The 139,507-nt window shown below is 49.9% G+C and overlaps 5 protein-coding genes and 1 long non-coding RNA gene across 14 annotated transcripts; 3 read left to right on the top strand and 3 right to left on the bottom strand.

Moving 5' to 3' along the window:
- Positions 1-976: 976 nt before the first annotated feature.
- On the top strand, positions 977-3,681 carry PLA2G3 (phospholipase A2 group III). The gene is made up of 7 exons (XM_066331106.1): positions 977-1,412; positions 1,487-1,619; positions 1,690-1,824; positions 1,929-2,386; positions 2,502-2,631; positions 2,742-2,876; positions 3,040-3,681. Exons 1-7 carry the CDS (start codon positions 977-979, stop codon positions 3,176-3,178), a joined length of 1,566 nt encoding a protein of 521 aa, XP_066187203.1. The 3' UTR covers positions 3,179-3,681.
- Positions 3,682-3,773: 92 nt separating this feature from the next.
- INPP5J (inositol polyphosphate-5-phosphatase J) lies at positions 3,774-11,964 on the bottom strand. Of its 4 annotated transcripts, none has more exons than XM_066331101.1 (12): positions 11,182-11,866; positions 10,260-10,370; positions 8,691-8,799; positions 7,977-8,093; positions 7,730-7,905; positions 7,098-7,209; positions 6,587-6,696; positions 6,100-6,289; positions 5,752-5,889; positions 5,297-5,389; positions 4,972-5,076; positions 3,774-4,852 (listed from the first exon to the last, which is right to left on the bottom strand). In XM_066331101.1, the coding sequence occupies exons 1-12, from the start codon at positions 11,778-11,780 to the stop codon at positions 4,232-4,234; spliced, it is 2,481 nt and encodes an 826-aa protein (XP_066187198.1). In that variant the 5' UTR covers positions 11,781-11,866; the 3' UTR covers positions 3,774-4,231. The 4 variants fall into 4 exon arrangements, with proteins under 4 accessions (XP_066187198.1, XP_066187200.1, XP_066187201.1 ...); XM_066331104.1 differs by having other exon boundaries at positions 4,583-4,878; positions 11,182-11,874; XM_066331105.1 differs by having other exon boundaries at positions 4,639-4,838; positions 11,182-11,964.
- Positions 11,965-16,471: 4,507 nt separating this feature from the next.
- Positions 16,472-18,166, top strand: SELENOM (selenoprotein M). The gene is made up of 5 exons (XM_066331100.1): positions 16,472-16,667; positions 16,748-16,783; positions 16,863-16,897; positions 17,282-17,360; positions 17,450-18,166. The coding sequence occupies exons 1-5, from the start codon at positions 16,527-16,529 to the stop codon at positions 17,660-17,662; spliced, it is 504 nt and encodes a 167-aa protein (XP_066187197.1). The 5' UTR covers positions 16,472-16,526; the 3' UTR covers positions 17,663-18,166.
- A 634-nt stretch (positions 18,167-18,800) lies between these two features.
- On the bottom strand, positions 18,801-40,284 carry SMTN (smoothelin). Of its 4 annotated transcripts, XM_066331097.1 has the most exons (22): positions 40,136-40,284; positions 35,179-35,339; positions 34,850-34,943; positions 34,678-34,756; positions 34,303-34,586; positions 32,754-32,856; positions 32,319-32,548; positions 32,130-32,193; positions 30,871-30,969; positions 30,065-30,394; positions 29,015-29,118; positions 26,861-26,977; positions 25,729-25,887; positions 25,562-25,637; positions 25,135-25,299; positions 24,565-24,627; positions 24,330-24,393; positions 23,854-24,024; positions 23,641-23,761; positions 23,418-23,569; positions 21,897-22,068; positions 19,585-19,721 (listed from the first exon to the last, which is right to left on the bottom strand). In XM_066331097.1, the coding sequence occupies exons 1-21, from the start codon at positions 40,184-40,186 to the stop codon at positions 21,924-21,926; spliced, it is 2,832 nt and encodes a 943-aa protein (XP_066187194.1). In that variant the 5' UTR covers positions 40,187-40,284; the 3' UTR covers positions 19,585-19,721; positions 21,897-21,923. The 4 variants fall into 4 exon arrangements, with proteins under 4 accessions (XP_066187193.1, XP_066187195.1, XP_066187194.1 ...); XM_066331096.1 differs by lacking the exon at positions 21,897-22,068 and having other exon boundaries at positions 18,801-19,721; positions 40,136-40,282; XM_066331099.1 differs by lacking the exon at positions 26,861-26,977 and having other exon boundaries at positions 40,136-40,283.
- A 12,430-nt stretch (positions 40,285-52,714) lies between these two features.
- LOC136368736 (uncharacterized) lies at positions 52,715-58,050 on the bottom strand. Its single transcript, XR_010744905.1, has 2 exons — positions 57,889-58,050; positions 52,715-53,895 (listed from the first exon to the last, which is right to left on the bottom strand). It is a non-coding gene; the product is annotated as an uncharacterized lncRNA (long non-coding RNA).
- Positions 58,051-58,224: 174 nt separating this feature from the next.
- MORC2 (MORC family CW-type zinc finger 2) lies at positions 58,225-107,337 on the top strand. 3 transcript variants are annotated; one of them, XR_010744904.1, is made up of 26 exons: positions 58,225-58,391; positions 64,524-64,577; positions 66,042-66,076; positions 67,039-67,107; positions 75,598-75,688; positions 77,299-77,407; positions 78,606-78,765; positions 78,847-78,958; positions 80,253-80,378; positions 84,586-84,665; positions 89,396-89,478; positions 90,370-90,455; positions 93,391-93,531; positions 93,941-94,095; positions 94,223-94,351; positions 95,628-95,733; positions 100,689-100,821; positions 101,140-101,214; positions 101,326-101,700; positions 102,153-102,290; positions 102,384-102,438; positions 103,181-103,322; positions 103,647-103,838; positions 103,933-104,049; positions 105,376-105,564; positions 106,420-107,337. XR_010744904.1 is itself a non-coding variant. In XM_066331094.1 (26 exons), the coding sequence occupies exons 1-26, from the start codon at positions 58,306-58,308 to the stop codon at positions 106,486-106,488; spliced, it is 3,084 nt and encodes a 1,027-aa protein (XP_066187191.1). In that variant the 5' UTR covers positions 58,228-58,305; the 3' UTR covers positions 106,489-107,337. The 3 variants fall into 3 exon arrangements, 2 of the variants coding, with proteins under 2 accessions (XP_066187191.1, XP_066187192.1); XM_066331094.1 differs by having other exon boundaries at positions 58,228-58,391; positions 103,933-104,026; XM_066331095.1 differs by lacking the exons at positions 58,225-58,391; positions 64,524-64,577; positions 66,042-66,076; positions 67,039-67,107 and having other exon boundaries at positions 75,624-75,692; positions 103,933-104,026.
- Positions 107,338-139,507: the final 32,170 nt, after the last annotated feature.

The raw sequence follows: 139,507 nt of genomic DNA, 5'->3' as shown, positions 1-139,507 counted from the left end.
AAGCAGTAGCCAGAGATGTGTCCTTATGGCAACAGCCCAAGCTGCACCAGGCAAAGCTGGGCAGGGAGCAGCAGGGGGAGGCCATGCTGCTCCAGCTGGGATCACCTGAGCAAGGCACAGACATGCTGGGACAAGTCCAGCAAACAGCCGTGATGGTGATGGAGTGACTGGAGCACCTGTACTGTGTGGAGTGGCTGCAGGAGTGAGGTCTGCTGAGGCTGGAGCAGAGGAATTTTGAGGGTTCCTGTTAATACTCAAGTAGGGAGGGTGCAAAGACACTAGAGTTTGTCTTTTCCCAGTGATGTCTGGAACAAAATGCAATAAGCACAAACTGGGACATGGAAGGTTCCTTTGAATATCAAGAAACAATTTTGTACTGTGAGGGTTAGGCAGTAGTAGCAGTTGCCCTGGGGAGCTGTGGTGGCTCCATCCTCAGGGATCCTCAGCTCTCGAACAGGTGTAGTCCTGGGCCATGGGCAGCCTCTACAGGGGCTGGACAGAACAATGCTCTGTGTCCTGACTGCACACACGGTGAACACTTGAGCAGGGACATGGCTACAGCCTGTGCGGGGCACACACATGGTTGGGCATGCACGGCACATGGGCATACACTCAGACACGCGTGTACACGTGTGCTCAAGGTGAGTGTGCAGGCAGCTGTGCACCCCTGCACACACACCTGTATCCGTACACGTATGAGTCGTGTACGTCAGAGCACACTCATGAGTGCCCAGGAAGAGAGTGGGGTGCGGCTAGTAGGGGTTGCCCGGGATGGGGGGGGTGCCCGGCCATGGAGAGCGCCCTAGGTGTGGGCGGTCCCGGGGACGAGGAGGCGCCAGGGCTGGGGACTCCGGCTTATCCCACCGGCCAGCCGCGCGGCGGGGCGGGGCCTGCGCTGCACGGACCAATCAGCGCCGGGCCCGCTGCCGGGCGCGGGGTTAAAACAGGGCGCGGGGGGGGCGGGGCGGCGCGCGCGATGTGGGCGCGCGCGATTCTGGCCTGCGCGGCGCTCTGCGCATGCGCGCGCGCCTGGCTCGGCGGTGCTGTGTGCGCGCGGGAGGCGGCGGGCGCGGGCGGCGCGCGGTACGTGGCGTTCTTGAGCGTGGGCGCCGGCGCTGGCACTGGACCCGCGCTGGTCGAGAGCGTCTGGGCCGCCCCCGGCCGCCTCCGTGCCTGCTGGGCTCGCCGCGATCCGCGCCTCGCTCGCGCCTTCCGCGCCACCTGCGCGCAGCGCCCGGCCGCCGCGCCCGGGGCCGCGCTGCGCCGGGCCCTGTCCGCGCTGTGGCGGCGCCGCGCCGCCTGCACCGACCCCGTGTCGCCGGGACCGCGACGCCGCCGCCGCCGGGGCTGGACGCTGCCAGGAACGCTGTGGTGCGGCGCGGGGGACTCGGCGGGGAACTGGAGCGAGCTGGGTATGGAGCGACGGGGGGGCGGCGGGAGCGCCCGGTCTCCCTCCGCGGGGCCGCGCTTATAGGCGCCTCCGCAGGGCTGTTCCGCGGCCCCGACCGGTGCTGTCGGGAGCACGACCAGTGCTGGGCGCAGATCACGGCGCTGCAGTTCAACTACGGCATTCGCAACTATCGCCTGCACACCGTGTCTCACTGCGATTGCGACGCCAGGTGAGTCCGGGGCCGTCAGGAAACGGGGGGGCCTGCGGACCTCGGCCCCCTCACCGGTCCCTGCCCACAGGTTCCGGCGGTGCCTGCTCGCCATCAACGACACCGTTTCCAACATCATCGGCGTCACATTCTTCAACCTGTTGGAGGTGCCGTGCTTTGTGCTAGAAGAGAGCGAGGAGTGCGTCCAGTGGCACTGGTGGGGCGGGTGAGTGGCCGGGGGTGCCCCGGCTCTCAGCGTGCCCTGCCCAGCTGCCTCCTCGGGCACGGCTTGGTTGGTGTGCAGGACCTCACCGCACGTGGTGTCCGCAGGTGTGAGCGTTATGGCGTAGTTCCTCTGGCCAGGATGGTGCAGCAGAATCAGTACCACCCCAGCCTACCGGCGGAAAGGGGCCGTCTCACCCTGCAGTCCCCGGGAAAGGGAAGGAATTTCTCTAGAACAGGGCGGAAGTGGCTTCAACAGGAAGTGAGGGCAAAGCCTGGGCGCCACCAGGCACGGAGACCTAAGACAGCCCAGCAGCTCAAGGACCCAGGTACCCCTGCAGCGGCCAGGGACAAGGCTGAGCTCACAACCACGCACCTAGCAGTGCAGTGGGGCCTAGAGCCTGGCCCTGCAACAGCACTGACAGTGTCAAGACAAGATCTGGTTGGAGCAGAGCAAGGAGCTGGAATCTTAGAATGCCCTTGGTATGGCAGCATTGGACCCAGCCCAGCCACAGCAAAGTGTGGAACCACACCCGTGCCAGTTGTGAAGGGACACAGGCAAGAGGGTGAGCTGGTACTGTGGGCACTGGTACCAGTGCACACTTCAGCTGGGGTGGCCCAAGGTCTCAGGCTGCTGGGGTCATGTGCCGGGGGTGCCCCTTACCTCCCTGCTCTCCTCAGGCTCGGGCAGGGGGTGCAGGTGCAAGAAGCACCTGCGTAAGTGTGAGCACCAGATTGCACCCCATGAGGCAAGGTACCAGCTGCGCAATGTGAACAGCCGGACACTCCTCCACTGCAACTGCACACGCAGGTGCGAGGCCAGGAGGAAAAGGGCACTGTGTGAATACAGTTCGGGATCAGGGGAGGTGGGATGCCTGCCCTGGCTGGCACCTGCTAACACATGCCCTCCTGTGCGTGCAGGCTGGCACAGTGCCTCCACAGGGCAAGGGACTGCAGTGATATGGATGTGGCTGTCCTGGCTGACCACATTGCCATGGACTGCTTTGTTCTGGAGCTGCCTGCTGCCTGCAGCCCAGGCAGGGGGGCACAGCACAGGTAAGTGGGGAGGTCAAGAGGCCAGGGCCTGGGTGGGGCAGGAAACTGGTAGCACAAGCGTTGGCCCCCGCTCTGCTGTTCTACAACTAGGCTGCATGGTAGGGGCAGTGGATGCTGGTGCTTCAGGGTTGCAGTGATGTGCACAGCTTTGCTTCTCCAGCAGCTGTACCACGGTGACCAGGGCTGTGCTTGTACCAGCACGGCAGCTCAAAAAGACTGTAAGACACTGGAACCCTCTGCGTGCAAACTCCAAGGCCAGGCATCCACACTGGAAGACAGGCCAGGGGAGGCACCCTGTGTGAGCAGGGCCAGCATCTGGTCATAGAGCAGATGCCAGGTGCTTCGCCCCACACAGTGCTTCGATGACACCAAAGCAGCACTGCCTTGGAAAGGGAGGAAGATGTGCTGTGCAGCAGCTGCAGCCTGGAGCTGCTTGGGGTCCTCAGGTCAAAGGATGGCACTGAGCATGGCTGTTGGCATGAGAGCATGGAGCTGGGGACCACAGCCAGAGCAGGCAGAGGACTGAGAAGCCTCTCAAGGAGCTGTGGCTGCTATCCATGAGTATCACAAGCAAGGTGAAAGAAACAGGAGCACTTGGGAAAGGGGAAACTCATTGTCCATCTTCCCTGGTGTGCTCTGGGGCAGGGGGAATGGCAGGGCACCCCACCCCTAGACTGATGACCCTTCAGTTGAGGGGCCCTGAGCAGAGAGATGTGATCCTGACCCTCCTGCCCAGGCAGGGTAGGAGGGCTGGAGTCAGTACCTGCATGTAGCAGAAGAAATAAAGGGTGGTAAGAGCATGGTGTATGGTGGAAGTGTTGAGCCTGTTGTCCCCTCTTGATGCTGTGGTCCCCACGCCAGGGCTGATCCTGCCCCCAGCAGTGAGCACAGTGCAGCTGGGGTGGGCAGGATCATTTATTTTGTCACTTGCACTATGTTCAGGCTGAGGCACAGTGGTAGAGCAGGGAAGGAGCAAGCTTTGATCTCCAGGGTACCCTTTGGTGGTTCTTGCTCTGTGCCCATCACCATTCCTGCCAGAGCCCTGCCCTCTAGTGCCACCTCAGGTGTGAGGCCAGCACTCTTCCCATGGGACAAGAGTCCTGCACTTTGAAGTTCATGAGGGGTTCCCCAAACTGCATTAGACCCGTTTTTCCTACCCTCCCCGTGTCACCTTACAGCCCTGCCCAGGGCAGGAGCTTGGGCGGGGGGCAGCGAAGGGGGGCCTCTACCTGCCAGGCACACAACAGGGGTGAGGAGTCACTGCAATAAATAAGGGAGGGAGTGTCTCAGCAGGGAAGTGGCAAAGGAAAGCACACAGCAAGCGCGCTATAGGGAGAAGGAAGGGAGCCACTGCATCAGCGGCCCATGGCACAGCTATGTCTGTCTGGTTCCTGGGGGCTGTAATCCTCCTTTGGGGAGGTGCCACAGCCTGTGGGGCTGGTGGGGCTCATTCTACGGCAGGGGTAATAGCGCCCGTCTGCACTCTCTCGCCGCCAGCCCAGGGCCTGGTCAATCATCTCCAGGCGCAGTGCAGGCAGCAGGCCCAGGTTCCGGGGATCAGCCCTGGCCAGGGAGCTGTCAGCAGAGACACACCGGAGGCCACCTTGCTCCTGCACAGTGTGGTAGAACAAGCTGGCCTCCGGGCTCTCTGCTGCCTGTCCCAGTTCCTTGCTTTTGACTCCATGGTGCCCCAGCTCCTCCTGGGGTAGATGGATGGTTGGGATATTCTTGGGGAGGCTGCAACGGCTCTGGGGTGAGGGACTGCGGCTTGTACCCCTGTCCCGGCTTGATGGCCGCAGGATGAGGCCCTGGAACTTGGCCAGGCTGGGGCTTCGGCTCCGGTGACGTTTCATCTTGCCCGGGCTGGGGCTACGGGATTTGGGGGCCAGGAGGACAAGTGTACTGTCATCCTCTTCTGAGCTGCTGCCTGAGCTGTCCGTAGAGCTGCTGCCCTCCTCTGACCTGGGTAGGGAAATCTGCACCCCTGCATCAGCACTGCTAGCTGACTCTGACAGGGGATTGCTGGATACCACACCAGCTGGCCTCCTTCATCCAGAGACCCCATACCCATCACCTCTTGGCTGGCTGTGCTCACCTGGAAGGGCTCAGTCACACCAGCGATGCTACTGGAGGTGTTGCTGTAATATCCAAGGATGTACTCGCCATTCCCCTTGGGCAGTGCTTCCTCAGAGAACATCACCTACAGCCCAGAGACACTTGATGGCACAAGGGTGCCCCCCCCTCCTCCAACCCCAGCCAAAAGCACAAATCTCTGCTGCCAACACCATGAGCTGCCCCAGGCTCAGCAAAAAGCAGTAACGAGGTACTGCCTCCCCCAAACCAAGGGCACAAAGAGGCCATTCTCCCTTCTACTGTGGGGCATAAGTGCCAGCAAGACAGCAGGGTTGGCCCCACCTCACCTGTGCACACAGGTGCTTCTCCAGGCAGCGCTCCCCATCATCACTCCTGGCCCAGACATAGGACACGTAATCTTTAGGGTGCCGAAACCCCACCTGTGCACAATACATGGGAGAACACAAGTGAGTGGGACAATGTGAGCCCCACTCAGCACCATTGCTTCAGCTTCCTGTTGCTCAGCCCCCTCTGCTCACACAGGGTGAGCTGTGACCCAAAGCTGCCTTGTGCCCCCCCCAGGTGTTCCCTGGGGTCCTGTGGGGCTCACAGAGCACGAGGAAGAGGGGACTGCTGGACCTGAGCCTCCTGAAGCAGGACTGCATCACGATGCCAGGGTAAGGGAGGGCACAGCTCCATGCCCTCACCATGTTCGCTGGTGTGGGGGTAACTCAGAAGGGACCCCGCAGTGCTGTGCAGTGCTCCCCACTCCCTCCAGCCCCAGCAGCCCCCAAGCCCCTACCCGGTAGAGTCCTATCCAGTCCCAGGAGCTCCGGTGGAAGCCAACAGCCATCTTGTACCTGACAACTGCTTGCTCAGGCCTGCTCCACTCGTCAGCCACATAAATCTCAACCAGGGGCTTGTCCACCTTGGAAGCAAACTGTCCGAGACAGAGGTACATCGTGATCAAGGGCATGGCAAAGAGCTGCCCCTCCTGCCCAGAGCCCCCATGCATATACCCACAGCAGTCGCCAGTAAGGGACAAGGCAGCTGAGCTTGCCAAACAGAAGTAAGCCCCCTACACATAAGGCTGGGCATTCTACTCCTGCAGCTCCTGCCTGCATTCCCAGCAGCCCTGGACAGTGCTCACCTGCACAGCAAAGATGGCAGCTACTGGCTTGTGATCGCTGACAGTGTATTCCATGTGGCTGCAGTAGCACAGCTGGCTCACTGACAACATGCCCTGGCTGGGTCGCTGCCCACCTGTGCCCAACCCCTTGCTGGGAGGTTTTATCTTCCACAGGATGCGGTCGGTCCAGGCAGGTTTTCGCTTCTTGGCACTGCAGGGCACAGAGGCGCATTTCTTGCCTGGCAGAGGCAGTGGGCTCTGACCCAGACTGCCTCCCCTTGGCACTACAGCACATGTGGGCAGGGGAGGTGGCTCATCCTGGCACTCAGCACAGCTGCAGGGACAAACCTGCATTGGCACCATCACTGCCATCACATCCCAGTCCAGCCTGTACCTGCCCCAGCATGGCTGCTCTCCCCATCCATCCACACCAGCACCTACACTGGCTCTGAGCCCCATGGCTCCTGCATTTCTCAGCCCTGCCTCATGCCCAGCTCTGCTCTCCTACCTGCTGTCGTACTTATTGGTGCCCACATCAAACTTGAAAGTGGGTGGGAAGTTCAGGGGTCCTTCCTGGAAGCCTCTGAGAACAGGCCACGTGCTTTTGGCAATGTTCAGCTGTGGGGAAGAGAGCACATCAAGGAGCACAGCAGCCCCCATGGCCAGACCCCTCCACAAATCCCACCAAGATCTCTCCACCCTCACACACTGTGACATCCCAGCCCCATTCCTGCCAGCTCCACAGCTCTCAGGGTCTCTCCATCTATGCCATCAGCTGGTCTGCAGACTCAATGCCTCAGCTCTTCTTCACACACTGATGAGGGAAGTGTGCCCAGCTCCATCCAGACTGACCTGGGATTCTGCTGTCCCTTCCTCCCCCACAGACATGAGAGCCAGGGCCCTTCACATCTACACATTGCAAGAGGACATGCCCTGTCCCACAGCTGCAAGGGCAGTTTTACGGAGAGTCAGTGACTGCTTGAGGTTCATTGTAGGCTGGCAGCATGCCCATCCCTCACCTGATCCTTCTCCCAGAGCTGACTCAGGACATTGCTGTCAATGGCATACTTCACAAAGCAGATGTCCAGGCTCTCAATGCGGAAATTGAGGTCCCCAAACCAGAACACGAGGCTGTGGATGGTAGCAAGGGCAATGGGCTAAAATGACTGTGGCTACCAGAGCCAGGGACAGCAGGGTAAGATGTCCCCAGCCTGGGGCCAGCCTTAGCCCGCAGCACAAATACTCTTGGGAACACTAGCACAGGTCAGTGCTCAGCTGGCAGCCTGGCCAGCTGCTAGGATTCTATATGTACAACCAAGCATCAAATGGGCCAAACTTCTCCAAGCTGAAACCGAGGGTAGTGAGGCACCCATTGGATTCAGATCGCACAGCCAGGACACCAAGTCAGAGCTGGCCCCTCTGCCTAACTTGTCCCAAACCCTAACAGTGCTAGTACGGCAGGAGCTGAATGTGGTGAGGCCAAGACCCCTCTGAACACCTACCCCACCATGCTGACAGCTAGGCAGGCAAGACCTGATCTCCAAGCTGTGCTGAGACACAGGGGACAGACCCCAGACCATACATGGAGGTGGTCAAGGACTGGGACTGGCACTAGAGCCCAGATGGGGGAGCAAAGTGACGGGGTACGCACTCATGGTCCAAGATGCCGTTGGCCACAGGCCCCTCAAACTGCTGCATGTGCAGTATGGTGGCAAAGTCCTCCTTGCGCTGCTCTGCCTTCTCCAGGTGTGCTGGCAGGTGGCAGTTCAGGAAGCAGACCATGTGGCCGAAGATGGACAGACGAACACTCACCCCACCCTTGTTGCCCTGCACCAAGAAGATCCCATGACTCCTTGGGAAGCCAGCCCTTGCAATCTCCCCCCCAGAGCCACACTCACCCAGTATCCTCCTAGCCCTGTCCTGGTGCAGTCTGTCTGGATGTCCTGCAGGAAGGGCAGGTGGTAGTACTTGGCAAACACCAGTAGGATCACACCTTGCATCCGCACTGTGCTGACCTGAAATGGGAGCAAGAGCTGGAGTAGGATGACAGAGAGCCTGGGGACAGGGGGACAACTTCCCCTGCTGCAGGCCATGGGGCAGCACCTCCACGCTTTGTGTGCCGCCCTCCACCCCATGCCACAGGCAACTAACAGCACATTTGGTTCAGAGATCTGTGCATACCCTCCTGAACACTGACAGCCAAACCTGAGCCTCAGTGATGCTGGGCATACATATGCTCTGAGACAAATGCCTTGGGGAGCTGAACCTGTCTAGGGGAGCTGAGCCTGCCCTGAGTCTCACAGGCTGCTGCCAGCAGCACCAGCTGGCTCCCACATTCACCTCCTCACCCTGGTTCAATACAGGGGGCAACATAAAGTCACCCCAAAGCAGCAGAAGGGGAGCATTAGTGCAGGAAAGGCAGCTGGGTGGCACAAGCCAGACAACTTGGCTGGGTGAGATGCAGCAGTGGTCCCTGCTGCTTGGATGGCTGCAGAGAGCCAGCTCTCCCATCACACCTCCCTCCATCCTGCAGTCCAGCTCTCTGTCTTTGTGTCCCATCTGTCTGGCAGGCAGAGAGAACACCAGCTACAAACTCCTTCAGGACTCCTTACCAGGATGAAGTGGAAGGGGCTCAGCACATCCATGAAGAGTTCACTCCATTGATCAGTGAAGAGGGCATCCTTCAAGCGCTTGTTTATCTTGGAGTTTACCTCCTGCAGCCTGAGAGGAAATTTACGGGTCCTTCAGCCACACCAGGAAAGCATCTTCAGCACCATAAAGTGTCCCAGGTAGCGAGAACTTGGGAGAGGTGCCAAAGCACAATGCTGGGCAGCAGGACAGGGTGGGAATGGCAGTTCAAGGGAAGGCACTGATTTTAGAGCACAAACCAGCCATGTCCTTGCTCCAGTGATTCTGGGCCATTTGCTGGCAGGAGGCACAAGTCGCCCTGAATCCAGGAGGCCTTGGCCCTTTCTAAAGCAGAAGCAGTTAAGCTGTACAGGGTTGAGCAGAAGCCTAAAGCCCATCTTGGTGTGCAAGAGGGGCTTACAGGGCCTTTCAGTCTCTACAGAGAAGTCACATTGCAACAGCATGAAGTGTCCAGATGTATTGAGCTGAATAGTCCAGAGCAGCAGCAAGCAGGAAATTAGTAGTGCTCCTCCCAGCTTAGCAATTAATGAAGAGAGGGGAAAAATGTCCATAGAGGACAGCGCAATCAAGAAACATCTTGCTCAAATATATCAAGTGCTTAGAGCACAAAGACACAGGTCAGAGGAAGGACACCAGGCAGAGATGCCAGGAAATGAGGAGCAGCAGGATACCGTGCCCTGGCTGGAACATGGTCCCAGCAGGTCGCTTACTATCTGCTACACCACTCACCCCATCCATCCAGCTCAGGCTGACCTCTGCCACCCACACAGACCCATTTCACTGGCCTGCAAGGCTGAGGGGACTGAGAAGCCAGCTCAAACATAGCATCACAGCTCCAGCAGCACCAGCCCTTACACCACTGTGCCCCCACAGCTGGGAGCTCGGGGGCAGTTCTGGAGGCAGATCCAGCTCTTCTACCTCATATTTATAGGCAGAAGCTGCTTCCTGCTCCCTGTGCAAAGACAGCACATCCCTGGCTGTAGCAGGAATTCACACACCACTGCAGTCCTCAAGGGACAGCTGCCCTCACTGTGGCACTACCCTGGCCAGCAGGTCTGTGTAGCAGGGGCATGAAGCCAATCCAGCCTCAGGAGGACAGGAGATCTATGCCCTTGCAGACTGCATGCCACATGCAAAAGCAGAGGAGGAGAATGCTCCCAGAGGACTTGGCCAGGTGAGTCAAATGTCTTGACAGACCTGACCCAAGGACTGCCACAGCTCACAGCAAGGGCAGGGCTAACTTGTCCCAGCATAGCCAGCCTTAAGCTCAATGAGGATTCAAGTCTAATCAGTACTCAAGGACTTCATTTCCTCTCACCACTCCCATTTTACCAGGAGCTGATTCTCTATCACATTTTCTGACATGCTGTCATTCGTGATGCACATCCCTCCCTGCTCCCCATGCCCCAGGGAAGACTGGGGCTGCAGCTCTTCCATTCCTTGTCCTCCAGGGCTTTGGGGAGTCCTCCAAAAGGGGATTCGCCAGAGGGGGGAGGGGAAGGAAAAGGGGGAGCCGCACCTCATCCTCTTACCCAATGGCGATCATGTCCACATCGTTTGTCTCGCCCGTGTTGAGGTGCAGCAGGGACGTCACATCATTTGGGGGCATGGCTGTACCTACATTCCAGGTGACCACTGTGATGCTTGGGAGGACAAAAAAAGAACAGGCTAACATGGGGGCTCAGAGAGGTTCCTTGTAACCCTGTTCAGCCCCCAGATCCACCACGGTAGCTTTTTACTGGCAACAGAATTTGCTAAGGCTGAAGCTTAGTCATGGCATATACCCCAGGTCCTTAACTCCTGTGTTAGGGAGACAGGTCCTTGCCTCCAAGATCCCCCAGGATCTGCACCTGAAATCTGAGAAATCAACACAAAGAACCCTCGTCTTCATCACCACCAGCTGACACAGGCAGGCTGTGAGACAGGGTGTCTCTGGAAAACCACTTCCCCAGCAAGGCTCAGGCCTCTGGGGAAAAGGACCCGGATCTCAGTTCCCATTCCCAGCCCCTGCTAGCCACAAAGGCCAGGACAGCGCATGTGACAGCGGTGCTGCAGCCCCGCAGCAGTGTCCTTCACCAACGCAAAGCCACATCCGTCACAACATAATGCCACTGCGCAACGGGAACCAGCAAAGGGCCTGCAGGCTCTTTTGGTAGCGACAGGAGGAGCCTCAGTCACAGGGGACACGTTCCAATAGGCAAGAAGAGCAGAGCCACGCTAGCCGCAGCGCTCGGGGACAGTCGGGGCAGGTGGCACTCACTTCACAGTCCGTGTCTCTATCACGATATCCCGCACGAACAGTGGGCACCAGGCATCCTCCCCACCGGGAGCTGGCCTACAGCCCTGCACCCAAATCCTGCTGAACCCGCCACAGCAGGAAGAAGAGGCAGAGCGGGCGCTGCTCCCACGGCACTGCGAGCCCTGTCCCCGCGAGCGCCCCGCGACCCCACTCACCGGAAAGCGCCGTCCCCCGCGGCCCGTCCCGGGCAGTCCGGCAGCGGATCGCAGACGTCGCCGGGGCCGAGCCGCTCGAGGGGCCGGGCAAGGGCGGGCAGCTCACCCGACTCCGCTCGGGGGATCAGGCCCGCCCACCCGCCGGCGAGGAACTCGCTGGACACGGCCTTGGGGAGCGTGGAGGAGAGGGGCACGGCGGGGCCCGCCCAAGCCGCGATGTGGTCGCTGGACTCCGCTTTGGGCAGCATCTCCCGCCGCTCCGGCGCGGGGAAGGGGGCCCGACCGGAAACTGCCGGGGATGGGGGGCCGCCCAGGACAGGGGGCAGCAGGGCCGGCAGAGCGAGACCCTCGGGGAGGGTCTGGGCCGGGGGCCGCTCCTCGGTTCCTGCACGCCGCAAGCAGCCGTGCCCGAAGCCGCGCTCGTCCGGTCGGGAGCTCCTACGGCCACCCGGGACACCGCTGCCGAGGAAAGGCGCCGCCGAAGCCCCAGCGTCGGGCGGGAGCCGAGGCGCGCTCTCGGGGCCGCGTGGGGGGCCGGGTCGAGACCCCGCGTCTGCGGCCGAAACCAGCTCTGCGCTGCCGGGCCGGGCCGAGTCCATCGGCGGGAGCAGACCGGAGCGGCCCCGACCCGGCCCCGCACACCTTGCGACCCCGCCCCGTGACGCGTCCACACTGTGACGTCAAACGCCCGCCACCTGCGCGGCGCCTTAAAGGCGCAGGAGCGGCCCCGCCCCTCGCTCACCTGCCGCCCCGCCCCGCTCACGTGACGGCCTGTGCCTCTCCGCCTCCCTCTGCTCCTCGAAAGCCTTTCCTTGCGTGCGCACCTCCCTTTTCACACCTGTCCTGGCACGTCCACACCTGTCCTTGCACATCTGTCATTGCGTGTACACACCTGTTCTTGTGCATGAACACGTGTCCTTGCACATGCATACCTGCCCTTGCAAATGAATGCCTGCCCTGGTGCATTACCGTGTATATGACTGTGTTCACCATTGTAGCTGTTGTGTCAGCTTCTGCCAGATATGTCTGTGATCTGCTGCAGAGTGTTTGCATTGTTGGTGAGCACACACACCCTCGTGGCAGCTGTGTGTGTGTGTGTCTGGCTGTGTGTCTATTTACATGTGGGCTGTGTGTGCTTCATGTCCACCTCTGTGAGTGTGCTGCTCTATGTGTGCAGCTGTGTGTATGTGGCTTTGTGTGTAGGTGCTGCTGCACTTGTGTGTGGCAGTGCCCATGTACTCTAGTGAAGTACTTTGTACAGGCAGGTGTGAACACCTACACTCGGGTGTGCACACAAACACAGGGGTCCAGGTGTTGGGAAACATGGGACAGGAAGGGCTTATGCATATGATTGTGTGGTAGGAAATACTGGAGATATAAAATATGTGAGTGCAATAGAAATGAAGGCCAGCTTTGAGATGTAGGCATGGCAGGCAGGAGGACGGTGATTAACTGGAGATAGGTTGAAGGACAGAAAACAAAAGGACAGAAAAATGCAGCCCATCTCCACCTTGCCAAAGCATCAAGGAAAAAGTAAATAAGAAAAAACTCTTTAGAGTTTAGAATGTAGGATGATACGGTAATTTAGTAGTTCTCATAGGTTGCATGCAAAGTTTATAGGTTTTGTATCTTGTGCCGGTTGGTCACTGTAAATTAGAATATTCAACACAAAAAGAGATATAATGTGTTGGAACAAGGTCCTCACTCTCTTGCCTCTCTTGCCTCTTCACCCCTTCTCTTGCCTGCTCTCTCCCTCTGCTTCTTCTACCACCCTCTCCCCTACTGCCCTGACCCTGGCACTCTTTTTACCTCTCTTACCCCACTTAGCTTTTTTACCTCCCTCACCTCATACCCCCCCCCCCCCCCTCTCTTTGGGGCTTCCCTTCAGCCGAGGCTGGTGGCTGAAAGCAGCCCTCTTTACCCACGACCCTTGCAATAAAACCACGTGTTTCTAGAATATCTCAGGTCTGCAGAGTTCCTGGCTGGTCCCTGCCGTCCACGGATGTTCCCACATCCAGGTAACAGGTTTACCCTCAGCCTGTACCTGCTGGTGTCTGGGAAAGGCTGGAGCTTGAGGGGGAGGACGACCCTGGTGAATTAAGGAGCGAGGTGGAGGAGGATACTGGTCAGAGAATACAATATTCCTGGGCCCCCGTGGGACTGAGTTAGGAGCCAAGGGAACTGTAGGAAGTGGCTCCTGCCATCGTGAGGGGGCACTTGTAATAATTTGTGATCAATGGTGGCAATTGGGAAAGGACTGAGGAGAATCGATGGCACTGCTAGTTTCTGGGAGGGTGTGAAGGGAGACTCGAAGCCAGTTTGCTTCACCTTCATCCTGGGAAGATGACAGAGCAGTAAGTTCTGATAACCATCACTGGGCACACAAACAACAACTTCTTGAGGGCTCAGTTAGGCATCTCCAAGGGAAGGTCTTGCTTGGCCACCTGTCCACCTTCCGTGATGGAGTGAGCAGATGGCATACGTGAACAGCAGGGGACAGTGTTCGCCTGCACTGCTTGGAGGCGTCGGGCTCACCTGATTCTTCTAGGGAAGCTGTTGTCATATGGGTTGGATAAACAGAATTCGAGGCAGGATGACTGAATCCAGAGATGGAGGTCAGCAGCACACAGTCCTGTGGGAAGCCAGTCACTCGTAGTGTCCCCAGGCATCTGTGCTGGGCCCTGGCCTGTTTAACATCTTCATTGCACCTGGATGGAATCACAGGGCACTCTCAGCAGTTGTGCAGGTTACAGCAAACTGGGAGAAGTGGCTGAAAACCCAGAGGGTCTTGTGCATCCACAGGGACCTGGATAAGCAGGAGAAATGGGCCATCGGGAATCTCCTGAGGCTCAAGCAGGGAGGATGCAGGGTCCTGCCCCTGGGGAGGAACAACCCCAGCACTGGGACATGCTGGAGGCCACCCTGCTGGAAAGCAGCTTTGCAGAGGGATATTAAGGATGGCATGACACTGACCATGAACTCACTGTTAGGGCAAAGGAAGTGAACCTGGGCTGCACTGGGGGTGCTGTCACCAGGTCAAAGGAGATCATGGAGGCAACTGTGAGGCCACCCCTGAAGTGCTGTGTCCAATGCAGAGCTCCCAAGAGCTAGTCCTGGAGACATGGACATGGTGGAGTCCAGTGAAGGGCCCCAATTTGGAATGGCTGGAGCACCTTTTATATGAGGATAAGCTGTGAAACCTGGGACTGTGCCCCTCAGAGCAGAGGAAGGTCAGGGGGATTTTCCATGTATCAGTTACCATTTATATCCATGTATATAAATATCTGAGGAGAAGTGCAGAGGACAAAGACTGGCTCTTCCCAGTGGTGCCTGGGGTCAGAACCAGAGGCCATGGGCACAAACTAGAATGCAGGCGAGACCCTCTGCATGTCAGGAAACACTCTTCCCTGGCCCCAGCTGCCCAGGAAGGCGTGCAACTTCTATCCTTGAATATTCACAAAAGTCACATGGAGGCTGTCCTGGGTCCCTGGCCTTGGGTCACCTTGCCTGAACAGCTGATGGGACAAAAGAGACCCCAGAGCTCCTTCATCCTCAGTCAACCCAAAACCCCATGACCTGTGTCCGGGACATGCCTGTGCATGGGTGTTTATGGGTAGCTGCAGTGGGGAGGGGGGTAGTGATTTGAGGTGGCTGTGTGCAGGTGTACATGATGGTTTGCACATGCGTGTGCCTCAGATGTGTGTGTGTGTGCGGTGTATGCATACAGCTGGGTGTACATGTAGATCAGCATGCATGCACACACTACTGTATGTGTGGGGTGCTGGTTGTGTCCCTGTGCACTGCAATGTAGGCTGATATGTGCGGCTGTAGGCAAGGCTGGGAGCAACTGGAAGGTGGGTAGCAGTTTGTGTACCCATGCACTGTTGTGCAGATTGCATTTAAATGTATGTAGGGCTGTGTGCACACACAGGTGCATGCGTGTGTGTGCAGAGTTGTGTGTGCAGGAGGGTGTGTGAGTGTGCACAGCTGTGTGTGAATGCACACACCCTGACCAGGGTGTCTGCGTGTCTTTGTATATGTGGTGTTAGTGTGCATAGTGTGGGTGTGTGCAGTGCAGGTGTCATGGGGGTGTGTGCAGTGCACATGTGTGAGTGTGTGTGGTGTTGGAATGTGTGTGGAGTTGTCGTTGAGTGTTGGTCTGTGCACATGTTGTGTGGTGTTGGTGTGTGTGTGTTGGTGTGTGCAGAGCTGGTGTGGGGGGTTGTATCTGTATGGAGTGTGCTGTGGGTATGTATGTGTTGGCATGTGATGTTGGGGTGTGTTGCTCTTGGTGTGTGTTGTTTCTGTGTCAGTCTGTGCACGGTGTGTGACTGTTCTGTGTGTGTATGTGTAGATGTTTCTGTATGTTGTTCTCTGTGTTGGTGGTGTTGGTGTGTATTGTTCTGTATGTGTTCATGTCCTTGGTCTCTGTGTGTCGATCTGTGCACAGTTGGTGTGTGTTGCTCTGTGTGTGCTCCTGGTGTTGGTGCTGTTGGTCTCTGCGGTGCCAGTTTGTGAAGGGTGTGTGTATTGCTCTGTTGTGTGTGTTGGTCTCCGTGTATCAATCAGTGCATGGTTGATGTATGTGTGCTGCTGGTCTGTGTGGTGCCAGTCTGTACGTTTTGTGTGTGTGTGTATTGCTCTGTGTGTGTTAATAGAGTTGGTCTCTGTGTGTCGATCTGTGCACAATTGGTGTGTGTTGCTCTGTGTGTGGTGGTGCTGTTGGTTTCTGTGGTGCCAGTCTGTGCACGGTGTAAGTTGCTGTATGTTGTTGGTATTGTTGGTCTCTGTGTGTTGATCTGTGCACAGTCTTGTGGAGTCTTGTGCGTGTTGCTGAGTGTGTGGTTGATGCTGTTGGTTTGTGTGGTGGTGCTTCATGCACGGATGGTGTGTGTGTGTGGTCGTGCTGTTGGTCTGTGTGGTGCGGGTCTGTGCATGGTTGGTGTATGTTGCTCTGTGTGTTTTGGTACAGTTGGTCTATGTGGTGCCAAGTTTGTTCTCGCTATGTGTGTTGCTGTGTGGTGGTCTTGTTGGTTTGTGTGGTGCTGGTCTGTGCACGGTGTGTGTTGCTGTGTGCGTGGTGCCCATGTGTGCAGGATCTGTGTTGCTGTCAGTGCCGGTCTGACCACGCTGCGCGCTCGCGGGACTCACGCGGCACTCACCCAGTGGGCACGCCTTTGTGCATGTCTGCGCACGTGAGCGCGTGCGCGTCTGTCTGCGCGCGCACGTGTGTGCGCATGTCTGGTTTTGCGTTTTCGTGCGCACGTATTTGTGAGCGCGAGTCCTGCGCATGCGTGGCGCCGTGCGCCGCCGGGGCCGCGCCGGACGTGGCAGCGTGGAGGGCGATGCGGGCCTTGCCGTCGTGGCCGTGTCCAGGGCCGTGGCCGTGGCTGCTGCTGACCGCGGTGCTCGCGGCGGGCGGCGACTCGGAGCAGCCCCGGCTTTCCGAGGCCGTGCTGCGGGACCTGGCCCGCGGCAAGGTGGAGGTGAGCGCGGGCGAGGTCCGCGGGGCGTGCCGGGTCAACCGGGGCCCGCCGGGTGCCTGACGGGGTGTCTTCTCTTGCAGACCTGCGGCGGGTGACGGCTGAATCGCCTCAGGGAGGTACGTACCGGGGCTTGGCCGGGGCGGGGAGTCGGGGCTTCCCAACGCTGAGCCGGGGCCAACTGGCCACTCTCCGCAGGTGAAGGCATTCGTCACCCAGGACATCCCGCTCTAGTACCCGCCGGCGGCGGCTGCAGCGCTGGGGCTGGGATGCAAGGGAATGAAGTATGGGAGGGCTGAGGGAGGATGGGGTTTTGTTAGTAATAAAGGACAGGGTTTGGTGAGGAGTGGAGGATGGGTGGCTGGGGGACGTGATGGAAAATAGGATGGTATTACATGGGAAACGGGATGGTAGGCAGTAAAGAGTGAGGTGGGGGACAGAACAGATGGGATGAAAGTCAGTGGGATATGAGAGAAGATGGGTTGGGATGGAGAATGGTACAGGATAGGCAGGAATGGGATGTGACAGAGAACAGAAGGGAATGTGATAAAAGATGGGATGGGATAACGGTTGCATGGGCCTGACCAGAGCTGCCCAGTCCTTAACACATTGCCCAGCCATAACCTGGAGATGAAACACTTGCCTGGTGCCGACCCTGAGCTTGTGCTCCTGAGCCTTCGGTATGAGGAGCTAGAGGTGAGTTGGCACTGTGGCACCTGCAGCCACAGGGCTTGGGGTGGTCAGTGCTCCACAGGTACCAGGCTACAGCCCCTGTCTGGGTGCAGAGAATTCCCCTGAGCGACATGACCCGGGAGGAGATCAACCAGCTGGTGCAGGAGTTGGGCTTCTACCGCAAGGAGACACCTGATGCCCCTGTGCCAGAGGAGTTCCAGTTTGCCCCTGCCAAGCCTCTGCCAATACTGCTGCCCCCCAAAGCATCCACTACTGATGGCAAGACCCCACCCAAATGGGACAAGGAGGAACACCCAGACCTCTAGCAAGGAGTGCCACACTTGGGACAGGGTCCTCTAGCCAGTCCCCAGTGTAGGGAGTGAGGGTGTTATGGCAGCTGGAGATGGTGTCACAGGGTGGCAAAGGTTTTTCCCCCCGACTGTTGCTTGGTGCTGTGTAATCTCTGCCCTGAAGATGCCTTAGCCAGATCTAGCCTGAATCAGGGGCTTCCTGGGCACTTATGGGCATTCCAAGGGTCGTGTGTGCTGGTTGATGCCTTCTTGTCCTTGGAGCCCATTATCCCTGGCCAGTCGGAAGGAGCAGTATTCCTTGCAGTCCCTTGCTATGCCCAGAGGTTTAGGTGCTCCCAGCACTGGGCAGCAGTATCCTGCCTGCGTGGGACAGGATGATACCCTCAGCAGAAAGCACCAGGTGCTAAGGGTAGATGTGCTAAGTCCCAAAGGTGGGAGAGCTGCCCCAGGAAGGGGGCTTTACCTCCCAGCAGTGTTATGCCATATCCAGCTCCTATTAAAGGCTTTTATTTGCAGTCATCTGCACTGTGTCGTCTTTTCAGAGGGAGCTTGGTGGCATGCGTCCTGCCGCGCTCCTCTGTTCCAAGGACAGCTGGATGCCCCACAGTTTCTCACAGAAGCAGGAGAGGATGGCACAGTTATAGTCACTACTGGTGAGCCACAAACCAACCTACAGACCAACTATGCTGTTTCTGTGCCATCCCTCTCCAGCATGATAGAAGGGTGAGAGTGGTGGGGATCACGGCATGGGGTGAGCTGCTCTCAACATGAGGGTGCAGGGGGATGGGCATCAGCCCATGAGCAAGTCCTGCAGTGTTGAACCGAAGCCCCATGGCTGCACTGGCCCAGTGGGGACATCTGGCCCTCAGCTAGGGAAGGAAGTGGGGCACTTCCTACAAGTGCACCTACTACAGGTGCACTTGACCACGGCCTTGCTGGCCATGTGGAATCTTTTCCCTGTGTTAGGTCTGGGGCAATGGGGGGCAGTGAACATCATTAGTGAGGCGATGAGTAGTACATGCCTCAGTGTCCCTCCAGGCTGGGTGAGCAGTGGAGTTGCAGGTAGAGGGACCAGCAGCAGCTGGACTGCCAGCATTTCCCCAGCACTGTAGTGTGCAGTATGCCACTAGCAGAAGGACCCGAGCCAGAGGCATTGCCCTAGATAAACCTTTATTATCTGGCTGGTGTTGGTACATGTGTCAGCACGGGTGTAGAGATGTGATAGAGGGGCGAGCAGCACTGAGCACGTGGGTGCCCTGAGCTGGAGAGGAAAGTGGGGGCAGTTGTCCTAGCTTGTTCTGTTTGCCTTGCACGCCCCCGGGACCCTTTGCTGCTGCTCCCTCCCCAGCCCACAGGTGCCCCCAGTGTGGAAGTGCCCCAGGTGCACGTGGAGGTGGGAAGCAGGGTGTTGGCACATTGTGAAGCTGTCCCCAGGGAGACACCAAGCAGGACCTCCAGTGGGCAGAGAGGCTTCCTTGCAGGGGGCCAAGGGAACCACTGACAGGTGCTGCTTGCAGGACATACCATGAGCCTGGCTGGATTGTGCAGCCCTGCTCAGCCACAGACCCATGACATGGTCGAAGTCTGAGGGTACAGCTGTTCCTGGGCCACCCCAGGGACACAGGGATGGTGCCTGCAGGGCAAATAATTCCTGGAGAACAAATAACTTAAAAGGCTGGAGCATAGGGGGCAAGCCAAGGTGAGAACATCCCCAGCAGTGCCCACCTGGCTCTGCCCACGGGGTCAGCTCAGAGCAGAAGCAGCTCTACCAAGGCAGAGGTGTTGGGGGGGGTGCCCTGGTGGAAGAGTTCTTCTGTCCCCAGTGCCACACCCATGGCCCCCCAGATCCTCCTAGGCAAGCAGCTCCCTTGCCTGCAGGCAGCTCTGGGATGAGGGCAGCAGTGGGGGTGGGCAGGGCAGGCTCTAGCACTCTTTCTGCCGCATGCGCAACTCATGGCGACGCAGGTGGTTATAGAGGGACTGCACGTAGGTGAAAACACACTTGGCGTCAGGCTTCTTCCCCATGATCATCATGTCTTCGACCTCCACCAGCGGCACGCAGTCCACCAGCGTCCTGCAGAGATGAATCCTTCAGCATGACCTCAAGCAGCAGGCTGCCCCATGTGGGGGCTGGGATGGGCACCCCACACTGCCCAGGGCCTACTGGTGTGGGCACTGCTGCCCTCAGACCTCCTCAGCTCCTTTCACAAACCTCCCATCCCACCCTGGTACCCACAGTCCTTCTGCTCCTGACACTGGGAAGAGCATGTGCTGTCTGGCCTGGGAGGTGCCTGCCCCAGGGCAGGGGTTTCCCAGCTGTCTTTGCTCCCCTGGGTGGTCTTTGTCCCACTTCTCGGTGCTGGCAGTCATCCCCTGCTAAAGCTATGCCCACCCTGCTCCTCCAGCTGATGCTGGTGGCCTCTAGAAAGAGCCTAGGCTGGCTGCAGGTGTCTGCCGTGCCCCTGCCTCAAACCCTACCAAGTGGTTCAGGGAAAATAGGGGTCCTGGTTACATGCAGCCCCTTGCTCCTGCTTAAGCCCTGGCCCTCCTCTTCTGCCTTCCCCCAAGCCCTGCCAGCCCAACTCCCTGCCTTGCCCTGGACTGGAGCCTGGGGGCTGCCTGCTCCAGGCCTAGCACACCCTACTGCTGGAGTGGGCACTGCCCTGCCTCAGTTTACTCAACCTGGCCTATCTCTTCCTCTCCCTGCCCCCACCACAATGCAAGGGTCCATGCAGGACCCGGCTCCAGCAGCTATCAGTCTTGTGGTGCCCTGGCAGATCATCTGCGGTTGTGCCCCATCCCCATAGTAGCCTTGGAGCTCTGCTGCTGCCCTTTTGGTGGGGTGGCCCACTCTACCTTGCCACCCATCCAGTTCTCTGGGCCATGTCTCTCCTCAGGTTGGGGCTCCTTGGGTGCATGAAGGGACTGACAACACAATTAGGAGTTATGATGAAAAACCAGGAAGGGCATGGAAAGATCTGGCAGCCTCTTGTCCTCTCTACTGGAAGAGAAGGGTTGGGGGACACAGAAGCAACCCTGCCACTGCTGCCAGCCCTCCTGGCCCTGCCCAGGTCCCACACCCCTATCAGGCACTATTCCCCCTTCAGGCTGCTGCTGGAGCAAGAGCTGCATTGGCACTGGGGGTGGTGCTGAAACAAACAGGCAGCGCCTGCTGCTGCCATGACCAGAGCAGCTGATTTGGCCTGGGCCACTCAAGTTTCTGCCTAAAGGTTCTGCGTGCGCAAGGAGAGTCTGAACTCTATGCTTGCCACCCGCCACAACAAAACCCTCAACCCAAGTTCTGTACCTCCCCTCTCCCCTCCTGCACATGTTGGCCCTCTAGAACAGCCCCAGCCCAAGGAGGGACCCCAGCCACTGCCAGCACCTGGAGAGCAGTATGGCCCAGGAGAGCCCCCCACCGTGGGTCCCATGGCCGCGGCCGTCCCATCAGTGGGCTCCAAGCCCACAGCCTGGGTGGCACCAGCCCCACCTCATGATTTGGCCACTGAAGGGATGGGGGGTGTGATGATGGGGCCTTGGGAAAGGATTGCCACTAGCAGCCTGGCTTGGGGGTAATGGAGGAGCAATGGCAGCAAAGGGAGAACACCTCTGCCCTTATAAAGCCATTGTTTGGGCCCTGGTGTGCCAGCACTGTGCAGAGTCAGGGGAGCTGCAGCTCTAGTGCCAGCCAGGATGCCCTGAGACAGGCACAAACACTGCAGGACAAGGCAGGACCTGAGCCTTGAGTCACATTTTCCAAGCTCCTGCTTCTGCCCATATATGAGCAGGCAGCATCTTGGAGCTGGGCATGCACCCTGGGGCAGGAGAATGAGGCAAAAAGCGGAAGCAGTGATGCTGCAGAATCCTTGGGGGCCACCCACACTCAGGCAGCACCACTCAGAACACCTTGAGTGGCATCCCCAGCAGCAGATCCCTGGGTCAGGCTCAGCCAGGGGGGCAGGGCTCTGTTCTAACTACTGCCTTCCCCATAGTTAGAGAGCAAACAGCACTCCAGATGCTCTTTGACACAGTTCCCCCTGCCCAAACTCCCATAGGCACTACTCCAGGAAACTTGAGCCCAGCCAGCTGTCTCTGGTCAGCTCCTGCTGGGCCTTGTCTAGCAGCACCAGGAGTTGCCCCTCACCCACCAGCATCCCCCAGCCTCATCCACAGCTGAGGCAGTCAGTTCCCTGCCGAGCCCTGGTGGTGGTGGGGGCATGGGCAGGTACTTGGAGGGGAAGGTTCTCACCATTGGTCCTGGGGGGCTGACAATGGGCTACGGCTTTTTGGTTTTTACCAGCCCCTTCTGGACCAGGCAGCGATAGAATTCCTGAATGTATGTGTACACACACTTCCAATCTGGCTCGCGCATCCGGACCATGTCCTCCACGTCCAGCAACTGCGGACAGTCCGCGTGCTTCCTGGGTGCAGGGAGAGAGAGGGGCAAGCCAGTGACCACAGCCCAGTCAGGGAGGGGAGGAAGAGAAAACAAGAGACACAGATCAGTGCAGTTCCCATCCCATTGGCAGCTGCTCCGCTCTGGCATGCTCTGGGGATGCATGATGCAGGGGCAGGAGGGCTCGGGGCACCCCATGCCAAGGCCATTCAGTGATATTGGGAAAGCATAAGCAAAGGGGAGAGGGGCAGGTGAGTGGCGTGGAGAGGCGTGAAGTCCAGAGGAAAAGACAGATGGAAGAGGAGGAGGAGGAGGAGGAGTAGGAAGATGAGTGAGGTGTTCTGGTGCGCCAGGTGCTCAGGGAGCGGGTTCCAGAGTGGAGCGGCGCTCTATATAGCTCCTATATAGACCCGCTGGGAGGATGGGGGGGGGCAAGCCCAGCCCTCCTGCCCAGCTCCACTTGGAACCACGCAGCACAGCCCTGGTGCAGGAAGCTCGGGAGAGGACGCTCACAAGAGCTGGAGGAGGAGGAAGGACGAGAGGCCACCTGGCTTCCAGGCCGGAGAGATCGATGGCTCTCTCAAGTCCGCGCACCAGTTTCCCAATTAAGGCAAAAAATCCATTAACAGGAGCGCCAAGAGCCAGGCCCGTAGCCCCTTTCTCGCTCCACCAAACAGCACCACGGCACCCTGGGAGCTTGCAGGAGTCCCCATCTCACCCCACCACCTTGGATATCAGTAGGATGGGACACCCACCCCCAGCCCTGCCCGTACTGGCAGGGTGCTGGAGGAGAGGAATGGGTGGGTGGGAGAGAGACAGAAGGAAGGAGAGAGGAGCTGGCTGCCAGCTCTCCAGCTGGGCACACACCCATCTCTCAGCACCCAGGAAAACCAGAAGCAAAAGGGGAAGGGAAGACTGGAGAAGCTGCAACGGTGTTTGAGCCCTTACAACTGTGAAAGGAGGCACCTGGCATAGGCAAACCCTGCTCCCCTCCCCAGGCTGCAGTCCCACACCTGGTACCCCAGGATGGAATGTACTACCTGAAGCCAGGTGGGCTTATAGGGCTGCTGCTCTGCCTTTGAATGCTCTGCCCCACACCCAGCAACCCAGACCCCGTACCCACCCTTGCCACACCAGAGTGGGCTGCACTGGCCTCCTGTGACTCTGCCTTGCCTTTACAGCGCCTAAGAGCTGCTGCTTGCCCTTACAGCGCCTAACCTTGTTGCATTGCATGGAGGGAGTGACACCTACAGGCACCCACCTCCAGCACCATCACCTCCACTTGTCCCCCCTTACCCCAGCAGCGAGCAGGAGAGCCACCCCAAGCCACTCCAAGCCAGCCCAAGTCCATATGATGGCAAGAGAGGTACTTACTCTGCAGAAGAGAAGGCCACCTCAAAGTTTTGGCGGCGGTTCTGGGGCGTCAGCTTACTGTAGTCAAATGCATCGGGGAAGAAATTGTGGACCAAGGCACAGAAGGCCATGCCATCACTCCAGCTGGATGAGAAGTTCTGGATGTCCACATGCTGAGAAGGCAATAGAGTTACCAAAGGACAGAGTAACTGGCTTTGGGACAGAAAGAGGACATGGCACCCACCTCATAGCCCCGCGTCTTGGCTCTGCACCAGTCCAGCAACATCTGCTTGATACTGTTGGCATTAGGCACACCAAAGCTGGAGGAGCGCTGCACAGCAGTCTGTGATGCTGCAGGGTTTGAACTGTAGCAGAAAACATGGCGTGTTATCCACAGCTGTAGGGTATTGTTATTTGTGCAGCACTCGCTGCCCTGGCCAGCCTGCCCCAGCCTCACCTCCCACCCTCCTTCTGCAGCTTCTCCATCATGGCCTTGCGTGCCTGTGAAGCCGATGTCTTGGGCAGGCTCTGAGCCTTCATCAGTTCCTTCTTCTTCTCTGCCTGACGCCGCTCCAGCGCAGCCAGGCTGCTCTGCCGAGAAGCACTCTCATCCTCACGGTCAAAAATGCTGGAAGAGACATAGGCAACGCTAAAGGGGCTGTGGGCAGCCCAGGGGAGGGCAAGTAGTGGTATCAGCCCATGGCCAGCCCTGGAACCCTGGAGACCTCCATGCCCCTGAGACAGCTGGCAGACTTATCTCTGTGCCCATGGAAGGACCCATAAGAACTTCTGAGCACAGTGAATATACCCCAAGGACCAGGAGACTTTGGGGTCACTTTTGCATGGGGCCACTGCAAGCTGGGCAAAGGGTTTGTACAAGCAGATGAGTGACAGTTACCATGTGGGGCTGTCCCCACAGGCACCTCTGCTCACCTGCCTGTCTTTTTGGATGAGGAGCTGTAGGATGATTTGGTTTGAACAAAAGTGCTGTTGCCATCTGCAGAGAGAGAGAGGGGAAGGAGAGAGGCCTTGGGCAGGAGCCAAGAGCAGCTGTGCTAGGCAGGCAGGACTCTGCCTGCACCAGGGCAGCAATGGCTCAGCAGCAGCAATGCCCCAGGGTTACACCCCGAAGATGCTATGGAGAAAGGATAGGAAAAAACACTCTTACTGTCTGATCTCTTCACGTAACTCGACTCCATGGTAGTAGTACGGGAGGTCTTGGTGCCATCACCTGCAGGGACAAAGCAACAGGAATTGCTGGGCTGGGAGAAGTGGCACCCACAGACACCTGCTGCTGCCAAGCACCTTTGCACCCACACAGTGCAACAGGGAGAAGTCCCAGTTGGTAGGGCAATGGGCATAGCAGACAGAGGGAGGAAGACGCAAGTGCAAAGCAGCAGGGAGCTGAGGCATCCCTCAGCCCCTGCAGCCATTCAGCTTGAGCCACCCAGGTCATGGGAGAGAAGGAGTGTAAGGCCAAAGGTGCAGATGAGGCCCTGCCATCCTGACAGGGTTGCAGATTCCGAGGGAAGTCACCAGAGCAGAATCCTTAATTATCCTCAAACAGGCTCTGAGCAAGCCAGAGACTCAGCTCTGAAACATAGTCGTGCTCCCAAGCACAGTCAAGCCAAGCTCAGGACAGGCAGTGAATGGCAAAGGAGCTGTGGTGGCAGAGCACTGGGGAGGATTCTGCAAGGCCCCGAAGGACTGGCACGCCACCCTGCAGCCCAGCCCATACTAGACTGGACGAGACGCTCAGTCTTGGTGACGGTGCTGCACGCTGAGCCATCAGCTGACTGAGTGCTTTGTGTAGTGGTGGTCTCTGTGGCGTGGCCAGCCCTTCCTGCCACAGATTGGCTCCTAGCCTCCTGCAGCCGCTGGTCCCGCTCCTTCTCTTGCTGGTCTGCAAACACAAGTAGGAGATGGCATCAGCAGGGAGGTGGGGCAGCGGGCATGGTTCCTGCCATACCAAGGGTCCTGCAGCTGCTGCTGGCCCACAACTGGTTCATGGGAAGGATGATGTCCTTGGCCTCGCGAAGCCAGGGGTGCAACAGAGAACCCAGCACAAACCCTACTGCTTCCCCACGGCTGAACAGCCCCACTTCAGCACCCTATATTGCCATCACCACCACTATGACCCCAGCAGGGGTCACCATCTCGAGTACCTCGCTTGCGCTGGCGTAGCTCCCGCATGGCATTTCGAATCAGCCGTCGCTCCTCAAAGTCTGTTGTCCGATCCAGCTGCAGGAGGGGGAAATCATCATTAGTCTTCTGCCATCAGCTTGAGGTCCCTTTACCTTCTTGCAGGAGCCCAAACCAGAGGAAGAGGTACCATCTTATCCAGAACATCCTCATCCTCAATCTTGCTCAGCTCATCAACATTCAGCTTGCTCCTTCTCTCCACCTCCCTCACTTGCACCTTCTCCATGCCGTTGGGCAGCTCTGGTTCCTGCCTTGGTGCCTGGTGCTGCTCCACCACCTCTGGCTCCATCTGCAAGCACATCATCATGCAGATGAGCCTCAGCCAGCTTGGCACTCCCCACCTCTTCTCAGGGTCCAGGCCCTCATCACCTGCCCAGTGCTACAGGCAGTGAGGACCCTGGAGAGGATGTGCCACATGGGGCCTAAGTGGTCTCAGCCAGTGGGATGCTGCAACCATCTGCAGCGCTTAAGGCAGCCAGGGCAGCATGACAATCTGCAGTACCCCATGCCCCAGGAGGGCCCAGCAGTCCTCTTTCTTCCAGTTTGGCTGCCATAATAGCTCCAAATCCTCCCTGCTCCTTGGTAGGAGATGGCTGGGTCCCCCAGGAGGCAGGGGCTGCCCAGGGCTCCGGGCTAGGCAGGGGCTGTTATCCAGCAGTGGGCAAGGTGCTGGCAAGGCCAGTGCACACCATTAGCAGCACAGGGATTTCCACGGAATTTAGGGACTTTGCGTAGAGAAGAGTGTGTGCAGGAGATCAAGAGCCTTCCCCCACATCCCTGCCAGGATCTAGGCCAATTCAGCCCCTGCCCAAGCACAGCCAGGGTGCCAAGTCCCTTTCAGCACAACCCCACAGCAATGCACAGCAGGCAGTGGGCCAGGCCCAGAATAGGGCACAGAGGCACCAGGGATGACAAAGTGGGGCCAGAGCAGCCACGCACACACCTGGCCCCATCCTGCATCCTATGGCCCAGTAATCAATCCATGGCAAAGCCATCAGAAGGAGTTGATACTGGCCACATGCACCTATGCCACCACTTGTGCCTGCTGCTGTGGTGGGGGCAAGACAGCTGCCTGCGGCCTCCCATCTGGCACACTGGGAATGCGACACAGGTGGGTGCACAGCCCCGCCACAGTGAGCCCAAGGAGTGGCAGATCCCCATGGTGCTGCGTCCCCATGCACCACTGCCACAGTCACGCCTTGTGCCAGGGCTACAGACACCCTCCCCTCCCCCTGTCATGGGGCAGGGCTGCCCACACTCACACTGCTGTTGTTTCGGGAGAGATGCAGAGCCGATTGCTGGCGCGTACTGGAGAAAGTGGGTGGATGGGCCACAGGGCCACTGGGCTCCTCAGTGCCCTCAAAGTGGGCGCAAGGGTCCTGCGCTTCCAGAAAAAGGGTGCTGATGTCCTCCCCGAGGGGTGCCTGCAGCTCTGGCGCCAGCAGATCAAGGCGGCGGCCCAGGCGCCCCAGCTCTGCCCACAACTCCAGGTGCTCCTGCTCCAATGTCTGCAGTGCCTGCTCCAGCGCCTGCACTTGCTGCAGAGCCCACTCCAGTTGCCCCTCTGCTGCCCCATGGAATGCCACCAGCTCCTGACGCAGCTCTACCAACTCAGCCGCCCCAACCTGCGCCAGCCTCTCCAAACTGAGCCCCAGCATGGTGGTGGTGCAGGCACTGCGGCGAGTCCCGCTCAGCTGTCCGCTGCCCTTTATAGGGGCCCAGGCACCCCCGTGGCTGGAGGACGGCCCGCTCCCTGCCTGTGGGCTATTCTGGTCCCAGCAGCCAGGGGTCCCGTGCAGGGGTGCTGAGCCAGGCACTACACTTGGCAGTGTATCCGGCTGTGGGACCAGGTGGCTCAGCAAGTGGCCCCCCCACCCCTGGAGGCTGCTAGGGCCAGATACCAGCCTGGGGGCTGTGAGACAAAGTGGTGGGGATCAGCCCTGATCACTGCAGTGCAGGGTGAGTGAAAAGGCCAACCACTGCTGTGTTCTTTTGCCAAAGTGCCTTAACACTCTGGGCCAGCACCTACCCACAGCACAACATCTCCAGCCCCACACTGGCATCAATGCAAGGGCCTTGGTCACAGCATGGATTTTAGTCTTCATATCCCCATGCTGCCCAATGCCTGCCCCAGGGGGAGCAGGTCCCTGTACAGGCACAGGCAGCACCCCACCAATGACAAGACACGTTGCTGTGGCTACTTCCCCCAGGTCCCTGCAGCCTGCTGGTTCTCTGACCAAGCCCTACGTGGCAGGACTGCCAGCAACCGCTGCCTTATCCTCCTCCTTCTCCCTGCCCACCTGGGAGCATACCTGGGGGTTGCGTTTTCTGCCAGGAAGCTGACGGGTCTCAGGCCCCCCACCTCAGTGGACAGACCCACTAATACCTTAATGAGAGCTGACAAGTGCTTGGGCCAAGCCTGCCCAAGTGCTTTAGCACAGGGAAGTCACCCCACCGTAGCCAGCTGCCCACAGGCAGGACCTGGTGGCAGGTGTGGGCAGCACCTGTGGGCACTGCCAGCCTCATGCTGGCAAGGGCTGGGCTGAGGATGGGTACCACAGCCACCAGTATGCCCCAGCCCGTCAGTGGTACCACAACCACTGGCAGTGACACAGGCCACCCACAGCGCTGTTCCTGCAGAGGCAGCCAGGAGTGCACAGGGCCATGAGTGAGACAGAGCCATGTTTGACATCCTGGCTCCTGCTAAGGCGGCACACAGGCGCCTCACATTACCCTAGATGGGCAGGAGCAGATTGAAGCCCTTGAAGGGCTGTCTCCTGCATGCACCCAGTCCCAGGGTGGCCATAGCTTGCTCTCCCCGCAAGACACTGCAGAGGGGTGTTCTTTTCAGATTTTTTTTTCTCCAGTTGCACCCAAGAATCCCTCCTAGGTGGACTGGGGCTTTGGGCACTCTCCACTGAGGATGGCATAGCAGGAACAGGCAAGACCCCAACTCACAGCTCCAGGGTGCTTTCAAAACCTTTGAGGAGTACCCCTCTCCAAGGCAGGCTCCCCAGAAATGGCCAAGGTCCACCCCCAGGAGAAAAACCAGAGGGGTGGTTGCCAGTGGGTTTTCCCTGAGCTGCTGCCACCCTTAAAGGTGTTCAAAACAGAGGGAGACCCACAAAAGACTCCTTTATCCCCCTTCACCCATCTCCCCAAGTGTCTCAGTATATCATAGCACAGTCCAGAGTGCAGCAGGCTCATGTGGAGCTGTGCAACCCCACACAAAGTCCAGGGTCTCTTGATGAAAAAAACCCTACCAAAACAAAAGCATCAACCAAACCCAGACAGAGCCTCTGGAGCATGCTGCCTACACTAACTCCTTGGTGCCTGGTCCCCACCACAAGCCCTGGAGCTGCCAGGCAATGGCCAGGTGGGGCACAACCCCACAGACCCCCTGGATGGACACTCACCTTGGTGACATTGCTGCTGACACTGCTGATGTTGCAGATGCTGCTGACACTGCTGGGGATGGTGGTGATGCGAATGGGGGTGCTCCGCAGACCCAGAGTCACCTCTGCAAGCGGAGAAGGAGGCATGTGGGGTCTGACCCAGCTCACAGGCTCAGCCCCACAGCTGGGGAGTGACTCTGGCTAGGCTATCTGCCTGCCTCACACATCCTGCCCTGGCAGTGAGCACTGAGCACTGGCACAGGGAAAGGGCTTTGGGGGCAAGCAAGAGATGGGGAAGTCAAGACCTCTCACTGCCCTGGCTTATCATCCTCCCCAAAGGAGGGCACTTTCTGCAGTGCTTCAGCTGGAGCCAAGACCCCCTGTGAGAAGGATAGCCACAGGAACATCCTGAGCCAGCCATATCTACGGGCAAGCAGGGTTGAGGCAGGGCTGGAACAGACATGGTGCAGCAGTGGGATGGGAGAGAGCAGGATGGCATAGGCTCTCCTGAACCAGCAGGTCAGTGGGGAGAGGATGGGGCAGAGCTACAGGGGCAGAGCAGGGCAGGATTGGGGAAAGACCCCAAATATAAACATGGTAAGACAGTGGGGCTGGGGACAGGCTGCAGGGCCAGATGGTCTCCCCAAAGGCTGAGATGAGGGTTACCAGGCATGCTTTATTCTTCTGGCAGCACCCGAGCTCAGCCTCTGGGCTGCCAACACTCAAACACCACTGCTGCCGATCAGCACCCACCTGGCCAGGCTCAGACTGCCCACTTCCACCTGCGCATTTGTGCCCAGCATCTGTCAGTGCCTAACTGCCCACTGGCACCCACCTGCTCCACTGTCCAGCTGTGCACTTTGTCATACTAGGAGCACAGTCCTGTAGTGCTTACAGCCTGGTGAATGTCCACTCCCCTGTGGTGTCCACCTTCCTGAGAGATCCCCACCTTTTCCAGTCCCACCTCCCTGCATGACACCCGTACCCATCACCCCTACAGTGTCAAGCCTCAGGACAGATGCCATCTGCTCTGGACCTGTCCTGCACACCCCGTACCCCATCGGTGCCCACCTGCCCGCTGGCTGCCGGGGGTGGCCGTGATGCGAGGCGCCAGGGGCTGCACGCGCCCATCCTTGATCTCGATGGTGAAGAAGGTCTTCATGGCGTCGAGGCGGGAGCCGGCGGGGCAAGGGGCCGGGCGCTGCTCTGCGCCGCCGCTGCCGCTGCCCCGCGCGTTTTGAGCGGGTGCCGGCGGGGCCGTGCGGGGGCCTCGCTGCCATTGGGCGGCCCCGGCCCCGGCCCGCCCCCCCGCGCCGCCCGCCCCCGCCGGCCCGAACCGCTGTGCGCGCTCCCGCACGGAGCCGGCGGCGGGAGAAGGTGGGGGTCCGGCGGGGCGCGGCGCTACGGGGAGGGGCGCGGGGTCACCGGACTGCGGCCGCCCACGCGTGTCCCCGCCGGGACTAGGCCCCGCACAGTGCATGCAGCGTCCCGCGGTGCCCCCTGCGATGCATGCAGCCCCCTCTAGGTTACCCACATGACGCAGAATGCCCCTGGAGTGCCTGACTATGCATGCAATCCCCCCCCGGTGTTCACGAGATATATTGCTGCCCCCCTACAGATCCCATCATACACCCACCATTTCCCAGGGCGGCTGCAGCCCCTCAAAGCCTCCGTTCCCTCCCCCACTGCTGCCGGATGCTTGTGCACATCGATGGGAGGGAAGGAGGGAGGGATTCTGAGCAGGAAACAAAAGGGCAGGTGGGCAGCCAGCAGCATCCTGTGGCATCTTGGCACTGCGGAGCTCTGCACCTGGCTCCACCTGGGTTATCCTGCCATGGGGAAGCAGAGAATGGAGGCAGCCATCACTAGGATCTTACCCGTTGGGCCAGCCAAGCAAAGCGAGGAGGGTGCCGGCTCCCACCGGTGAGTATTCAGGCGAGCCAGGGTCCCTGTTACCTTCTGGGTGGGCACTGATGCTTGGGAAGAGACAGGCCAGGGAAGGAATGACACAAAGGTAGCAGAGGGTGAGCATGGCACAGGTGCTGTTGGCATTCCCCCACCCCAGCACAGCACCATCTCCATCACTCCACACTCCCTAGAGCTTAGTGCCAAAATCCATCAGCACGTGTAGGCTGCCCTACACCCCAGGCATGGGCTCTGTCCTGCAGTGCAGTGGGGGTCCTTGGGGTCTGTGTTGAAAGGTTGGGATCACACCTGCCCTCATTAGGCCCTGGCACAGCATTGCCTCTGGGGAGATGTTGAAGGAGACAGGTGGTTCAGCCTTCAAGGGTGCACGCAGGGCTCTGCCCTGGGGCTGAAGTCACGATGCCCATGGAGGGAGGGGGGCTCACCTCCTCAGAATCCAGGTTTCAGTGCCCTGTGAGGCGGGGGGGGGGGGTGGGGGTGGGTGGGGGTGTTGGATCCTGCACACTTCCCTCTATCCCAGGACTGTGCCATGCTGCAACCCACAACCCTGAGAATCTTCCCAGGGCTTCTTCCTTCCCAGGAGCCATCAGACTCCAGGGGCTCCTCAGAGGGCCAGCAACCTACGCCTGCCAGGGCAGCACCCCTGACCTTGGAAGCAGAGCTGCTTTTTGGTTTTTCCCTAATTTCCTCCTGGCACAGCCATGGAGATGGTTTTCCCAGCAGCAGGAAGAGGGCAACTGCTGGCCACTGGAATCCCTCAGGGCTGTGGGGAGGCCCTGCAGGGTGCTGGGCCCGGGGTGGGGGTGGTCAAAACCAGCCATGCACAGCTCCCAGCCTTATTGGGACAAAGAATGCAAAAGGCCAGGGTTTGCTACTGGCACCGATTCCCTTTCATGGCCCTGCAGTAACCCGGCCAGAGTAGGAGTCCCAGGAAATGGCCCGCCTGGCACCCAGTTCCCTGGCTGGAGTGGGCATTGCCACCACTTGGCTAGGCAGCAATCAGACCCCAGCTAAGGGTGACCTTTGGCCTGGCCGTGTCCTGCACTCACATTCCTGGCCCAGGACATGTGGGCTGGAGCCATACCCCCAGGGCTGCCTGCGATGTACATGCTGCAGTGCAGGGGAGTGGGGGGGGCCCTGGGGTGGGTGGTGCTGCCCAGCTGGCAGGGGGCCACGGCTCTCATGTCATCCCCCTCAGGGCTACACTTACCCACTGATGGCCTCTCGTGTCTCCCACCTGGCCCCAGCACCTGGCAGTGCACCCCAACATGAAGCTGTGGGAGTAGAGGGGCAGAGCACTCAGCTAGGGGTTATATGCAGCCCCCCATCAAGGTGCCTTCACCCACAGACTGCAAGCCCTGGGCAAGGAGGGCAGTGGCAGCTGCCACCAGTTTTGTACCTGGCTGCCAGCATTGGGCTGGTCTGGGACGAGCTGCTCCCCTCTAGGGTTTTGCGCCACACTGGGCTCTGGGGCACTGGCAGGGCTGCTCAGGTTCCCTTCCTTCCAGGCTGCCTGGGGCTGCCCCTGGGGCTGGCCCTGCTGCATGTCCTCACCACCATCCTCAGGCTCTGGATTGGACTCTGGGGCTGGCTGCAGCTCCAGGAGCACAAGGGTCCCTGAAACCACAGCTGTGGATGAGAAGAGGCTCTGCTTGGGAAGCCTGCAGCTGCCTGCAATGCATCCCTGCTCTGGCAGCCCCTCCAGGCACCCGGCTGCCCTACCCGCCATTGTGAGATGGTATGCCCTCAGTCATTCTGCAGCTGGCCCAGCACAGCTCTGGTCCCAGACACACACCTAGACAGGACTTTGCCATGGACATTTGTGGGGACTCACCCTGAGCACTGGCTTTCTGGGGGTCTCCTGCCTGCTGGCTGCACAGCTTCTGCATCCCGGCTGGGACATGCTCCTGCTCCACTACATCCTCTCGCTTGCAGGCCTGAGGAGAACAGAACCAGCCCCACTCCAGTCTCTGACTGGTCCACCATGGCCCTTTCCAGCCAAGGATGCACAGGCTGTGGTCTCTTCCCATGCTATCTAGGTCCCTGCCTGTATGCTGCTGGGAATTGACAAGCCAGTCCCTGCAGAGGGGTCACAGCGAGAGGCTTGCAGGAGGACAAGTGTCCTCACACCCTGCTACATCCTCTGGGCAAGGGCAGGAGAGAGTGTCTAGTGAAGGGGGACCCCAAACTTTCCCCATCCCCCCAGCCCAGGCACTCCAGGGCTCCATGATGCAGGGAATACCCAGTTCTACATTTCCCTGTCCGTAGCACCTGCAGCTCTGCTTGGGAAATGATGAAATATTCTGGACACAGAACCACACACAAGTGACAGATGTGTCTCTGACATAAGTCTGAGCAGGGCTAGGGTGTCCTAGTGTTAGCTAGGGAACAAGGTGCCAGTCCTGGCTGTGCCAATGCCTCTGTGGCAGAGAGAGACAAAGAGGTGCCTGTACCCTGAGGGGAGACAGGGGAATCAGGCCCCAAACTCAAGGATGGAAATGGCCTTGGGTTTGTAGTCATCAGCCAGACTAAGCAGAACAGCCGTCTCAGCTGCTCAGTGATGTACCAGCACAGCCAGGACTTGGGGGCAGTGCGCCAGCACATCCGGATGCTGAAAGGTGGCACAAGGCCACATCCTTTTGGCAGTCTCCTGCTATAACCCTGGGGCAGGTGGATGAAGAAGCAGGGCTGGACAGAGGCAGATGGAGGAACCCACACCTCACACGGCTGTGGGTACACCCATTGCTTTTCCCCTTCCCACCCTCACCCTCAAAGGGCAACCCCACAGGGTTTGCGTAGAGATCTCCTTCCACCACAGCCTCTGCAGGGTCATCTCTGCTGCACTGGGGTCACACCCCTGTGCTCATTACTTCCAGCTCTGCACACCAGCTCATCCTTCCCCATCCACAAAGCCCCTAGCTTCACTCCAGAATGGGCCCTGCCCCCTCGAAGGCTGGCAGGAATAGCCACCATGAGAAGGGGGACAGGGAATCAAGGTTTCTACCCACGCAAGGGAACTGCTGCAGGAGAAATGAATGGCTGTTGCCTCCAAAGAGCCCCATCCCCAAGAACTGGAGCAGAGATGGGTGTACTGCATGCATCAAGGGAGTCCCACATCCTCACCAGGTTGCATCCTTGGGAGAAGCCCAAGGGGCACCCTGGCCTGAGGCCCCAGCCTCAGCTCACCACTTCTGGGGCCATGCTGACACAGCCCAGCCATGTTTCCCCTGCCCCCAAAGACCCCAGCCCCACCTGCCTCAGTCCCTTCAGGCAGGAAAGCACAGCTTGCCCAGGGCTCTGTGCTCCAGACAGGCTGGCACAGGAACCCCAGAAAAGGGTGAAATCTTGAACAGTCCTACCCCTGCAGTGCTCTACACACTCACCACTGAGCCTTTGGGGTCCTGGGCAGGGTGCTGCTCCACAGCCTCCTGGTACACATGCTCCTCTGGCCCAGCCAGTGCCGGCTCTGCACTGTCCTGTTGGCTGCTCTCCCTGCTCTTGTCTGTGCCTGGAGGCTTGGTGCTGCCCTCACCACAGCTCTCCTCACTCCCAGTAAGGGCTGATGTTTCAGCACTGTCCCTCTGGACAATTTTTGGTTCCCCAGGCACAGTGGGGGGCTTGCTGCTATCCCTCCGGCTGCTCTGCACATTCCCAGCCAGGGTTGCAGCTGGATGGGAGCAAAGATAGTATTGAGGAAGGAGCTGCCTACATCCCAGACTCCAGGATATCCACCCCAGAACATGGGAATTGTGCCTCACCTTCAATCTCCTCAGCCCGCAGCTTACGGATGGCAGCTCGGATCAGCTTGCGCTCCTCATACTCACCTGCGGCCCGCAGCTGCAAGAGGGAAAAACCCAGGAAAGAAGCAGGGTCAGCACCAGCACGTGTTTCATCCCAGCAGACAGTCTGCCCTGGCACACAGTTGCTCACCAGTTTTGTCAGTTCCTCCACGCTGGTGATGGCTTTGAGCTGCTCAGACAAGGCAACCAGGGCTGCCTGCTGCTCCTCTTCCAGGCGCCGGGACCTGAGCAGGGTGAGAGCGGTGGCCATCTGGGAGCTGTCATGGGCACTTGCAAACAAAGTCCCCTTGTGGGCAGCTGGCAGATCCAGGCAATAGGCCCCACCATGCACCAAGCTGCTCTGTGCCAGGCTGCTCCCACCCTCACAACATTCACTCAAATCTGTCCCAGCCCCAGTGGGGCCAGGTACCACAGCCCCATCTCCCAGGGCAGAGGAAGGGAGCTCCCAACAGGACTCACTGTGGCCAATTCTCCTTGTCGTCCTGTCGGTGGCTGCTGCGTTCTGGGCGGAATCGCTTGGATGCCAGTGTCTCCTCATCTCGCTCCAACTCCTGCCGCTGCAGCTCCCGGATAGCCGAGCGGATGCGGCGCCGCTCGGCCAGGTCCAGTGTGGCCTCCAGCTGTGTGCACAGGACAGGGCTCAACACTGGCTCTGGCTACTGAGCCTCTGTCTCAGCCCTGGTGCCACCTCCTGCCACACTACCATGAGCTGCCCATGCTCTGGACAAAGGCGGTCTCTGTGTGTGGCACCCATATGCCCAGTGCACACTGCCCAGCACTGCCAGGCCCTGCGGGAAGTGGGCAGAGCCCCCACCAGGGCAGGATGCTGAGACAAGCCATGGTGAGGAAGGGCTGCCATAGTGGCACTGAGACCTCCTGGCATGTAAAGATCAAAGAGATCAGCATGTGAAATGAACACCCACCAGTGGTTCTGCTGCCTGCAAGGGTTGGTGCCCTGTGGCTCTGCCCCTCCCAGTGCCACCAGCTCTGGAATGTGTCCTCCTACTCACGCCAGCCCCTCTTACAGCAAATGGACAGGACAGTCCATTCTCTTTCCATCCCATGTTCCCCAGGAAGTGCTGGTTGAAAGGGCCCCAGCATCCCACCAAGGGGTCATCTTGTCCATTCTGCAGCCCTCACCACCCTCATCCACTGCTAGCAGATGGCAGGTGGCTCTTGGAACCAAATCCATTCGTGGGATGTGTCCTAAATCCAAGTCCAACCCTTTATGTGTGGGAAGCACAACCACAACTCTGCCACAAGTACTCCCCATAAACATCTCACAGGTGCTCCTCAGTCCACCCAAGGCCAGCATCTGGCATTGGGTCCCAAAGCTGCTCCCTATCTTCCAGAGCAGGTCACAGCCCAACCCCACTACCAGCTCCAGTTTTTCCAGAGGGCCATGAACACACCTCCTGATGTTTTATGGGCAGAAGGAAGCCAGATCTGCAGTGAAAGGCCAGCCAAGGCACGCATGGCCCCACTATCCTCACACTGTCCTGCTGTAGGACATCAAGATTGCCCTGATACTGGGAACCCAGGAGGTGATTTCCCATAGAGCTCATTAAAAATAAACCACATGACCAACAGCAGCTGCTGTCAGCATCAAGCCCCATCCTGCTGGGAGAAGCCGTGGCTGTGCCACAGGACAATAGCATCAGTCCCTTCCCTTCCTGTCCCATGGGCCACTGACAGGCCACCATCCAGGTTTCTGGGTTCCACTGCAGCAGGAATTCAGGGTCAGTCCCTTGACTGGACATGAGCTGAGCCACACTGGGGGCCCCACATCACCACCTGTATGCAGACTTCTCTGCAGAAACCCTGAGAAGCTATTGCCCTTTTCCCTCTCTGCTTGGAGTTTGGAGATATGGAAGGGTATTCCCATCTTAGTGAAGCCAGCAAGCACAGAGCAGGCACAGCGCCTGCCATAGATGCCATGTGCCACCCCAGCACAGTAGGATCCTGGTGGTCAGGACTACCAACCCCTAGGGCAGACCAACTCTAAAAACACTTGTAACCTCCAGGGGAGCAGCCTGGAGCCAGGGTGCTCTTTCCCTTCCACCCTGGTAGCCCCCACCATGGCAGCAGGCAGTACCATCCCTTTCAGCATCCTGGCTAGAGCTGAGGCTTGCAGCACATTCTGGGCTTTTATCCAGAGCAGGCACCTCTGCCACCACAAGGCCAGGGAAGTGGCTGAGAAGAGCAGGAGCCACAGCACTGCCAGAGCAGTGGGGAGTGCTGGAGAGAAAACCAGCCCCTCCACCCTCATGGGCCTCTCATTTCCTGTCTGCCCCGGATGGCTGCCAGCATCCCAAGGATTGCACTACAGTGGAGACAACTCCTACCAGGAGCGAAGGCATGGTCCAGCAGCAATGACAGCCACCCTGGCCAGCCAGGAAGCCTGGCTCCCTGCAAACAGGGCAGTCTCAATGGTCTGGGAAGTGGTGGAATTTGGTTCAGCTCAAAATTGGGGGCTGGAGGCAGAGCTTTGTGGTAAGGACAGCTCTCCCTGCAGCCATCCAAAGGCTTTGAGGACAGGAAAATAGTCCTCAACTGCATATTAGGTTAGGCCTTGGTCCTTCCCTAAATAAGTTGCTGGCAGTGAGTGTCTTGGTCCCAGCACCTGGGTCAGGGCAGTGGGGAAGGTGGGGGGAGGAAGGAGAAGGGGCGTGCACACAGCAACTGCAGAAGTTGTGAGTGCCAGGAAAGGGGGACACAGTGGGACACCAGACCTGCAGACTGTGGTACGGGAAACCTGCTGGCACCAGTGTGTGCTGTGTGGCACCCACCTGCCATCTTTGGGGTCTGCACTACCCAGGAGGCTCCAGCTGGGACCTGACCTGCACCCAGGTCCTGGAAAGCTTCTCCCCATAGGACAAACAGCAAAGCAAGAGAAAATGCTTTACTACAAGCCCACGTCAGCAGGGAGCTGGGATGAGGCAAATGAGCAGCTTTGGAAGCTCTGTAGCCAGTGTCAGGGGAAAGCATGATGGAAACCACAACAGCTGCAAAGGGACCAAGGGGCCCAACCCTGCCAGGGCAGGCAGGCTCAGGGATCAGCATATGCCGGGGCCCCATGGGCCCTGCCCAGCTGCCAGCAAATTAATGGTTCCAAGCAAACACCCTCCTCAGCACACAGAGTGCCTTTGTGCAAGAGCACTGGCACAGCACCTATAGGCTGCTTCCCCACTGGTGCCCAACACAGCAGTGCTCAGAGCCTGATGCAGTGGGCAGCTTCGCCAGGAGGGCTACTTAACCCAGCATCCATCCAGCTCTTTGGAGTGCCGGAGCACACAGAAATTTGGAGGCTGGTCCCTGGCCGCAAAGAAAACACTTTAGGACATTGGATGAGCCTGGCACATCAAGCACCTACTACAGCTCCAAGCTTCACTCTCACTTTTGGAAAGAGCCACAGGGAGCATGGCTGCCCCCCAGGCAGAGAAAAGCAGGACAGGGACATGGCAGAGATGCAGTGCTTCTCAGGGCCATCACAGAATTGCCAAAGGCTGCTGGGTATAAGAAGAAGGGGATCTCATGGCAGCGACTTTCCTAGCTCAAGTCTGCCCTGCCTCTGTCTCCAAAGGTATTTACATCGTCCTAAGAGTTGGAGGGGCTGGAAGAGGGAACCATTCCCCAGCTCAAGGCCAGCAGGCCTCAGCATGGAGCTCAGTACAGCCATGAATGCTCAAACAATCTCTTGCTTTTGAACATCTACCCAAGGGCCGCCCTGTAGTAGCACCCACCCCATCCACCACAGCTCTCTCTGGCTTCTCCAGGCCCTTGGTCACCCTTAATGCTGCACCATTGATTCATCCCAACTGGCCTCCTTGTGACTGGGATACCAGTGGGCAGCTGGGGAGGGAATCATATGGATGTCTATGGCAGGAGTTGCAGGGCAGAGGCTTCCTGGCAGCTCCCAGCCCAGCCAGCACAGGAATGAGGGGGCTGCAAGGACTTCTTCAAGTCCCCCAGCCTCCTTCTTCCAGTTTTTCTGGGGATATCAGATGCTGCTGCCTAGGTGTCACTTGGGAGAAATGAGGAGAAGCAAGGCAGAGTAGAGGGCTGGGGAGAGCAGAGAAGAAGGGAGGAAGCTGTAGGAGAGGCAGTTTTCCCTTATATGGACTAATCCTCTTCCAGCTGAGCAGAGCCAAAAACCTAACCAGAAGAAAAATAATTCCTTCCCTGCCTCACGTCAGCTCAGATGATCCACCTCCCTGGCCTGGCCAGACAAGCAGGAACCCATCACCACTCCTGGGGCTCCATCTCAGATCAGAGACCTCGGCTGGGACATGGTAGAGCTAGAGCACTGGCAGGATGGGGAGACACTCTGACCACCCATCCCCAAACCTCTGGATGGGTGGTCTGTCGGCCCTGACATCACCCCATGAGAAGCAAGTGGGATCCTCAGCTCGAACCACGGGCAGGTCTGTGTGTTGTCACTCAGAGATGGCTGAGAGTGTCAGGACAGGAGGCTCAGCCGGGGGCAGCCCCCGTGCCGACCCACGGCCCAGTCCTCACTTCCCGCCGACATCCAGACTCTTTCCTGTTCCAGCAGACCTGCCTTCCCGGCTGACTCAGCTTCCTGCTGTGATCATTCTCCATCTCTGGCCCGGGCCACCCCGGCTCAACCCCCGGGGCAAGCCAGCACAGCCCTAGCCCCGGGCCGGGAGTCCCTGGGGTTACCCAAAGCCGGGCAATTGCAGGGGCTTCCCGGGACACCAGCCGCGGCTAAGTATTCTGAGTCCCGTCTTCGGGACACGGAGGCCCTCGTCCTCCAGAGCCTACGGGCCGCGGCAGTACACGACTCGGGATCTCGCTCCTGGGGCAGTGCTCCGGTCGGTGCCCAGCAGCCGCCGCGCAGGAGGGGATGGGACGCAAAGCCATGCGAGCAGAACCAGGGAAATGCGCCTGGCACGGCGCCAGCCCTCGGCAGCGCGGGAACCTGCAAGGGGAAAGCGGGGAGCAGGGAACTGTGCCAGCATCGGGGAACGATTCCCTGGGATCCGCCGGTGGAGAGGACAGAGCCAGTACAGGCAGTACCGGCCGGGCATGGTTGCCACCAAAGGGCCAGAGCAGCGGAGCCAGAGCCTTCGGAACCACCGGAGTAAAGCGGAGACTCGTGCTGGAGCTCACCCCGGCCCAGAACCCGAGCCGAGCCAGCGTGGGTCCTTCCAGGTGCTGCCGCCTGGAACCAGCGCTGAGTCCCCAGCACTACATCCGCTCCCAGACATGGCTCCGGAAACCCCCGGCCGACCGACAGTCCCGAGGCCCGCCCGGTCTCGTTCTGCCCGCGCCTTGGACAGCAGACCCCAGCCCGGGGGTTTCAAGGAGCCGAGGCACCTCCAGGCACGAGCCGCCCCGGAACCGCCGCGGGCGCGCACTGTACCCCGAGCCGCAGAGCAGGCGCGGGACTCACCAGCTTCCGCAGCGCTCCCTCGTCCATCCCAAGGAGGCTCTCCTGGGACATCCTGCCCGTCGGGCCCGCGCTGCTGCGGCCAGGACTCGGTGGCGGCCGAGACAACAAAGCGCGGCCGGGTCGGCGCGGCCCCGCGCTGCGTTCGACTGCGCTCCCGTCCCCTGCTGCCCCGCCCCGCCCCGCCCCGCCCCGGTTCCGCTCCGCCGCGGCTGCCGCTCCACTCCCGTTCGTGCTATCAGCAGCGCCGTTGCTCTGCTTCTTCCCGCCGCCTCGCTGGCGCCAGCCCGGCCCGGTCCGGCCCCGCCGGATCTGCAGATCCGGTACCAGTATCCCAGTGTCTGGCCCTGTCCTGGCATTGTGCACCGGCACCGAGACGAGCCGCCGTGCCGTGCCGTGCCTTGCGGCTCCGGACTCACTCCCAGCCCCGTCCCCATGCCGGAGCCGGTGTAGCAGAACTTGGCCTAGCCCGTTTGAGATGGCATCTCAGGGTGTATCGCTGCCCGCAGAGTGTCCCCGAGCCCCATGGCTTGCGGGATGAGGGCAGAGAGCCACCAGCACCTCCTGCCCAGAGGCCCTTCCCACCGGGCCCGGGGGATCACACCATGGGATGCCCCTCCATGCACTAGGGAGCTGTTCGAGCTGCTCTCTAAAACTGCTGCAGGATTAATGCCCAGGACAACCGCCAAAACCTGCGAGGGCTCAATGGGGATGTGTTGTCCCCCCCACATGGTCCCACTGCTCGCTCCAACTCAGAAGCTGCTTGTGGTGTCCTTGTCCTTACCTCCTGTCCCAGGTCCCAGAAGGCAGTGCCAGGACAGTCAAGCCCTGGTGTCTCGCTGTGAAGAGGTTCCTCTGGAGACCCCAAGCGCCTTACCTGCAGTTGAAATGCAGCCCTGCTCTGCAGAGGACAAACTTGTTGGGGCTCAATCTTGTTTCCAGGCAAAGTCCAGAAGTATACCCTGGAGAGGACTAAGTACCTGACCCAGAGGTGCTGTGGGGTCTGCAAAGCAGGCAGCTGCTACCTGCTTTGAGCTCCTAGGTGAGGGGGAGAGGTGCTGGTCCCTGCCTTGACTGGCAACCCAGAGACCAAGGGGCTTCTCCAGAGGAGGTCACTGAGGTTAAGTTCACTGCTCTTCTGGAGTTTACAGCAATCTGGGAAGATGTATGGGATGGAGCAGGACCACGGCATCATCTGACACAGGGAAGGACCCACCACTGTAGGCCAGAAAGATGGGATGTGGTAGAGGTGCTTAGAAGGTCCAGCAGTTTCCATACTGGAAGTGCTGGTTCAGATGTCTCACTTCAGGCCTGTTTGGCACATTGGGTCTCCAGCTGCAATGGCATCCCAGAGCCCTCTGCTCCCCTAGGTTCCTCAGTAGCTCTCCACTCTCCAAGCCTGAGCAGCATTGGGCTCCACTGGAGCATGACAGCCACTGCCCAAGCAACTACACTAAAGCCGACCCCTCCAAGCACTGTGCTCTCTAACATAACAACACATTACCCTCTGTCAGTCTCAGCAGCAACATAATCTTCACTTGCTGGATGATCCCTGCCATGTCTGCCACAGAGCTGTCACACAGGGGTCTGGGGTCTGCCCTACTCTGCATCTCTGCTGTCACACAGCCCATCAGGGACCAGTCACCAGCACACTCAGGCTGCATCACTTGCAGCTTTGCTGTCATATGGGAGCAAGCACTGCCACATACCCATCTCCTGGCCTTCAGCTGGCAGCAGTTCATCTGCCAACCTTCAGCTGTTGAAGGTACATTGGGTTTGTTCCCCAGCCCTTCTACCAGCAGCAGCCCTGGGCAGGGCAATGGATACTGGTGCATGGCTGGCAGCATGGATGGTGGCCTTCCCACATGGAGCACCCAGAAGCAGAAGCTATGTGGATAAAGTAGCTTTGGGTGCACCGCTCTCAGCATGTGCAGTGGCATTTATCCTGCCTGTGCTTCCACAAGTCTGCACCACTCCTGGCTCCATCCCCCCAGGTAGTGATCCTGTCACATCCTTACTGACCCACTGCCCTATCTCCAGGATCACCACCCACTACACAGCATGTGCAGGGCTCCCTGAGGGTGAGGTGGGCATGCAGCCAGCTAAGCACAGACTCCAAGCAGATCTTCTTATTCCATGAAGTGGAGCAAGGAGATATTTACAAACCCCCTCGGAGAGCCCAGGGCTCCAGCTCCAGGGCTGGCTCTGGGAGTGCTGCAGGGAAGCTGCCCTGTGCATTGGTGCAGGTTAGGTGAGGGAGTGATCTCACCTGTTTGCAGCAGTCACAGTGCTCTGTTGTGTGTTTTGTGCTGACAAAGGTGGTCATATTGCCTAGTAGATGGGATGAACCTGCATCAGGGGGCAGAGGCCTGGCTGGGTGCACAGGTGGTGGGAGCTCCCCAGCCAGGGGACAAGTGCAGCAAAGGGAGGAGGGGCAAGAATTTTTGGGTTCCCTTCAGATATGCTAATGTTAAATGCCAGTGATGGAATTTTGTTGTGCAAGCATGTCTTGAACTGGTCTGGGCACCTGTCTGACTCAGGAATGGGACAATGCAGACAAGGGCAGAGATGTGACGGTAGTGCCAGGCAGGGAGAATTCAGTCTCATTTGGGGCATAGCTCCTCCTCTGGGCACAGAAGCACAGTATAGGGCCAGCATTATCCTGCTCTTCTGGCAGCACAGATCCACTGGCAGTGCAGGGCCACACAGGCTCTAGTAGGCAGAGGAGGGTCCTGGAATCAATCTCTTCTTCCCCCTGAAGTTTTCATTGTTTCACGCCTCCTTTCCTGGGAACTTCTGACATCCACACACCTTCGTCAACCCCACTGTCTGCACATGCAATACTTTATGACTGCTTCCAAAATCATAAATTGGCTTGACCTGGCTGGCCTCAGTCCCAGAGGAAGCCAGGGAGGGGGGACCTGGAGGAACCCAGGAGGATGTTTGGGCCAGGCATCCCCTCCTGGCTGATTGGGGGAGGAGAAGGAGGAGGAAAAGGGGGAGAAGAAGGAAGATAGCTCTTGGCTTCACATGTGAAGCCTGATGCTGCCACTCCTCTATGCTGACAACAGGGCAGCTCCCAGAGGGCACCATGCTGTTATCAATAGTGACATCAGGGTGGAAGAGTTTTGGAGACCCTCAGACATACTTCCCAGGGTCCTCCGTGGCAGAGTACCCCATGATTCCCAGTTCCTCTGGGCAGGAGAGAAGCTCTCCAGCTGCCGGGGCTGCAAGAAAAGTTGGGCTCTCCTTGCCTCTTCTTCCTCTTCTCGCTCCTGAGAATTGCAGCCTTGGGTGTGATGATGTGCCAAGATCTTCCTTGACAGTAAGTCTCTGGGAACTACGCAGCTTGTTTAGTTCAGAGGCTGGCATGAAGAGAGGCCAGAGCAGCAGGACCTGGATAGCAGAACCTGGGCATGAGCACACCCCAGAGATCAGGCAGGACAAAGAATGGGTTAAAGGTTGCCCTTGGGTGAGGATGGAGGCTGGGCAGCACAGAGCCATCAGGGTGATGTATAGGAAGATGTCCTGGGACACGTAGTGCAGCTGGAGGACCGCAGCAGCAGGAAGGCAGCAGTATGGCAACTCTGCTGCAGCCAGACCAGCCATAGGGACCACCTGCCTGCAAAGAACTGGTGCCATTTGCTTAAGACAGGGCACTCATGCCTAAACACATCCCCTTTTCTTAGGCATGATTCACACACATCCTGCTGGGAGCCAGAGCAGGATCAGGTATGATGATCACATCCTTCACATCCTGCTGCTGGCAGTGGCACGGGGCAGCCTCCTATCTGCCCAGGGGTGCTGCTTCATCTGGGATAGGAAGGAGTCATGTGACAAGGAAGGTCCCACTTTTGGGGTGTTACATTGTCCAAGGAGGATCCGTGCTGCCACATACACTGAGGACTCCTGTGAGGTTTTTATCTTCTTTTCTTTGTGTTAGAGCCGGGATTAATACACAGGAGTCGCAGTTTCTTGTTTGGACTCAGTGTTCATTAATTCTTATTTATATTATGATCTCACTAGTTGTTAGCTCTAACTAGCAAGATAGAAAATGGAGGTGTCTCTAACTCTGTCCTAGGTTATTTAAGCATAAACCATCCAATAACAAGATGACACCTATATTATTTATACTTTTAACCCAATAATTGACCACACAATCTGCAGTGTAGACCTTTTTCACCAAATTAGAAAAAAACACCTGAAACCAAGAAAATAAAGTGAAGAAGGACTTAGACAACACCCTAAATCCTCCATATTGCCCCATATATATTACTGTGTACTAAAACCTTAAATCCTAAGTTTTTTCCACCTTGTGAGATCACACAATACTATTCAAACTACACACCCACAACCCCATTGCTATCACTCAATTCTGGAAGTCTGTTCCATGGCCTCAAGTCAAATGTAATACTTGGCTGGAGAGTCAGTGCCTTTTAGCACAGAAAGCCTAAAATGTTCAGTTTCCAGAATTCCAACAGGCTCCAGTTGTCCCACTTGGCTGGCCTGTACTGGGACCAGCATGCAAAAAGGACACATCGTTTCTCTATGAGTTAGAAGGAATTTTCCCCAGGTGTAGATCTCAAGGGCTGGATCTCTGTTGTGCCTCTTTACCTGCATAGAGGAAGAGAACAGGCAGGTCTATCCATTTCTCTGCAAGCTCTTGTCTGTTGCTCATGCTGGTACAGAAGTAATGCTGGTGAGTACCTGGGGGCTCAGCCTGCTCAGGGCTCTGCTTCTGGCGGAGCCTCTCCAGAGGGTAGATCCACACACAGGGTGCTAGGTTAGTGCCCGTGCCCACCCTGGTCCAGCTCAATTTCTGCTGAGGGGGTGGCAGCACTGGGGCACTGAGCTCCTGCTCCACCACAGCCTTGGCTTGTAGGAGTTAAAGCCTAGGTAAGTGAATCCATTTCCCTCCACTGACCTTTGGCCCCTGTCTTGCACAGAATCTCCCGAGGATCCTGTGAAGCAAGCACAGTCTGTCCCATTCTCTGCCCTGCCACAGGAGTCAGTGGGTCTATCCTGCAGCACCACATCTGCCACAGGAGCCTGGGTCTCCTTCTGCTGCAGTGCCTCTGACACATTCTGCTCCTACCTGGGCACTTCTTGGCCATGAGTCCACCTTGCCTGTGCCTCAGCAAGGAAGGGAGAGGGCAACACTCTTGGTACCCAGCACTGCAGGAGCCCAGGGCACTGAACAGCACCCCAGTGTAGGATGCACCCACAAACAGGGCACCACGTCCACCAGGAGAAGAGGGAGCCCATAGGCAGAGCCTGCTGTGGAACTAGCATCTGCTCAGGATATGACTCCCCAGGCAGCAGCCTGCTCCCTGGCAGTGGGCCCAGAGGACTAGAGTGCTTGAAAACTGTCAGGGCCTTGGTGTCAACATCGCCAGTCACCACAGGGCTGCCAACCTGCAAAGAAGAGTGGGAACCTCCCTTCTCTGTTGTATGCTGGCATTTCCAGATGGATCTGTGCATGGCAACATGTGTAGCCAGGCTGGGCATGTGGTTCCTGTCCTGCTGCACAGCCACTGCTGCCAGGGCCTGCAGAAGCACTCTGTGGCACCTGAACTTCCCGCGGAGCTGTTCCCCTACTTAGATGGCACTGGTAGGCTGCAGTTTCCCCTCCAGCCTGCCTAGATCTCCAAATGTCCCTTGTCTGACTCTCCTTCCTGCAATGGATAGTATCCCTCCTGCTGCACTGACCCACAGGACCCTCATCCTGCTTTTCTCTGCACCTTGAGCAGTGGTGAGAAACACGGTCCCGGGGGACCTCCGCTCCCAGCCCCGTCAGAAGTTCCATCTGGAGCTAGAGAGAAATATCTTTGTGCTATCAGAACAGAAGGAGGCTCAAGCTCAGCTGCAACTCTGGGAGCTCACATGAAGCCCTGGCTGTGTGTTACACTGAGGGATGTGGCTTCAGTATTTCCAGACAGAACATTCCTGAGAGGTGACCTGACAGCAATCTCCCCTCCTGCCTTTCCAATTTCTATGCCACACTGAATGAACATAACTCTTTTTTTCCCTTTTTGAGACACCTCAAAAGCCCATAAATCAAATGTTGAGATATGCTGTGGGCAAGAAATGAAGGATCTGGAAAAAGAACAGAGGTTCAGGAAAGATGCCACTCCTGGTCACTTACCCCTAAAACCCAGGCTCCAAACATCTCCAAATACTGCTCAGCCTGGAGAAGAGAAGGCTCTAGGGAGACCTCATTGCAGTCTTCAGGTACTTAGTGGGACAGATAGTGATAGGTTAAAGGGGGATGGTTTTAAACTGACAGAGGAGACATTTAGATAAGATGTTAGGAAGAAATTATTCCCTGTGAGGATGGCAAAGCACTGGCATGTTGCCCAGAGATGTGGCTGCCCCATCTCTGTAAGTGTTCTAGGCCAGGTTGACAGGTCTTGGAGCAACATGGGATAGTTGCCCAAGGCAGCAGAATGAAATGAAATGAGCTTTGAGGTCCCTTCCAGCCCAAACTATTTTGTGAAACATACCAACCTTTTCAGGGCTTTCCCAGAAGACTAGAGCAGCCACCTGCATCTCCAAGAATTCTGCCTGTCAGTTAGCAGTGAGGGGTTTTGACCACCAATACACTGGGAGGCAATCAAGGAACTGTGTTCCAGACTGCCCTAAAAATGGCTTTATTCGCAAGCTGTATGTCAACAGCAAGATGACTCTTCTTGCAGGGATGGGTTTGGGGAAGGTCCCCCAAATCACTGGGACTAGAGACCAAAGTGGCAGTACTGTGCCACAAACACACCTGGGTAAAGGTGGCCAAACCCCCTGGACTGCACAGGTCTTCTCTGCAGCCTTGTGCCAAGGCAAACAGACTGCTTGTCCTGGAGCTGCGACACTGCCTGCATGGAGCGAGACACAGCCCCAAGTGCAAGGTTCAGCATGGCCCACACTCACAGGCTGGCTGTAGGCAGCCCTGGCTACAGGCACAATTTCTCCTCCAAGACTGAGAAGCTGGGGACAAATCTGCCTCAGCAATAAGAGGTTGCTCTCTTGTGGTCACTGGCAGCATGGAAACTGCATCACAGGCATCAGTACCTTATGACTCCAAGAAACCTGGAAGCTGTAATGTTATGGAGCACCTGAACATGACTAGACCTGGTATTTGCTGAAGAGCCACATCACATGCTCATGAAAGACTGTTGAGTGTATTGCTCCCAAGGGGTCATGTCCTACCAACTGGTGGAGGGTCTGGCTGTGTGTTATACCTCTGGGCTTTCTGCTGCCTGTGGCTGGTGATGGCTGCCCCATGCTCCAGGACTATCATGTCCTTATGGATCAAGAGGATGAGCTTTCATGGGCTGCTCTCTGCTGACAGCTCTGTTTGCCTCTGCACCTGTCTCAGGCAGGGACCCATCTGTCTCATTTACCATGTGAACTATTTCAAGACCAGACTCTTTCCTGAATGTATTTTCTCCTTATAAACATTTTATTCTCCCCAGGACAGTCACAAGGAATTAAGAAGACTTGGAAAAATATTCCTGAGTATGCTCTTCAGGGCTGCTCCTCCCCAGGACCATCCTTCTCCTTCCCTGCGGCTCCATGCTGTGTCCTCTTGCACTACCCAAGTTTTGTGGGCTCATCATGACGAGATATTTGTCAATGCTGCACCTTCTGTGTGCAAACATCAGATGTTTTTCTATCTGAAATAAATTTCACTAGTTACTGTTCTTTTCCATTATTTTTATAGCAGTTCATAGACTTTTCTCTGATGCATAGCTGTCTGCACTACCAACATCCTTCTTCTGTTCCCTCCTTGCTTTGCACAAGCTTTGCTATCTGATAGGAAAGCTGTAGACTGGAGACCATGTGTGTAGGGAGCAATACTCTCGTGCCAGGGCATTGCTTCTTGTCTTCTTGTCTAGATAGCTTATGTAAGAAAGAACCTAACAGCCACCTGGTCAGGAGTCTTCTCTACCCAGCTGTGACTGCCAGCTCTTGCATTGGACTCCTAATCCTTGCTGCTATGCCTAAAATACTATAGACTGAGCTGTTGCATTAAAATGCCCTGTCCACACACAATGATATTCACAGAGGTTTTCACAGAATCACAGACTAGAGATTGAAAGGACCCAGAAGGATCATCAAGTCCAAATCTTAAGTGAATGACCCACAGGGGGATCAAACCCACAGCCTTGGAGTTACTAGCACCATGCTCTGACCAACTGAGATTACTAGTGCTCCATTCAGCATTTCACATGTGGTCTCCAATTAACTTTGGAGATGGAAGATTAATTTATCTGCTGCAAAGCCAGTATGAACAAGTATGCAGCAAAAGCTCCCACCAGCATCCCATGATGCTCTGCTGGGTCCCTGCTAAGTGCTTTCCCACCCTTCCCTTTTCTGGGAGGTCATTCTCTTAAGTCCCAACTTCAATCACTGAACTAGGGTCAGCTGCAGCTCCATCATGTATGGTGGTTACAAACCAGCACTTTGCTTCTTTTGACTCATTTAGAGCTGTCAGTGCATCCCAATCCAGCTCTCCTTCCATGATATTCTTCCCTCCTCAGGGTATGATGGCACACAGAGAAGTCTTAAATAACCTTTCACAAAAATTCTGCCATTCCTTGCAAGTTGTGCCTGCATTTTGATGTCCCTATGCTGTGGTTTGGTCCCTCAAGAAGCTGCTCTGTCTGCGACCCAAACCATTCCTGTCCCCATTCCAGCAGTTGTGATGCAGGACACAAAAACCAAAGCAAAGCTTCTCCCAATCACTTTGCAGTATTTATGTTTTGTTCTTAACATCCACACACGTTTAACACCCTGCATATCAGCAGGTGGTTGTTCCAAGGCTCCTTCTCTTCTCCCAGTACCTGTTAAGATGTTCCTGGATCCAAGTATACATGGTTAAGTGAACCAGCAGAATAATGAAGGATGTTATCAATATCCACCAAGATCATAAAACAGATCAAAGTCTCCATCTGATGTTACAAAAATTCCTCACAATTCTTAAGATGCTCCTACAGTGGACTTCTCAAACCACCCCATGGAAACACAGCAGGTACTGCCAGACTGGTCACTGAGGAAACACCACAGGATACACTGTAACTGCCAAACTTCCCACTGAAAGCAGAAACAGCAGCCAGTTTGTCCCACCAACTACTGTATGTGACAGACACCATTGCTTCACGCTCCCTTGACAACCACATTGCATGCCTAGCTAGCCTTGTGGCTCAGCCTCAGTGGCAGCAGGAGCCTCCAGCTGGTCCAAAACCCATTAGCTACAGCTCAACCCCAGGCTGGGGTGGTGGGCTCCCAGCTGAATGTACTTCCCTGTGCTGGGCAGAACTTGCACCAACACACTGCATGCTGTTACTCTTCCTCTTGAATCCTTTGGCCTCCAGTCCTCTCATCTTTCTCCTTGTTTCAGGGAAGTGCTTGCTCAAGAGACACCCAGCTCCTACCAGTTACTGGCACCCCAAAAGGAAGTTGGGCTTCACTCGTCTGCATACCTGAAGTTGGTGCCTGCTCATTCCAACAGCTACAGCCCAGTAGCCTGACCTCAGCTCTGCCACCGAACTCGGGAGAGGGGAGAGCATGGCCAAGCACTTGTGTGCTTCTGATGGCAGTCCTGCTAAGGTGCATCCCTGGGTGCAGGCTCACTCTCCTCTTGCCTGGTGCATCTCCAGACCATGAATCCAGCAGACACTTGTGAACACTGCAGAGCCCTGGGTGCAGGGCAGGGTGTTTCTCCACAGCACAGACATGTGGTGTGCCGAAAACCACTTATGAAAGGTGCATCCTTTCTGCACTATGAAACTGGGCAACACCTTTGCCATCCAGAGGGAGGTCAAGCCCGTCAACAAGCAAAAGCTTTGGGGAACCTCAGGGAGGAGCTGGCAGGGACAAGTTCCAGTTGTGTCACTTGACCCACACTGCCTGCTCTCAGCAATGCTGTGGCTCTGGGGATCCCACAAGCTCTGACATCCCATGGCCTCTCTTTCAAGGGCTGCCCCTTCCTGGCAAGTGACCCCTTCCCTGCACAGCTGAGGCAGGGGGTTTTGGCTTCTGCCCCTCAACTGTCCCATCCTCTTCTGATGTGCGTTTTTTCATACTCCTCATTTTCAGCAGATGAGTCTGTCAGATGGAAAGCTTTTCCCAGGTTTAACTAAGGATAACTTTTCTCGCCCTTGCTATGACAGTGGCTGGATTAAGACTGTAGCTACATGTGAACAGTACAGGGAAACCCTCATCACGGCCAGAACCCGAGCCATATAATCAGCAAAGAATTAAATCTCTGTGAGGCAGGGGAAGGAAGTACTGTCTGAGACCAAAATATTTAGATTCTTAGTGGAATATTGGCCAATTACAATATTTTTCTTCAAATAGAACATTCATAAGAACAATAAATAAGTATTTGAGAACACTATACCAAAGCCTTGAGTAATTCCTGATACAAAAGTGTTCCCTCATTTTTCAGGCAGCTTCCTCATTTAGTGTTTGGAGTTGGGATGACTTCTGGTGGGACTGAGTTGCACTGACAGGTCTGGTGGCATGTGTTCCTGCTGCCTGGAAATGGTGAGGGTCACCTCCCAGTTTGAACCAAATGGCTGGGTGTGCTGGAGTATGGGGTGTGCTGGAGTGTGAGATGTGCTGTTGATTTCAAAGACCCTGCCAGCAGGAGCTTGGGAAAGAGCCTGCAAAGCTCTTCCTGGGAAGTGGAAAGGTAGTTTGCAACCTTCCTCTCTCTTTCTGTCCTGTCTGGAGGGCTGCAGAGGGATGTGCAAACAAACGAGATTCCTTAAATGGCCTTTTCTGATATTCTGATTAATTGAGCCACTAATTTAAGTCACACTCACTGCTGCCATGTCAGTGGACTTGTTCAGTGATGCTGGGGGTCACATCCCACAACCATGGCTGCAGAAGCAAGGCAAGCCCATCCACAGAGCCCTAGCAGATTCAGTGTTGTGCTCCAGAGCTGATGCCCATCCTGGCCCCAAACAGCCCCATCACATGCTTTGTCTTCTATTCTGCCCCCATTTCTCCCCACCATATGAACAATCTAGCCCAGTTCTTTCTCTCTCAGGTTCAATTTTTGCTGATTTTGCACCCTTGTTCAGTGATTGTAGCCTTGGTGAGTGACTCCAGTCAGGCAGCACTGCTGATACTCTCACCCCTTTGTCTGGCTGTTTCTTGCTTTTTGCTCAGCCTCTGGACAGGGCTGGCCTTTTTTTGGCCTGGCAGTCACCTCTCCATTTAACCTCAGCCCAGAGCCATATACCTCCTTGCAATTTTGCACTACTGTCATTAATGTTGGTATTTTCCTACATTTCAGCCACTGCCACCTGATGCAACACCAAAACTGACTTTCAACACAGGCTGAAGTCTCTCTTCATTCATTGGCTTTCACACACGCATTATCCCATATGTCAGTAGGAAACAAGCCAGCACAACACTCCTTGTGAGCCTGTGACCACTCTTGCTCTTCCTTACATTAGGTGAGGTGGGTTTAGGGAAAGAGTTTGGGAGGCGCACTGGCAAAACCACTTTCACAAAACAAAATCCTTTGTCTTTGTAAAATATTACCCAGATTATGTATTATGCAGATCACCAATGCAGGACAAAGAAGCGTGGCTCAGGATGTATTGAACAAGCATGATAACATCACACATCCTCCAAATGGATGGGATTATAGGTTTGATGAGGACTCGTCAAACCACGGAGATGATTCAACTGTGCTGATAAAACATTTCCTGAGTTTGTTCCTCTTAAAGAAAATAACTAGGTTTGGATGGAAGATCTGGGTGACAAGAAACAACTTTAGGGTGAAGTTGCTGAAAAAATGGCACTTCCTCACAGACTGTTCTTTTTTGGCCTCCCAAGAACTTCCCAGCTTCCTGATAGCCCCAGCTCAGGCTAGGGACAGTCTCCAGAGCTGTGTACTGACAGAGTGCTGACAGCTTTTTCCTACAGTACTTTTGCTCCTCACACCATCTCTTGACTGCCAGACTGATCAGCTTCTCGCAAACCATGACATTCCAGGAAATATATTACACATCTGTGAAGCTCCTCTCATTCTCTCCCAGCAAGGCAGTCAGCCCTTCATGTTGATGACACATTCCTATAAGGCAGAAGGGCAGCCCAGGGTTCTTGTGCCCCTTGCATTTATCTAGAGCTAAAGCTTGGGGAGATGAATGCCTTCAGAGATGACAAAAGACATTTGATCCACGGTGGCATTCCCAGCACATGCTAGAGAAGCTGTTAGCTAGTCACCACTGACAGATGCTTCGATGGGAATGACTGGCAAAGCCCGGATCTCTCCAAAGCACTCCCGAAGCGTGTTCTGTGCCAGACATGGTGACACATCTGTTCATCTCTTCATTGGTATCACAGCTCAATCTAATTGGATGCTGCTTCCATGAGGCACCCAAGAGATTACCATAAGCTTTTCACTGTAAGAGAATGTTTTTGGTTGCTTTCAAGGTGCTAGACTGAAATTACTGAATTGCCCATGTCATGCACACATCCATCAGACTGGGTTAAACAGATATTCTAAACTGGACCAAACCCACAAGAAACACAGTCCACATATTTCAAATAATGAGACAGGGAAAACCATTCATGAAAAGAATTGTACTAGTCACCTTGTTAAGGAGCCTGCACACCTTCTTATATTGGTTGAAGCCACTAAAAACATCATCATACAGTTACAGGTCAGAGCAGAAAGTCTCCAGGCTTGGGTCCTTTGCAGCATCCCTGTCAAAAACCATCCAACCTCAATCAAACTATCAATTTCTGACAATGAGTTCATGCTATCCATAACTCTTCAAGTTTGTGAGGAAAATTCTTGTAAGACACCATCGCTCCTTTTCTACCATCTTCTTGTAGGCTCTTCTGCCTATCTTTCCTGCCAAGGCACAGAGTAGGCCTGAGGTGGTGACATAATGCTGTAACAGCTGTGACATTTTTTTCATGTCACTAATTCATTAATCAAATCTGGGCTCAGGACATTGGGAACCTGACTGGAAGTGGAGCATCCTCCCTGTTCACCACTCCACTGACAATTCACTCCAAGATGTCTCCCTGCTCTCAACTAATCTTACCCTTTCCACTCTTCAGAAAACTCATTTACAAAGTAATTTCTGACAACCAGTGTCTCACTGAGAATGGTACCTAGACTGAAATAAGGAATTTAAAATCCATGATGTGACTTTCCATGAAAACAAAACATCAAGAGGCTGACACCTGGCACTACAGAAAAGGTCTGTGAACTGTTATGCCAGTATCTTCCACACGTTTAGGCACTCATCTTTGAACATCTTGCTCTGCATGTCTTGTAAGGACTAATTCACAGACTCTTCACGAAACTACTGTTCCAGAGAAGAACTGCAGGATTCAGGCTTTCCAACACAGGAGAAAAAGACACACTTCCATGAAGAGAGGTCTGACTTCATGATACTTACATTTAGTCAGCAAACTGCTCTGCTACTTGATGCAAATGATGGAGAGGCTGGGCAAATGTGAACACAAGAAGCAGGGCTGCCCCAGGTCATACATGGAATAACTCCTTACTAGGAGAAGCCAGGAGAAAAACACTTCCTTCTAAATGCTTGACTTCAGGGTTGTGTTCTTGGATTGTATTGAATCAACATGGAGATGCAACTTGTGCTCAAGAAAAGGCGGAATGCTTTTGATGCTTTTTGAAGCAGCTCTTCTGTGTGAGTGAGATTGGCATGCTCTATCTAAAGGAGAACACCCCATGCTGGAGGCAGCAGAGTTGCACAGCAGAAGTTCCCATTCTGTAAAGGGAGACAATAGAATTCATCACACAGCAGAGGCAGCATATGTGATGACACAAAACCAAAAAGCTATGAGGCAACATGATTTCAAGCCCATTAAAGGAAGCTGCTTTGAAATTCTTTCTACAAACTCAGGGCAATGGAAAAGAGATCCGTGCCAATCTGGATGGATACTGGGGATTGCAACTGCACCCAATCTTCTTAGAAGTACCAAGGTGAACGCTCAGTAGAACAGCTCTGACCTAGAACTTCAGCAGCTTCTGTCATGACATAGACAGAGGACCTTGCATCCAAAGGCAATGCCATTTTTCCCTTCCAGAAAAATGAAGGATAAAGGAAGGACCAGCACATACCTGAGCATTACTGGTGATGTCTCAGATTTATTTGTCACTGCCTGCTTATTTCACCTGACACTGAAAACCTAATTTCTACAATGCAAAGTTTTAATTTCTTCATGGACATAAACACAGAATAAAGCTACAAACAATTAACTTGGGAGACCTCACAGGCATGTGGAAAAATCACTTTCCTGCACTCATGGCACTCGTCTGGTGCAGAATCTAGTACTTACCACTGCATTTAGTACTTACCATTGCATCAAGTACTGGGTTAGAAGGCTAGCTTCTTAAAAAATAAGGGAGAAAAATAACAATTGCTGAGTCAAGGCCCACACAGGTGTAGAAGTGTTTACCTCTAACTTGCAGAACAATGGCCACATAAATTCTTCAATGACCTCAGGCCATGTCCTGGACTCCAATGGAAAGAGGCTTAACAAAGTGCTATGCCAGAGTAATGACCTAGCAAACATCACACAGGACTGCATAGGAACTCACACCACAGCCTAGAAACATAATTTTGAACAGTGTAGAATCAAGAGACCAGCTTTACAAGAGGGCTTGGGGATTATTTCAGAGTAAGAAACTCAGCTTTAGGGTTAAAGAAAAGCAGTAAAGTTTACCCCAAGCTCTACTTGTACAGGCTGGATAAAACAACCCACAGGTCATTAATGGGAAAGTTATGTGCACCAGAGCAAATTACTGCCTTCTACTGCACTGGAGACTTCAAAAATGAGGGGGTACTGCCTGTGACACCTGAGCAGCAAGACTTGTTTTGCTCATTACTGTAAGACACAGTTTCCTGAACAAAAACTCAGGGAAATGGTGCTGGTAGCAGAATTAAAAAAAAAAAAAAAAAAAAAAAAAAAAAAAAAAAAAAAAAAAAAAAAAAAGGTTACCTGTCATAACCAGTATAACTGAAAGATCTAGAACTATTTAAACAAAGTTTTGGGAGAGCGTTTCCAAGGAAAAACAGGTGCCCCGAAAGAGGATAAATATGAATTTCCAGTGGGAAGTCTTTAATCTCTAAAGTACTGAGAAATTCAGCACTTTGCAGCAGTGGTACATAGGCCAAACAAGCCTGTTATGTCCCCATCCATGGGCAGAGAGGCTCCTATCAAAGCATAGCTCTGCTGTGGCCAAGGCAGAGTTGTGATGTAACTTAAAGGGTGCTCTGCAAAAGATGAATTCACTTCATTACACCTTGGGCCAATGTCTAGCAGCTCAGAGAGCCAGCAAATGAAGGTACAAATCTTTCAAAACTTGGGCAAAAGAGATCAAAGAGCAAAAGTTGGGAATGTGTCTGAAACCTACGTGTCTGTTCTGCAGAACAGCTAGGGAAAGTGTAAGAATTAAATTCTCACCTCACTTTTGTAAATTTGATCATCACCAAATGGCAGGATGGTAATGAGCAGTTTCCTGCCTGGGCTTGCAAAATGAAATAGGACTGCAATGTACTGGTCTTCTACCAAGGGCCAGATGGAATGGACTGGTATCCAGCCAGCCCATCCTCAGAACAGATCAGATCCCATAGGAGCAGCAGGAAGGTGTTGAACTGCTCTGTCCACAGCACTGCAGTATTTGGGTGGTGTTGTCAACCTCTCCAACATCAGGAAAGAAACACTGGTTCCTCCCTAAAGGTAAGATGATGAGACAAACTTCCTGGTAGGCACAGAGACATTCTGATTACCTAAGAGGACAAGGTCAATATGATGCATAAATTCAGGTTCATGTTCCTCAGGAACATCTGTTTGGGTAATTACTTTTCCCTTACACTGACAGGATCTTTAATTGTTTTTGAACATCTGCTGTTGATATTGACTACAATGTGACAAAATAAAAGGTGAGCACAATAGATGATGCTACAATCCTTAACAGACTCATTGATTGTCATAAACCTAATACACCTAAATAGTTCTCAATTGTAATTTTCTTAATTCTTTCGTGCAGTTCAATGTCCTGCTGTGCATAGCTTTTCAGAGATAAGGCCTAAAAGAGCCACTGCACACATGTGCAGTGAGGGTTTTTTTTATACCTTCACAAGAACACACAAATCCCTTCCAGCCCTTGCTGGCCTGAACAGGCCAAACTGAGGGTAAACAGAGCTAAGTACTGTTCTGGGAAGTGAAGTTTTCAGGCCAAAGCTGCAGAATTGTTAGCTCAGGCTACACACCACTGGGAATGGGGGTCAAACAACTCAAATATGAAATTAAGGTTTTAGCCATTTACCAGTCATAAGTAACAGATTTAATTTTTCACCACATATCTTGGATACCACAGAACCACAGAGTTATGGAATGGTTTGGGTTGGAAAGGATCTTAAACCTCATCTTGTTATACCCCCTGCCAGGGGCAGGGCCATCTTCCACTAGGCCAGATTGCTTCAAAAGCTCCATCCAACCTGGCCTTGGACACTTTGAGGGATGGTGCACCCACAGCTGCTCTGGGCACCCTGTGGCAGAGCCTCCCCACTCTCACAGGGAAGTTCTTCTCAGTATCTCAATAACCCTGCCCTCTGGCAGTGGGAAGCCATTACTTCTTGTCCAAAGTCCCTCTCCAGCTCCTTTGGAGTCCCCTTAAGGTACTGAAAGATTGCAGTAAGGTCACCCAGGATGCTTCTCTTCCCCGGGCTGAATAATCACAACTCCTATAGCCTTTTTTTTTTCTTTTCTTCTGATGAATTAGATTTTATTGTTGGAAAATTATCAGACAAAATTTAAATGCTGCCTTTTCTTTTTAAACAAAACCTTTACCTTTTCCCTCTGGTGTCCTGTAAATAAAGTATCAAATAATGTTTATCCTTTTAAAATCTGCAATATTACATGTTTTGTTCTTGCTGGACATTCTTGAAGAAGAAATATGCCACATTATTTTTTGCACAGACTGAATTCCTTCAGATTTTGGATATTAAGTTCAGATTCCTATTATCCAAGACACAGCAGACACAAATTGTCCATTTCAGAAGGACAACTGAGGGTGTTTTTCGACCGGACAAGTCAGGTGCTCAGACAAGTATTCCTGGCCTTCAGGGTTCCTGCGTTCCGGCTGCATTTTGGGGGGGCATGGTGGGGGCAGGACAGAAGTAAACAGCCCCTGAGCTCAATCCCTTCACATTTCAACATGGACCAAAGGCACAGAATTAAAGCAAGACTTTTTATGATTTTATACACCCTTTACACTAATGGTTTTTCGTAACTACGGGCACGCTCAGGAGCTTCTCCTCGGTGACTTCCCAGAACCTTCACCAGCGCAGCAGGACGCCATCCGCCGCGCGGAGCCTCCGTAAGAATTCAGCAGCGGGATCCTTCCATCCAGATGCGTCCCGGAGCCGCTCCCGACGTTCGGAACTGGCGGACCTCGCCCGCTCCCACCCGGCACCCAGCAATCACCGCCAGTGCGCACGCGCAATGCCCCACTGCGCACGCCGTCGGCACCGCGGCGATCGGGCCTCCCGGCTCCGGCGCGTTCGCCCAGGGCCGGATGGGGATCCCGCTCCCGAGCCGTCTCACCGCGCAGCCCGGCCCCACCACACCCGCTCCTCCGCCCTAGGAGGCCGCGGCGGCGGCTCCCGCGGCGCTGAGGCGCTCGGCTGCCACGGGGACGGAGCCTGGGGGAAAAAAGGGAGTCCCGCAAAGGGTCCCGGAACGACCCCACTCACCCACCGCCGCCGCTCCCTCCCGGCCACGCGCACCCCTCACGCGGCGGCGCAGAGCCCACATCGGCCGCGCCGGGGCACTTGCACCACGTGCCCTTTCTTGACCAATGGATAGCAGCCGCGTGGCTCCGCCCCGCCGAGGCGGTTGCGGCGGCGGGTGCAATTCCAGTGCGGCGGAGACAAAGCGGGCTGACGTCGGGCCTGCGGCGCACCGCGCACCGCGCACCCGCACCCGCACGCGCACCCGCACGCGCACGCGCACGCGCACCCGCGAGGGGGCGGCAGGGTGCGGCGGGACTCGGCACAACGAAGTGCAGCGCAGCGCCGGCTGCTCACCCGGTGTGGGCCGTGGCCAGCAGGGGGCGGGGAGTGATCGAGGCGCGCGCGGCCGCCGGTGCATGCGGTGCGGGCCCAGGCCCGATGGCGGCCACTGCCGCCATGTCCCTGGGCAATTACAGCAGCCTGAACCGGGCCCAGCTTACCTTCGAATACCTGCACACCAACTCGTGAGTACCGGCTGGGTTGGGGCGGGCCTGGGGCACCCGGCCTGCTCGGGGCCCCGGCTCAGTCTGTTTGGCCTGGCCGAAGCCTCGCGAGCCGGTCTGGCTGAGCAGCCCCTGCCCCCGGCCCGGGCGCCTCGTGGTCCCTCCGGGGACCGGCTGATGTACCGCGGGCACGCCCGCGGGTCACGGAGAGCTGGTGCGTGGGGATAAGAGGTCCTGAGAGAAACGGGGAGGCCCCTTGGGCAACCAAAGTCACACGGCCAGACCTCTGTGGAGTAGTGTGTGAGCTGCCATGCCGGATACCATCCCTCTGCAGCATCTGGCTTTTTGTGTCACTCACTGAGTGTTTTGCAGGTTTATTTTTAACAGGATTACGGTACTCTTTTTCCAGTCAGATTTTTATATGTCGCCAGTGAATCCCCCAAATTACACTTCTTGAGAAGAGGTAAAGCCATTATTTAAAATTAATTTCTTCTGAGCACATGTCTAGGAAATGAGAAGCACCATCAGGAAGCGACGCTTACAGGGTCAGGCACCCATCAACACCTGCCTGCTGCTCCTAAGCCTTGTAATGCCATGTATAGAGGAGATGAAAGAGCTTGTTCTGCCTGAACTGGAAGAACTCTGTGGAACCACTTGGCATTGCTTCATTTTGATCAGCTGGTCACTGCTGTAAGATTGTCTGCTGATGTTCTGTGGAAGAGTTGACTTACCGTCTATTGTTCTATCCATCACTAGAAGAACAAGTAAAGTGCAGCTTTATCTTTTTGTTGCCCTTTCCACTGTGACGAATCACCGTGGCCTGTAGCAGTCTAAAAATGGCACAGAAACATGGGTAACTTGGTTTCAAAGTATTTTTGTCTGGTTCTGTGGTAATGAGATACATCTGCAAGAGCAGTTAAGACTAATCTCAGATCTGCCAAGACCATTACAATCCATTTATTTTCAGAATCAGAAAAGTAATGGGTTTGAACGGGAAATAAATCTAGTGGCAGTTCTATGTCACATTTGGATCTGCTCTCTAGCTTGGCTGGTAGCCAGGTGGTATGGAGTAAATAGTTGGTGCCTGAAGATGGACAATCTGAGTCATGTTGTGTTGTTGATTTGTGAACTCTTCATGTCCAGCTCCAGAAGACCATCTTTTTTTTATGGATTAGAAGACCATGCAGCTGATGGCAGTGCTCTGTCAGCCGGTGTGTTTGCTGCAAAGCTCCAGAACTCGTCATCTTCATGAGGAGATCAAGCCTGGCTGTAGAAAAGACGAGTTGTTGCTGGTGCTCTCAAGCTTCTATAAAGCTACTTCATGTGGCCATTGTGCTTACGCTGCTGTCTGCTTGTGGGTGCTACATTGCTACAGTGATACTGGCGTTACTGAAATCTTATGAGGAGCTGGAAGCTAATGCTTGGCTAAGCCAAGGTCAGAGCTTCTTGTCCATCGTGAACAAAGGAGTCTTGAGGTTGTGGGAATCAGTGCATAAGTCAACTGCTTCCCTAAGAATGGCAGTGGAAGTAATGGAAGTCATTATAAAAACAAAGAAAGCACCAAACTAGCGCATAACCTCTCATGTTCCTGTGGTAAAAAAAATGAGGAAAAAAGAAAAAAGAGCCAATCCCGAAATCAAACCCAAGGCCAGCATAGGGATTTTGGTGGAGGAGACTGGTCTTTGGAGCTGTTCTCTCTTGCTAAGGAAGACCATCCATCTTAGATAAATTCTAATTCAGTGCTAAGCATGTTCTCACAGTCAAGGAAGTGGGAATTCTTTAAATTGCAGTTAAAGGCCAACCATCTGGCTTTTGGGATGCAGAAGAGAATCCATGCCTTTTTTTTTTCCCTTCTTTTTTAAGACCTTCTTTCAGAAAGGTCCATATATCTAACTCAGAATGCTCAGTCTGAAGTGCGTTGCAGGAGACAGTTGATAGGTCTCTGAGCTTGAGGACCTGCAGCAGATCTTTCTGATAGCAGCTTAATGCTTATATCTCTGATGGCACATTTAGTGAGCCTCAGCATCTAATGAATCGATTCAGTTGCCATATTTTTTAAAAAGTAAAATAATCACCCGTGCTTTTTCAAGTGCTTTACTTGATGAATAGTTGAGACAGACTTCTAGTAAGTTGTGTAGTGATGAGACAGAGGATAATGACTTTAACCTGAGAGTGTAAATTCAGACTAGAGAGAAGGAAGACTTTCCTCACTGTGGGGGTGGGAAGGCCCCCTAGCACAGGTTGCTCAGAGAAGCTGTGCTGCTCCATCCCTCAAAGGTCCAAGGCTAGGTTGGCTGGGGCTGGAGCAACCTGGCGTAGTGGAAGATTGGACTAGATGACCTTTTAAAGTATTTTCAACCTTATGTTGGTATGTTAAAGTTCTTTTAGATCCTAGAATGAAAATCAGTGTGTGTACGCACATGAAAATTACATGTGCATTGTTTTATGACTTTCCCAGAGTTACCTGCTGGCCTGCATGTTTACCGTAACAATTAATGCTGTTACATAAAGATACTTCCCAAAGTTATTAATGAGATGATGGGAAAAATCTAACAGAGACCAGCTGATTGTACTGTATATTTTGAATATTTCTAATAAAAATAGAATAAGTTGTAAAAAGTTGAGGACCTTGAAATGTCTTCTACCAGTGGTAGTCTTTAGCTTGTAACTTGTGTTTTTGTTATGTAACTAGAATTGTCCTGGTAACTAGAGTTGGAGTAGAAGAAGGTCACTCAAGTAGAACTTCAAGATGACTAAATGTATGGATTGAGGGAAACTAGTAATAACAGACCAACAATATATCTCTGCTCCCTCCCAATTCCCTCTTCTTCTTGTGCTTTTTTTCTGTTTTGACCTGAAACAGAGTGCATTACTTAGAGAATGGCTGTTGTTCCAGATGCATGTGCCAAAATAAAACATTTTCCCAGATGTGCTCTCCTTCAGAACAAAAGTGAAGTCTTAAATCCCTCATTAGTAATCAGGTACTTGTCTGCAGAATCTAGAGTCCAACTAGGTTCAAGCAGGAGGTTCCTGTAGGAACTCCTCACAAAACAAGCTTTTCTTCCCTTGGGGCATTACTCCACCAAATGATTCTTTGTAGAGGTGTTTGAAGTTGGTTGTGTTTTAGAGCCATCTAACTTGACCTTTTGTCACCTGTGTTTCAATAAATTGCCAGTGTTGGACTTTGCTGTTCTGTTCCTTGTCAAGCCTCCAGTTCTGCATGGAGCTGCCTCAAATGGAAGATGCAGATTGTGGGATGGTCCTGGACAGTTTTTGTCTACCCAGATGAGCTGTTGACACTGGATTTTGATAATACTTTCCTCCCTCCTATATGTTTTTTCACCCATTGTATGGCAGTAGTAGTTGTATTTTGGACACTCTGAGGCACGTTGTTGTTGCTTCTGATGATGCCTATCTAAAATAAGCTCACTGTGTTTGATTATTAAGTAACGTGCTTGCAGGTTGCTTGGAAGCTCTGATAGATTTCATTTTGCCAACAGCTTGTCTTGTTTTTTTAAAGTTGTGTTGCAAGTAAAATAATCTCAAACTTTTTTGGGGGAGGTATGAGAAACGGTCGTTGATTGAGTGTGATGGATGTGAAGTGTTTCGGGAACTTTTGACTGTAAGGCAAGATCACGGGGTTTGTTTGAGATTAGGTGATTGAATCCGGCCAAAGCACTTCATGTGACTTTAGTTAAATATTGACAAGTGTGTTCAAATTCATAAATTGAAAACTTTTTACAGTGTGTATTAATTTCTGTTAGTGATAAACAGCTGGAGTGAATTTCATTGGCTTGCAGCAAGGTTTCCCTTTGCTTGTGTCAGCACAGGAGGTTATAGGGGAGATGTTTGAGATCAGTACAGTGTCAGGCTATGTGGAGAAGTTTTGTTTTGCCTTTCTTGTCACATATAGCTGTGTTATCATTTGTTTTGTTCCAGCATCTTTCTTTGGAAATCCTTAATTTTATCTTATTTGCATCTTTTCTTGGACGTATTCCTAAAATTTTGGAGTAAAAGGTGCTCATGAGGCATAGTTACTAGTGCTAAAGCATGCATTTGCTCATGGGTTACTTCCTAAATAAACTTCTGTGATGTTGACCTGTGGAGCTGAATAGACACTTGTAAACTCAAGAGAACACTTGAAATCTGAAATCATCTTACATATCTACACACTCAGCTCCTCAGTGGGATGGGGGGGTGAATCATACAGGGCTAAAACGCATGGGCTAAGAACAGTTCAAAAACTGGAGTGAAGAAACATTCGATAACAATGGGAAAAAGAGAGAGAGGAATTAACCCCAAAAGTCAAATAATGCTCAGTACAATTCCTCAGCACCCACTGACCCATGCCCAGCCTGTCCCTCAGCAGTGATTGGCTCCTCCTGGCCAGCTCCCGCAGTTTGTAGACTGAGCAGAACATTCTGTGGTACAGAATATTCCTCCGGCTGCTTTGGGTCAGCTGCCCTGGCCGTGCTTCCCTACAGCTTCTTACATAGCTGACTAGCATAGGACACTGAAAAGTCTTGACTTAGGTTATGCATGCTTGGCACCAGACATCAGCGTGTTATCAACATTATTCTCACACTAAATCTGAAACACAATTCTGTAACACCTACTGAGAAGAAAATTAGCTCTATCCCTGCTGAAACCAGGACAGCTGGAAATCCTGTTCAAATGAAAGAACACCAAGATTGTGTTTCTGTGGAAGCTTTCTGATTAGGTTGGTAAGTCTTCCAAACATGGTTTCCATTGGTCTTTTTTCTGCAGGAGAGTGGAGATACAGAAATCTCTGTTCCCATGATTTTAGTGATAACTTTGAAGACTGATGTGTTTTCCTCTAACTGAAGCTATGTTGATGGGTTCAGTGTGATCACCCTGAAGATGGATATGAAAGCTTGTTTTGTGGTTATTAACAGTGTGGACAGCTATATATTTTATGTGTGGGAAGTACCTGTGTGTCCATTCTTGGAAGGCTGAAAATACGAACAAATATCTTCTCTTTGGTTACCTATTGGCTGTATATGAGGATTTTGTGCAAACTGAAACATGTTGATAAAACTAGTTTCTGAAGTCTTGGTCTCTTCATTGAACAACTTAGAGGAGCAACAAATCCCAGGAACTGTTTCTCCATGTCTTTGCTGTTAACGTTATTGGTGGATGTGACTCATCTATGTTTGAAATAATTGTTAGATTTTGAAGTTAGGTTGCCAGCTTGGGCATGAAGTGGAGATATGGTGTTTATGTTGACAAACAATGTATTATAATGATATTTATTAACTGCTTAAGTTTTTCTCACTATCTATATTCTTTCAATGTTGAGGCATATAACTAATGGCTTCCAAATGGGAGCTGCTTATAAGAGGTGGCAGTTAAGAGGCTGGAAACTAAATGTGTCTCTTGAGATTGTGCTGAAATGGTGGCTGGGTTCATAATTTTAGTGTTAAGTTGGGAAAGTGGTGTGGTACAATGGTGTCAGAAGACCCTTTCTCTGGATTAGTAGCAGCTGCACCTGCTGGCCATTAGCCAGGATATGGAAGCTTTTTTCTGTTGCAAGTAACTTCTGCAGTGGGACTGTGTGCATGGGGGAGACTCACCTGTTCATAATGTTGTTCATGTCTTGTTGCCCGGAGCAGCTGTGGCTGCTGCACCCCTGGAAGTGTTCAAGGCCAGGTTGGACAGGGCTTGTAGCAAGATGTCCCTACCCATGGCAGGGGGATTGGAATGAAATGACCTTTAATGTCCCTTCCAACTCAAACTGTTCTGTGATTCAATGATAATCCTCATCTGGCCATATTTACTTATAGGAGTATTTAGTTGCCATGAAAAGACCTGTCAGTGTGGTGAATAAGGACTTCCATGAACTATTCACTAGGTCATAGGCTGGTTCTTTGGATCACCGTGTTCTGTATCGTGTCTGTGTACCTGCAATATGTTTTGGACCATAGTGAGCTGCAGTTTGTGGTGGACTGGCTGCTGCATGGCTGCTTCTGGCCGACAGTAAATCACTAGTTCCTAGTCTGCTGTCAGCCAGACCATAGTGTTTTACCCATTTGACTGGATTTGTTTAAAATGTAGGTGAAATTCTAATTTATTTAAAGGTCTCTGTTTTTTAAGTGTTGATGTAACTCTGCTGACTTGTGTGTTTCATTGCAGAACTACCCATGAGTTCTTGTTTGGTGCCCTTGCTGAACTTGTGGATAACGCCAGGTATGTACCTGAGACTACCTAATTCCCAAGGTAGCTTTGGTTAAGATGTAATTCACCTATGTATTAATTGACCTTAAGCAATTTTCGCTTCTAGTAGACTTTACAAGAAAATAGAAGACATTGCTGCAATTTAGTATGAATATTTCACTTGCTCCTTTAACACAGCCACAGCAAACACCTAAAAAATTGATTCATGGAAAGACAGGTTTGAATGAATCCTGGAGCGACGCATATTGGAAAGGAAATTGATAGCAGACACAATATAGATTTAAAGAAAAAACTAGTCTGCCTTTTTCTGTAAAGAAATTGCTAAAATATATATTGCAGGAGCTGTGAATTTTCTGATATCTAAATAATCATGGCATCAAACATGACAATAAAAATCAAATCAGAGTGGGATGCTAAAAAACAGAGGAAGAATAGCTAAAGGAATTTTGACACTTGAGAAGATATGGTCTTTGGGAATTGCAGGTGTTGGGCCACCTGTCTCGTGTGTGAGGAACCCTGCTATAGCAGCCTCCCAAGTCTTACGTGCTTTTGTGTTGAGCTGCAGGAAGTACCATCATGAAGCACTATGGAAGTATTTTGGGATTGTTTTCTCTCAAATGGATGTGTCGCAGTGTGCATTTTGTGATGTAGAGGAGCTGAAACTGGGGCATTTTTGAGCGGGAAAGTTTCTGTTTAGGGAATCATCCCTGTGTGTGTGTGTGAGCTGATGCTGTGTTCACGGTTGTTAAAAGTAGGAAAAAAAAAGTAATAAAAAGTAGGGTCTTTGGAGGTGGTTTTCCCTTCACCTCTTGGTTTCCCTTGGTTATAGAGAGGTTGTCCTCCTGGGAATAAGGTAAGGCTTCAACTCACAAGACTGGGCTGGAGGTACACAATTGAAACAAAGTGGCTGTGGCATTTGTCAAGTGGGGTTTTGTTACTGCACTGCAGCTCCCTGCCTCTAGTCAGCAAGCCAAGGTTGGTTTGACCGCAGTAATGCTGTACATGCTGTACTTTTAAATACAGAGAAGGAGGCAGTGTGTGGAGAACCTCACTTCAGTGATCCTGTAATGACAGTTTCCTGTAACAATCTTGAAAGTATTGAGATGAAGCTTTATATGGAGTTACTAAACCGTTTGTACACAGCTTGACAAAAACTATAGGCGTCATTTGTTTTGTACAGGAGGGAGCTCAGAAGTGTGTACTCATTTGATTCCCAGCCTCAGAATGACTTTCTTTAAAATGCCAATGGTACTTCCTGTCAGCAGAACTGATAGTGTGCCAGTAATGTCCTGTGCTCGAGTTTAGGTTCAAACAGACAAAAAGTAAGACAGTATTTTCTGTCAGTGATGACTGTGGGGCCTCTGTGGACTTTGATCTGTGCAGCCATTTCTTTTGGAAATTATCGTATATGCCTGGATTTTTAGTTTCATTTCTGTTTAACATTTGAATAACAATTGTGGTTTTATTTCTTTGTAGAGATGCAGATGCCACAAGAATAGACATTTATACTGGTAAGTCACTCCTGCTGCATCCTTGCATGTCAGCATTTAAGTCAGTATTAACTTGGATTTAGGCTGCAGATGTGTGTTGTCCTTGATAGAATAAGAGTGAGAGTGCTTATGCCCAATCCTGGGGCAGTAGTGAGCCCTCCAGACAAGAAAGACAAGAAATGGAGGGGCTGGAGCATATCCAGAGAAGGCAAGGAAACTGAAGAGGAACTGAAGCACAAGTCTGATGCGAAGTGGCTAAGGAAGCTGAGGGCGGCTCTGCCTGGAGAAAAGAAGGCTTGAAGGGGGCCTTCTTGCTCCTACAGCTCTCTTACAGGAGAGTGCAGCCAGGTGGGGGTTGGGCTCTTCTCCTGGGTAACAAGTGTGAGAGGAAAAAGAGGAAAACAGTCTCAAGTTGTGCCAGGAGAAGTTTAGATTGGATAGTAAGAAAAATATCTTCTCTGAAAGTTAGTTTAACACTGGAACAGACTGCCCTGGGCAGTGGGGGAGTCACTATCTACCCATATTTAAAAATATGTACATCTGGTGTTTAGGGACATGGTTTAGTGAACTCAGGCCTGTTATGTTTGTGGTTGGACTTGATGATCATAAGGATCATTTCCAACCTGAACAATTCTATTGTTCTACCATTTCTTCTGTGCCATAGTGCCTGTTGTCTTTCAAAAGGAGTACCTTACAGATATCTTGGGGAAGCAATTAAGTTAGCCTTCACCTGGGGTCAGGTGAAGTGAGTCACTGTTTGTAGGGGATGCTGAAAAACTCCACTGACACAATACAGTTTTGTAGTGAAGCGAAGAAGTTCTTAATTATTCTGTAACAAAAATCTGGTGCTCTTTCTTACAGCTTAGCCATATTGCAGGTGTAAAGAGCCATTTGGTGTGTTACTTTTGTTGTTAACACTGATGGAATTTTATGGAGCTCTTAACTTCTGCTTATGGGAGCAATGAATAACTCTTCCCTTGCAGAGCGACGGGAGGACCTACGAGGTGGATTCATGCTGTGTTTTTTGGATGATGGAACAGGAATGGATTCAAGTAAGTGACAGAAAGTAACACTTGCATTTGCAAGCTGAGGTTTCATGTTATGGTTTAAGTTGAGTTAACAGCTTAGTTCCATTGAAAAGGGCATGTTTCATGCCTGTATACATGTTCCTGCCTCTCCATTGGCCTTTTTCACACCATATTACATATCAAACATTTACCTCTTCCATTGCAGAAAAGTAATCTGGTCAAAAGAAAATTGTTTTGCTGCATTATCGAGCTGGGTCAGCCCGGCCTGAAGTTTCCCAGTATACTGAAGTTGGCCTTGGGGCTGAAGGGAGAATAGTGGAGCAAGAAGGGGAACAAGCACAAGGTTTGATGGCATAAGCCTTTTCCCCATCTGGCTGCCAGGTGATCAGTTTCTCAGTTGTAACCAGAGGGTGTGCCATGGCAGAAATTAGAGGCTCTGCTTTGAAAACAGTTTGCCATTGTTTCATCATGGACATTGTGTCTGTGATCAATACTGGACAATATAAAATCTTAGTAATATGAGAAGAATATTACAAATGTATTTCTGTCTTGAAATTATTGGTGTAAATTAGTGTTGTATCTATCAGGAGAAAGCTGAAAGCTTTTCTGCTTTGCTTTAGCCTCAATGAGCAGTGCTGTCCGCTCACCTTTTTGAGTCTTGAGGACTGATAATTATCCTGTGAGGAGCTCTGTACAGGGAGAAAAATTGGGTGAAATTAGGAGATGAATTTGGAGAAGACAAAAGAAATGGGTAAATAAGCAATGACTAACATTTTTGCACTGCTTCCTCAGTACTCCCAAGTTCCTCTCATGACAGTTTAATCCCAGCTGGCAACTCAGCCGCACACAGCTGCTTGCTCCTCCTCCACTGAGATGGTGGAGAGAAAATCAGAAGGGTAAAAAGTGAGAAAACTTTATGGGTTGAGATAATACAGTTCAATTAGGGAAAACAAACAGCCATGCACACAACACAGCAAACCAAGGAATTAATTCCCCACTTCCTATGGGCAGGCAAGTGTTCAGCCATCCCCAGGACAGCAGGCTTCCATCATGTGAAACAGTGACTTGGGTAGGCAAATGCTGTAAGGCCACATGTCCCCTTCTTTCTCCTACTTCTCCAGCTTTATCTGGTAATATGCACTGCAGCAAGTTGCATGAGGCTTGGAGCAACCTGGTCTAGTGGAAGGCATCCCTGCCCTACCCCCATGACAGGGGGTGGAACGAGATGGTCTTTAGGGCCCTTTCTAATCCAAACTGTTCTGGGATTTTATGATATTGTCTGGAATCCATTGGATCAGTTGGGGTCAGCCATCCCAGACTTGTCCCTTCCCAACTCCTTGTGCAACCCCGCCAGCTTGCTGGTGGTGCAGTTTGAAGAGCAGAAGAGGTGTTGATGCTGTGTAAGCTGTGCTTACAGTGCTAATGAAAACACTCCTGTATTAGCAACACTCTTCTCTGAAACACAGTCCCCATGCAAGTTACCATGGAGAGATTGAACTCTATCCAGCCCAAACTAGTACAGATATGAAGCATTTCATTCAGTTTAATTTGTGCTTTGATACACAGACTTGTGACGTCCATAAAAGAATTTGTTTTGACCCCTAGGTACCTTCTGTATATTCTTTGGAATACAATTAAGGACGGCAATCAGGTCTTCCAAGAGTACTTTTCTGCCACCAGTCTAACTGAAGGAAACAATAAAGCCCCATCCATAAAAAGAAGCTCTGAGATTGAAGTGTGGCCTTGTTGTAATCCTTAGGATCAGGGAGAGGAAATACAACCTTCTCTGCCTGTGTTGAGAACTGCATGTTTTTCTGGAAGGTGCCAGGTGTCTTTTCTAATGCTATAGTATTTGACAGCATCTTTTATACTGTTATTGCTTCTGTACAGCTTTTTTGTGACAAAATGGGATTTAAGTATTGGCTGTTGTCATGGTTTAGGACAGTTTAAGTGGGATACTCTGAAATGAGTTACGTCCCCTTAGTTTTAACCAATCCCTTTCCACAGGAAATGAATATGTGTAAATATAAGTGGAAAAAAACCCCAGTTTGCTAACCAGTAAAACAGCAACAGGCACGAAATAACAGTAAATAATCACTAGATACAAAATTGCTAAATCTCATGGACTCCCTGGGAACAAAGAGAAACTTAAAATGGCAGAATGACCCCTTTCCCCAAGATGACGCTTGCCTGTGGGGAGACAAAGGGAAAATGGCAACAGCTCTCCCTTTAATCTTTCTGGTGACTGCAGCAGCTCCATTGGTGTATGCGATTGACGTGCTCTGAGGGCTGGCACTTGATCAAGGACTAGAACCTGTGGAAGGACTTCACCTTCCTCTTGGTGGAGGATGGCAAGGCAGCCAACTAAGGTGGCTCAGACTTCGTGCCTTCTCACGTTGGCCGGGTGCTGTTGGCGGCTGCAGCAACTGCAGGAAGTGGGGCCTCTTCACTCCTCCCAGCACCATGCTGCAGCCCCAGATAGATGTTGCAAAATCCACTCTAAAACAGTTTTCATTTGTTAAATGTAGCATCTCATTTTGTAGCAACAATTGCTACTGTTGTGAGCACAGAAAACTTACTTGAAACAACCCCCTCTGGACGTCAGAGAGAAACGGGAAAAAAACCCCACAAAGCAGAGCCTCTCCCTTGAGCAAAAGCTAGGAGGGGAAAGAGAAAGCTCTGCCTGAGTGCCTCAACTTTAAAGAACTTGACACTCGCCTGCCCCTACCCCCAACCCTATGGTTCTGATTCTGGCTGCACCACTGGGTCTTAAAAAGACTATCAATTTTGGGCACAGATGGATATGGAGTACAGTAATACTTGGGTTATCCAGGACAGCTATTAAGTGGCTTCTTTTGACTAATCTTTCAGCTAAATGTTGAAGAATTGCATCCTGATAGCCTGAAATGCTCAGTAAAAAAGATTGGCAGATACTGTGCGTTGTATTTCGCAGCGCTATGCCTTGTATGCATCAATGTAATACCAATCAAATACCATGTAATTGATGTCCTTTGACTGTCCTGATGCTTGTCCAAGGGCAGCCAGATGGAAGCTCTGTGTGCTGCACCATTTGCCTGTTAGCATGGACAGAAGCAGCTAAGGAGAGTTTTTCATTCAAACTCCTTGCATAGGGCCCTCTGGGTCCATCTGTGGCTGTAGGGATCTGAGCTTTAATTCCTTGTAATGCAGGGTCTACCAGTTTTAAAGATATCCTGAAGATGTTCTGTCTGACTTGAAGAGATGTCAGTAGAAAATCTTTTATTGGACCTTTTTTCCTTTATACAGACCCTAATTCAACAGAAATCATGGATCTTGGGAGTGTTTTATTTTTGTGCATGATATGTTTAATTAAAAATTGTTGTTATTGTACATAAAGCTGACATGTTAAAAAGTATCACTCCTTTACTTACTGTAGTGCTGTTGGAGTCCATGCTACCATGGAATCTTTCCAACCCAACTGAAAGGATGGCTTGGAAGGCTGGATCTGGAGATCATCAGTGAATAAACCCAGTTGTGTCTGGGCACTTCTAAATGGAGGGAAGGGCTGAAGGACTCAAGCTAACTGTTCTAGTAACACATTCTCTATGTTACTCTGTTTTGTTGCTGTTCTCTTTGGTCTTGCACAATTCTAGATTTGTCTGGCAGTCTCTGGAAACAGAAGGGTATAGTGAGTCTGTTGGTCAGATTTGAGTGCTCTGTCTGATGGCTTCTGATTAGCAAACCAAATGACAGCTCCTCATTTCTAAAATTTAGGGTTGTTTGTGCAGTGATACCTGCTGCATTTGCCTTCACTACTCACTGCATTGGCTCTCTTAATGATCACTCTGGGTTTTGTGGTCTCAAGATCAAAATACATTTGTACTCAAGCTGCAAACATCTCGCATTATAGTAATGAGTTATCATAAGGTCTGAAGATTCAGTGATGTCACAGGACAGCTCTTTTCAAAAGAACCATCATGTCCTGCAGAGAGGTATCACAATTGTAGAATCTTCTGAGTTGGAAGGGGTCCACAAGGGAGTCTGGCTCCTTGCCCTGCGCAGGGCATCCCAGAATTCCACCCTGTGTCTGAGAGAGTTGTCAAAATGCTCCTGGAGCTGTCAGGCTTGAGAACATGACCACTGCCCTGGGGAGCCTGTTCCAGTGCCTGACCACCCTTTTGAAGAACCTCTTCTTAATTTCCAGTATTAGAAAATGTATTATTATCCAGTAAATACCCTCTGCCCCCAACACAGACAATAATAGTACTGACTCAAAAGTTTGGCTTTTTTGTAAGGAACTAGATAGGAGTATGTAGAAAACCAAACAATAGATCTCATTCAGCACATAAGATTTATCATACTATCAGTGACATCGCTACTCAGGCTTGAAATTTTACCTACTGTCAGGCTCTGAAAGTGCTGTGTGAATTTAATGAATCAAAATACAGGTTGAATCATTCAATGGATCAACTTGCATGTGGAGAAAGTATAACAGCTAGTTTAGGAAGTGACTGTAGTTTTATTCTTAAGCAATTGAAGAAAATAAGTATCTACCTGGCATTTTTATCATAGAAATCCTCAGGTTGGAAAGTACCTCAAATATCATTTGTTCCAGCCTGTCATGGGAAAGGGAAGAGATGATTTAGCACCGTGTCTCTCCGGTGATGGGGACTCCACCACATACCTGGTGAGGTTGTTCCAGTGATTGATTAAATGACTGATAGATCTCTAAAAATATTTCTTACTTATTTTAAGAAGAAACCTCTCCCAGTGCAACTTGTATCTGTTGCCTCTTTTTCCTGTGGCCTCTAGGGAAGGGAGAGCCTCCAAGTACCTATTCAAGTACTGTATTACTATGATGAAATCCTCCCTGGGTCCTTTCTTCTCAAGGAAGGAGACCTAATTCTCCTCACAGGGCAGATTCTGCAGCCTTCTGATCACCTCCTTTGCACCCTGTTTAGTCTGTCTGCAGACTTCTTTCCTGAATTGAGGAGACAGAACTGGACGCAGTACTGTGGGTGGAGTAGTGCTGACAAACACAAAGTTGAGGGGGATAATCACATTTCCATCTCTTTGGCAATGTCCCTGTGGATATAGTCCAGGATCCTGTTTGCCTCAGTTGCTGCTGTGGGACACTGCTGGATCATACTCAGCTTGTTCCACCAGGACGCTTCCAGCCAGGCTGCTCCTCCCAGCCTGCAGATTCCAGTCTGTGTTGGGCTCTTGGGTTATTTAACGCTAGATGCAGGGCTTTACACTTCCCTTCAGACACAGTCTTGCTTGCCCACTATTCCAGCCTGTCCAGGTGTCTAAGAAAAGCATTCCTTATGTGAGGTGAGGGTGCAAAAACACCCCAATATCGAGATCCTTTATGGAGATGTTGAGGAATGCAGGGCATAGCATCAGTTCCTGGGATCTCAGCTTGTGACAGGCTGCCAGCCAGAGTGAAAATCATTGATGATCACTTCTAAGGATGACCCATGGGCCAGTTCCCTACTTGTTTTGTATACCACTTGCCTGGGCTGTGTCTCCCCAGTTTGTCCAGGAGCAGGCTGTGGTAAACTATGTCCAACATTTTGTTCAAGTCCAGCCAAGTAACACCCACTGCTCTCTCCATATGGACAGAAAGTGCTGCCTTGTAGAAGGTGATCAAATCAGTCGAGTGTGACTTGCCTTTGTAAATCTCTGCAGACTTAGCCCAGTCACCTGCCTTGTCTGGCTTCTTACACTTCTAGAGAGGGCTTGTTCCATTGCTTTTTGAGGTTGAAGTAAATATATCAGGCCTTGCTTTTTTCAACTGTATTTTTGAAGTTTGGAAGCTCAAACAGATTTTGTTTTGATGGAAGCAGTTAATTTAGTAGTGTCTTGGTTGCTTTATTAGGTCTGGTATTTTTAAAATACTGTTTATCCAAGGCTCACAATGGTGAGAAACACTGTTTAGTTGGAAGTCAAATTCCTGCTTTAGAGTGTGTACACACTTGTGTGTGTGGACAATGAGTCTTGAGGGCTGCTTTCAGGGGAGCAGTCTACACCATTCTCAGGAGAAAATGGGTCTTTAACCTTGTTTAAGGTTAAATCTTTAACTTAAACATTGATATTTCCTCTGAAGTTAACAGATTTTTAAAATAAATTATGGGAACATATATCAAAGTGATTTGTCAGTCACTGTCTGTTTCCAGTCGTTGCCCCAAGTGGGGATGGTGTCCTGTGTTTGTTACAGTGACAAAGGACCTCACAGCTTCTCCTTTGTTCCCCTATCCTCAGGAAAATTCAACTTGGCTTTAGGCTAATTTCCCCCAGGTAGTGAATTAAATCCTTTAGCTCTGGGATATCTTTTGATTATGCTGTTGAGTCCACTGCAAGTATTCCACCTAATGTGAATATAGCAGGTGATTTTGTGGAGAAGGCAGGAAGTATAATTTTCTCTACTCAGATTGGGACTTTCTTTAAGCGTTCTCAGCTGAAGAACTTGGGAGATGTAAGAGGACTCTGCTTAATGAGAAAAGGAGTGTCTGACTTCAGAAACACTCAGGAGCTGAACAGCTCCATCCACCGTTTCCTTCATCTGGGCATCTAGTGTTTCTTATGAAGAATCCTTTTATATGTGCCCTTGATTTCTTGGGCTTTGAAGATCAACCTGCTATCTTGACCCATGTTAAGTGAATTTCTTCAGCTTGTTTTTTCTCTTTGTTTTTTTTGTAGACCTCCCTCCCCCATTTTTCTTGCTGAGGAATTCGACTTTTTTTAATCCAGTAAATCTGAGGCACAACAAAGCAAAAATAGTGTGACTAAAACAGCCTTAAGTGAAACACCCTTGAGAGCCTATGAAGAGCTGGAAAAAATTAAATTCTGTCTTGATTCTTGGGAGGATATAAGCATTAAATCTCTCTTAAAGACAGCCTGGAGAGAGGTGCTACCTTCACAGTCCCCTCTGCTCAACATCACCTTCATCCCTCTGCCCTGAAAGAAGAGTCACGATAGGGTGGTTTCAGACATCCAGCATTGAGTGATAAACCATCTGGTCACCTTTCCTGAGAGGGGAAGTGCTTTGGATAATTACTTTTTACCCTTTGTAGGCTTTCTAAAATTTTCTTAAAAATAGTTACTGAAAAATGTTTGTTGAGCAAAAGGGTTCCAATAGTCCTTCTTGTTTAAAATATCTCCTATCTGCTTTCCTTACCAGGCTTTAAAAATAACACAGTAATAGTAGTTAGAGTAATAATAATATCATTACCAACATCCTTACCCAGATCTCAAATACAAGACATTCCAATGTATTCTTTCTCTGGCTAAAAAATACTACTGTAGGCTCAAGGGAAGAGAGAGGTACCCTTATGCAGTCCAAAGCTGTTTCTGGAATGGCTGTGGAGCTCCAATGAGAAAAACTGCAGTTTAGGCAACGAGGTGTTTGCACAGTTGTTGTCCTGTATTTGTGTCTTTAAACCTGAATATAACTTAAACTGAAAATGGCATTCTGACACCAGCTCAATGATGTCATGTCAGACCGGTAGTGTTAGTACTGAATATTTTACTGTAAAACTGGTTAATGCTGATCTGCCTGTGTGAATCTCCTGTGTGCTGAAATCTAGCTTGTCCATGGGCTCAACCTCCCTGTAGTTGGCTTGGTGGGTTGAGTGATGTCTTGTGCTCCCTTGTTGCTTGTGTATGCATTTGTTTTTAGCCCTCACAATAAGGCACTTTTCTCTGGAATTAAACTTTATTTCTCCTAGTAAACTCTGGTGAAATTATTACTCTCTCTTGGGGGAAGGGCAAGGAATCATCCTGTCCTAGGGATGATGTGAAAAGGCTTTATCCTTTGAACAATAGAAAGGCTGGAACTAAAAATGACAGACCCTCTCAGCTGTAAAGCCATTGTGTCCTTTGATTTTGTCCTGTGCTAATGAAATCCTCTGCTAATTGCTGTAGGACCTGCTTGTGTTGACTTTCTCCCCAGCTGTCCTGCTGCCAGGGCTCCGGCAATCTGCTGCCAAAGTTAGCTTGTGCCCTACTAGTGCTTTAACTAACCATAGTGTTCAGTTCAGTACTGTGAAGAAATAGTGTTTATTCTTGATTCCTGATCTTTTTAGTAGTCCTGACTTAGGCTCTAATGGCAATGCTCTGAAGTGTTTGCTGTCAATGGGACATGGAGTGCAACGCACCTACTGCGTCCTAGGGTCTTAATTTATGAGAATTGATAACTGTGGTGAACACAATAGACCATTTTTGTGGATTTTTTTCCCAAAAGAAACAGCTTCATGCAGTTCAGATGGGACAGTGAACTAGACTGAAACTTAAAACTCTTTGTCAGCATCATGGCACCTGTATAAAGCTTCTGGTAACATCGGGGCCCTCAAGCAGCATGTATCTCGTAGGGCTCTGGTCCAGCTTCAGGATAGAACTTCAGCTTGGGCTTCTGGCCTCTTTTCTGGCCTCTTTCCAGTGGTGAAGGAGTTATCTTCCTTCTTTATCTAAAATAAGTGTGTGTGTATCTGTACACTGAAATAAGCCTTTTTTGTTCCCTGTCTCTTGTTGCAGATGAAGCTGCCAGTGTTATCCAGTTTGGTAAATCAGCCAAGCGATCACCTGAGTCCACTCAAATCGGGCAGTATGGGAACGGCTTGAAATCGTAGGTACAACAAGAGCCAGCCTCCTGAACTTGGGGAGGTCATAATCCAGGTGATCGATGTACTTTTTGCTCAGAAGTTTATAGCTTTTTCCCCAGGTTAAAAAAAAAAAAAAAAACACCAAAAAACCACAAACCAAACAAACAAACAAAAAACCCAACAAAACAAAACAAACAAAAAAACTGCAGATGAACTCCAAGATCCCCTGGTTTGGTAGACAGGAGCTCTGTCAACATCTACTGTAGTTTTCCAGTGGCCAAGAAGGCTGATGAAAGTGGTTTGGCACTGTTTCCATAAGGCAAAGGGTACAGGTCAGAGCTCAGGGAAAATAATGGAAGAGCTGGAAACAAAATGGTAATCTCCCTGTTACAGTCAGGTAGTACAATTTGAGCAAACTAGTGCTGGAGCCTTACAACAGGAAGCTTGTCTTCAGGTGCAAGGCAGATGGACTTAAACCTTTTCTTTTTGTTCTTAAATGAAACAAATGAACAAATTTGTTCAGGCAGAAGGGGAATGATGGAAGCAATGAGAGGAGGGGTGAGATTAAGTGCAGAGGAGCACATGTGGGAAGGGAATCCTACTGGCTGGAGTGGTTTTGCTAGGAAAGAGGAAGAAGTTTGCTGTGTCTTTGGAAAAGTTATAGGGCTTTGTGACTTACTCTGGCTGTTCTGCTGTGTGCTCACTCATGTGGCTTGATTATATGCTTTCTACTGGGAAATCAATGGGACTCTAAACTGGGGGGAAAAATATCCAGGATTCAGAGATCTTAAGACACTGTTGGTTCAGCTGCAGTGCAGGACAGATCCCAGATCCTGACTGTATGCTTCTGGGATAGATCTCTGTCCTTTCTTAACCTTGAGCAAGAGGCATACTGTATTTTATCTGAGAAATGCTGCCTTAAGCTCCAGCATGTGAAGGGTGGGTTATGATATTGCTGTGGTATGGACTTAAGCCAATCTGAAGAGAAATGCACTGACATAACACTAATACTTCTTTCAGAGCAATGTTAATTGTTATCTGCTAAGGTGTTTTGGATGAGTTTGGTAACAGGATAACTTGGTAGAAAAGATAGAGAAGATGCAAAAACATTATTTGGGATAGGGGAGTGGGGAGGAAGAGGGGACTGTCCCTTTTTGTGACAGCAGGATACTAAGCTGCCTTAGCTGAAGTGTCAGTGAGGCTTTAGTTAGGGTAGGAAATGAATTTTCTGTCTCCAGACTGCTGCACTTGATTTTAGGTACAGTGTAATGAGGCATGTGCTTGCTTTCTCACTGACATTTCTGCTCAGAGATTTGAAGATTATTGTCACATCTCACCTCAGTTGTCTTTTTTAATTTTTTAAAAATTTTTTGTTTGAACTTTCTACATAATATGAGTCTGCAGTGCTGTGCACCTTTTAATTGTGACTAGTGTCAAATGTTTTGAAACACTGTGAAAGTTCCCAGATTGTTATGCCTTCTGAAAGGAATGAGATGTTTAGAGAGAAATGGTAGTTGCTGTTTCAGCCCTTCTGCCTAACCTGGTTTTGGTATCACATAACTGAACATAATGGGAAGAAAGCTCAGTAGTGTGGTCCATCAGGTGTAACATACAGTCTGACCTCTGTCTACAGGGGTTCCATGCGGATTGGGAAGGATTTTATCCTGTTCACAAAGAAAGATAACACCATGACTTGCCTCCTCTTGTCACGGACATTCCATGAGGAAGAAGGCATCGATGAGGTTTGCATATGCGACTTGTAATAAACTAATATAGTGAGTGCTGCCTCACCTGAACTTGCCCAGCTCTCACAGAAGAGTCTGTATCAGGGCTGGTTGTGACTCTGGTGGGATCAGTGTATGGTTTTCTTTTGGAATTATGCTTGTAGGGCTTCTGCAAAGTCAGCAGAATTTTTTTCCCTTTTGGTTTTAATTCTAGTTGAGAAGTTTGAAGGGCTTGTTTCAGTCACTTAAAGGTGTGCTTATGCTAAGTTCAGGACATGCCCGCACATCTTGCATTTTCCTTTTCCCACAAAGTTTGAGTTTGAGATGTATTGAATTTTACTGCTATGAATTGATTTTGTGTAGACAATTAAAGGTGTTTGAGGTTGCTACCCACAGATTATTAACTGCAGCTCTGTTTCTTCGTACAGATATTTTTGATTTTTAATAAAAAGTCAATGTAGTTCTACTTATGAAAAACATGTATATTATAATAGGTAACTCAGGCATTGTTGTTCCAGGCAAGGTTGATAATTAAAAGTTTTAAATTTGCACTGGGTGGTATCTCAGAAAGTGTCTTCCTTTGTGAGGGAGGGATTGAAGGAACCTGTGCAGAGAAGCTGGAGAGGGGCAGTGCATGCTGGTAGCCAGCTCATGACTGAAGCAGGTTGGGAACAGTAAAGTAATTCTAATTCCTGCAGCAATTCTGGCTGCTTTTTTGGCTTGGCTACAGTTCTGGAATGGCATTTGTGTCCTTGATGTGCAACTGCAGTGTATAATTCTGTCTGTATTTTTGTTCTAAATGGCAGAAACCACCTTGCTAGCATCCTTTAAAAAAATCAAAGACTGAGATCAGGATAAATATGAGTGAAGGATATCTGAGTTCAAGACAGAAATTGACCCAGAGTGGTTTTTTTAGTGTTACAGAAGTTGCTACATCAGAAGGGGAAAAAGGTCATTGAGTGTGTGAGTGGCCAGTACTATACATGTCACTTGGGAATGGTTCACTCTGAGACTGGTATTGTAAAAAGGCAACTCAGAGGCTGGCAAAGAGGGTCTATGAGCATTTGGCAGACATGCAAACTACTGAAAAACTGGAAAGGATTCTCATGGTGGCTTAGGGGGCTGTCAGGAGGGTAAGTCATTGGACCATGACCTGGAGGAGGGGCTGACTGGAGTGGGAGAGCCTGAGTCACTCTGAATGCAATGGGATTTGCAGGTCATCGTTCCCCTCCCCACCTGGAACGCACGGAGCTGTGAACCCATGACGGACAACATGGAGAAATTTGCTATTGAGACGGAGCTCATTTACAAGTATTCCCCTTTCAAATCAGAACGGGAAGTGATGGACCAGTTCAATAAGATACGTACTGAGAAAGGTACCTGTGGATGGTGCAGGTCACAAGTGAGGTATTTGGGGTTTGGCTGGAATTCACCTGGTTGACTTGTTACTTGCTCAGGCACCCTGGTGATCATCTTTAACCTCAAACTAATGGATAATGGAGAGCCAGAGCTGGATGTGACTTCTGACCCTCAAGATATTCAGATGGCAGAAACACCCCCAGAGGGAACGTAAGTGTGACTGTTGTAACAGGCCCTGATCAAATTTCATGTAGGGTTTGGCTATATACTGTGCATAGGGTTTTTTTAAGCTTCTCTTTTTGTAGTGAATTAGGGAATTTAGAATACCCATAGTTTGTTCTTTAGCAATTTGTTCTTTTACATATGTGTGTCAGCCCAAGGGTGTTGTGGCTGTGTGTTTGGAGTGAACTCCTGCGCTGGCTAATCTCAGCTTAGCTAAAGCAGCAGACTCAGTGTCATTTAGGCACCATATATAAAGGAGCCCTAAGCTATATGTTTCCTTTTCTACTCCTATCAAGGATCTTTTCTTCATAATGAGAGCTGGTTGTGCGTCACTGCTGCTCCCAAACTGCTGTTCAGTTTTGTGATTTTGTGGCAGAACATGAGGTGTTGTGTAGGTCAGCTCCTCAGTGGGTGGATGGTGCGGGAGGCAGGTGGAGTGTATCATCACATCTGTCAGGGAGCAGGGAGCACTCCTCCTTGGAGAGGGGCAAGAAGGATGTGTTCAGAGGGCAGCTGGAGGAGCACAGAGCCCTGTTTAGAGAGAGCTGAGTGTTTGCTGAGTTGATCACCTGTAGCCTGGAAATGAAAAACTGAGCTGAAATGAGCCAAATGCTTGATTAAATGCCAGAGCTCCATGGGCACAACTAGCAAGCTTTACCTTTTTGATGAGATGACATGCTTCTTCCCTGAAGTGCTTGAATTTTCCTTAGGAAGTTTTAGACCCTGTAAAGCAGCTTTGAATATGTATTAGAGTGATGATACTGAGGAAGTTCCTTGGGGGCCCTCTAAGGGATCTCAACATCTTTAGTGCCTGTTTGTAAGGCATGCATGATTGCCACTGATCACTGCTTCTTTCTTCTGATGTTGTGGTACCACGTGTGTCGGTGACTAGTGCAGGTTCTGTGTCAGTGTACTGCTGACTCACTGAAAGGTAGAAAAGCTTTGGTAGGTGGGCACAATTTTAGTGTTAAATAATCCACTATTATCCAGATGCATTATTATCCAGATGTATAATAATACATCTGTATTCGGCCATTATTATCCAGATGTATTCAAACTACCTCTTCAGGCTGCAGTAACATGTATCAGTGTGATGTAGCAGTAGTTATGATGTACAACTCAACAAAGAGTGTGGAGAAGATACAGGTAGCAAAAAAACTTTTAAAAAGCTTTGCTTAATGTAGCTTCATGGTAATTAAAATAGAAAGATCTTTTCTTACACCTGCCTGTTTTGCTGAGGGTATCTCTTGGGCTTGCTCTAAAGTAGATGGCTCTCTTGCAGGAAGCCGGAGCGCCGCTCCTTCCGTGCCTATGCTGCTGTGCTTTATATTGATCCCAGGATGAGAATCTTCATCAATGGACACAAAGTACAAACCAAACGACTCTCATGCTGCCTCTACAAACCAAGGTAAGTGTTGGATCAAAAATCTGTGGATGTGTGGGACCATTTGGAGTTGGAGAAAAGGTGTAGTGTTTTGCTCTCCAGGTGTATCCTGTGTAATTCCATTCCTAACCTTAAAGCCACAGAATAAGACCGTAAGAGAATGGCATGTGTTGTTGACATAATGGGAAGAGAGAAACATAGAGGAAAATCTAATGCCTTTGAAAATTGCATGAGTCATTGGTGCAATTTGACTCCCTTTCAGAGCAAACAGATTAAGATCCTGGTTGTATGAAATGCCATACTCACACAAAACTGTTGGCTAACTGTGTTGGTTTTTTGAGCAGCAGAAAACAGAAATATATATGGTGGGTGTTAGGATTATTTCCAAAAAAACTAGACTGAGTGCTTTGAAACACTTGCTTTTACATGTAGCTAATCTAGGTTTGAATAGAGATTGAGAAAAAGCTTTCCATATATTCCTTTTAAATGTCTTTAAACAAAAATGTGACAGTGAGCTGTAGCGTGCTGTCAGGTGGCTGAACAGAGACTGGAAAAGGTTACTGGGATGGGAGGGGAAAGGGATACCTGTATTTAAGTCTGCTTGAGGCAGATTCTCTGGGAGCACACAGTCTGCATTCTAGATACCCTGGCATAATTTATTTGGATAAAATAGTAGTAATTTTGTAGAGTATTTGTGGATTTTTTAGTATAGCATTTTGGGCTCACTCAGCCTGCCAGGTACTGTTAGCAGCCACAGGCCAGTGTCACACCACTGACAGTGCCTGAAGAGCCTGGCTGGATTTAAACTTAGACTTCCTCAGCTCCTTATGTGAGACTGTGTGAAATGGTATCAGAAACCTCGGCAAAATAAAAGAATGTTACACCCACTTTCCTCATGCTGGCCAGGCCAATTGTTTCCCTTTAGAAAGCGGGGAACTTGCCACTGTAAATCCTGATTTACTGGGTAGAGAATCTCTGGATTTCCACATTTTTGACTGTGTTTTACCTGCATGTGAGGGCCTTGTGCTCCTTTCTCTTGTTCTGTAGTCCATCAAAAGTACTAGGGAGAGAAACTAGAGAAGGACACAGGTTTTTATCTCATAGGTGACAAGCTTCTTGCAAGACTCCTAGACAGGATGCCATCATTGTGGGTGATGCTGCCAGCATCATGACAATATGAGGTGTCCCAGGTCAGCCCAGATGTTAATTTACCTCAGTGTCTTCTTTTTCAAGTGGTCAGTAGTCTGTTCTAAGGAACCCAAATGGATTAGTGCTGATGGCAGGTGTATCTCACAGATCTGCTTGTGCCACATCTGAGCAGACTCCTGTAGATCTGCTTATGGTGATAAGCCAGTACAAATTCCCAAACACTGTAAAGACATTTAATTTAATTTAAAATCCCCATTTCTGCAACAGAGCAGTAAAGACTATGCAAGGCCTTACTGTAGAGCACAGTGTAAATCTTCTCAGACTTGTGGCAATTATTGTGGCTTTACTGGGCCTCTCTGGAGAATGTCCAGACTGCTCCCTTCTGGCTGGACTTCTCGATTCCACCTTTGGGCTCCAGAAGCTGCATGGCCATCAGGACAAACCATCAAAGCCTTCACTGTGGGTTCTGAGAGCCAGCACAGCACTTGGGGTAGATGCCACACTGCGCCCTGGGCAGGTTGAGGAAACTCAGTCTTTTTCCTGAGGAGAGGTCAAATCTGCCCTGGGTCGCTCTTTCCAAAGGGAAAACCAGTAAATAAGTCCTTCTGAAAGTGGAGTTAGTGCCATAGCTGTGGGATTTTTTTACATTTTTCTCCCTGAACCTGCTGAAAAGGGTTGCTTATGCCCTCACTTTCACTTTAGAATTGGAGCCAGAGCTCACCATCCCCATTTATATACTAGGCTTTGAGTGCTCTGCAGGTTAATACTGGGTTAATTCCTTGCACTTGTACAGTCACTTTGTGTGTGAATGCACAGGGGCAGGGACCTCCATTATGGTGCTCCTTTGGGGTCAGCTGATGTAGCAGTGATGCTCAGCTCTTTAGCATGGCTGTGTTTCTTCTTCTATTTCAGTAGCCTGGGCCAGATAAGTGTTGAACTTTCCTGGTCAAGCAGAGGGATGGGGAACAGACAGTGGAGGTGCTGCTGCCTTACAGCCTGAGTAGCTGGTGTGCTTGTGTGGGACATGTGAAGGACTCTTTTCTTTCAGAGGGGGCTCCCTCCTGCTGTCAGTCAGGTTACCTTTATCTCTGAAGGAAAAGCCTGTACAGTGGCTTGTCCGTAGGTTCCAGGGTTGGTGTTAGTGGACAATGAACGGAAAACCACTGTGGATTTAGGGTAAGTGCCTTTACTGAAAAAAAGATTTTGCAGCCCTTGCACTATTTTTCAGGAATAACAGTGCATCTTCTGAGCAGAGCACTTGTTTTCTGTTCATCACCACCCCTGTTTCTGTGGGAGAGGCTTCTCACCTTTCTGCAGCCGATAACATTCTGGTGGCAGGGGTGGGCCAATTTTGTGCAGATCTTTCACCAGCATTTGCAGTTGTGTTACCACATTCCCAGCTTCCCTGGGAATTGCCTGTGTTTCCTGAAGGATTGCTTCCATCTCTTCTCTTCCCCAGTACCTGTTGGAGCTTGTTTAGCAGTATGGGCTGTGCAGGTAGAAATAGTTGGGCCACATACAAGGCATGTGCCTCCACAAGGACACTCAAGGCAGTTGGAATCAGTGTCTTGAAGCCGGTGATGGCTCATAGTGCCATCATCTAGGACACCCCACAGTTGCTTGCAGTGCGAAGAAGTGTCCCTACAGTCCCCCCAAGTGCTACCTTGCCCTCTGAGCTGGGCATGGGAGGATAATTCAGCTTCACTCTGCTTCTCTGTCTTTTTATTTTCTGCTTCAAAGTCAGGAAGATGTGGGTGAAGTAATGTAGGTATGCCAACATGTTGAAAGCAGTCTGGCTTTTCAGAGTCTGCTGTCTCCTGACCCCAGACAGCTTTCATCAACCCTGCATAGGTTAGAGATCGCGCTACCAAAATCCTGGCTCTGTAGATCCTGACATGATGAAATCACCAGCTGTGATTTCTGGAAGTCTTAGCACCTGCCTGCTTTTTCACCAGGGAAGAAATCCCTATAAATAGCAGAAAATGAGTTTAACAAGATGTATTTCCAGGAACTGTGCTTGTGGTATTAATTTTCTAGATTTGGAAGCAAGGGATTCCTGTTGGTGAGACTATGTCTGATGTCAGTACTGACATCCATGTGTGCTCATGCACAGGAACAAACCTAAACAATACTTTTCATCAGTACAAGGTTGTTTCCCACAATTTCTGGCAGTTTATCTGCCATTTGGGAGAAATTTTGCCTCTCATTAGGATCTAAGTGTGATTCCAATCAGCTGATCAGTCAAATGTTCCCATGTGTTTTTGCCTCTCTGTAAAAACAGCATTTCTAGTGGCTTTTGCTTTGGCTAATACTGGAAAAATTTATCCCATCCATTTGTGCTGGGATTCTCCTCTTGGTATATGCAAAACCTCGTGTCTTAAGGTGATCTGAGTTCCTGCAGGCTCTGCTTGTCCTAGGTATCATCTTTCCTCATGACGTGCTTGGAGGTGATACACATCCATGAGCTTCTGCCTCACAAATACCCATCTCTCTCTCTGCAGCAGTCAGTGAATTTGGATCTGTATTTGGTATGTTATGCAGGGAAGGTGAAACAAAATGCTCCATCTCCAGCACAATTTACAATGTTGTGAGTTAGATGTGAAGCACACAGAAGTGTCCTGAAACTTGAAGTTCTGGTCTAATTGTTGCTCTGCTTTGAGCTAGCCCTGTGTGAGATGTCAGACTGCACCTGTGGACAGCTGTTCGCAGGAAAGATTATTTACTGTGGTGGGAGGGTTTTGAGAAGCATTCCATATATATTCACTCCTCCTTTCTATTTCTGATGAAATTGTCTCTTTAAGTCTTGAGATTTGCTACAAGAATATGGATATATTTCATCCCCACAGGTTAATGCAGGAAAAGATATGATATTGTGGTTGCAGCTACTACTAAATCATCTCTGACTCAAAAAGATTTTGCCTAGCTTCATCCAAAAACGTCCAGTTCATGATATGTAAACCTCTTCCATTTATTGAATCTGTTGGGGAGTAGCATGTGGGGACCTTGTTCTCTTGTGCAGTGATGAAATTTTGGTTTGACCTCACTGCTGAGTTTGCTGATTAATAAATTTTGATCATCACAGGATGTACAAATACACTTCAAACCGTTTCAAGAACCGTGCAGAGCAAGAAGTGAAGAAAGCAGAGCACGTGGCGAGGATAGGTGAGTTGTCAGGGTATGCATGTGCCCTCATTCAGCTCTTGCTAAGGGAAGGACCAAACCCTTGATTGCTGTGATCTGGAATTGCTCACCTCTGGGATCATTGGGATTGCTCAGGAACTTAATTATTGCAGCAACTAGTGATGACACAGACCTACATTCATGCAATGGAAGGAATGTACATTGTTCCCAGAGACGATTTCATCTGAGTAGCAGATGTACAGGATAACCCTTGGAGTCCCAGCAGTTTGCCCCCACTCCAGCAGAAGCCTGGCTGAGGCCTTTCACCCTGCAGTTCTTCTCTCACCTTTAACATATTTTGAGTTTTTGGTTGTGTTTTCATTCTGTGCCTTTCCTGTTCAGGCAGTTTAAAAAGTAGATTTTTATTCTGTCACTTTAATGTAAAGGGATTGGTCTCAGTGTACAAGGGAGCCCTGGTTTGTTTGGTTTTAACCCTTTCAGGCATACCTTTTGCCCATCTAATCTTCCTTTCCTGTTAAGTCCTGTAATCCTCAGGGAAAACTCAGTTTGTCGTTAATGGATATTCAGCATATAGAAATCACACAAGCATATAAATACAGCATTAAACTGTATTATAACTGCATTAAAGCTTCAGAAGTTTAACATACAAAGCAGTGTCCCTCCCTAACCCTCGATGGAAAAATGCTGTAGTGAAGGAATAATCTTGGAAGTTGTAAGTGATTTATATGTGACCTGTTTCTTCTGGCAGGTTTCATAATTCAGCTGCATAAATCAGGCATTGGAGGCATGTGTCCTCTGTCCCTGTGTCAGAGCTGCTTTAGGCATATATATGTGTGGCTGCAGGTCAGATGCAGAAGGGATGATGCTACATTCTGTACAGCATTACAGAGGACAGTGTGACTGTGACTATGCCCCAAAGGAGAGGAGCCATGTTCCCTGTTCCTCCTTTAGGAAGTACAGCCTGGCAAGATAGAGTTGATAAAATGAAGCTTAAGCAGATTTTATTGTGTGCCTCAATCCTCACAGGTGAATTTATTTTTAGACTGAGTCCTATAGCCAGGGCAGGTATTAGCACACATTCCCATTGCTTTTCAAGAAGATGCAAAGAGCAGGTTTACAGAGGCTTCTTCCCTGAAGCAGCTGATGAGGCTTTCATGACACTTAAAAGTGGAGTTTAGTGTCTGGCACTGAAAAATGGTGCCCACTGTTGTCCCAGTGCTGAGAACAGGTCCCACTGGCACTAAAATGTCCCATGTTTCCATCACCAAATCAGCCTGGTGCCTTTGGGTGTGCAGAGATCACTGAATCTGCAGTGTGCCCAGGTGGCCAAGAAGGCCAATGGCATCCTGACCTGTGCTAGAAATAGTGTGGCCAGTAGGACCAGTGAAGTGGTTCTTCCCCTGCTCCAGTACTCAGCACTGTTGAGGCCACACCTGAAGTACTGTGTCGTCTACAGTTCTGTGCCCCTCATTTAAAGGACATTGAGGTGTTAAGAGTGAGTCCTGAGAAGGGCAACAGAGCTGGTGAATGGTCTGGAGTGCATGTCCTATGAGGAGAGCTGGGGTGGCGGAGAAAGAGGCTCAGGTAAAACTACCTGAAAGGAGGCTGTAGCCAGGTGGGGATAGGCCTCTGCTCCCAGGCACGTAGTCACAGGATGAGAAGGCATAGTCTGAAGGTGCACCTGGAGAGGTTTAAGTTGGACATTACGATTAATTTCGTCACAGAAGGGGTCATTAGATACTGGAATGGACTGCCCAGGAAGGTGGTGGAGTCATCATCCCTGAAGATATTTAAAGAAGGACTGGATGTGGCACTTAGTGCCACGGTCCAGTTGACATGGTGGTGTTGGTCACAGGTTGGATTCCATGATCTCAGGTCTTTTCCAACCTAATTGATTCTGTGAACTGACCCAGTGCTTCTGATGCGCAGGGATCACCGAACCAACCCAGTACTTCAGGAAGCACAGGGATCACAGAATGGGCGTGGTGCGTCTGGGGAAAAGAGGATGCTGAGCAAAGGGGCCTAGGACACTGTGATGAAAACTCCCAGCTGACCTCACACTGTTACTGCAAGATTGGGTCACATGGAGCCTCCAGGACTAAAGCATGCCTGGAGCATTATCCTCAGGGGCATACATCTCATTGCTTTGCTTGCAGGAAAATATATTTAATCTGTACCACCAAGCTTTCTTGTTCTCCTGCTGGTAGAAATTATTAAATTCTCATAGTCTCCAGTACTCCAGAGGGATCCTCACCCAGGAATGATTTGCAGTTTGCTCTTTTAAACCCAGGAGTACATTGTGAGAAATGGTGGGTCTCAGCTGAGCAAATAGGAGTTCCAGAATACCAGAGATACCTGCCTGCAAGGAATGTGTTGGAAGCAGTCAGACTGAGAGATTGCTGAGTCTTTGGAAGTAGCTTATGAGCTTGTGGAATCGAAGGATAACCAAAAAATAGCTGGAGGGGGGAAGATGTATGGGAAGCAGTGACTATTGGTGACATGGCTTTGGCATATCTAAAAAGAGCCATGGCTCAGGAATGAAGACATACATATATTTAAGATGAGGAAAAGCCACTTTTCATTCCCCAGGAAATAACTTCCTGCCTCATGCAATAAGCTGTAGTATCCAAATCCTTTAAGTGTATGGATGGACCTAGGAAAAAAGTACTGTTCCTGGGCCAGGTGGCTGTGAAGGACCATCACCTGCTTTCTGTGTTCTTCTGAACTGAGACTGAGTACTGCACTGAAGCACCTTGGCATTGGCATTGCCTCACTCTGGAGTCACAGAGGTGTCAAGTACTGGAAGCTAACAGCTCTGTGCTGCTCTAAGTATTATTTCAGGTTATTTCAGTGGGATCAGTGACCTGCTTGGGAGTGCCGTGGGTACACTATGCCTGTTGTCTCCTGGGAGGATGTGTATATGCATTCCAGCTGCTGCGTGCTCATAGTCCTGCAAAGGACACGCGTCTTTATGCCTTGGGGCCTTAGCCCTGTAAATGCATTGGTCCCTGTCAGCTGTCTCAGTTGTCACTGTGTTAGGTTTGACCTGTGCCCTTTTGGGTTACCACTGTGTTCTTTCCACTAGCTACAGATATGTTTAGCCCACCAGCAACTTCCCTACAAGTCCTGGTTGAAGTGGACCAAGTGCTTTAATAGCCTTCAACTTCCTGTTGGCTTGACTTAGTCACGCTGTCTCTGGATGACAGCTAGTTACACAGCACAGTCCTTGGTGAGCAGCTGTGAACCCCAGAGCATGCTGCTGTGGGAATGAGTTGAACAAAACTGCCAATTGGACACTGTAAAAAGGAAAAGGGATTTCATAATGGTCTAAAGGAACTGACTGGCTACAGACTCCAGTTTTCTTCTGGCTGGCAACTGAGTGCTGCTTTTTGGAGATATATTGGTAATCCCTAGGTGCCAACTGCTAGCCTTTCATCTTCTTCCTTACCTTGTCATTTGTAAATCTTAGGCAAGGTCACTCCTCCACTGGTGTGTTTCCTTGTTCAGAGTGTCCCACAGCCACAGTTTATCTCCCTGGTGAGGAGGGCAGGGAGGGAGATGGCTTCTGGGTGTTCTGTAACCAGGCTGCTGCACCCCCAGGTGTGGGGGTGCAGACATTGTTTGCCTTGGTGTGAGCTATGCTATCTCTCAGCATGCACCCCTTGTATTGCCAAATTACAGAATTACAGGATGACTTGGACTGGAAGAGATCTTAAAGCTAATTTTGTCTAAAGTCTCCCTGAAGCCTTCTCTGGGCTGGACACCCCCAGCTCTCCCAGGCTGTGTCTTGAGCAGAGGCACTCCAGCCTTTGGAGCATCTCCATGGTCTCCTCTGGACTCACTCCAGCAACTCCAGGTCCTTCCTGTGCTGGGCCCCAGGGCTAGGGGCAGCTCTGCAAGTGGGGTCTCACCTGGGTGGGGCACAACCCCTTCCCCTGCTGCCCATGCTGTGGGATCAAGCCCAGGGCATGGGGGCTTCCTGGAAGCCAGTGCAAACAGCTGGAGCACTGCCATCTCTCACCCACAAGCACCTCCAAGTCCTTCTACTCAGGACTGCTCTCAGATCATTCTCCTTGCGGAAAACGATGTTTACTTAGTGATAAACCTGCTCTTTAGTGATACAGAACTATCATCAGCATTCCTGTTTGTCTAGGAGAGAGGCAAAAAGGAGATTTTTTTAATGTGGTAAGTTTCTTGCATGCAAGGATCATATGCAGGGTAGGTTTTCCAAATGCTGGGTCCTATTTAATGTGTTGCACAGATTTGTCTTTTTTCCAGGCAAAAATTAGCAATTATCAGAGATAAAAGCGTTTCTGAGATTAGTCCTTTCCCTTAATTTGTGCAAGAAATTTACCTCTTTAGAACTCCTTTTCAAGCCTGAACTTAGTCCTGGTTTTGTGAGAATCTTTCTCTGAATCATGTCACCGGGCAGAGCAGACAAGGCCACAGGCATCCTTATACTTTCCAGTTCCTTGTTGACTTCCTCATGGATCCTTCCTTCAAACGTGCTTTTGCAGTTTATACCTGCTATAGTGCCAGTGTTGACTGTGACCTCTGAGCATGTTTAAGGTGCCGTGTCAGTGGGACGCTCTTGCATAAGGTTTGATTTTTGTACGTTTTTGTGTTCCCTTTGTACCCTTGTACACATCAATTCAGCAAAGGCTCTCTGGAATTGCTCTCCTTGAGTGAATGCCTGACGATGTCTCTCTGTACCAATTGACTGATATCATCCTTGTTCCTGTGTGTTTCAGCGGAAGAGAAGGCTCGTGAGGCGGAGAGCAAAGCCCGTGCCCTCGAGCTACGCCTCGGAGGGGATCTCACACGGGAGTCCAGGGTAAGCCTTGTGCTTTTGGCAGCATGTCGTGTTTTGGGCACCAAGGAATGGTTCGGAGCGCTGGCAGTGGAGTAATGCTGACTGGACAGCACCCTATGGCAGCATGCTGTGTACAGGTGGTGGCTCCAGTCAGCAGTGAACTTCCAGCAGCATTTAGGCATCTCCATGGCCTCATCACCACTGGATGTGCTTCACCATCTTCACATGGTGTCCCAGCCCAAGTGAGAACTGTGCTGGCATTCCCCTGCCTACACCCCTGATACATCCTGCATGGGAAGGTGACCTCCAGACTCCAAGTTCTGTTTGCTGATAGCCTCTGTGGAAGTGGCCCAGGGAACAGAGCTAGAGCTATGCGCTTTTTGGCTGTTCCCTGCTGCCTCTGCAGCTGTCTCTGAGGCATTTGGGCAGGGACTTTTGGAAAGGGCCTCTTTGCTTCCTTCCAGTGGGACTGTGGCTTTCAGAGGGGCAAGACTGAGCCATGGTGCCAGGAGTTGGGAGGAGGGCTGGCAGGGTCACCAGGAAGGTCAGTAAGTAACACCAGTTTAAAATCGCTGAGCTTCCTATTGATACCTCATGGAAACAACAGTATCCAAGTGCCCTGGATGTTTCCTTGTGTTCCATTGCCACTGGTTTCAATTTCTTTAATCCTTTTTTCACATGTAGACATTTTTCTCCAAGCAACTGCGTAGCCACTTAAACAGCCTAGCATAAGTGTACCCTACACTTGGTGGAGTCACACTGGTTGTCACCATCTACATTTAGATTACCATTTACATTACATGACTTATTTACATTTAAAACATTTCTCAGCTCTTCCTGAAAGCGCAGAAAATCATAAACTGAGTGAACTTTATGAATTTTCCAGCTTGACTTGACAATGCCTGTTTGCAGGTGACACTGCGTCAGGTCCAGAACTCAGCCATCACCATGCGGCGGGAGGCTGACGTCAAGAAAAGGATTAAGGATGCAAAGCAACGGTGAGTGCAGGGGCTTCCAAGCTCTGGAGAACCTTGGCTGTTTGCTCTAGGTGCTCATATATTTCTCCTGCTTTGTATCTGTGTTTGGTTCAGCTCAAATCTTAAATATCCATGGGCATCTTACATGCCTGGGCTGTTAAACTAAGCAGCTGGGGCACTATTCTGGTTACCTCTGCTATTCCCCTCTTAGTGGCTGCAAGACATGTGCGTGTCTGGATTGGGTTGTTTGCTGTAGATGTTTACCTGGTTTTCACATCAGGTTTTTTCACTCTTATGCTTTTTCACCTGCAGATAGATTCAGACTGATGAGCAAATGTTCACAAGTTACAATGAAACAAACAGCTTTAGAAATTTTAGGGATGTTTTCTAAAAACAGGCTGAGTTTTGGTGTAGTCAGTGCTGTGAAATCCCAAGGCATTCTTACGGACTAGCTCTGATGGCAATTGACTTTGATTTGTGATGTACTCACAAAAGTATTTCATATATGTTTGTTTTGCATTTCTCAAATGAAGTTAAAACCAGAAACAAATGGTCTTGAAACAAATGCTGAATCTGAGGAAGTTGGGGATTTGGATACAGCACATCTCCACTCCCACCTGTCTGTGTGCATGCTCATTTACATGGCTGCCTGGGTCAGAACTGTCCTAGACTTGTTGCCAGGTAGATCTAATGCATCTTAAGATGCTAAAAAGAAAGAAATAAATACAGCTTTAATTTTTAAGTGCTAGAACTAGGATCTGAATGATACAGAAGCTTGTGAGAGAAGCTGTTTCCTTCAGCTTCCACATAGTTTTCCATCTACACCTTGTTCTTTAATTCTTCAGTTTGGTGACGGTAGTGTGCAATGAAAAAATCTGTGGATAGTTTTCTGCCCTTCCTGCCCATGGGCAAAATACTTCTTCCTGTTACTAAACTGACCAGCAAAAAATAATGCTCTGGGCAGGTACATAGCTTTCCCTGTGTCTCTGCATTCATCACTGGTGATCAGAAGCAGTTCAGAGGATCATGCTTTTCCACAGCATTGTACTTCATTGAGAAAACTGAAAAAAATGTTGAAAGATGTGTATAATAGGACAGCTTCTGTAGTAACCAATACCTGTTGTCTTTTGGAAAATTCTTGAGTTACAGAGGATGTCCTAGGTCAGTTTTCTGCTCTTTCCCTGATGCTGAGTGCATCAATGAAAGAGGCGCTTTCTGGTTTCCAAAGGCTGTGTAAGATCAAGTTGGATCTGAATCCAGACAATAGGACAGGTACTAAATTTCTAGTAATGAAATCCCTGGCTTTTGACCCACCACTTTGTTTTTCCATGAGTTGGATGATAATTTTACTTCCTGTCCTCTCTGATAAAAATGAAGAGATGTCCTTCTTGTTTTGTAGGTGAGTACATGCTATTACTTGAAGTGTACAGCTCTACATTATTCTCCAGAAGTTAGAAAAAGGAAATGAATCCCTGATATGGGTGTTTTGCCACACTTGCTCATGCTTTTGAATCGTGGTTGTCTACCTCATTGAGCTGAGACCAAAGGGTCACATTCCAGCTCAGCAGTTGGCAGTGTTCAAAACTTCTCTAGGCAAAGGTTTAGATTTAAAATTACTGAAAGCTGCTATTTCAGGTGTTTTCCTAGGAATGTACTGCAGTCACCTGTTTTAAATGAAGGTGTGTCACAGGGTATCGTTGCATCTGTGTGAGGGAGGATGGCCCTAAACAAAAAAAGAATATGAATTCTATTTTTTTTGGGATTTATTTTGCAATGTTTCACCATTAAGACACAGACTCAGATCTCATATCTGCAGGTGATCATTGTGTAGGGTTCATGCATGCATGGCTCAGGTCTTCCTAATACTTGATATTAGTAGACAGTCAACAGAACATTTTAAAGAATTCCACTATCTTCAGCTAACCACTTAAGCAGAAGTCAAATTCTTCATTAAGGTAGAGTACATAACTGCAAAGGAATTGATGAGGGCAGGTGGGGAATATAAAGAAGGTCAAAATTGAGAGGGGTGGGCAGGACTATTGTATAGACTCTTCCTTGCAGTAGTTACTGGTTTGGACCTCACATTTGAGGGATACCTTCATCCTGAAGCTGAGAATCCTTCTTACGAAAAATCCTCAGCGTGGATATCAGGGAAGCTATGGAACCTGATTAATTTAGTATGTTGAAGAGCAGGACTTCTGTTTGTGAGACACAGGGATTTTGTTTCATTTAAAGCACAAAGAGATCAAGATCTCAAGATTTTTTGCCTTAATGGAGATAGAATTCCTGGTAACCAAAGATTCAAATTGAGAAATCCCTATGGGCTCACAAATGTACTCGTGGCCAACTTTTGTTGGAGTCATCTGCTGCATAGATAAGAGAGAAATCATGCAAATTGATATCCTGACATTCCAGAATAAAATGCTCTGCTTGGAATGTGTGTTGTATCCTCCAGCTTTCCAACATAAGGAGCAGTCTTGTGAAATTTGGAAGGAGAACTTTCTAGAATCAGAATATCAAGACAGTAGTTTTGTATTGAAATCTGAATTTCCATGCTTTATCTAGAGAGGGATATATAGCAAAATGGAAAATACAAACCAAAATAGCATGGAAAAGGACCAGTCTGGATGCAACAGTGCTCTCATAAAACTAGTTCACTGAATATAAACATCTGAAGTAAATACCAGAATCCATTCTGAAGAAGAAAACATATTCAAATGAATAATTAAATTATGTGTCTAGCCTAAATTAGTGTCTGTATTGCAAAGTTTTTGTATTTAGTTCATATTTGGTTGTAATGCTCTTTCAACTTAAGTTTTGTTTTTTTCAGGAGTAGCAGTTTACAGGATTAATTTAATGCTCAAGGGTGCTGGATTTCCATACCCTCTCTCTAAAAGCCAGCCAATAATGTGCCTTATTTTCAGCATCTCTTCAGGCTCTCTTTTGTCCCCTACAGGGCGCTAAAGGAACCCAAGGAGCTGAATTTTATCTTCGGGGTAAACATTGAGCAACGCGAACTGGACGGCATGTTCATTTATAACTGCAGTCGTCTGATCAAGATGTATGAGAAGGTGGGCCCACAGCTGGAGGGTGGCATGTGAGTCCTGCAGATTTTTCTGCAATCTTTTTGCTTAGGCCTAGCGCATGTCTACATCTTGTTCAATAACCATGTTCTGCATTAATCATTCTTCATGAGCCTGAGGCTTGCTCATTTTATCAGCCTTCAGTTTGCATTCTGACAAAAAATTGATATTTAATACTGCCTAATATTTCCCTAGTTTCTCGATAGAGAGTTCTCTACACAAATTTTAGTCATCCCTGCAGCATATGAGGTGCTTGGCATTTGGTGCTGATGAATGCTGGTAGTAATAGTGCCTCATTCTAAAGACAGGCAAAATAGGTCTTAGCAGCAAATACCAATATTTAAGCCCATCTTACATTTTGTATGATGGTTCAGGTTGCCAGCCTGACAGTTTAATGTTTGCAACTCTGTGTTCCTCTTCCAGGGCATGTGGAGGAGTGGTAGGCGTGGTGGATGTGCCTTATTTGGTTCTGGAGCCAACACATAATAAACAAGACTTTGCTGATGCCAAAGAGTATCGACACTTGCTGAAGGCCATGGGAGAGCATTTGGCTCAGTATTGGAAGGATGTTGCAATAGGTAATGAAACTTTGCAATTACTAGGGTCTGGAAGGAGAAATTTGGGTGGCTGGAGGGCAGCCAAAAATGCAGATGGTGATTTTGTGGTAATGCCTCCATATTGAGCAGGATGTGGTTTGTTTTCCAGCCCAGAGAGGTATCATCAAGTTCTGGGATGAATTTGGTTATTTATCAGCAAACTGGAACCAGCCTCCATCTAGTGAACTGCGCTACAAGCGCAGGAGAGCCATGGAGATCCCCACTACGATTCAGTGCGGTGCGTCTGATCCACCTGCTTCTCCCTGGGGAAGGGAGGGGGGGGGCACTCCTGGCTGCAGATGGGGACAGTTACATGTATACGAGATTTGGGATGAGCTATCACTATTCCTTCCTAGGGCTTATCTCCTCTGCAGTTTGCCTTTGTCTGCACTCAGTGGTACTCTGTGACATCCTGGCATAAAGGCTCCTTTCCTGCACAGTTCACTAACTGACCTTCAGGTGCCCTGACAGAGCAGGGCAGGTATGACCAGTAGTAGCACTGTTGAAAGCAAGTTTAGAAATGTCATATGAACTGGAACTCATCAAAGGCACTCGTCCCAGCACCAGAATAAGATCTGAAACATCCTCACAGGCAACGGAAGGGGCCAAGTAATTTGAACCCTGGTGCACTGGCCTGCACTGTGTCAGCACAGAGGGAACCTTTTACACTCACCTTGGAATTTAGTCCAAGTTCTCTTCTTTGCACCTTTAAACAGGTCTGGCTAAGCCTTTCTTAGGGTAATGGGAAACTCAACACCATCACTTTGTCGCCTGGTAGAGGAACACCGAACTTCCTTATTTTGTCCCCAGGACTTGAGGATGTGATTGTAGGAAGGAAAGTAAGGCCATTCTTGTGGAATTATTTGTTAAGCTCTTCTGCCTTGATGGTTGTCTCAGTCTTTTTGAGGTTCTTCTGAAGGAGGAGAGGCTTTACTCTCCTTCTTCTTGTCTTGCCTTGTTGATATCCTTTCAGAACCTGATTAAAGGACACTTGGATTTCCTTGGCTGACCTTGATTCTGTAAAGGTGTTGGTTTTCTGGTAGGCCAGCAATACTCTGGAATACAAATCTGTGTTCTTGGTTCATTAAAAATTTAATAGATTTTTTTTTTTAGTGGATAAGTCTCTGATTTGTGTCACTTTGATATCATTAAGAGACAGTCTGACTGCTGAGCTGAACTGTGATGTCAGGGCTGGCTGTTCAATTCAGTTTGTATGTTGCAGCATGGGTGTGAGCTCCTCTGGTGTTGGTTGATGCCAGGCTTCATTGCATTCTTGTTAGGGCTGTCTTTGAGGGTTTCATTCAAGCATTTTCAAGCATTTTCAAGCATTTTGTGAGCACAGAGAAAGAATTGACTCAATATATTCTGTGACTGTTTAACTTTTTTTTTTTTTGCCACTACTCTTACTGTTGTTGGATACACTTTGGTGTGATCCTTGGGAATTAAATGGGCTATGGGAAAACAGTTATGTCTCAGGTTGTGTATTTCTGACTTGCAAAGCATCTGTCTGACAGATGTTTGTCTGAAGTGGCGGACTCTCCCGTTCCAGCTGAACTCAGTGGAGAAGAACTACCCTGACAGCTGGGTGTGCTCCATGAACCCTGATCCTGAACAAGACAGGTAAGAATCAGTTAATATTAAGACATTTCTGCAGGATGCCTTATCTGCACATTTGGAGCTTTTTTTCTGGTTGTCTGTTCTTTGAAAACAGTTGGAGGGATTCTGTACCTTTGAAGTTGTGCTCACAGTCTGTGAAAAGGCAGCAGTGGCAATTGTCTAGGGAGCTGAATGCTGAGTAGGCATTTGTAATGTGCAAATTGCAGAGGACATCCTCAATAACTGACAGGTGACACCAAACTGGGAGGAGCAGCTGACAAATCAGGCAGCCGCAGATCCAGCCAGAGGGAGCTGCAGTTTGGAGAAATGGGCCAGCAGAAACCTATCCTGACATTCAACAAGGAGAATGCAAAGTCCTGTCCTTGGGGAGGACAGCCCCAGCACTGGTGTGTGCTGTCCATCCCAGAGCTGAGTAGGCTCAGGACATTCTCATCAATGTATACAAACATCTAAAAGCAGGCTGCAAAGAGGACAGAGCCTGGCTCTTCCCACTGGTGCCCAGTGGCAGGACCAGATACCATGGGCACAAACTGGAATGCTGGAAGGGTCCCTCTGCAAAGCAGAAACACTTTTTTGCCTGCGAAGGTGACCAAATCCTGGCCCAGGCTGCTCAGGGAGATTGTGCAGTCTCTATCCTTGGAGATATTCCAGGATGTGGTCCTGGGCTGCTGGTGCTCAGTGGCCCTGCCTGAGCAGGGTGGAACCAGATACACCCCAGAACTGCCTTGAGCCTATCAACCAGTGATGTGATGAAATTTCGATCATCAGTGTTTTTCTGCACTGGCATCGGAAATACTCTCGTAGGTTTAGATTATATTAATTTTGCCATGGGCAAAATAGATGGCAGTTGGAGAACTGTCAGGGTGCAGGCTGGGAGTTAGGTGAGTTCAGGGGGCCTTTGCAGTTGTCTTTATTGCTCCTACTGCTCCCACCAAGCTGCAGCAATTCCACTTGGTTGGGGTGAGCCCAGGAAGGACATTTTGCGTGCTTGAGGGAGCAGCACAATGGTTCACTTTCCAGTGATGTGTGTTACAGTTACAAAATGTAGGTAGAATCTAGTAATTTATTTGAGTGAGGAAAGTGATTGCTCTAGGCTACTTCTCTGTGGAGTGCAACACTGCTGGAAGCCAGTTCTTGTCTGTATTGTGTAAGGAAAGGAAGCTGCTCCACTGTAACTCAGATCCCTTGATTCAGGGCTTAAAGACAAAGGAGATGAATCCAGGCAGTAACTTTTGACTGGAATAAAAGATTTAACATCTGTGGCAAAAAAAGTATGTAGAGCTCCTGCTGTAGAGCTCTGAGGAATGTGGCAGTGCTGAAGATGTTCCTGGACAAAATGCTGGGGCAGGGCTGAGCCTGCAACCTAAGAAGGGGCTGCCACATCCGCAGCCCTTCAGGTGGAAGCAGTAGCAAGGCTCAGAAGATGTTGCTTGTAGACACTCACAAACACAGACAGACAGGTAGCACAGGTGGGCATGTGCAGCACTCCCACAGACTGCACTAGCAGTTTCATCCTTTTCCCTCTTGGCTTGTCAGGATGAAGGACCACTAGTGGAAATACTCTTGTCCATGCCTGGCCTCCAGATCCTGTTCCTCTGGTTACTTGCGTGGGGATAGACAGGCCCTGAGGCCTGCAGTCCCGAGAGGTGAGGTGTACAGACCTCCTTCTGTGGTTACACATAGCACACACACGCTACAGACCTTCCAGAGTCTCACAATGGGCATCTCTCTGTCTTGATTGGATTGGGATCCTTGCTCTTCCCAGGTGCTTTCTGCCTAGAGACACCCACAGATCTGCCTACATCCCTATACCCATCTCCATCAGCTGGGCAGAACTCACTGTGCCTCCAGTAATCAGCTCCTGTGGGTCACCCTCAGACACCCCCTCCCCTTCTCCCAGGTAGCCTCCTGGTTGGCTCCTCTGGTCTGGCATTCCTGTGGCTCATGTTCATTCACTTGGCACCACTAGTTGGTGGCACTCAGGCACATGGGGCACTGTGACCAGTGGTCCCACTACAGCTACTGGTACTTGCATGCCAGTAAACAGGTGCACATGCAGAACAGAGGCTCTCACCTAGGAAAGGGGGAGGCACGGAGGTTAGTACACAGAGGTGTACTGACCAGCAAAAGGTTTATGTACAATTGGCCCTTGTTATAGTCTATTTTCCCCATGTTTGTTCTTCCCAAATAATCTCAGTCCTTTTTTGGTTTCATCCTGTTGGTCCAAAAAATGTTTCAGAGGGCTGCCCCCATTGACCCAGACACTGGGACTGAGGTGGCCATAGGCCAGTCATGGCAGGACCCCCCATGGGGTTTCTGATCCTCTCAACAGATTTGCATTCCTAAATTACCAGAAAGCCCAATTCACATCCCCTGAGCTGCCTTTGGGCCTCTGGGCTTGTGGAAATGGACCCTAGATAGGCTGATAGCTTCTGGGATGGCCTGAGGGTAGCCACGAAAAGGTGTTATTCAGGTCCCCTAACCTGCCATTATATTTGTGCACTTCTGTCTGCAGATGGAGTCTTTATTATATCACCTACCAGGAACTTGATTTACTGATGAAAGAATTTAGATTTTTCTTATTTGCAATACCTTGAAAATTGGGGGTGGGTGGCTGCATTTCCTGTGAGAACATGTTGAGGTGTTCTTTGGAGTGAGACTGAGTGCCTCTGCAGTTTGTGCTGTGCCATCCTACATCCCCCATGCAGGAAGCTGGGAAAGGGCAGGTGGGGCACTTGGCACTGGTAAGCCAAACTTCTGGTCATTTTAGCTTCAAAAGAGATCTCAGGAGTCTTTCTCTGGAAGAATAGATAACTCCAGGACATTTTTTGATTTAATAGGCTGACATGTGCTTTCCAGCAGCAAGTGCAGTTGTGTCCTTTACATGAAGCAGAAGTTGCTCCAGCACTCCTCTGGCTTTTGGCTGGGGCTGATTCCAAATGCTGCACTGTTGGGTCCTTGTGCAGAGTTTGGAACCTTCACATCTGTGTCCTGACCATTCCAGATATTGGTAGTGTCTGAAGGATGACAGGATTTGAGAAGCACATGGGTGGGGTCCTCAAGCTTTTGTACTGTGAGAGTCTGTGCAGAATATCATCCAGCCAAATTGGAGGTGAAGCCAATGTCAGAGCAATGTTAGGTGTTGAGACTCTTCTGGCATCAGAGATCATATGGTAGTCTTGGCTGCCTTAGCACAGTGTCCGCTGTTGGCACTGAGCTTTCCGCACCCTTCTGGTTTGTCCACCTACACTTCAGTGGCTGCTTGTGGCATGGTGTTCCAGATCATGGGAGCTGAATGCCCTTCTCAGTTTCTGTTATGGGAAGCAGTCACTCCCTCCAGTGCCACTGTCTGTGTTGAGGTCAGCACCTGGTGCCACCATTGCTCACTTTGTTACAGAGAAGGCAGTGTCTCTGGTTCACGCTGTGAAATAGTATCAGGCTTGCTTGCCTCTATTCTCCTATCTGATATCCAGTTGGATCCTAAATGTCATTTGAATGGGTGGCTGAAGCACCAGCTGAAGATGACTGTGTGTCTCAAAGCTCCTTGAGCGCCACCAGAGTCTTGGTTTCCGTCCATTCTGACTACCTAGATAATTCCTTTGTTCTGATTTGCTACTGCCAGTAATGCAATCTCTGGGTTTGGATGTCATGAGTAGTATGAATTTTTCTTGTCACAGAACTCAAGATGTTCTTTACTGTGCTGTAAGACAGCTTGGCAATGCTTCCAGCCTTGCTATGAGCTGGAAGACACATTTCTGTGCTGGGAAACCTGTTTATGGTGCCACTTGTTCAATTTTATCTTTGGTAACTGCAGGTTTCATGTCAGGCAGTCATTTTCCAGTGATGACACATACTTCCTTAGCCAAGGAAGTAACCAGTCTATGGAAAACATCCCAGCAGTGCTTCAGCTGGGAAGATACTGATGGAGGAACTGCTGCTTGTGCTCCTTCTCAGTCACAAACCTGATCAGTGTGTATCTGGTAGATAGAGATCTTGATAAAATCGTCTCTCCCCAGATTCTTGGAGCTTTGAGCATTCTACAGAGAGAGCAGGGTTCTCCCTTTACTAATAAGACTCACATCTGCAGGTTACTAGCTTGACTCCAGTTCCGAGTGGGATCTGCTGGATCTCTCGTGTTGTAAAAGGGCTGCTTTGCTGCTTTGTCTGCTGCTTTGTTGGCTCAAACCATTCTTCCATGACCTTACCCCAGCAGAGCTGATCCGGGTCTGTCTTTCCACGAGGCCATTTGGTGATAGGAGATGAGCCTGGGCTCAGTCCCCTCTCCCTCCTCTGGCAGTGCTCCTGAGGGCCAGTGCTCAGCCAGCACTTCAAAGGTGATGTCAGTCCATTTGAGAGAGTATTTCCTACCTCTGTTTTCCTTCTCTCTCAAGCACTCTTCCAGGATCCTGCACCTGGGAGGACCTGGGAGAGCAGGATACGCACCACTCTTGTGGGCCATAGGCTGAACAGTATGGAAAAAGCAAATAGCTACAGGGTATTGCAAAGGACACTGCCTGGCCTTGAATGGCAAGGCAGAAGGCATCTGAGGCTTGGAAGGCTTGTGGTAATGTTTTAGTCATGGGTTTCTGGTACTGTGCTTTCCTTTCTGAAGTCTAGAAAGAAGAACTGATATGAAGAAATAAACTGATAGGAAGGAAAATTTCTGAAAAATTCTGGAGTACAGATGCAGTACAGAAGCTATCACAGCTGTCGTAGTTCCTGGGCTTTGAATTGGTGATTTCCAGCATAAATGCCTTTTTATTAACAACTGTGCTTTTGATCCTTTATTCATACCTGTTTTCCAAGATGAAAACCACTGTTTTTGAGGTTGCGGCTATTGCAGAAAGCCTAGTGGCTTTCCTGCTACATTTGGAATGGGATTGTTGGGATAATCCTGCGTGAGATGATGCAGGTTCTGCTGTCCTTGCTGAGGTTGTCTTGCATTCCCTCCATGCTAGATGTGAGGCTGCAGAGCAGAAACAGAAAGTACCACTGGGAACTCTAAAAAAAGACATGAAATCAAATGAGGAAAAGCAGAAACAACTGACAGAGAAAATCCGCCAGCAGCAGAAAAAGCTGGAAGCTCTGCAGGTGAGTCTGGAGGTCTCCAGCTAAGCAGAGCAGGTGTGATGGAGCTCCTTGTGCAAAGGGCTGCTGCTGAGTCTGAAACCACCTATACTTCTTCATGGGGCTGGTGCTGTTCTAATAACAGAAATTGACTATCTCAGCTTGCATTTTATTTTCTTTTGGGAAAATGGGAATGACAGCTGAAGAGATATCTTTTGAAGGACACAAAACACACCATATGATTGTTGGTTTTAGCCTGGAAAACTGCTGGGATGGGTTCAGGCAGTCCCTGGCTTGTAAACATGACCTTTCTGATTTTTTTTTTTTTTTTTTTTTTGGTAGAAAACCACTCCAATTCGATCTCAGGCTGACTTAAAGAAACTGCCTCTGGAAGTGACCACACAGCCTTCAAGGGAGGTAAATGGGATCCTGCTTTAACCTTTTCTCTTCTGTGCTTCCTTAGCTCTTCTGAACAGCAGTTCCTCCACCCTTCTACCTTTCCTCTCTCTCTACCCTCCTTTGTTTCAGCACACACGAACTCGGCGCCCACGATCTCCTCCTTTGCCTGATGTAATCAAGAATGCTCCCAGCAGACCACCAGGATCTTCACCTCCTCCCAAGTCCTGCAGTCAGCTGAAAAAGAGCTCTTCAGACCGTCCAAATTCAAGCTCTCCCAGGCTAGCCAGTATGCTCTTCATGGAGGAGGCTAGCACTTCCAGGACACACCATCACACTGTAACAGCTGGGAAGTCTAACAGCACTTTAAAAACTCTTGCCAAACCAGGTACAAACATGAAGTCCCTCTCTGGCCTGCAGAGCCCCAAAAGCCCACGTGAAACACCCACTTCAAAAGCTGCCAAGGTTCCAGCAGTAAGGAAATCTGCCTCTGGCAGATGTGTACAGGTAAGAATCAATGGGATGAAGCCTCTCAGCTCCTCACCCACTGTCCCGCTAATCCTATCTGCTCTGTCTTGTGGATGTCCACTGTGGGCACTGCATAGGATGAAAGAACTTTTACTTTACTCTTGGGTTAGGGTGCCATTATGATGTCATTTACACCACTGGAGAAGACTGGTCTCATCTCTTTCCTGTTAGACCAGATTGTTTCCCCAGAAAAAAAAGTGCACGGAGTGAGCATTTGCATGATAATGTAGCATCTCTAAACCTTCCAAAAAGAGCTAATTAACTACCAAATTAAATACTGGATATTGGGTGGTGGGTTTTTTTTGTTGTTGTTGTTGTTGTTTTTTTCTCTTTTTTTTTTTTTTTTTTTTTTTTTTTTTATCTTGGCTACAAGAAGGTTTTGGTTGGAAGCAGGCTGGAATCAATAGCTAGAGCTTATTCCCTTCCTCCAGGCCTCCAGCACTCGAAAGAGGGCCTTGAACATCCCAGAGGATGGGTTGGAGGACGGGGAGCCCAAAAAGGAGAGGACAAAACGAGGAAAATTTTTGGCAGTGAAAGAAGATAAGGATTCCAATGAGGTGGTGGTGGAGGTGAGAATGTGCTAATTTCCCCAGCAGAAGGTATTTGTCAGGTGTTCATAATCTTGATGGAAGGCAACTAACACGAACTCTCTCTGCTCCCAGCTCACAGACAGTGCTGGAGAGGAAGAGTTGTTGGAACTGAAGAAAGCACAGAAAGGTGAGAAATGAGCCCTTGGGCTGCCACCAATATCTGATGTAGAAAATAACTGTTGCATCAATTAAACATGTGATTTCATTAATGAGATTTTTAAATAAGAGATAGTGTAAATTTCAATTCCAAACCTGAAGATTACTCTAACTTGCATGAAACATTTTGACTGGGAACCCATTGATTAGACCAGAGGCAGCTGTGGCATGGAAAGGTCTGTGATCGATGGCTACATCACATTGACAGGGAGGAGTGGGGCTGGGCTGTAGGGTGTAGGTGATGGCATGTGCACACTTCCTGAGTGGATCATGCAGCCATGCCAGCTGGAAAATGCTCAGGGCTGTATCCAGATCTGCAGCACTGCTGTGAGAGAAGAGGGACTGGGACACCCCAGGAAAGGTGATGGGGCCACAGTGTTACTGCATCATCTGCCAGAGCAGGGCATCTTTTCAGCGTGCATCCAGGGAGCTGTCTGGACATACGGCAAATTGTCCTAGAACCCATGTCGAACAACTTGCAGTACAGGAGAAACCTTCCATCTGGAATTGCCAGCTCATTTCCATGAATCTTCATATTTCTCAGCAGGAGCTGACTTGTGTGCCCATTGTGTTTTGATGATGCCCATACTGTTGAGGGCATTGTTACGGGTTCAGGTGTGCTTCCTGCTGAAGTGCCTGAGTCTCTAGAGCTCCTGTAGAATGTGCTTTCCAGCAGCTGAATGTTTGCAAACTCCTTTGCTTCCACCTCACAGATAAGGGGCTACATGTGGAGGTGCGTGTGAACAAGGAATGGTTCACAGGCCGTGTCACGGCTGTGGAAAGGGTCAGGCATGCAGTCCGGTGGAAGGTGAAGTTTGATTATGTCCCCACAGACACCACACCAAGGGATCGCTGGTAACTATCTCAAGCTACTGAATTTTTGAGGCTTGTTTTGTTTTTGGGAGGAAAGGCCTGTTTTATTGCCATAAATGCTGAAGACAAATATGCTGCTGTCATGTCAGGAAGTGTGTGAGGTCAGGACTGTCCAGGGCTTCACAAGGAATGGGCATGACAGACTCCGTCAGTCTGTCACTCTGATGCCTGCCCTGAAGGCAGCTGTTTTGTGTTTAGAGGTCTGTGTGACACTTGGGTACACGTTCTGATGAAACTGTTAACCATGTTTCAGGTATGTCCAATGTAGAAAAAGATTCCTGACATTCCCTTAATAATTTTTTTCAGGGTAGAGAAGGGCAGTGAGGATGTAAGGCTTATGAAGCCTCCCTCTCCTGAGTACCAGGCTCCAGATACACAGCAGGAAGAGGAGGTGGTCATGGCTGAACCTTCTACTTCGGATTGCATCAGAACCGAGCCTGACACCACTGGTCCCAGCAGCAGCCAAGAAACAGTTGACTTGCTAGTCCAGATCCTTCGGTGGGTTCACCGCACACCTTATGAGCTCTGCAGTCTGACTGCTTCAGTCTGTTAAACTCCCAACTCCGGCTTTGTGTTTTGTTTTCCTGCACAGGAATTGTTTGCGATACTTCTTGCCTCCAAGTTTTCCAATTTCCAAGAATGAGCTGAGTTCCATGAGCTCAGAAGGGTTGTTAGCATTTCCCTTGGTGAGTTCAGTACTTCTAGAAAAGTAAGTTTGTTTTTTTTCCCCACACATATTCCATTCCTATGGCAATCTTGCTGATGCAAGAGTGCACGCTTGAAAAGATAATTTGGATCCTTGGCAGGCTAACATAGCTGAGGAAAAGAATGAGAGCTCTGAGAGATGCCTTGAGTTTTCCAGCAGTTGCCTGAGGTTTTTTCTAATTACCATGCATCTGTGTGGGAGTGCTGTTGGCTGCTACTATCATAAATTCTTAACCATTGCTGTTAAACTTCTAAAAAAAAGAGACCAGGTTAGAGGTTTGTAGAAGCTGGAGGTAGACATATCTGCTTGTTTTGCTCCCAGCCTTATCACTTATCTAGAGACAATCTTAAAAATTATATATAATAACAAATAATTATCTCCAGATTTGCAGAATACTCTGAGTTGGAACAAAACCACAAGGATCAAGTCCAACTCTTAGGTAAATGGCCCGTACAGGGATTGAATCCACAACGTTAGTGTGGATTCAATCCCTTTGTAGGCTATTTATTTACTGTGAGAGAACATGGAAGCCAACCCCTTCCCACTTGTCTAGGAAAGCAGGTTGACTGCCAGTGAATCATCTGCGCAGCTTAAGACTTTTGACCTCTGTTTATTTGAGCACAGGACAGGTGGGACTGGGTTTCCACCACCAGCCTGGTATTGGGAGGACCAGTGCTGGCTGGAATGCAGGGCAAGGGAGCTGCCGTATCTGACTTTTTCCTTCTCCAGCATACCAAGAGACCTTTCCAAGGAGGCATGTAAAAAGCTGCCTGCAGATGACCACATGACCAAAAGAGCCAGTTTTGTTTTATACTCTCAGACTCGCAATGTCCTTGTCTCCTCCCCTTCTGTTAACTCAGGCATCTGCTGGCATTTGCTGGAGTTACCACTCCTGCTTCTTCCACAGGACACCTTGGTTGTGTCAGGGGTTTTTGGTGAGTGTAGCTGTTGCTACCTTGCAGTGAGAGGCTGTGTTGTCTGGATGAGCTGTACCAAGGATACTCAGTATACAGGGGATGTCAGTCCTGCAGCATACCCGTGGGTTCAGGCTTTTTAAAGTACACTGAACCCTTAATCGAAATTCAAGCAGCTTTGGGGGCAGTTCTGGTATTGGAGGAATGTGAAAAGCTGTGTAAATTCTGTGCTGGCTGGTGTAGGCAAATCAGATGTAAATATGAGCATGGGCAGTGCATGCAGGTGCACGCTGCAGGGCGGATTTGATCATGGGGGCCAGGAGTTTGGATCTTCTACAGCCTGTGAGTGCTCATGTTTTTGTGATGCTTGATGCTTTCTCTTAAAGTGACATCTGTTGTGTTTTGTCTACTATAGAAAGAATATTTTAAGCAGTATGAAGTGGGTCTGCAGAACCTGTGCAATTCATATCAGACACGTGCCGATGCCCGGGCCAAAGCCTGTGAGGAAAACCTCCGGAACTCAGAGAGGAAGCTGAGGGAAACAGAGGAAAAACTGCAGAAGTTGAGGACTAATATCATGGCCCTTCTGCAGAAAGTGCAGGAGGTGGGTGAGGAGGAGGAGTAGCAAACCCTGAGCTGCCTCAGAGTAGCCAACTGGCTCGTCCCCTCTATGCATCACAAGTGTTTCAGTCCAGCATCTCACTAGGCTCCAGCTTCCTCAGCTGGGAATAGCTTGGACTGTCACTGCCCACCCTTGGGATCCAGGCTCTGGGAGTCCTGATGTGTATTAATGCTCACAGAAAGATTTCTCACCAGGTGTATGTAACATAATGCATGGATTCTGTTTGTTTTCTGCCGTAAGGCTGCTTGAGAATTTCCCCAGGCATAAGCAGTGCTCAGCAGGGAGTTTCTGCTCTGTTCTTGGGCAGATTCTGAACTCCACATATAGAAATGCAAACCTTTAAACAAACAAAAAGTCTTGTGGTGAGATTGATATATTAGTTATATTATTAAATTAAAGTAGAAAATATATCATTAAAACATTTCAGTAAATAAACTAACTTTAAATTTAGAAATTACTTTAATAGAATCAAGATTAACCTGGAAGGGCTACTGAAAGCATCTGGAAGCAGTTGCTCCCTATTAGGAAAATGTTACATCTAAAAGAACTCCAACCAAACCTGCCTTGACCAAAATCAGTATAGTAAATCCATCACTCGAGTGCGTTGTTTGAGCATCAGGAGCTGATGGGTTTCTATTGTTGTCTTTCAGATGCTGACAGGGAAAGCTGGGGGTGCTATCACTGCAGCTGTCAGCAGCTGGAGGGTGCTGGAGGTTGGGACATAGAGCTGAGGAGGCCAGATGTAACAGAGGATGCTAAGCTGCTCTGGCTCCTCTTTTCTTGCACTGTTCTTCAGGATTAACTTCTCACTGGTATTCCTTGTTGCTTTGGTTTCAGGACATTGATATTAATACAGATGATGAACTGGATGCATATATTGAGGACTTGATCATGAAAGGAGACTGAGCATCTCCAGTACAAGTCCTGGAAAAGTGCAGAAGAGCTGGCTGCTGCAAAGGGAGATGTGGATCTCTGTGTGGGGGGACTGGGGCAGTTGAGGAGGAGAGAGTTTTTTAGACAGTGCTCATGTTGGTGTACAGCTTGTTCCCATGACTGTACATGAGAAACATTTGTGCAGTTGGCAGGAAAATTTTTAACTTTTTAGTTCTCTGAATCTCTCCCTTTTGTTTATAAATATTTATTTTTAAAAGAAATGGGAACTTTTGTGCCTGATACAATAGGTGTTTTTAGTGACATAGAAGTGTGAGTACCCCTTTTGCAACCTGAGTATATTGATATGCTAAACCTGGGAGCTCAGAGCACCCTGCTTAGCCAACTGGTTCTCCAGTAAGAACCTGGCAGCAATTAAGAAGTAAGCCTTGAGTTGTGGCAGAGGGGGTCAGGATTTTTCTGTGGAAGATACTGGACTTGGGCAAGAGGAAGCCAAGCCATGAATTGGAGCTACAGAAAGGAGATGTCCATGTATGAGTGTGAGCAGAGGGGATGGAACCTCGGTGGATCTCGGAAATTTGGCACTGCACCCTGCAGTGAGCTTCCTGAACAGGAGGTCACTGCAAGTAGGTGAAACCGCCACCATGGTAACAGCTAAAAGGCTGAAGGTCCTTCTAGAAGAGGATCAGCTCCTCGACTGCTCACAGTGGGCTGTGAGCATCAGAGGAAGAATGCTGGAGTTTGGGTTCTCTGCTTGCAGTCACTTTATCACTCACTTCTGCTGCTGTTTCTTGAAGACATAATTAGGGTGTCAGAAGAACTCTTTGACCGCCTGACAATAAAGTGACCCCTGTTCTACTGTTACCCCCTCAGGTTTGTGTTGCTTTGATCAATTTGCTCTACCAAGTATTTTTATTATTAGAGATTTCTAATTATTAGAGAGAGGCTATTTGGAGCCTTCAGAGCTACACTGATGATTGGCGTCTGGCCCTGTGCCTGCAGCAAGGAAAATACCTGTCCCTTATCCTTCAGCTGCAGCCAGCTCCTGTAGGCCACTTGTGGCCAAAGGGACTTGGTCAGAGTTTGTGAGCTAGCCAGCAGCTTCTCAGGCCTGCTAGGACAAAGTGTGGACTCCTGCTCAGAAACTGGAGTCCCCTGCAGCCAGACAGTTGGAGAAAGATGGTGTGAGCAAGAGGTACTGTCAGGGAGGTCAGGTGGAATGGAGCCTTGGAGTTGACACCTGGATGTGTAAGAGATGTTCTGCAGAAAACCCTTCCAAATTAAATATCTCTTGCACAGAAAATCTTTGGCACTAATTGTTTATAGTCCTGAAGAACTCCGAAGTTTCTACACACCACAGAAGAGGGGGAAGGCTTTTGCTTATTACCTGACTTCCAGGTGCTTGTCACAGCACATGGTGAGACTGACTGCTTCCCTTCAGAATCTGGGCCTGACACTGCTCAATAAATGAGGGTAAGGAGTAATCTCCCATCCTGATACACCTTCCTGCACAGAGGAGCAGCATTCCTTAAACAAAGGAACAAGCTCTAACAATCTCCATTTCCTCACGCATACTGGAGGTTTGTTAGTTGTGATGATACACGGCAGTTTCTGATGAAAATAATCTGGAGAAGATGAATTTTTTTTAAGGTGAAAGAAGTCTTCATCCTTCCCAGGAGCCAGCAGACGTTCTAGATAAGGAGATTCTGTTATATTGCAGTTCAACAATATAGCAAAATAATTTAATATAATTTTGTTATATTGCAGCTGCTGCTTCACACAGGCTTTAACTTCTTACACCCAGAGGGACCGATATGGGGCTAACAGCTCTCACATGGCTCTCTTGAGCTTCCTGGCACAGCTTGATTCCCTACTTCTTTCATGTTAGGAAAGTGCAATTGTTTTGAGGTTTGGGATTTTTTTCCTCTGCTCTGTGGAACTTCTCATTTCCAGTCTTGACTCCTGTTTTTTAATGCATTTAATTTTTTTGATCTTCTACCAAGGTTTTTTGCCAGGAAGAGCAAGCCAAGCTTTTAAGTGCCAGTAAAGCAAGTTTTCATTCTCAGACCCTTTTGAGCAGTCCTCTGCAGCTGCTTTTTTTTTTTTTTTTTTTTTTTTTTTTCCTTATTTTGTTTCTGTGAATTTGTTAAGCAAGTCTGTGTATAACATCAGGTTTTTAGTAACAACTTCAAAACCCATAAACTCAGAATGCCTCCAGAGGGGATCCAGACTGCTGGCTCTGAGTGGGGTACACTCCAAAGCTATATCAGGTGGTTCAGGGCATTTTCCTGTTTAGCTCTTAAAATCAGGGTTGGACATTGCCCCACAGTTCTGCACCACACACCTCTCCCATGAGTGTTCTTCCCTGGTATAACACAGGGATGTCTCTGTCACATCTTGAAAGTTGGTTCCAGCTGCCATCAAGAACCTGTCCCCTGCCTGTCATGACACCTCTGTCCTGCAGTTAAGTCTCTTGATGCCTCAGGTATTCCTTTTAGTCTTCCTCTTTACTTTCAGCTGTTTCTTACAGAAGAAATACTAAGGACATGAGTTTCATTTTGCACAATGCTCCCCTCCCCCAGTCTGTGGTCAGCTTAATCCCTTCTTTATGCTTTCCATATCTGAAATTCCTCCCAGAGCTGTCAGCTGGGTATTTCATACCAGCTCACTTCTGCTGCATTTTTCCTTCAAGCTCTACCACATTCCCTTAGCATCTGCTGAGGGCAGCAGGAACAGCAGATGACTGACATTCTTGCCTGCGGGAAACTAAAAACAACGTTGCAGCAAGGGTCACTGGGAAAAACCAAGTGGGTCTGGGAAATTCGCTAATTCTTGATAATTGCTGTGGACTAAAATCCTGCGTGCACAGCTCTGCAGAGGTGTAAAGTAACACTGATCTGGTTTGGAGGGAGAAGACTGACGGGTGTGTGCATGCAGTTTTGGAGGTGTTCATAGTCTCTGAAAGTTTCTCATTGTCCAGAGTAGCTTCTTAGCAAGGAAATGAGGAGAATTGTGTGGTTCCTGTCATTTTGGAGCACTTCTTGATACACTTTTTGTCAGCCAGAGCTTTCACCTTGTCTTGGTTTGAAAGACAAGAAGGCAAGAAGGAGGCTCCTGCCTCCAAGGCGCCTGCCAAGGAAGGCAGGAACAACCCTTGGAATGGATGATATCACCCTCTTCCCTCTGAATTATTACTGTTTTGAAATTAAGGGGCTTTCAGGCAAAGCTATGGGAAAAGGAATAGCAGTTCTTTACCAATATGTATAACAAGGCAAACAATAACTATGGCATTAACAACCAACAGACCCAGAGACCCAGTCCCAGCCTTCTCCCGGCCACAGGCGCCTTCCCCTTTGGTGCAGTTCCGGGCACAGCCGGCAGGGGCGCTGCTGGCTCCCGGCCGGGCAGGGTGGGTGCGATTATTCCCCCGCGGCTGCAGGGGGCGCTGTGGCATGAGCTCAGCCACCTCTCATGTAATGATGGACATGCTGGCAGAAGGGATGGAAAAAGGGCTTGCTCCACAGACCTTCAGGGGCAGCTGATCCCAGTGCCCCAGCAGGAACTTCAGAAGCAGTAAGCTAAAATGGCAGGAATGAGCTCACCCAAGATAGCAAGCAGGAGGCCGCAGAAACTCCATATCTGTAGCAGGAGCCACAGGGTGTCCTGGCAGGCAGGGGGTGTGGGGTTTACAGTCTTGCAGAAAAACCCCAGAGCAGTAAACAGCCAGCTAGCTACTAGCAGGCCAGCTCCTGAAAAGGGCCAGGAGAGGCTCCCATGGAGGGAGAAGGGGCCCAGTGATCCTGGGATTTCCCCTGAGGCACCCAAGCAGACAGGGAAGGGTCCTTTGTTTCATCAGGAGGAGTGCTAATAATGTGCAAGTGTAATGGCTGCTCCTACAAGCAGAGCTCCACTCCTGGTAGTATGCAGCAGAAAACAGAGCCCCGCAGTGGTGGCAAATTCTTCCCACAGCAACAGCAGTCTCTTCCACCTCCAAAAGCCAAGAAAGCAAGAGACCTAGGAGCCCAGCCCCATTTTCCCCAGGCCAATTCTCTCAGTATCTCTGCACCTCTGAGAGAAACTCTCAGGTAAGAGATGCTGCAGAATTTCTTAGAGAGTGAGGACGTGATTTATATTTGGATTGAGGGTGAGCTACCCCAGCCTGGACCCCAAATGCAGGCCTATAGGGCCTATGTGGCGCAGCTAGAAATTATGTTAAGGTGTCACATGGAATATGGGTTTCTGGGTGTTGATAGATACAGTTTTGTAGTGTGAGCATTTTAGCCACCTTAAGAATAAGCTAAGCAATGTTTGTTTGCATTCTTTCTATGACCTGTCATTGTAAACTATGCTGAAGAGTATAAAACCCACAATTTGAGAGAGAATAAACGGAGAATGTTTGTGCTAACCACATTGGCTTGACCTACATTGCTCTGTCCGGCCTCCTAATTGTTTCAGAGCTTCTGTCAACAAATTGGTGTCTGAACAGGGGGCCTACGCTTAGATGCGCGTTATTATTATGTCTTAAATGCGGAAAGTAGATTTTTATTACATTTTAATGAGGATTTGTTTGAATACAGTGATTTTTTTGATTTTTAAATCGCTTCAATGTGGATCATTTGAATACGGGAAAGCAAGACTCCGTCCTCGTTCCCAGACTGAACATGGAAGGGAGAGCAAGTTTGGAAGCTGGGAGGCTGAAAGGTGGGATCGCCTGGTCTGAGAAGTGGAGCAGCAGCGACACGCTGTGGTGGAGATAAGCTGAAGTAAGCTGCAGTGGTGAAACAAAGACACAGAACGAAAAAATATGGATAGAGAGTTACAGGCAGCTACTCAGCTTCTCTTGAGCATTATGTCTAAGAGAGGTGAAAAGATAAAAGAAAATGACTTAGAACAACTAGCCCTATGGGCGAAGAATAGAGGGAAATTAACCAGACCATCGCTCATCTTTAGTTAGACAGATTGGCGAGAAATAGGAGAAATGCTGTGGGATTGTGCCATTGGAGACGGGAAAGAAGGGAAATCTGCTCAGGAAGTTGGCGCGGTTTGGAAAAAGATTCTAATTACCTTGCAGACTGTCTCAGCCGAAAGAAAAGTTGCTGAGGCCGCCATTCAGGTTCTTGGGGGCACGGGGGGACGAGAGCAGGGAGCTGCAAAAATCATCCAAGGTCGCGAAATTCTTTGGTGTTTATAATAGCCGGCCCATGAAAGGCACAATGGCACCGGTCAGCCCCACTCTGCAGGATGTGCTGCATCGTGTTTCCCAGGCACCGGAAGCTCCCCTGCCGATGCCGAGACAGACTGAGAAAGAACAGGAAGTGGCTCGTCCATCAGGCCCTGGGGGCATGGTGAAAGATGAGAAATCAGGTGGAGCTGAGAGCAACATGAGGCTGGCACTGGGGATGAAACAAGGAGGCGGAGTGCGAGGCGGAGACAGGAGCGAGGTGGCGCAGTCCCCTCCCTCCCCCGAGAACAAGGGAAGTGGCGAACCACGTTGTGGGGGTGGCAGCGCCAATTACGCAGCGGCGGCAGCAGAGGCGCTGGCACAGTCAGCAGCCCGCACAGACTCCACCATGGCCGCAGCAAAATGTCCTCTTCCCTGCAACTCTTGCTCTGAGACATTAGAGGATGAAAATTCCAGCTTCTATCTCCAAAGCAAACAGTGGTCCCAGAAAAAAATCACAGTGCACAGATGAGTAACAACAAATATATAGCTTACATATCCCATTGAGATTTATCAGCTGTCCCAATTGCTGGTTCACAAAGCCTTGCTTCTCGTTCCCAAAAAGAAGCCAGCATCCTATTCTACAATAAAGCAAGGAGTCACAAAACCCTGTGGACAAGTTATTGACAGACTGTCAATTGCCTTAAAAGATGCACAAGAATTCCAGAGATGGCAGTAACCCTTGGATTATAAGGGGCTGCATTCAGGAAAAGTGAACAGGAACAGATGGCTCACAGTTGCATTTATGACAACAAATCAATCAAAGTTAAAGGTTCTCTGGATTCAGAAGCAGAGATGTGGAAAGCACTGAATGCCTGCAAGGCAGGTGCATGATCACAAGCAAAGAACTCGAAAGAAAAAGCAGCAATCATTTATTTTTTGTTGTGCACAAGCCCATCATAGGACCTATTGTTATGAAATAGAAGTGAATTTTTAATTGTAATAATTTGATGTACTTGGATTCAAGTTGGGTTGTGTTTTAGTGTTTTATTGATATTAAAAGTGATTTTTATGTGGTTTGTTTTAGATTTAAGCCTTGTTAAGTATATGTTGAATTGAAAATTTATAAAGTTTAAATAATAATAGAATTCATTTTAACTTTAGGCTTTGTAAAATATAGTTGAATTTAAGATTAAGATTTATAAAGTTTAAGTGATAGTAGATTTATATCTTATAAATTTAAAGTTTTATTGTATGTAGGTTTTAAATTTAGGTTTTGTTAAAATACGTCAATCTAATTTACAGAGTTTAGTTGTTTTTTCTTAGATATAAGAAGGCTTCAAAAGAAACAGTGATGAAACACTGAGAAGTGTCATTTGTTTGTGAATGGAAGGGAAGAAAATTTTTATATTAGGGCTGTTATTGGTTGTAAGCTATTTTGTAAGATTTTTATGTTTTGTTTTAAGATAATAAGTAAGTTAAGTAAGTTAAGATAATAAGATTTAGATAATAAGTACTGTAAATTTTCTATCTGTAGTTCACTTCTCATGTGCTTTAGCATTTCTTTTTTAATTATTTAAAAGACGTGTCATTTCAGGATCCTTCTTTATATTCTTTAATTGCTTAAACATTTCAAAGCTGCTGTTGTTAAGAGCTTTGTTTTAGAAATGTATAAAGGGGCATCACTCCAGCTTAGAGCTGGGGCCCTGGCAGGCCCTGACTCTACCTGGACAGATGTTTGGCCAACAAGCCCTGATGTTTTCTGCACCAAAAACTAGATACGAGTTGCTTTAACTTGACAATTTGACCTAATAAATAGGACAGCTGAACAGACTTTTGAAATTAACTTGGGAGCCTTGCTCAAGAAGGGATACTCAGGTCCTCACTGGAAAAGTTTTTTCAGCTGTTGCAGAATCTGGGACAATGAGACAGTATTTTGGTAATTAACAATCATTCAACTTTACATCTCTTATTGTTACATTCCTTTTGATAAATGACCCAGTCTGGGTGGCTCAACAAGAAAAAGGGGGAATTGTTGCAGAATTTCTTAGAGAGTGAGGACGTGATTTATATTTGGATTGAGGGTGAGCTACCCCAGCCTGGACCCCAAATGCAGGCCTATAGGGCCTATGTGGCGCAGCTAGAAATTATGTTAAGGTGTCACATGGAATATGGGTTTCTGGGTGTTGATAGATACAGTTTTGTAGTGTGAGCGTTTTATTTTATTTTATTTTATTTTATTTTATTTTATTTTATTTTATTTTATTTTATTTTCCTTTTCTAGCCACCTTAAGAATAAGCTAAACAATGTTTGTTTGCTGAAGAGTATAAAACCCGCAATTTGAGAGCGAATAAACGGAGAACATTTGTGCTAAGCATGTTGGCTTGACCTACATTGCTCTGTCCGACCTCCTAATTGTTTCAGAGCCTCTGTCAACAAAGAGAAGTGCAGCCAGGTGCTGTCCTCCCCTGAGCTTGGAAACTTCTTTTGTCTCTCTTAAGTACTAATTATATTTTCTTAGTGACAGATGGGACAAAATTCCACGAGAGAGAGAAACAAAAGGAAAAAATGCTAAACCCAAACACTCCCCCATTAAAGATGCAAGCAATTTCCATCACAGAGAGCAGTTCCTGTGGGTACCTGTCTCAGTTAGAAGACAAATTCCAGAAGAAAAATGTTCTAAAAAGAATGTTTTTCTCAGAGAGGGCTTCAACAACTCCCTTTCTTCTACCAATTACAGTAATGGATACTGTGACTGCGCGGTGCTTCTCTCGGGGCTTTCGCCTTCTTTCCTTGGCTAGCTTTGGAACCAGCGTCACAAAAGCGTACGGTCCTGTATTCTGGAATACAGTTCTGATCCTGTAGGTTCTTGCCTCAGCAGAAGCGTGAACAATGTGAGAAATAAAGGGATGGAACTCCAGTGGGTGACTTCAACTGGGTTTTATTAAATTCTCACGATTTCCATTCACCCAGGAGTCAGCCCACTGAAGCCGACTAAACTCGTGCGTTTTAACCTTAAAGATGGGGGTGGGGGAGTGGGGAGGATACAATTTGGAACCAATCCAGAATGGGAAGGGAGTGACTCTGTACATAAATGACAACTTATAGGACAAATCAAGAGACAAAGGGGAAAGGGGGACTTGGACCCCACTAACCACTCAACGTCTGTCCTGGGTTGTAGTTTAGGATGTATTCTATCACCATCTTCAGTTAATGACCCATCAATGCCTTGTGCATGACACATAGATAACTCCCTCCGGGTGTTATCTCTCTTTAATGGGCCATCAAGGCCCTCTTCCATGACTCATCATCCCATTGTGAGATGCTCCGCCCATGGGGAGGAGCCAAGCATTCTCACCTGGATATAAGCTGGGATTTGGGAGAGTAGAAGCAGCCCTCACCCACTGGATTCCCAGAGGACCAGAGCTACCAGACCTTTCTACGAGATCACTGCTTCAGGAAGACCACCTCACCTGGACTGCTTCCATCACCATGATCAGGTTGTATTCTGATTCTGTCAGTGGTTTTTTTCTTTTTGTATTTATTTTATTTTATTTTATTTTCCTTTTCTTCTCATTAAATTTTATTTCTGACTTAGAGCCTCTCACTTGGTTTGTTTTCAAACCACAACAACGTCCTCACCAGAACTTTCTAGACTTCAGGGTGAGGCTTCAAAGTGACAGGCAGGACCCATAAACGATGACTGATTACTAACAATAACTGGGGTAAACCATAATGGGTTAAACATGGGGTACATGGAACAAACCATTACAAAACAAAGAACAAAAGCATGCAGAAACTTGGTAAAGTCCAAAATGCACCACAACAGGATACCAGGGGATAAAAGCAGAAAAAAAAAATTTTTTATTAACAAAAGAAAAAAACCCCACCATAATAGGTGTGCCTGCAAGACATAAGTAAAAAAAAAAAAAAAAAAAAAAAAAAAAAAAAAAAAAAAAAAAAAAAAAAAGGGAAATAAACCAAAAACCAACCTTACACTACGCCCCCACCTCACCGCGTGGCTAAGAGGCAAAGATGGTGACTGCCCTTCTTTGCTGCGGAGATGGGAGGAAAATTGAGTTCACAGCAGCTGGGAACCTGTTGGATTTCTGGCGTGGATCTTCTCCTTGCAGCAGCCAAAGTTGGTAGGTTTTAATATCCTTTCTCATGTTGGTTCAGCTTATGAGAAACAACTCTTGCCTTTAAAATTTCAAAAGTTTATTAAACCTTAGCGAAATACAACAAAAGACTGAATAAGGAGAAGGAGCAGCACTGTGAGTCTCTGTGACCAGCAGGCATGTGCTCGTCTACAAAACGAATGCTTTGCCCTTTATACCATTAGCCCCCCTCAAAATGTTGTCAGTCAACTCCTTCTTTGCCATCCATTGGTGGAAATCACTTTCTTACATCATGATTGGAGGTCAGGTGTTGTTATGCTGCGCCTCTTAGTAACAAGCCGGCCATACCCAAATGCCCTGACTACCAAGGTGGAGGGGAAAGAGGACTGTGGGAGGACATATCACAATAACATGGCTATACATCCACAAAACTTCTCCTAACATACACATAATATTTATGCCTTAGTTGTGAAAGCCAGCCATTTTGATACTAATCTAATAATGATCTCCTGCAAGGTCTCAGGTTTGGGGTGTGTCAGGGTCTGCAAACATATGCGGGGAACCTGATGGTTCGTTCTAGGATCTCAGAGCACAAAAGACACAGCAGGGGACAACTCAGTTTATACACAGAAAATGCACCTTTATTTAGTGCAACCAAAATGCGATAGTCGGGAGAGAAAATAGAGAATAGTAAGAGAGATAAAAAAGAGGGGAAAGGGGATTATAGCTACCAACGTGGAGGGACGAGTCCTCGAGGCCGAGATGCCTATAGACACGATCTTCTCCAGTGGGATGTACACGAAAGTGAGCAGAGGTCTCCAGGGTTTTATAGGTTGGTCAAGGCGGGGACTAAAGCGAGTGACACAAAGCCAAAGCAGGAACCACCTGTGTTGAGGCAAAGCAAGGGGCCCAGAGCCAAAGCAGGAGCTACCTGTGTCAAGGTTGGGACAAAGCCGGAGCCACCTGCGTCAAGGTTGGGACAAAGGAGAGTCACAAAGCCAAAGACGGAGCCACCTGCGTCGAGGTTGGGACAAAAATGGAGCCACCTGCGTCAAGGTTGGGACAAAAGAGTCACAGAGCCAAAGCCGGAGCCACCTGTGTCGAGGTTGGGTGCTCAGGGACAAGCTGCACACCATACGTGCCATACTCTGGTACAAGCGGACCAGTTTGGGCAAGTAGCCTTGGCTCAGTCCACTGTGACCAGTTCCATTGTTCTGGCACTCCGTTCTCATGGAGACGCATATCAGTCCTCCGAGACTTGGCAAACATTCCACCTCAGCCAGGCCAGGGCTCCTTTCAGAGTCTGGGGTCTCAGTCCTCAGTCATTGGAGATGGTCGTGAGGCATATCACATCCTTGGACAGACTCTGACACCACCCCGTGACTCACGACTGATGACAAAGATCCTCTTCTGCAACGTTGTCACGATGTCTTCAGGACTCATCAGTGTTGGTAGCATATATCCCAGAAAACAGAGACAGTAACGAGTAAGAGAGAGAGAGAGAGAAAAGGAAATATAAAGGAGAGGAAAATAAAAACAAAACAAAATCAATCAATATTTGATTAAAACAGTTTTCTAAAATAGTCAGACAAATCACAAAAAATCAAAAAAACAATATAAAAATAAAACAGTATACAACCAATATTAATTGATTAATTAAAATTATTCTCTTTCCCTTAAAAACAAATCACAATATTAATTTTAATTATAACATAACTAAAATAAACACACCAATCAAAACAAACAACAAACAACTTCAAGTTAACTTGATATTGCAGGACTAATTCTCGCTGTTTTGGTGGTGAGTCTAGTGTCAATACCTTTAGGAGTGTCTTTTGCAAAAGGGGTATCAATTAAACTGTGTGCATTCATTATGGATGTCAAGTGTGTCAATTGCTTCATCATTTTCCAATTTAGGATGTATAAAACAACTGACAAAACCAATATAAACCAAAATCAAAAGGACAACAATTGGATGGCACAATTTGTTCAGGATACCTGTAGCAGTAGGTGACCACCCAAAAAGGGTGTCCCACCACCTGTGTTCAGCATCCTTTTTTACCCTTTCTAAAACACGATGTATTGCCTTCACATCATGATGAACTGTTACTAAAGTTTTCTGTCCATTTTTCTTGATCCTTTTCAAAATTCCCATTAAGTCCTGGTGAAGCCACAATTGCTTAACCAAAGTTAGATTCATTCCCATGGGGACAGGCATTATCTGATGAATCAGTGTAAAATTGGGTTGTAAAAGGTGACAGGACGTAACTGGGGCTGTGTAAGTAAAGTCACATCCTGTGATTGTGGTAAAATTGCAGACACAAAAGTTAGAATTATTCTTAAGATTCACTACTACATTTTCTACAAGCACTTCATCACAAGCAGTCCTCACACAAGCACATCCATTGCCTATATACACAAGGACTGTTTCAGGAGTTTTGTTAGGGTATACTTCAAAGTGACAAATGTTTCGCTCTGTGTCTAAGCAGATGTCTTGAGCTATGACTGCATTACTTTCACAAATGAAACCTTGTTGTTCTCTAACAACACAAGATTCTAAATTGACAGTTTGCCATTTTCCCCCAATTTGACGGGCCCATTCTCTGTGCTCGGAAGGATAGAGAATGGCTCCATCATGATTCATACCTAATGTAATGATAGGGAATATCAAATGCACTGAAGCATTGCATATTATTAACACAAAAGCTGTAACTGTGTTGGTATTGGGGTTAAAGGTAAAGTTCACCAATTTCCACCAGGACTGGAATTTCCTTTCAAAATAATTTGCATTGTCCCACATTATTTTCCGAATTTCAGTAGGAAAGATGCCTTCCTCACCTTCCCTTATGATTGAGGCAACAACCATCTGCATCCAAAGCTGTGCCTGGATGCAGCCAAAAGCCAGAAAAAATGTTGCTTTGAGCAATGCCAATTGTGTAGCAATTATCAATTTGCGATCATTTACATTTACCTTTTCCCAATTTGGCAATATGTTTGGTAGCGACCACTGATGTGTCCCCAAAGCGAACAAAGAGGACTGCAGGGGTTGTTGTAATTTGGTAAAATCTCTAATTGTGGCAACCAATTTATTCATTAATCAACACTGTTTAGAATTCCTGTTTAAAATATATATCATGGTTTATATGGCCTTCATGTCCCTCGGAGTTCTCCTGTGAAAAGTAAGCACAACAGAATCTGCCACCGGGAGGCAGAAAATTAGAATGGTGGAAATTATATTTATTTCATACTCTCTCCCTAGAGCATCAAGGAGTACCCTTGAATAATGTGTATTTATTCAGAGGGGTTTTTAGCACTAGCGGTACTTCCCCTGCAATAGGGAAGTCCACCAAAACAGGTTGTCCAGGGTAACGTGCTGGATTCTTGGGATCACTTGGTCTCCATAGTGAGGGAACTCTGCTTGGAGCTGTTGGGCAAAAAGCATCAGCATCAGTAAACCAAGGATTTGCTAACTGTTCAGGGGAAAAGGGAGGAGTAATGACTGAGGCAGGTTTGTCTTGGATACCATCCAAGTTTTCTACTTCTTGTTTTGGTAGATTTTTCACAGCTCCTTCAGTTATTGAGAAGATGTTACAATAATGTTCAATCTGAGCATACCACTTCCTTACTGAGGCCCTCTGGGCCACCCTGTCAGGTGAGGGGGTCCCAGTAGTGACTGACTTACTAACTTTGAAAGGACCTCTCAAGACAATTGGTTGTTGTTGTGCAATCATCTGCACTTCTATGAGAGCTAGGCTAACCACAAACAAGCCTTTTTCCCAGGTAGTGTACCTCTTTTCAACATCTCTGAAACCACGGGAATAAAAACCAACAGCCCATGTCAGACCCTCGGGACCCCGCTGCCATATATGTACTGACAACCCTGAGGAGGCAAATCCCCATTTCACCTGGAAAGGATCTGTAGGATGAATAGGGCCAAGGGCTTGGTGAGCAGTTGCTTCAAAAATCAGAAATTGCATTGTTTCTTCCTCAGCAGCAGTCCATTCCCATAGGCAGGCGGCTTTGTGGACATCTTCCAAAAGTTGGTCGGGGGTACTGACTATAGCTAAAGGGTCTTCCCTTTCCAAAGCATTACCTCCCCTGGCCCAGAAAGCTGCATTGTTTAAAACTTGTGTAAGAGAATGTTGTGGCTTGTTGTCCAGGGCTGGTGGAAGAGGAGGTGTGCTGGGTTGTTGGTCAGACGGATCTATTACAACAGGTTTGGGACACGACCAATTAAAAATTATTTTAGCCAATTTATCATGAGGCAATTTGTCCATCACTTCTCGTGGCACTCCCCTTTTCAGCCCTAGCAACCACAACTGCTGCCGGTTAGAGATTTGTTTTCCAGACTAGGGGAAGAAAAGGGAAAAAGGCTTTGCCTCACCCTAGGGAAAAAAACCAAGGATCTAACAAAAGGAACAATGCAGCGTCCCAGTCCACACTGTGTGGAGCACCTGGAGAGAGAGAGCTTGAAGGGAATCCATGCAGGAGCCCAAGGCTCCCCGCCCCACCCCCGGGTCCATCTTAAAGCTACAGCACTCGTTTTCTGGGCATAAACCAGTCGATTAAGGAATAAAGCATCATCCCAAAATCACGCCAAGACAGTCCCAAATTCCCCAAAAGACAAGACGCGTGGAGGAAGGCGCAATGAGTGGGCTTGCTTTGTGTGCTAGTCACTTGCTTTTTTCTGTCTTTCCTCTGAACACTCCTTACCAGGTGAATCCCTGTAGAAATGCATGGTGCATAATCAGACTAGTGATCAGATGCAAGGCTCTGGGTGGAAAGAAACCTGGCCAGAGATAGAGAAAAGCAGCTTCTTGCATGTGAGCAAAAGGAAACCGCCCTTTTGCCAGAGCTGTGTGTGGAGGAGTGAAGGAGAATGGTGGCGCTGAGGCTGCCTCTACAGTGTGCTTGGGTTATAGGTGAGAGCTGGGTCTTCTGGGTGCAGAAGAGTACTTTGTGAAAAGCCTTTCTTCAGCCACAAGAAGCTTCTCTTGTCCATCAGCATCTGATTTCTTTGCAGCCTTAGTGAGGGAGTAACTTGATCACAAAGGGCTCTGTTTCCCCTGCAGAAGATTTGCGTGGCCTGGCAGCAACCACCCAGTGTTGGGGTGCGGGGAGCTCCACAGCTTGGACAACACCTGCTTCATAAGCTTTGTCCTGCAACATTTGACATACATTCTGCCACTGGTGAGTGCCACTTGCTCTCCTAGGGGCAGAACTGGTCCTGTGAGTCCTTGCTCAGTCAGCTCTGAGAGACAGAAAAACAACAGAGACTCTAGGAAGATTGCTCTCAATTTTTCTCTAGAAGCTGCCTTTGGGTGTTGTGTTTAGAACAGGTTCAGCAGAGTATAGGGTGCATGTTGTTTGATTTCATAAACTCATGGAATCCCAGTTGGGAAGGGACCTCAAGGACCCAGGACCAACCTTTCCTGGCAAAAGCAGTCTAGACAAGACTAGCCCAGCACCCAGTCCAGCTGAATCTCAGAAGTGTCCACTGCTGAGGAATCCACTACTTGCCTGGGGTGATTATTCCAGTGGCTGATTGTTCTCATTGTGGAAAATTTCCCTCTGTGTCCAATTAGAACCTTCCCAGGAGTAACTTGCATGCATGAACGTGCCATGCTCGAGGTTTCAGGGAAGGTCATTCCTAGCTTCCTGTGACTGTTGAAGAGCATTTGAAAGGATGTTGTCATTTGGATTTCCTGCTGTTGCCAGAGAGATGCTAAAATGGAGGACATGGGCGTCCTGGACCCTCAGCATTCCTTCACACCTCACTTCTGTAGTGCTCTGCCACTGTGCTAAGTGACATGGCTGGTCACTTGTTGCAGTGTGAAATGTAGGTTACCAAATTTCTTTAATATGGTTTGGTCCACCCTGTTCAAACCCCTGTTTGAACCTAGCCCCTGTTCAAACCCCTTGGTCCTTCCCTGGTGGTGGGTTTTGTCAATCACCCTGTAATCCTGCCCATAAGCCTGGAAAATTCTGGTGGGGCTGCACTGTGATTTGGCAAGGTCTCTGTTACCCCTTCCTGTTTTATGTATAAGATGTCCTGCTAATTGTTTTCTTGTTCTGGTCACTCCCATCCTACCTGGCATTGGTTCTAGTTGCCCTCTGCCTCTTTCCATACCCCCTGTACTTAAGCTCAAACCCAAAACCCAGGAGTCACTTTTACGTGGCTCTCTGAGGGCAATAAATCTACCACCAACCCACATGAGAGTCCTCCTTTCTTCCACAGACTGCCACGCTTCTGCTTGAGGTTCAGACACACTGAACCAAAGGATACAAATCTGTTCCCCTGTGTGCGCACCCGGTGAGCGAGCAAGCCGGTAAACAAGTTCCGGACACCCGCATAGTCACTGGTGAAGGACGAGGAGGGGGGACAAAGCGCAAACCAAACAACCTCTGAAAAGCCACATCAGGCGGCACCGTACAAAATCAATCAGAAACTGGTGTGGGATTCCATTAAAAGCTGGAATTTTACAGAGGAAAAAAATCACCCCTTGAGTTTTTTGGCTGTGATTCTAGTTCTGGGATGCAATAAGCCTTGCTGCAATGGTAAGTGTTCATTCCCACAAAGCTACCAACGCACCAGACTGGAGAGCACAAAGACATGTCGATGCCTTTTCTGCCCAGGGGAGGTAAAGGCCAGAACCTTTCTGCCCCCACACCTTTTGTGTGGGAGCAATCCCTGGACGTGCTCAAATTTTGGAGGTGGTATCCAGATTTGGGAGGTGGGCTCACGAAGGAGGAGGACAGTGCCTTCCCTTCCTGGGGGAGAACAATACCCAGGCCCAGGGTTGGTGGGGCAGATGTTGGGCTGCCCAGGGGAGGTAAAGGCCAGTGACAACTCTCTGCAGTGCTCCACAGTCTCCCCAGGGCTCTTAGGGTCCTCCTCAGGGCTCCCAATGCCCCTTCCATTGCTCCCTGTCTGTCTCCTGCACTGCTCCCAGTGCCCCTTCCAGTGCTCCCAAGTGTGCCTCACTGCTCTCCACTGTTTCCCCCATCGCCAGACAGACACGAAAAGATCACACTCACACCTTCAGGTTGTGAGACAAGAAAGAAGTCAGTTTATTTGGGTTTGGGATTTAAATAGGGTTTGGACTTCGACCGGCGATTGGGGGACAAGGTTGACACCTCTCTGACCCCACTGGTCAAACCAGAAGTCCATCAATTTGTCCTTCCCCCTGGAAGGGAATGCATTATTTATAAAACATCACTCTTTGTTTATCTTACAATTCGTGAGGAACTCCAGTACAAAAATATAAAACATCAGAAGGCTGAAAAATCAAGACAACACCCCGCTTCCAGTGTTCCCTAGTTTCTCCACTTGGATGGTGGCACCTCACTGGGCAATGACATCCCAGCAGGCATCAGTGATCCCCGTGGGTGATCATTGCTCCCCAGGCACCTCTCCCTCTTGGCTCCTTATCACCTGTGCCAGGAAATGCACTCTGGAGATCTCCCAGATGTTTGGATTCTCCTGCTGTCAGGTACCAGGAGAGGATGGGGGGCTTGCGGGCTGGCACAGGTCCCCCATGAGGACCAGGGCTTGTGAAGGAGCCTCACCTACCTGTCCCTCCTGAAGAGCAAGCACCTGCAAACATGATGCCCACCCTGCTGCTCAGTCCCACCCTGAGCAGTAGGCAAGAGGCAAACCCACCTCCTCACCTTCCTGAAGAGCCCATGCCCTCCCACAAGACTCCTCTCCCTATCCCAGCCCCCATGGTCCCAGCCATTAGACAGCTTCATCACCAGGCCTAGGCCACTCAGTCCAGGGGGGAACAGAGGTATTTATTTAGTATCCACAGGTGGACCTCAGCAGATGAGCGGCCTCCCAGCCCTGTCCTGTCAGCAGCAGCCACTGCTGCAGCCACAGCTCTAGCCCCAACCCTTCATGTGCTGGACCCGGAGCTGAGGAGAGAGGGGGAGAGAGAGGGGCGTTCAATCAAACAGGCAGGCAGAAGACAGAGAATTTCTGCAGGATTGGCTCAGGCCACCTGGGATCGGATCACATCAAGGTGCCCATGGGAATGCCTCTGGCGGTTTCCCAGCCCATGAGAAGGCCTCTGGTGCAGCTGAGGCAAAGCCAGGTTGGGCTGAGACCTTGTGTGTCTCATACAGGTGTCCCCACTCAGGACAAGGTGTTGTGGGGTAGGACTCTGACAAGGGAGGACATGCTCTCAGGTTTGGGAAGGGGACAGCCTGCCATCAAGGTCTCTCTGCCTTCAGCCTGGACTTTTCTGTTCCACATCGGAAGCTGATGCTGGGTGTCCAGGTGGGGGTCAGTGGGGTGTCAGGCAGCCCAAAGGCAGCCTCAAGATCCCGCTTCTGTCCCCCAGGGCTGCCTCTTTCCATCCCTTTGGAATGACCTGCAGAACTGCCTCTGCTGCTCCTGCCGCCGGCGGTTGTTCTCAGCCAAAAACATGAAGATGTTCCTCCGAGTCTGATGTGGCTCCAGCCCACGGAGCACCTGAGTGGCTCGTGGGGAAAGGTGTCTGCAACAACAGGGAATTAGCATCCCAGTGCTGACAGCTGCTTCTCCCCTCGCCCCACCCTGTGCGCACACAGTCCCACATCCACCCACCTGGCCCCACATTCACCCACCTGGTCCCAGGCTGGAATCTCTCTGCCATTTTCTCTGTGGGGAGGGGGGGCCCAGCCCTCCCCCACCTCTCAGTGACCTCCCTTCTTGGGGGCTGAGACGGACGGTGGGGAACCCAAGCTCCTCCAACAGTGAATACCTGCCAAGGGGGGAACACTCAGCAAACCAGAGGAGCCACTTCCCAGAGGACCCCTGGAAATGTGGGAGCCATGAGACTTGTCTGCCCACCATGGCTGACAGCTGCTCTTGTCCCCCAGAGTTCTCACTTGGGGGACATGAAAGAAAATCTCTGCCCTGCACCTTGGTGATGCCCAACTGCACTCGAGAGACACCCACCTCCTTGAGTCCTAAGAATCCCCTTGAAGTCCCAGGCCACCCTAACTCCACCTGAGACCCTTCTCTCAACTTAGGTCTCCAGGGACTCCCATCTCCTGGCATTCTAAGAGTCTCCCCAGTCCCCAGGGACTACCCCCAAATTTGCCGGAGGAACCCAAAAGCGCCCTGGGACACCCTAAGCCCTCCAGAAATATCTAACCCCTCCAAGGAACCTGTCCCATGGACGGACAGGTACTTCCGGTTCTCAGTATTTCATGGTCCACCCTGACCTCAAATTCCACTCCCTGTGCCCCTGTCCCAAGGGGGTTCTATGTGCAACCATAGTGACTTGACACTGAGGGTTTCTGCTCCTACCTCCGGCATCTGTTGGTCCTTCTCAGCAGCCCAGGCTTCCCACGCCACCCATTCCACCTTCTGTTCTCTCAAGTGAAAATTCCCATGCTCCCATTCTGCAGATAGCTGCCAGACCACCTGGAGGGGTCAGGCATGATTAGCCTCAGTTTTTGAGGGGCTTCCTTCAGGTCTGATCCATCTGGCACATACCTGCAGTGCTCTCTGGCAGTTCTCAGAAGCCAGGAGTGTGATGTCAGACCTGGCTGAAGGAGATAACCTCTGCCCATCTTTCTCCCTTGTCCTCGGAGAGCTGGCTGGGCATGGGGTGAGCACACTGCAGAAATACCAGCAGTCATCAGCATGAGCGTTGGGCAGATAGGGAACCTGTTTCCCTTGGGGCCAAAACTCCACAGGTGTTCAGGAGAAGTGGGTAGCTAGGGCTGTTCCTGTGGACCTTTCTGAGTTGCTCCACAGTCCAATGAGAGGGATTTCGCCCAGGGTGCATGTGTCCCTCCAATTCGTTCCCACGAGAATTTCACCTGGCAGGTGGCTTTGGCCCTGGCTCTTGCTGCCTCATGCCTGGCCTCTGGTATGGCAGCACAGGGAGGGAAAACTTTCCAGGATCCTCTTGTTTCCCTGGGAAAGGAGGAAGCTCTTGGGAGCAGCCTGTGAGGTTGTGTGGTCACAGGATGTGATCCCTCCATGTGTGATGGAGCATCAGGATCCCATTTCATACCTGTTCTGACCCTGTGTTTCTCTGCAGCCTTTGTATGTTGGGTGGGAAAAGCCTCAAATACAGTGAGCTGAAACCTAGAATCACAGAATGACAACATCCTGAATTGGAAAGGGTCCACAAGAATTTGTGAGGCCACCTCTAGAAGCAAATAAAGCCACAGGCTTGAAGGATGGCAGACCCTACACTCTGCAGGCAATGAAGGAACCAGAAAATCACTGAGGAAATGTACTCACCTGGGGAACATGTGGGCCTGTGAAGCCTGCACCCCCTGAGCAGTGGTCACTCCACTGTTGACACCAGAACCCAGCACACTCAGCCTCTGTAGAGTGACAAGGAGCTGTCAGGAGATTTCTATGGAGGAAGCAAACCTCTCTTCTGCTCCTCTAAGGGCAATTTCTCCAAACTCCTCTTCCCAAACTTCATTCATGAACATCATGCAATCAAAGAATCAATAAGGTTGGAAGAACCTTTGGAAGCCAACAAGTCCAACCACGACCACATCCACATGTCTCTTAAATCCCTCCAGCAATGATGAGCCCACCACTGCCCTGAGCAGCCTGTGTCAGGGGTGAACAACGTCATATGGAAAGAAATTTTCCCTAAAATCCCACCTAAACCTCGCCTGGTGGAATTTATCTTTTGTTGTCTGGGAGAACAGGCTGACCCCCCACCTGGCTTCACCCTCCTTTCATGTAGATGCAGAGAGCAAGAAGGTCCCTCCTGAGCCTCCATTTCTTCAGGCTCAGCCCCCACAGTTGCTCCTCATAAGACTTGTGCTTCAGATCCTTTCTCAGCCTCTCTGCCCTTCTCTGGGCACTCTCCAGCACCTCAATGTCTCCAGATGACAGCTTACCGTGAGCAGCAGAGCCACCCAGGTGTCCCGACTCTCCAGTCCTGCAATGCAGCTGCAGTGGAACTGCATGCACAGGACATTGTCCTGGCAGGACAGGATGCCAATATTCTCAAAAGCGAAGGCAGGGCACTGCCTGTCCCTCAGCTGGAAGGAGTACAAGAGAACAGTCTCCTCCACACAGCCCCTCACCACATCGGGTGGGAGGGAATTGGCCTGGGACAGCCACCAGTAATCCAGTGGCATGATCTCAATGTCACCTGCAAAGAGGAAAGCATTCTCACTATCACAGCTGAGCAAATTTTCAAGTGAGATTCACATCAAAATGCAGGACAGGTTTGGTCTAGAGGCAGCTCAAGCTGTCCTCCAGGTTTTTGGAAGTGATTCCCCACTTCAGAGGCAATTGAGGGCACACAGTCCCCCCAAATGTGGAGCTGGATCCCTTCTTACCAGGCATCATCACTGTTGGGAACACCAGCTCCCGTAGACAGGACATGTCCATGTCCAGCTGGAACAAGGGTCTTTGAACCACATACACCTCTTCTGTGCCATTGATTTGCTCAGAGATCACAGCAAAGGTCCCAAGACCTGGGACAAGAACACCCTGCCCAGGAAGAAAATAAACCAGTTGAGATAAGCATTACATTCCAGACCCTTGAATCAAAGGGTTAAACTCAAGGTTCCTTTACTCTAGCTGGTGTAAAGGAAAAATCCCCACCAGTTATTTTCACAAGGTAAAAAATCACACTGATTTGGAGGCAAAAATATAGCAAACAAAGAAACTTCAGCTAAGGAATAAATACACTAACAAATTCAACATAAAACCACTTATCATCCCATTACTTAGCATTTATTTAGCATTTACCCAAAAGGTTCCATGAAAAGAGGATTAGAAAGTGAGACAGAGACAGAAAAGGTACAGCAAAACACACGTATAGCAATCAGCTCCCGGGTTCCCCCCCACCAGAGTCCCAGAAAAAGCAGGGTCCATGTGCTGGCTATCTTGTGGTCAGCCTGTTTTAAGCCCTTGGACCTTTGTGGGCCTGTGCCCCAAGTGCGACTGCTGGTCACCTGGCCAGAGGACAGGTTAGCACCGCCCCCTAGCTGCTATGATTGACAGCCTGGCTGGGGGCTGGAGGTGGGAGAAGTCACTGCCTTCACCTATGCAAAGCCTGGCCTTCCCCTCCCACCAGACACAGACACTGGCATTACCAAGTGCATGACATCTCAAGACGTTGTTGTAATCCAGTTTCTGACAAAGGAAATATGAAAACTATGGGAAGACTCCATGTTCTCGATTTTTTTACTTTCACTCTTCAAAATATTCACAAAAATTCCTTGGCTAAAGAAGATCCCAAGCAATTCCCACCCAGGGAAAGATTCCCAGGGATGATCCTTGGCATGGATCCAGCAGGATCCTGTGTCTCTTTGCTAGGTCTCTCCACCCCTGGTAGATCAGGAAACACTAAGATGAGTTCTCTCAGAGTGGTGCCATGATGCTCAGGGAGGGGGGCCACAGGGGTCCAAGACACCAGCCAACCTTTTCCAGCTTCATCTGTCCAAGAATGTAGGCAGACACGACATCCCAGATGGCCACCACCTCTGGAAAGTACCAGAAAGAGGCATCAGGTTGCACTCATGGCATTTTGGCGAGCTCTTGGAGTGATAGATGGGGCTGACAAAGAGCCTGGACTGGGCCCCTGGTTCTGCCTCCTTCTACTCCCCAAGCAGGGCTCGGGCAGAACTGGGGGTGTGGAAAGGGCTGAGAACCAGGGCTGTGGTCATCCAACCTCCAAAAGGAAATTGCAACCCAAAATCCAGCTGGCTCCTGAGAGCCCAGTAGGAGTTGTCAGAGCTCCCATAAGAGCCAGAACCTCGAGAGTTGCCCATGGGACCCTCAGAGCAGCCCCAGTCTTTTCGAACCCTCCTTCTTGACCCCTGGGGGGCCCTCAAAACCCTCACCTTTGGTGGAGAGCCTCAGTAGTGTAGGGAACAAGCAACTCTGCTTCTTGCTGATGCTGATGGTGCAGCACCCCTCCATCTTGCTCACCAAATTCCTCTCCAATCAGCCCCTGCCTTGCCTGTCACTGAGGGTCCCCCCATAAAAGCCCCCACACTGATCAGAACAACCCCCCGAACCTGGTCGAGACTATAGGCAGTGCCCGGAAGCCCTCAGTTGTCACCATGGGGTGTCTCAGTAATGGGGGGGTCCATCTTGTGATGTCACTGGCAGTCTGGGGAGGTGCACTGTGATGTCAGCAGAAAGATCACACCATGGAGATGGGGGAAGGGGGTTGTGGAAGCAAGAGCCTGTCCTGGCCCACCTCAGGTGTTGGGTGGTTATGAGGTGTCACTGCTGCTGAGCTGGGCTGCATTCCTGGTGAAAATCAAAGCTAATAACCAAAATAAATAACCAAAACAAACATATAAAAAGAAAAAATCATCAATAATATCTATTAAAAATGATGAATGTTATTAATAAGGGGTGGTGATTGGCTCACGCAAGTGAGGAAGAGTTGTAGAGTGTGGCGGGGAGAAGTTTTGTTGGGGTATGCAGTTCTTTTGACATGTACTTATGCTGTTACAGTATTGTTTTGAGCTCTTTTCCATTCTCCCTTCAATACTCCCCTTCCCTTCTGTGGTTACTGCCTGGCAGCTCTGGCTGACAGGGCTGTAAAACATGTGGGGCAGGGAATATATTTGCCCCTTGTAAGAGGCAGCACAGAGTGAAGGACTTGTTGTTGGGAGGCCTGGCAAAGTAACATTGCACCACCAGTCAATAGAGAACGGCTTCACCAGTGAAAGGCGGGGAAGGACTGATTGAAAGGCCTTGGGAGGAGCCAAGTGTACATATATGGGCGATGCTATGGACTGTGGGGAGGACCAGAAAGACATATAAGGACTGCTTATGAAAATTAATGAGGCTGATACAACGCCAGGGTATAAAAGGTGGAGACAACATTTTTGTGACTGTAGCCTATAGCAGGCAGGAGTCATGTAAAGCTCCCAGCTCTGTTCTCCATTTGCTTTGCAATTATTGATGGGTTCAAATTAAATTTAGGTTTTGAGAAATTTATAACTATGAAGAATCCATTTTCTGGGCTTTTATGTTTTTTTGTTCTGAAATATGGTGGATTAAGAGATTTATCCAGGCTCCCACATTTCCATGAAATACTGAGAACCGGAAGTACCTGTCCGTCCATGGGACAGGTTCCTTGGAGGGGTTAGATATTTCTGGAGGGCTTAGGGTGTCCCAGGGCGCTTTTGGGTTCCTCCGGCAAATTTGGGGGTAGTCCCTGGGGACTGGGGAGACTCTTAGAATGCCAGGAGATGGGAGTCCCTGGAGACCTAAGTTGAGAGAAGGGTCTCAGGTGGAGTTAGGGTGGCCTGGGACTTCAAGGGGATTCTTAGGACTCAAGGAGGTGGGTGTCTCTCGAGTGCAGTTGGGCATCACCAAGGTGCAGGGCAGAGATTTTCTTTCATGTCCCCCAAGTGAGAACTCTGGGGGACAAGAGCAGCTGTCAGCCATGGTGGGCAGACAAGTCTCATGGCTCCCACATTTCCAGGGGTCCTCTGGGAAGTGGCTCCTCTGGTTTGCTGAGTGTTCCCCCCTTGGCAGGTATTCACTGTTGGAGGAGCTTGGGTTCCCCACCGTCCGTCTCAGCCCCCAAGAAGGGAGGTCACTGAGAGGTGGGGGAGGGCTGGGCCCCCCCTCCCCACAGAGAAAATGGCAGAGAGATTCCAGCCTGGGACCAGGTGGGTGAATGTGGGGCCAGGTGGGTGGATGTGGGACTGTGTGCGCACAGGGTGGGGCGAGGGGAGAAGCAGCTGTCAGCACTGGGATGCTAATTCCCTGTTGTTGCAGACACCTTTCCCCACGAGCCACTCAGGTGCTCCGTGGGCTGGAGCCACATCAGACTCGGAGGAACATCTTCATGTTTTTGGCTGAGAACAACCGCCGGCGGCAGGAGCAGCAGAGGCAGTTCTGCAGGTCATTCCAAAGGGATGGAAAGAGGCAGCCCTGGGGGACAGAAGCGGGATCTTGAGGCTGCCTTTGGGCTGCCTGACACCCCACTGACCCCCACCTGGACACCCAGCATCAGCTTCCGATGTGGAACAGAAAAGTCCAGGCTGAAGGCAGAGAGACCTTGATGGCAGGCTGTCCCCTTCCCAAACCTGAGAGCATGTCCTCCCTTGTCAGAGTCCTACCCCACAACACCTTGTCCTGAGTGGGGACACCTGTATGAGACACACAAGGTCTCAGCCCAACCTGGCTTTGCCTCAGCTGCACCAGAGGCCTTCTCATGGGCTGGGAAACCGCCAGAGGCATTCCCATGGGCACCTTGATGTGATCCGATCCCAGGTGGCCTGAGCCAATCCTGCAGAAATTCTCTGTCTTCTGCCTGCCTGTTTGATTGAACGCCCCTCTCTCTCCCCCTCTCTCCTCAGCTCCGGGTCCAGCACATGAAGGGTTGGGGCTAGAGCTGTGGCTGCAGCAGTGGCTGCTGCTGACAGGACAGGGCTGGGAGGCCGCTCATCTGCTGAGGTCCACCTGTGGATACTAAATAAATACCTCTGTTCCCCCCTGGACTGAGTGGCCTAGGCCTGGTGATGAAGCTGTCTAATGGCTGGGACCATGGGGGCTGGGATAGGGAGAGGAGTCTTGTGGGAGGGCATGGGCTCTTCAGGAAGGTGAGGAGGTGGGTTTGCCTCTTGCCTACTGCTCAGGGTGGGACTGAGCAGCAGGGTGGGCATCATGTTTGCAGGTGCTTGCTCTTCAGGAGGGACAGGTAGGTGAGGCTCCTTCACAAGCCCTGGTCCTCATGGGGGACCTGTGCCAGCCCGCAAGCCCCCCATCCTCTCCTGGTACCTGACAGCAGGAGAATCCAAACATCTGGGAGATCTCCAGAGTGCATTTCCTGGCACAGGTGATAAGGAGCCAAGAGGGAGAGGTGCCTGGGGAGCAATGATCACCCACGGGGATCACTGATGCCTGCTGGGATGTCATTGCCCAGTGAGGTGCCACCATCCAAGTGGAGAAACTAGGGAACACTGGAAGCGGGGTGTTGTCTTGATTTTTCAGCCTTCTGATGTTTTATATTTTTGTACTGGAGTTCCTCACGAATTGTAAGATAAACAAAGAGTGATGTTTTATAAATAATGCATTCCCTTCCAGGGGGAAGGACAAATTGATGGACTTCTGGTTTGACCAGTGGGGTCAGAGAGGTGTCAACCTTGTCCCCCAATCGCCGGTCGAAGTCCAAACCCTATTTAAATCCCAAACCCAAATAAACTGACTTCTTTCTTGTCTCACAACCTGAAGGTGTGAGTGTGATCTTTTCGTGTCTGTCTGGCGATGGGGGAAACAGTGGAGAGCAGTGAGGCACACTTGGGAGCACTGGAAGGGGCACTGGGAGCAGTGCAGGAGACAGACAGGGAGCAATGGAAGGGGCATTGGGAGCCCTGAGGAGGACCCTAAGAGCCCTGGGGAGACTGTGGAGCACTGCAGAGAGTTGTCACTGGCCTTTACCTCCCCTGGGCAGCCCAACATCTGCCCCACCAACCCTGGGCCTGGGTATTGTTCTCCCCCAGGAAGGGAAGGCACTGTCCTCCTCCTTCGTGAGCCCACCTCCCAAATCTGGATACCACCTCCAAAATTTGAGCACGTCCAGGGATTGCTCCCACACAAAAGGTGTGGGGGCAGAAAGGTTCTGGCCTTTACCTCCCCTGGGCAGAAAAGGCATCGACATGTCTTTGTGCTCTCCAGTCTGGTGCGTTGGTAGCTTTGTGGGAATGAACACTTACCATTGCAGCAAGGCTTATTGCATCCCAGAACTAGAATCACAGCCAAAAAACTCAAGGGGTGATTTTTTTCCTCTGTAAAATTCCAGCTTTTAATGGAATCCCACACCAGTTTCTGATTGATTTTGTACGGTGCCGCCTGATGTGGCTTTTCAGAGGTTGTTTGGTTTGCGCTTTGTCCCCCCTCCTCGTCCTTCACCAGTGACTATGCGGGTGTCCGGAACTTGTTTACCGGCTTGCTCGCTCACCGGGTGCGCACACAGGGGAACAGATTTGTATCCTTTGGTTCAGTGTGTCTGAACCTCAAGCAGAAGCGTGGCAGTCTGTGGAAGAAAGGAGGACTCTCATGTGGGTTGGTGGTAGATTTATTGCCCTCAGAGAGCCACGTAAAAGTGACTCCTGGGTTTTGGGTTTGAGCTTAAGTACAGGGGGTATGGAAAGAGGCAGAGGGCAACTAGAACCAATGCCAGGTAGGATGGGAGTGACCAGAACAAGAAAACAATTAGCAGGACATCTTATACATAAAACAGGAAGGGGTAACAGAGACCTTGCCAAATCACAGTGCAGCCCCACCAGAATTTTCCAGGCTTATGGGCAGGATTACAGGGTGATTGACAAAACCCACCACCAGGGAAGGACCAAGGGGTTTGAACAGGGGCTAGGTTCAAACAGGGGTTTGAACAGGGTGGACCAAACCATATTAAAGAAATTTGGTAACCTACATTTCACACTGCAACAAGTGACCAGCCATGTCACTTAGCACAGTGGCAGAGCACTACAGAAGTGAGGTGTGAAGGAATGCTGAGGGTCCAGGACGCCCATGTCCTCCATTTTAGCATCTCTCTGGCAACAGCAGGAAATCCAAATGACAACATCCTTTCAAATGCTCTTCAACAGTCACAGGAAGCTAGGAATGACCTTCCCTGAAACCTCGAGCATGGCACGTTCATGCATGCAAGTTACTCCTGGGAAGGTTCTAATTGGACACAGAGGGAAATTTTCCACAATGAGAACAATCAGCCACTGGAATAATCACCCCAGGCAAGTAGTGGATTCCTCAGCAGTGGACACTTCTGAGATTCAGCTGGACTGGGTGCTGGGCTAGTCTTGTCTAGACTGCTTTTGCCAGGAAAGGTTGGTCCTGGGTCCTTGAGGTCCCTTCCCAACTGGGATTCCATGAGTTTATGAAATCAAACAACATGCACCCTATACTCTGCTGAACCTGTTCTAAACACAACACCCAAAGGCAGCTTCTAGAGAAAAATTGAGAGCAATCTTCCTAGAGTCTCTGTTGTTTTTCTGTCTCTCAGAGCTGACTGAGCAAGGACTCACAGGACCAGTTCTGCCCCTAGGAGAGCAAGTGGCACTCACCAGTGGCAGAATGTATGTCAAATGTTGCAGGACAAAGCTTATGAAGCAGGTGTTGTCCAAGCTGTGGAGCTCCCCGCACCCCAACACTGGGTGGTTGCTGCCAGGCCACGCAAATCTTCTGCAGGGGAAACAGAGCCCTTTGTGATCAAGTTACTCCCTCACTAAGGCTGCAAAGAAATCAGATGCTGATGGACAAGAGAAGCTTCTTGTGGCTGAAGAAAGGCTTTTCACAAAGTACTCTTCTGCACCCAGAAGACCCAGCTCTCACCTATAACCCAAGCACACTGTAGAGGCAGCCTCAGCGCCACCATTCTCCTTCACTCCTCCACACACAGCTCTGGCAAAAGGGCGGTTTCCTTTTGCTCACATGCAAGAAGCTGCTTTTCTCTATCTCTGGCCAGGTTTCTTTCCACCCAGAGCCTTGCATCTGATCACTAGTCTGATTATGCACCATGCATTTCTACAGGGATTCACCTGGTAAGGAGTGTTCAGAGGAAAGACAGAAAAAAGCAAGTGACTAGCACACAAAGCAAGCCCACTCATTGCGCCTTCCTCCACGCGTCTTGTCTTTTGGGGAATTTGGGACTGTCTTGGCGTGATTTTGGGATGATGCTTTATTCCTTAATCGACTGGTTTATGCCCAGAAAACGAGTGCTGTAGCTTTAAGATGGACCCGGGGGTGGGGCGGGGAGCCTTGGGCTCCTGCATGGATTCCCTTCAAGCTCTCTCTCTCCAGGTGCTCCACACAGTGTGGACTGGGACGCTGCATTGTTCCTTTTGTTAGATCCTTGGTTTTTTTCCCTAGGGTGAGGCAAAGCCTTTTTCCCTTTTCTTCCCCTAGTCTGGAAAACAAATCTCTAACCGGCAGCAGTTGTGGTTGCTAGGGCTGAAAAGGGGAGTGCCACGAGAAGTGATGGACAAATTGCCTCATGATAAATTGGCTAAAATAATTTTTAATTGGTCGTGTCCCAAACCTGTTGTAATAGATCCGTCTGACCAACAACCCAGCACACCTCCTCTTCCACCAGCCCTGGACAACAAGCCACAACATTCTCTTACACAAGTTTTAAACAATGCAGCTTTCTGGGCCAGGGGAGGTAATGCTTTGGAAAGGGAAGACCCTTTAGCTATAGTCAGTACCCCCGACCAACTTTTGGAAGATGTCCACAAAGCCGCCTGCCTATGGGAATGGACTGCTGCTGAGGAAGAAACAATGCAATTTCTGATTTTTGAAGCAACTGCTCACCAAGCCCTTGGCCCTATTCATCCTACAGATCCTTTCCAGGTGAAATGGGGATTTGCCTCCTCAGGGTTGTCAGTACATATATGGCAGCGGGGTCCCGAGGGTCTGACATGGGCTGTTGGTTTTTATTCCCGTGGTTTCAGAGATGTTGAAAAGAGGTACACTACCTGGGAAAAAGGCTTGTTTGTGGTTAGCCTAGCTCTCATAGAAGTGCAGATGATTGCACAACAACAACCAATTGTCTTGAGAGGTCCTTTCAAAGTTAGTAAGTCAGTCACTACTGGGACCCCCTCACCTGACAGGGTGGCCCAGAGGGCCTCAGTAAGGAAGTGGTATGCTCAGATTGAACATTATTGTAACATCTTCTCAATAACTGAAGGAGCTGTGAAAAATCTACCAAAACAAGAAGTAGAAAACTTGGATGGTATCCAAGACAAACCTGCCTCAGTCATTACTCCTCCCTTTTCCCCTGAACAGTTAGCAAATCCTTGGTTTACTGATGCTGATGCTTTTTGCCCAACAGCTCCAAGCAGAGTTCCCTCACTATGGAGACCAAGTGATCCCAAGAATCCAGCACGTTACCCTGGACAACCTGTTTTGGTGGACTTCCCTATTGCAGGGGAAGTACCGCTAGTGCTAAAAACCCCTCTGAATAAATACACATTATTCAAGGGTACTCCTTGATGCTCTAGGGAGAGAGTATGAAATAAATATAATTTCCACCATTCTAATTTTCTGCCTCCCGGTGGCAGATTCTGTTGTGCTTACTTTTCACAGGAGAACTCCGAGGGACATGAAGGCCATATAAACCATGATATATATTTTAAACAGGAATTCTAAACAGTGTTGATTAATGAATAAATTGGTTGCCACAATTAGAGATTTTACCAAATTACAACAACCCCTGCAGTCCTCTTTGTTCGCTTTGGGGACACATCAGTGGTCGCTACCAAACATATTGCCAAATTGGGAAAAGGTAAATGTAAATGATCGCAAATTGATAATTGCTACACAATTGGCATTGCTCAAAGCAACATTTTTTCTGGCTTTTGGCTGCATCCAGGCACAGCTTTGGATGCAGATGGTTGTTGCCTCAATCATAAGGGAAGGTGAGGAAGGCATCTTTCCTACTGAAATTCGGAAAATAATGTGGGACAATGCAAATTATTTTGAAAGGAAATTCCAGTCCTGGTGGAAATTGGTGAACTTTACCTTTAACCCCAATACCAACACAGTTACAGCTTTTGTGTTAATAATATGCAATGCTTCAGTGCATTTGATATTCCCTATCATTACATTAGGTATGAATCATGATGGAGCCATTCTCTATCCTTCCGAGCACAGAGAATGGGCCCGTCAAATTGGGGGAAAATGGCAAACTGTCAATTTAGAATCTTGTGTTGTTAGAGAACAACAAGGTTTCATTTGTGAAAGTAATGCAGTCATAGCTCAAGACATCTGCTTAGACACAGAGCGAAACATTTGTCACTTTGAAGTATACCCTAACAAAACTCCTGAAACAGTCCTTGTGTATATAGGCAATGGATGTGCTTGTGTGAGGACTGCTTGTGATGAAGTGCTTGTAGAAAATGTAGTAGTGAATCTTAAGAATAATTCTAACTTTTGTGTCTGCAATTTTACCACAATCACAGGATGTGACTTTACTTACACAGCCCCAGTTACGTCCTGTCACCTTTTACAACCCAATTTTACACTGATTCATCAGATAATGCCTGTCCCCATGGGAATGAATCTAACTTTGGTTAAGCAATTGTGGCTTCACCAGGACTTAATGGGAATTTTGAAAAGGATCAAGAAAAATGGACAGAAAACTTTAGTAACAGTTCATCATGATGTGAAGGCAATACATCGTGTTTTAGAAAGGGTAAAAAAGGATGCTGAACACAGGTGGTGGGACACCCTTTTTGGGTGGTCACCTACTGCTACAGGTATCCTGAACAAATTGTGCCATCCAATTGTTGTCCTTTTGATTTTGGTTTATATTGGTTTTATCAGTTGTTTTATACATCCTAAATTGGAAAATGATGAAGCAATTGACACACTTGACATCCATAATGAATGGATGTCACAGTTTAATTGATACCCCTTTTGCAAAAGACACTCCTAAAGTTATTGACACTAGACGCACTACCAAAACAGCGAGAATTAGGCCTGCAACAGCAAGTTAACTTGAGGTTGTTTGTTTTGATTGGTGTGTTTATTTTAGTTATGTTATAATTAAAATTAATATTGTGATTTGTTTTTAAGTGAAAGAGAATAATTTTAATTAATCAATTAATATTGGTTTTATACTGTTTTATTTTTATATTGTTTTTTTGATTTTTTGTCAGTTATTTAAGTATTTTAGAAAATTGTTTTAATCAAATATTGATTGATTTTGTTTTGTTTTTATTTTCCTCTCCTTTATATTTCCTTTTCTCTCTCTCTCTCTCTTACTCGTTACTGTCTCTGTTTTCTGGGATATATGCTACCAACACTGATGAGTCCTGAAGACATCGTGACAACGTTGCAGAAGAGGACCTTTGTCATCAGTCGTGAGTCACGGGGTGGTGTCAGAGTCTGTCCAAGGATGTGATATGCCTCACGACCATCTCCAATGACTGAGGACTGAGACCCCAGACTCTGAAAGGAGCCCTGGCCTGGCTGAGGTGGAATGTTTGCCAAGTCTCGGAGGACTGGTCTGCATCTCCATGAGAACGGAGTGCAAGAACAATGGAACTGGTCACAGTGGACTGAGCCAAGGCTACTTGCCCAAACTGGTCCGCTTGTACCGGAGTATGGCACGTACGATGTGCAGCTTGTCCCTGAGCACCCAACCTCGACACAGGTGGCTCCGGTTTTGGCCCTGTGACTCTTTTGTCCCAACCTTGACGCAGGTGGCTCCATTTTTGTCCCAACCTCGACGCAGGTGGCTCCGTCTTTGGCTTTGTGACTCTCCTTTGTCCCAACCTTGACGCAGGTGGCTCCGGCTTTGTCCCAACCTTGACACAGGTAGCTCCTGCTTTGGCTCTGGGCCCCTTGCTTTGCCTCAACACAGGTGGTTCCTGCTTTGGCTTTGTGTCACTCGCTTTAGTCCCCGCCTTGACCAACCTATAAAACCCTGGAGACCTCTGCTCACTTTCGTGTACATCCCACTGGAGAAGATCGTGTCTATAGGCATCTCGGCCTCGAGGACTCGTCCCTCCACGTTGGTAGCTATAATCCCCTTTCCCCTCTTTTTTATCTCTCTTACTATTCTCTATTTTCTCTCCCGACTATCGCATTTTGGTTGCACTAAATAAAGGTGCATTTTCTGTGTATAAACTGAGTTGTCCCCTGCTGTGTCTTTTGTGCTCTGAGATCCTAGAACGAACCATCAGGTTCCCCGCATATGTTTGCAGACCCTGACACACCCCAAACCTGAGACCTTGCAGGAGATCATTATTAGATTAGTATCAAAATGGCTGGCTTTCACAACTAAGGCATAAATATTATGTGTATGTTAGGAGAAGTTTTGTGGATGTATAGCCATGTTATTGTGATATGTCCTCCCACAGTCCTCTTTCCCCTCCACCTTGGTAGTCAGGGCATTTGGGTATGGCCGGCTTGTTACTAAGAGGCGCAGCATAACAACACCTGACCTCCAATCATGATGTAAGAAAGTGATTTCCACCAATGGATGGCAAAGAAGGAGTTGACTGACAACATTTTGAGGGGGGCTAATGGTATAAAGGGCAAAGCATTCGTTTTGTAGACGAGCACATGCCTGCTGGTCACAGAGACTCACAGTGCTGCTCCTTCTCCTTATTCAGTCTTTTGTTGTATTTCGCTAAGGTTTAATAAACCTTTGAAATTTTAAATGTGAGCATAGTTTCCCACAAACGGGGTCACATATGGGATCAAAAAAACCTTGTCTCTATGACCCTGGGAGATTTTGAGAGGGCGGCATTCCCCACTGAGTTTGGTGGCTTGATTGACTTCTCTTTGGGTCACTGGGGATTAGCAGGTTAACACCCCAAAGACAGTAAAAGACTCAATAACAGCTAAGAAGAGGAGGAATATGAGTCCCATTCTCATGATTGTTTTGGCCAGATTGTTCATCCCTAATCTGGGTGTACAAACCTCAGCTCTAGGCAAGTAGTACACGGAATCTATTCTGAGAGTCCACTGGAGCTTAATTATTCCATTGAAACAATTGGGCAGTTTTTGGACGTAGAGGGTGGAACTCAAGAGCACCTGGGAAAGTCTGCTTGAGAATTACTGGGTTCAAGGGTGAGACGTGGAGTAGTGAGAGGACTGCAATATGGTGGGACACAAGTGAAAGAGGGGCAGAGAAACAGCGGGTGGGATGCAGAGAAAAAGGGAGGCAGGAAACTAGTGCCCAGTGGGATGCAGATGAAAGAGGGGTAGGAAAGAGCCGCAGGTGGGGTTAATGATGGCGGGAACCACCAGCAGAGACAGATTCACGTAAACAGCAT

Source organism: Sylvia atricapilla, chromosome 17 (genome assembly GCF_009819655.1).
Source record: "Sylvia atricapilla isolate bSylAtr1 chromosome 17, bSylAtr1.pri, whole genome shotgun sequence".
Classification (NCBI taxonomy): Eukaryota; Metazoa; Chordata; class Aves; order Passeriformes; family Sylviidae; genus Sylvia; species Sylvia atricapilla.
Note: the sequence above shows the minus strand (reverse complement) of the source record. Positions and strands in the feature narration are given on the sequence as shown.

Excerpts from the sequence above, each read along its gene's own strand:
- PLA2G3 (XM_066331106.1), top strand. The coding sequence starts at position 977 with ATGTGGGCGCGCGCGATTCTGGCCTGCGCGGCGCTCTGCGCATGCGCG. Across the intron at positions 1,413-1,486 it reads GGGGAACTGGAGCGAGCTGG|GGCTGTTCCGCGGCCCCGAC; the intron begins GTATGGAGCGAC and ends GCGCCTCCGCAG. Across the intron at positions 1,825-1,928 it reads CAGTGGCACTGGTGGGGCGG|GTGTGAGCGTTATGGCGTAG; the intron begins GTGAGTGGCCGG and ends TGGTGTCCGCAG.
- INPP5J (XM_066331101.1), bottom strand. The coding sequence starts at position 11,780 with ATGGACTCGGCCCGGCCCGGCAGCGCAGAGCTGGTTTCGGCCGCAGAC. Across the intron at positions 10,371-11,181 it reads GCGGGGGACGGCGCTTTCCG|CATCACAGTGGTCACCTGGA; the intron begins GTGAGTGGGGTC and ends TGTCCTCCCAAG. Across the intron at positions 7,906-7,976 it reads CAGGGCTAGGAGGATACTGG|GGCAACAAGGGTGGGGTGAG; the intron begins GTGAGTGTGGCT and ends TTCTTGGTGCAG.
- SMTN (XM_066331096.1), bottom strand. The coding sequence starts at position 40,186 with ATGTCCCAGGAGAGCCTCCTTGGGATGGACGAGGGAGCGCTGCGGAAG. Across the intron at positions 26,978-29,014 it reads TCAGCAGCAATGTCACCAAG|GACCCTTGCGCCCACTTTGA; the intron begins GTGAGTGTCCAT and ends CTGGAAGCGCAG. Across the intron at positions 24,025-24,329 it reads TCATCCAAAAAGACAGGCAG|CATTTTTGACCGTGAGGATG; the intron begins GTGAGCAGAGGT and ends TGTCTCTTCCAG.
- MORC2 (XM_066331094.1), top strand. The coding sequence starts at position 58,306 with ATGGCGGCCACTGCCGCCATGTCCCTGGGCAATTACAGCAGCCTGAAC. Across the intron at positions 90,456-93,390 it reads ATTAAGGATGCAAAGCAACG|GGCGCTAAAGGAACCCAAGG; the intron begins GTGAGTGCAGGG and ends TGTCCCCTACAG. Across the intron at positions 102,291-102,383 it reads CCAATGAGGTGGTGGTGGAG|CTCACAGACAGTGCTGGAGA; the intron begins GTGAGAATGTGC and ends CTCTGCTCCCAG.